Source organism: Schistocerca americana, chromosome 5 (assembly GCF_021461395.2).
Source record: "Schistocerca americana isolate TAMUIC-IGC-003095 chromosome 5, iqSchAmer2.1, whole genome shotgun sequence".
Taxonomy (NCBI): Eukaryota; Metazoa; Arthropoda; class Insecta; order Orthoptera; family Acrididae; genus Schistocerca; species Schistocerca americana.
The window spans coordinates 434742727-434886905 of record NC_060123.1 but is presented as its reverse complement, the minus strand read 5'-3'; the positions used below and the strand labels follow the sequence as shown (position 1 = coordinate 434886905).

General features: G+C 43.9%; 1 protein-coding gene across 1 annotated transcript; it reads right to left on the bottom strand.

Moving 5' to 3' along the window:
- Positions 1–26694: 26694 nt before the first annotated feature.
- LOC124616415 (protein Wnt-2) lies at positions 26695–109554 on the bottom strand. Its single transcript, XM_047144721.1, has 4 exons — positions 109542–109554; positions 101854–102194; positions 36239–36560; positions 26695–27737 (listed from the first exon to the last, which is right to left on the bottom strand). The coding sequence occupies exons 1-4, from the start codon at positions 109552–109554 to the stop codon at positions 27586–27588; spliced, it is 828 nt and encodes a 275-aa protein (XP_047000677.1). The 3' UTR covers positions 26695–27585.
- Between the last annotated feature and the right edge of the window lie 34625 nt (positions 109555–144179).

Here is a 144179-nt window from a genome sequence, read left to right as displayed (position 1 = left end):
AAACTTTAATGGCTGCAAAACAGTTTATTGAGAGAAAAGGCCTGACGATGTAAGTAGGCTGTTTATGTTTTCTCTATGTAAGTAGGCTGTTTATGTTTTCTCTATGTAAGTAGGCTGTTTAGGTTTTTTTATTGGTAACGCCACCTCTGTATGAAAATCACTGGCTGTGCTGTGGGCAGTCTGTGTCTGCTTTGCATTGTTGTAATACTCGCCATTGTAGTGTTAGGCAGCTGGCTGTGAACAGCGCGTAGCGTCGGCAGTTGGAGGTGAGCCGCCAGCAGTGGTGGATGTGGGGAGAGAGATGGCGGAGATTTGTAATTTGTCATGAACTGCTATATTTATATATGATGATATCAAGGTAAATACATTGTTTGTTCTCTATTAATATCTTTCATTTGCTAACTATCCCTATCAGTAGTTAGCGCTTTCCATAGTTTGAATCTTTTATTTAGCTGGCAGTAGTGGCGCTCGCTGTATTGCAGTAGCTTGAGCAGCGAAGATTTTTGTGAGGTGAGTGATTTGTGAAAGGTATAGTTTAATGTTAGTCAGGGCCATTCTTTTGTAGGGATTTTTGAAAGTCAGATTGCGTTGCGCTAAAAATATTGTGTGTCAGTTTAAGTACAGTCGTGCATAATTGTTATAAGGGGACGTTTCACAACAGAAAAGAACGTACCGGTTAGTGCCGGGAAAAAATAAAGTCTGGAAATGTAGAAACAGGTTTCACTCTAATATTATGTCATTAACCAGTGGCGGCTGTAAGTGTACGTTCTGGATGTTCACAAATATTTATATTCAGATAAATCTGAGAGTGCGAAATTAATAGCATTTGCTGTATAACAGCTATTCTTGTTATACAACTTCAGTCACTGTCAGTAATAATAATAATAATAATAATAATAATCGTAATATCCATAACTTGTCTGAAAAAAGGAAGAATTGTTTTTATGGAATTTTGTTGTTTTGCATATAATTAAGCACAGTTTATGGCAAGAAGGAAATAATGTTTAAACTTTCTCTACTCTCCGTTTCGCATTTTTGTGTAACTGGGACTTTTCGTGCTATTTTACTTTTTCGGACAAATGTACAAGATCCCTAACTCACGTATTACTTAGCGAATTAATTTCCGGCTGAAATTCAGGCATCTTACGTTGCACCCACACAACAACTTGAGCTTGCACTTTTTTGTTAAATGTTCGCTTGTGGTCACACTTAATTGATTTCGTCACTTTCTCAGACAACGGATCTTGACTGGGAGGCCGTACTTCCTTTGCGGATAACTTTTACTGGTAATTTTCTTTTCTTGTAGCGCTTAATACAGATTCAACAGAGTTCATGTTGGCATTGCACAGGAAAGCCGATTTCTGTACAGTAAACAACCAACTCCAAACACAAACTGCTGTTTGCGGAAATTCAAGTAGTACTATCTACCAACAAGGTCACTTGATTAAAATACAAATGAGGCGCTGACAGCCACAAGGGCCAAAAGCTCGCCGTCTTCGGCCCCCAAATGGTTCAAATGGCTCTGAGCACTATGGGACTTAACTACTGTGGTCATCAGTCCCCTAGAACTTAGAAATACTTAAACCTAACTAACCTAAGGACATCACACACACCCATGCCCGAGGCAGGATTCGAACCTGCGATCGTAGCAGTCGGGCGGTACCGGACTGCCTTCGGCCCCCCATACAGAATAAAACTGCCTACAGATATTGAAGTATTTTTCAACTACTACTTGGACATTGTCACAATAAATGTAGTAGTTTCATATAATATCTGCTCTTGCTCGATTGAGTTCAGTTCTAAACCATTCTTCGCTCTTTGTAATGCATAGAATTTATTCAAACAAAAAACTTCAAACAAGAGACTGAACTTAAGCGAAAGGTCTGCTCTAAATTTCCAATTACTATTTAAAAACCTGAGTGACGGAGCAACTGTGTGGTAGTTTTGACTTTTGTTTGTTTTCACGAATAAATGATTGCCCTATAATTTTAACGACACGTTTAACTTACTTCTTTGTGCGTGGTGCAACATTTCCAGCAGGCAGTCTTTATCAGTGTGACTTCTCATTTTTCCGAGAGATGATAGCTCGCACGTTTCAATTAGTGGTATGTATCAGCAAAAACTAAACTTGAATTTGATGATCGGCAGCTAAAGTACTTTACTGATGTACCATTAGTCTTCCTTTCGTATTTGCAAACCCGTAGAAGGCACGATCTGGCTTACTAACAAAGAATAAATAGCGTTAGGCAACTGGCGTCAATGCGCGGAGACATCTCAACTGCCGATCGGAGTGGCCGAGCGGTTCTAGGTGCTACACTCTCGACCCTCTACGGTCGCAGGTTCGAAGCCTGCCTCGGGCATGGATGTGTGTGGTGTCCTTAGGTTAGTTAGGTTTAAGGAGTTCTAAGTTCTAGGGGACTGATGACCGCAGAAGTTAAGTCCCATAGTGCTCAGAGCCATTTGAACCATTTTGAACATCTCAACTCGCGCTGTGGCTCGCGTGTGACGTCATAGCACTTGCAGTGGAAGGGGATGCATTCGCAGTGGCGAGCCCTTGTTTCCTTCCACCATGGGTGCAGGGGTGCAACAGACACTTTTTTTCTCCTGTTATTATTAAACTCCCTCGGAAACAAATACAGGTATGTGTTCGATTTGTTTCCTAACCCATGCTCTGACAATACCGAGGGCCGAAAGCGGCTGTAGAATGTGCTGTAATTTATTCGCCTCCAGTCAAGATATTCGCCTCCAGTCAAGAAAACAGTTATTTTTAAAAAAAATATTTGGAGTGTAACATGTTTTTAAAACGGGCTAAAAAGTATAAAATAATTTCTTCCAGCACCTTACAGATTCCTAAACCCACACAAATAGTCCTGAAAATTTGTGCTTGTGAAATTTTTATCCGTATGAAAATACTTGTAGAATTTAAAACGAAAAAAGTGGAGTGCATCCAATAGATAATAGTAATGAGGTGAACTATTGAGGTATCAATGATGTATTTCATGCGTCTCACATTTTTCATTTAAAATTATTAAACTAACGATTAAAAATTCACAAGCACAAATTTTCAGTGCTGTTCGCATGGTGTTAAGAATTTGTATGGACATAGCAGAAATCATTTTGCACTTTTAAGTCTGTTTTAAAACTGCGTCACATTAAAAAGCGTTTATTTTAATAATTATTTTCTGCTTTTTAGTCTTGTGTGTGTTAAATATTTCATTTGATTTCAAACATTTCGATGAGATTACAACAGAAACCTGCGGTACATTTCTGGATTATCTCAGTTTTTCTTTACCTGTGTCAACCAATACATTGTTCCCTCCTACGATTATCTCCCGAAAAGACCTCGAAGGTACAAGCTGAGAGAGAATCGAGCTGACACGTGGACTTCACAAGCAACCGTTCTTACCACGAACCATTCACAAGTAGAACAGGAGAAGTGAGAAATAATAGTGATACACGAAGTACTCTCCACTACGCACAAGACAAGAAAGCGACTTAACATTGCACTGTCATCTAGTTCCCAGGTATTGAAAGTTTCACGTCTCTAGCTTATCGGGAAGTTAGTTTAAACTTAATCACAAATTTTGTACCGGTCAGACAAGAAAGAGTCTTAATGAAAAAAGGGTTAAATAGGCAGTACCGGCAGAGTCACGAACGACACCACCGAGAGGGGTGGCGCAGTGGTTAATACACTGGACTTGCATTCGGAAGGGCGATAGCTCCAACCCGCGTCAGGCCATCCTGATTCAGGTTTCCCGTGATTTCCCTGAATCGCTTCAGGCAAATACAAGGATTGTTCCTTTCATAGGGCGCAGTCGATTTCCTTCCCCATCCTTCCCTCACCCGATGGGACCTATGACCTCGCTGTTTCGTTCCTCCCCCAGATCAACCAACCACTAACCACAGCCTTCAGAATAAACAACAATTAAAATGGTTCCCATAAATAATGAACAGAAATGAAGTCTAAATTCTATAGCGTACGTTTCAATGGTGTAATGTGAAACGAGGGTTTTCTTCTTTATTCGACCACTCCGACGAAGAACACACTAACTACTGTCGATGGCTGAGCCACCACAGAAGTCAGTGAGGAGGGGGGTGGAGTGAAATGCTCCAACGCTGGCCACCTTGAGGCCTTGCACCATGTGTTACAGTGTATGCATGGTCGTCTTCCTTTATTTTTCTTAACTGTGCCATCGGCATAAGAAGTTATTGTAGTCTGAGTTACGTAAATTTTAATACTGGGTGGTTATAATTAAAAGTGCACTTAGTCACGGAGGTGCAGGGTGAGCTGTAATCATAGTATGGCAGCAAAACTTGGTAGGTACGCTACTGCATTAATACAGAACCGATTTACACTGGGAGAAAAATTAGTTCCAATTGTGGCCACCAGGTGAAAATCTGGTGCTGAACACCGTTTGTATGACGGCATGATACCCACGCTATCATCTGACAAGCTATAACGTGAGTGAACAGTACTGATATCGTGAAGAGAAACCGTGCACTTCAGTCGAACTGTTTTATGTGAACGGCAGCAATCACAGTGCTGCATTGAGAGAGTACTGCCTCTGAGAAGAGGCTCGATCTCATTAAATGATTTAAAGAAGATGATAACGAAATTCGAAAACACGGATGAGCTTAGTGTGGCACCTGGAAGATTAAGGCTTCCTATCCGGGTGCAAGTTGTTAAAGAAATGGCTGTTGCTGTAACTGTACATGCAGGAAGTGCTCCAGGAGGTGCTAGTGTTCGTGGTACCCGTACAAGAACCAGACGGTGCAACAACTGAAACCTCGATGATCCGCAGCAACGTTCTGAATTTTCTCTTCTGTTTCTGCCACGGATCGCAGTCGTAACCGGCAATATTCCCTGGAGCGAAAAGGCTCATTTTACATTACAGGGTGCAGTAGAATACACAGAACCATCGAATTTCGGGTATTGTTAAACCGTCATTGAATTCACCGTATATGTCTGTGTGGTGCGGATTCACAAGCATCTTTACTCTCGGCCCGTTTTTCTTTGAAGAGAATACACACAGAGGGCCTGTCAGGTGTACCACGATGTCTGTACGTTATCGAGACTTCCTTATACAGCATGTGATTCCCGCTTTGGAAGAGCGCAACTGTGTGCAAACCAAGATGGGGCAGCACACCCTAGTGAAGGATCTGCTTAATGCAACATTCCACGAGCGTGTTTTCTCCAGAGGTTTTCCAGATGCATGACCTACAAGATCAGCTAATTCGAATCCATCCGATTTTTGGCTCTGGGGATGTCTAAAACAACGCGTTTACCAGGGACACGTTCGGTATCTATCTGAACCGAAGGCCGGTATACAGGAACACGTTGCTCATATTCCACTAAACTGCTGCGAGCAACTGTTGATTACATCGTTTTATGGATGCAGCAACTCGTCGACATCTCCATTGCTCATACTGAATTAATTGCGTAAGAGCCAATTAATAATAAAATCGACATTATGCCTTTCTCACTTGTTTGGCCTTTCCTGCCCACTTCCCATTCCTAATAAATTACATATGGAAACATCTCTATACTTTTTTCCTGAGAGAAATTTGCGCCATTTGACTCTTAATTGTTCATTAATTTTACACAGTCACGATTTCGGCTTATAGTCGTTCTCAAGTGCATTTTGAACTGAAGATTAATAAAGCGTATCTATCATACAGAGCAGGGCATGGAAACATGCAGTTATTGCGTATTTAAAAACATTACTTACGGTGTTTTGTGCACCGGTGTCGTATTACAGGTTACGAGTATACATCGAAGATATATAACATGGCTGCATTGTGCAAAGTGAAGAAACCGTTAACGTACAGTATTGCGTACTTAACAGCTGATGTATCCCTGAGACGTGCATTCGTTACTTCTATTTATTCATTAACTGACGTTAACAAATGTCAAAACAGTGGCATAGATCGTAACAAAGAATCACTGCTTCATCCATATCATCTCTGGATTACGAGAGGTATCACCAAGAAAGGGAAGGTGCATATTTATTTGGCTAAATGCTCAACATGTACTTGTAATAAATATTACATCCTCTTACAGGTACACATCATAATAATCCATACTCAGAGTTTCTAGATAATATTTCAATTATTTCTGATGATTTTAATACCTCCCTTATTTACCTACTGTAAAATTAATGCATTTGTAGTGAATATTGAGAATTTAAAATGTTTATGGAGAAAGTTATGTATGCTTCAGTCATCAAGGCCATATCAGTATTATATTTTTCATAAATGTAATTTTAAATTGGTAAGATATTTTATGAATGTGTATAACCCCTCCTTCCTACGTAATACACTACAGTGTATTGCTTTGTTGCTACATTGGGTTCGCTCTTAAGTTAGTAATATGTACTGTCACATAATGCATGACCTAAAGGACATGTTAATATTCATATTATTTTTTCACTGATTTAGTAATAATAATAATAATAATAATACCCTTCTTATTAACTATTTGTAAAATGATTATATTCATTTTATATGGTCAGACATCTAATATAGCTTACAGAACTACCATGCTCTTCCTATGCAGTCTCCCACCACCACCACTTCACCCCTACGTACATCCCCAAATCTATTCCATGCCTGAGCCACTCCAGACAGTCCTCATTGTAAATATCTGTTGGAAACACAGTCGATTTTAACTGCCCTACGTGATACATTTACCAGTCAGTTGCACACATCAAAACTAACATTGGTAATTACTGCACAAACAGCTCTGTCCATGACTGTGGAACAAGAGCTAGACTTACATTTACCAAGAAAATATAAACATAAAACTTAAAAACAGCATTTTCTACCAAGGAATAAAACCGTACAACAACTGACCAAGAGAGATTAAAGAAATTGCAAAAATACACTTATTTAAAAAGGCAGCTAATTAGTACCTGTTATGCAATACATTTTACACATTGAAGGATTACTTAGATAAAACAGAGTAGGGGTTTAGTAAAAAACGTTATACAAATAAATAAGGATTATAAAACATCCAGCATTACACATTACACCTTCGTACTATGTTTTTTCCTTCTTTTTTCCTTTCCTAGAAAAACATACCCCTAAGCTATGCATAGCACAATACCTCTTCATCTTTCTGAGCTCAACATCTCACTTATTATAGAGGGATGCTGACTAAGTTTTTCAGGGTAGCAAATGGGAAGTTAAGGTACAGAAAATGGCCCAGAGATCACCAGTGTGTGTGTGTGTGTGTGTGTGTGTGTGTGTGTGTGTGTGTGTGTAGTGAGTGAAGTATTGTGAAACAATGTGTGTATAAAACTTCCTGGCAGATTAAAACTGTGTGCCCGACCGAGACTCGAACTCGGGACCTTTGCCTTTCGCGGGCAAGTGCTCTGCCAACTGAGCTACCGAAGCACGACTCACGCCCGGTACTCACAGCTTTACTTCTGCCAGTACCTCGTCTCCTACCTTCCAAACTCTACAGAAGCTCTCCTGCGAAGTTTGGAAGGTAGGAGACGAGGTACTGGCAGAAGTAAAGCTGTGAGTACGGGGCGTGAGTCGTGCTTCGGTAGCTCAGTTGGCAGAGCACTTGCCCGCGAAAGGCAAAAGTCCCGAGTTCGAGTCTCGGTCGGGCACACAGTTTTAATCTGCCAGGAAGTTTCATATCAGCGCACACTCCGCTGCAGAGTGAAAATCTCATTCGGGAATGTGTGTATAGTGTGTGCAGTGACTGATAATGAAATATGAGTGAACAGTGTGGCATTACATTATTTGATAAGTTTTTTGTAAAAAAAAAAAAAAAAAGTATACCAGGAGTTAATCTCATGTGTGTCTCTAGCTAGAAGTCTGTAAATGTATGTGTATACGAATTAGCTTATTTTAAATTGGTATAACCTTGCAAATACTTTGACATGTCCTATATCCTTGTAAAAAGAGATATACGGATGAATAAAGCTATTACTACTACTACTACTACTGTTATTACTATTACTCTCTCTTCTGCTCCCCTCACCACGTCTCTGACACTTTTTCACCTGCCCCTCCTCTTGGCACCAACTTCTCCCTTTCTTTCTCCCCCCACCCAACAGTCATGTTCCATTGTGGGGACTTCCGTATTTTAGAAATGTGTTGATTATCGCTGAGTAGTTGTGGCACAGGATTTTTCATTTTCTGAGTTCTGTTGCAGTCGCACCACTTCATGTGAGTAGTGCAAGTTGTTGCACAGCTTTGGAGTCTTTCATGTGAGTCTCCACAAATCTGTGAACTGCAATAATAAAGTTCCGCAGCTAGGCGTTTGGTATGAGATAAAAAACTTACTGTGCATCTAAAATGATTATGTTTACTCTCTGAGTATGGATTATTATAATGTATATCTGTCAGAGGCTGTTAAGGACTGGTATTACAAGGACATGATAAACATTTAGCTAAATAAGTATATGCTTTCCTTTTCCTGGTAATACCTCTGGTAATCCAAAGACGATGTGGTTCACGCAGTGGTTCCAGTTTGTACGATCTCTGTCACTGTTCTGACATATGTTGATGTGAGCTGACAAATAAAAGTGACGAATGCCCGTTACAGGAATATATCGGCACTTATATAACCTTTACTATGTGGTTAATGTTTTTTTCACTATGCACAATGCCAGTCATATTACATATTTTGATACGTACTCATATTCTGCAATACTAGTGGTATATAAGACCAGAAATATGTTTTTTCGACGATAAGATGTCACAGACGGGTCAGCCATTTTTAAAGTGTATGTAATGTTTTCAAATACGTGATAAACACTTTCTATGCCCTGCTCTGTATGATACGTACGTTTTATTAATTTTCAGTTCAGCATGCAGTTGAGAATGTCTGCAAAGCCGAAATCATGAATGTGTAAAACAAATGAACAGTCCACAGTCAAATGACAGAAATTTCTTTGAAAAAATTCTGTATTATTGTGGTCCCCCACGAAAGAAAGAATGTTTCTATACGTTTTTCTTGCATTCATAGCGACAAATTTGCATCTGGTGGCCAAAACTGGAACTAATTTTTTTCAGCATATATCGGTTCCGCATTAATGCATTAGAATCTGTACCGAGTTTCGCTGGCATACGATAATTACAGCCCACACTGGACGTCTGTGAGTAACTGCACTTTAATTATAACCACCCGGTAATTTTATTCAAACTCGTTCTCTTGTACAGGTATTAGCTTTTGCTCTTTGTATGTTAACGTCAGTGAGAATTGCCCACTGGTAACTATAGGTATTGAGCTGTGCGCGCTGCGGTATATAAGCGCAATTCAGCCTCTTTGCTCGTAGCTAAACGGCGACCTGATTAGCGTCCCATCAAGCGGCTCAAGTGCAGCCTGCTGCGTCGACTTATGCCGCCCCGGATCAGCTCGGTTTCAGTCCTTGGCGACCGACGACATACAAGGGCAGCGTCTGGCCATTATGAGGGACATGGACGCGACAAGCAAATGCAGGAATAGAGTAGCCGAAGGAGAGAGTGTCTGCACTGCCAATCTGTAATTTACATGCTTGAATGTAACGGATGGTGGCCTCGGTATTGAGTCAATGTGCAAGGTGTATGAGAAGCTATTTTGAGTTATCCGATATGCCGTGATGTTCTTATACTGTGTGTTTTATGCTTCAGTTAACGCGAGACTTGCAAAGAAGCCTTTACTGGTACTTATATTCGCGAACTTTTTTTGCTTCGTGCTTATGGCTGTCTATTGCCTTGGTGCTCTCAGGATAGTTCATCAATATTATGAGCTATGCCTGTTCCATCTACTCAGTAAAAAGGCAAGTTCAATTTTTCTAAGTTGCGTGGGTTGGTTGGTTGGTTTGGGGAAGGAGACCAGATAGCATGGTCATCGGTCTCATCGGATTAGGGAAGGATGGGGAAGGAAGTCGGCCGTGCCCTTTCAGAGGAACCATCCCGGCATTGGCCTGGAGTGATTTAGGGAAATCACGGAAAACCTAAATCAGGATGGCCGGACGCGGGATTGAACCGTCGTCCTCCCGAATGCGAGTCCAGTGTCTAACCACTGCGCCACCTCGCTCGGTAGTTGCGTGGGTATTGTGGTTCAAATATTATGTTTATGCAGTTTTATATGAATTTTAAAAAGGCAAGATATGAACATTGGTGTGGGCTTCTGTATGTTTATGTTACAAATAAGGTTGTTTATTGTATTCGAGCCCGACTGGTAATAACTTAGGAGTATTATTTGGGCCGGCTTGGGTATGCAGGACTAAATGTATTACTGTTACATGAATGTGTGGCGTCTGTTCTTTCGGACATGTCAAGGAATCCACGATCCTCAGTGTGGACGCACATTTACGCTCGACCTCCAGCAGAAACATAAAATTGGCGAACATGGAGGACATAGATAGGTGCTGCAGGTAGATGGCGCTAGAGCACAGATCGGCCAGGAGGCGTCCCAAGATGGTCCGCACATTTATGATAAACACTGGGTCCAGGTGGCGCAACAGTTAATGCAGCTGCTTAAAAGCAGGAGCCCCGGGTTCGAGGCCCAGTCCGGCACACATTTTCACTCATTGCTGCTGATTTCGCACAAAGTCCCGACGCAGCTGACATTATTATTTCCTTCCCTTTCGTTTACTGTCTCCCCCCTCTGCCTTCAATTTAAATAATGTGTGTTACTGTTAGTGGAAGCCAGCTGGACGTTGTTGGCCAATGCTTTTAAAATGTTCTTTAACAGTGGCTCTTCGCCTGCAATGAGCTGATAAGTAAATGTTTGAATGTACACTCGTGTTATTGCTATACAACATTTGCTGATGGAAATGTTTTATCTCTGTTTTAGTTAATACTAACGTTGTTAATCTGTAATGAAACAGAACCATGGGAGTGAGGTGAAGCTTTGAGATCCTACTATCTTCAGTTAAACTATTCAAAATGTATTGTTAATTTATTTGCATTTGGTGAATCTGCTATCTTCAGTTTGCTATTCCCAATTAGATGGTTCAGTTTCTAATTCTAATATTGTGCTGTTCATTTTGTTTGCATTTATTGAAATATCTCAGAATTACTAAAGACGTGCTAAAGAAATATACACATATTTATATTTTCAGTACTACTTTTATAAATAAGTTGTTTTTTTATGATCCCAGAGTTACCTTTTTCAACCTGGCACGTTACCATTCCCAGCTCCTTCCCAGCTAAACGTTTCAGTTGTACTAATGAGGAGTTCGTTTTAATTTTTGTTCTCCTGACCTGTAAATTATTATAGTTTAAAGTATCTGAACTGAACTTCATTTTACGTTTATTATATCTGAAGGGTCTGTATTACGGAGAAGTGAGATAAAAAAAGTGATATTGGTTAGTGTGAAATATTTGATCTACCTGAAATCCAAAATTGTTTTTTGTAAAGAATATTTACGTACAAGAGCTATTCGGAAAGTAAGGAACGATAGGTCGCGAAATGGAAACCACAGTGAAAATCAAAACTATTTTATTTATAACGGTTAGCTACACCGTCTAACTACTTCTCTACACAGTCGCCACTCAGACATCTGTCGTAGCGTTGAACCAACTTTTCAATTCCCTCGTTGGAAGACAGCCACCAGTGCTTTTCGACAATTTTCTGCTCTGTACTGCAGCTCGTTGTCTGTGTCAAAATATTGTCTTCATAGCCAGCGGTTCATTTCATCAGAGATGAACCTCAGGAGTAGCCAATCATGGGCTGTATTGTGGGTGATCAAAGACTCCCCATCTAAAACACTGCAGGAGCATCTTCATTGCATGACACTTATGTTATGTGGATTGCATAGCTTCAGGCGAAATCTTTCTCCAGGCCCTCATACTTGGCGGGAGACGCTAATTTCTAGCCATCTTTACGTTCTCACTGTGAGCTCAGAACTGAAAAGAGCGACATGAGGCCAATGACGAGCGTACTAGACACAGTGGCCAACGCATCTGTGCAAACGTTCATCAGATTTTCACTGTATTTTCCATTTCGCGACCAATCGTTCCTTACTTTCCGAATACTTGTATAACTTGTATATTAGGGATAAAAGTGATCAACCGTCAAGTTAGATCATTCTGCTACCCATCCATAGCAATTGCCGACATTTGAGGTGAAGATTTGTCATTCCCTCGTTACGTCTGCATAGCAATGAAAAATACGTGTAGAAAAATGTTGGACCACAGGACCTAACCGAACAACGTTACCGTTATTTACAATTTACATATATGCCGTGACACGGAACGAGTTTTGTAATTACTTGCGTGTTAACACACTATTGAGGTTATTGATCAGACTGTCACTACTACACTGACGAGCCAAAACGTTATGACCACCTACTTTAAAGCGTTCAAAAATGGTTCAAATGGCTCTGAGCACTATGGGACTTAACTTCTGAGGTCATCAGTCCCCTAGAACTTAGAACTACTTAAACCTAACTAACCTAAGGACATCACACACATCCATGCCCGAGGCAGGATTCGAACCTGCGACCGTAGCGGTCGCGTGGTTCCAGACTGTAGCGCCTAGAAGCGCTCGGCCACTCCGGCCGGCCTTAAAAGCGTGTTGGTCCACCTCTGGAACGCAATTAAGCAGTGATTCTGCGAGCCATGGATTCGAAAGTAGTAGATAAGTTTCAAGAGGTTTGTGTCGTAAGATGCCTCCGCACAGGTCACCTACTTCCCGTAATTTACGGGGGATTGATTTGTGGGCGGAGAGCTGGCGCTCGATATTGTCCCAGTTGGGTTTCATCATTTTGTGATAAGCCGAATTTGATGGCCAAGACATCAACGTGAGTTCACTATCATGCTCCTCAAACCATTGCAGCCCGAGTCTGGCCTTGTGAAAGGGACAATTACTCTGGTGAAAGATGACACCGCTGTTACGGAAGACATCAAGCATAAGAGGTTAAAGGTGGTCCATAATAATGTTCACGTAGCTCACAGCTGTCATGGTGCCTTCGATTAGTACCATACGTCCCATGGAAGCCCAGGTGAGTTTCCTCCATAACATAACACTGCTCCCACCGGTCTGCGTCCGTGGCGCGCTGCATTTTTCGACCAGCCGTTCACCTGGTTGACGGCGTGTCTGGACACGACCATCGACCTGATTTAACAATAAACAGGATTCATCCTACCAGGCGACACGATTCCAGTAATCTGAGGCCAATGACTATGACGTCGTGCTCACTGTAATCATAACTGTCCATGTTGTTGGGTCAACATGGGAACACACAGAGGTCCTCTGCTGTGGAGCACCACTGTATGACGAACGGTGTGCTTCAAAACACTTATACCTGCACCAGCACTGTACCCTGTCGTCACATTTGCCACAGATCGCCGCCTGACCTGCTTCAGAGAATGGGCAAGCCTCTGGTCCCTATGTTCTGTGATGTGATATGAACATCCAACTTCTTGTCACCTACTCATGGTTTCAGCATTCTTCAACCACATTTCACAGATGCACACGACAGTAGCACGCGAACAGGCGACCTGCTTCGCCGTTTTCGAGACGCTCGCTCCCAGGCACTGCGCCACAACAATACTGAGCCGTGGTCGGCTCGCGCTAATGCCGTTTTTCCATTTGGGCACTTTGTCACCATCGGGTGGCGTCTTATTCCTCCCTGAGTTACTATCTGAACGAGTTGCTCACTTGCCTCCGTCAGTGGCAGCAGCAGCGTTTATCGATACTAGTACTGCCGTAACTTTGGTGTGGCAGTTATATTTCCGTGTCATGGTGTGTGCAGGCAATTGGTCGGTGGCAGCGGAGCAGCGAAGAAAGTCTCTGCGGCGTGTAATCAGGCCGGGGCCGCTGGCAGCGTGCACGCGCGGTCGGAGTTGTGTGGCACTAGCCGCGAGAACTGCTAAGTTCGTCGCCCACTGCACCTGCATTCTGGAGTTGAGTAATCAGTGAACCTGTCATGAAACCTCAACCGTTGTGACATCTCTTAGTTAATTGCTGGTTGTTGCATCCTGGGGCTCTCCCCGCAAGCAGCAACGTGATGGTCTGTTGGAGTAGGCAATATTTTGCAGCCGTCTCCTTGTATGGTGTTTAACCTTTGAAATGATTATAATTTATTAGTGAAATGCACCAGCGGTATCTTCTGTCTCGTGGCCGCTAGCGTTCCGGTTACCTGGCCTGGTCGTTAACTTAGTTTTGCGGCAGTGTGTTTTCCTCGCCGTGTTGATGCTGTCTGGCACAGCGTATAGTTCGACAGCTTGGTGTCGTTCTCTTTATTTCTTTGGGTGTTTATTGTCTCTTGACTGTCTTTATACGCCAATTAAGACATAATCCTGCTGCAGTCCGCGTCTTCGCTTTTGGTTGTCGTGCTGTTGGTCGGGTGGAAGGGAATTGATTAGGCGGTAGGTTGGTTCGTCAGCCGTCCGTAGGTCGTTCTGCAACCTGGTTGTTTAGTGTTACGCTTGGCTGTCTGTCTCACCTAAACTGTGGTTAGAGTTTCTTCCCCAGGCCGACTCTTGAAACACTTCTGAGCAGCACTCTTTGTTGTTTGTGATAGTCATTTAATTTGGTTGCAGGTAGTGTACCAGGCCTTCAGCCGTGTATTAATATTGTCTGTTTTATGTTCAGTATAAGGCCTTCAGCGGAACTTCATAACAACTTTAAGATTAGGCCCTCACCCGCGTTTGCTTCAGGTTCTGTGGATTTAATATGTAAATCCTTGTCTGTAAGGTTTCTCTTTAATTATCTTGGATTCTTTAAATGGCCTTCAGCCGTATTCTGTAAATGTTTGTCTTAAGGTTGTCTTTAATTATTCTTGAGTAATTTTTGGGCCTTCAGCCGACAAGATACTTCAAGTTTTCTTAAGATGTTTTTCTGTTGTACTGTGTAAAAGCTTATCTTTAAAGCCTCTCTTTTATTCTACATCTACATTTATACTCCGCAAGCCACCCAAAGGTGTGCGGCGGAGGGCATTTTACGTGCCACTGTCATTACCTCCCTTTCCTGTTCCAGTCGCGTATGGTTCGCGGGAAGAACGACTGTCTGAAAGCCTCCGTGCGCGCTCTAATCTCTCTAATTTTACATTCGTGATCTCCTCGGGAGGTGTAAGTAGGGGGAAGCAATATATTCGATACCTCATCCAGAAACGCACCCTCTCGAAACCTGGCGAGCAATCTACACCGCGATGCAGAGCGCCTCTCTTGCAGAGTCTGCCACTTGAGTTTATTAAAGATCTCCGTAACGCTATCACGGTTACCAAATAACCCTGTGACGAAACGCGCCGCTCTTCTTTGGATCTTCTCTATCTCCTCCGTCAAACCGATCTGGTACGGATCCCACACTGATGAGCAATACTCAAGTATCGGTCGAACGAGTGTTTTGTAAGCCACCTCCTTTGTTGATGGACTACATTTTCTAAGCACTCTCCCAATGAATCTCAACCTGGTACCCACCTTACCAACAATTAATTTTATATGATCATTCCACTTCAAATCGTTCCGCACGCATACTCCCAGATATTTTACAGAAGTAACTGCTACCAGTGTTTGTTCCGCTATCATATAATCATACAATAAAGGATCCTTCTTTCTATGTATTCGCAATACATTACATTTGTCTATGTTAAGGGACAGTTGCCACTCCCTGCACCAAGTGCCTATCCGCTGCAGATCTTCCTGCATTTCGCTACAATTTTCTAATGCTGCAACTTCTCTGTATACTACAGCATCATCCGCGAAAAGCCGCATGGAACTTCCGACACTATCTACTAGGTCATTTATATATATTGTGAAAAGCAATGGTCCCATAACACTCCCCTGTGGCACGCCAGAGGTTACTTTAACGTCTGTAGACGTCTCTCCATTGATAACAACATGCTGTGTTCTGTTTGCTAAAAACTCTTCAATCCAGCCACACAGCTGGTCTGATATTCCGTAGGCTCTTACTTTGTTTATCAGGCGACAGTGCGGAACTATATCGAACTCCTTCCGGAAGTCAAGAAAAATAGCATCTACCTGGGAGCCTGTATCTAATATTTTCTGGGTCTCATGAACAAATAAAGCGAGTTAGGTCTCACACGATCGCTGTTTCCGGAATCAATGTTGATTCCTACATAATAGATTCTGGGTTTCTAAAAACGACATGATACTCGAGCAAAAAACATGGTCTAAAATTCTACAACAGATCGACGTCAGAGATATAGGTATATAGTTTTGCGCAACTGCTCGACGACCCTTCTTGAAGACTGGGACTACCTGTGCTCTTTTCCAATCATTTGGAACCTTCCGTTCCTCTAGAGACTTGCGGTACACGGCTGATAGAAGGGGGGCAAGTTCTTTCGCGTACTCTGTGTAGAATCGAATTGGTATCCCGTCAGGTCCAGTGGACTTTCCTCTATTGAGTGATTCCAGTTGCTTTTCTATTCCTTGGACACTTATTTCGATGTCAGCCATTTTTTCGTTTGTGCGAGGATTTAGAGAAGGAATTGCAATGCGGTCTTCCTCTGTGAAACAGCTTTGGAAAAAGGTGTTTATGTAAAGAAAAATGTAAAGAAAAATTTGTTATTGGGCCTTCAGCCGAAGAATTAACTTGAATTTTCCTTAATACGGCCTTTAGCCGGACTTTGTATATGCTTGGCTTCTAAAGAATTTCCTTAGGTGACCCGAAATATTATTTCGGCCTTTAGCCGAGAAGATATTGTAATTTTGCTTAAGTAAGGCCTTCAGCCCTTACTTTAAATCCTGGTGTTTTAAAAGCAATTATTTAAACTTATTCTGGAGATTCTTCCAATCCACATGTGGCATAACAGCAAATGTAACCAAAACAATTATTCTGGAGAAGTTACTTGGGCCCTTAGCCGTGAATTGATCTTTGTTGTTTTAGAGAGAAAACTGTGCATTGGTTCGAGGAATAACTTGTGTAACTAACAGTAATTGACCTTGGCCCCTTTCCATAACCTGATCCGCTCTGTCTTGCGAAACCAGATGTCAAATATAGTTTTTGTCGAAGCCGCTTAAGTCGTCGGATTTCTGCATTTGCGCCACTTATCGTCGCTAGAATTAGTCCTCATTTGTCTCTGCTCTGCTCATATACTTCTCTTTCCACTTCACGTGTCCTCAGCGCCACCAGGTCGCGTACAGCCTGGCGTTGGGCAGTGGTCATACTGTCTTGGCTCTGGCTTGACTCAAACGTTCATAACGGGTGGCAGAGACAAAGAATCCAGTGAAATTTTTTTAAGTGCTTTATCTGAAAACTACCTTGAGCAGTTAAACAGAGAACCGACTCGTGGCGATAACATATTAGACCTTCTGGTGACAAAAAGACCCGAACTATTTGAAACAGTTAACGCAGAACATAAACCGGTTACTGCATCGATGATTTCAGCCGTAAATAGAAATATTAAAAAAGGCAGGAAGATTTTTCTGTTTAGCAAAAGTGACAAAAATCAGATTACAGTGTACCTGACGGCTCAACACAAAAGTTTTGTCTCAAGCACAGATAGTGTTGAGGATCAGTGGATAAAGTTCAAAACCATCGTACAATATGCGTTAGATGACTATGTGCCAAGCACGATCGTAAGAGATGGAAAAGAGCCACCGTGGTACAAGAACCGAGTTAGAAAACTGCTGCGGAAGCAAAGGGAACTTCACAGCAAACATAAACATAGCCAAAGCCTTGCAGACAAACAAAAATTACGCGAAGTGAAATGTAGTGAGAGGAGGGCTATGCGAGAGGCGTTCAATGAATTCGAAAGTAAAGTTCTGCGTACTGACTTGACAGAAAATCCTAAGAAATTTTGGTCTTATGTCAAAGCGGTAGGTGGATCAAAACAAAATGTCCAGACACTCTGTGACCAAAATGGTACTGAAACAGAGGATGACAGACTAAAGGCCGAAATACTAAATGTCTTTTTCCAAAGCTGTTTCCTAGAGTAAGACTGCACTGTAGTTCCTCCTCTAGATTGTCGCACAGATGACAAAATGGTAGATATCGAAATAGACGACAGAGGGATAGAGAAACAATTAAAATCGCTCAAAAGAGGAAAGGCCGCTGGACCTGATGGGATACCAGTTCGATTTTACACAGAGTACGCGAAGGAACTTGCCCCCCTTCTTGCAGCGGTGTACCGTAGGTCTCTAGAAGAGCGTAGCGTTCCAAAGGATTGGAAAAGGGCACAGGTTATCCCCGTTTTCAAGAAGGGACGTCGAACAGATGTGCAGAACTATAGACCGATATCTCTAACGTCGATCAGTTGTAGAATTTTAGAACACGTATTATATTCGAGTATAATGACTTTTCTGGAGACTAGAAATCTACTCTGTAGGAATCAGCATGGGTTTCGAAAAAGACGGTCGTGTGAAACGCAGCTCGCGCTATTCGTCCACGAGACTCAGAGGGCCATAGACACGGGTTCCCAGGTAGATGCCGTGTTTCTTGACTTCCGCAAGGCGTTCTATACAGTTCCCCACAGTCGTTTAATGAACAAAGTAAGAGCATATGAAGTATCAGACCAATTGTGTGATTGAATTGAAGTTTTCTTAGATAACAGAACGCAGCATGTCATTCTCAATGGAGAGAAGTCTTCCGAACTAAGAGTGATTTCAGGTGTGCCGCAGGGGAGTGTCATAGGACCGTTGCTATTCACAATATACATAAATGACCTTGTGGATGACATCGGAAGTTCACTGAGACTTTTTGCAGATGATGCTGTGCTGTATCGAGAGGTTGTAACAATGGTAAATTGTACTGAAATGCAGGAGGATCTGCAGCGAATTGACGCATGGTGCAGGGAATGACAATTGAATCTCAATGTAGACAAGTGTAATGTGCTGCGAATACATAGAAAGATAGATCCCTTATCATTTAGCTACAAAATAGCAGGTCAACAACTGGAAGCAGTTAATTCCATAAATTATCTGGGAGTAGGCATTAGGAGTGATTTAAAATGGAATGATCATATGAAGTTGATCGTCGGTAAAACAGGTGCCAGACTGAGATTCATTGGAAGAATCCTAAGGCAATGCAATCCGAAAACAGAGGAAGTAGGATACAGTACGCTTGTTCGCCCACTGCTTGTATACTGCTCAGCAGTGTGGTATCCGTACCAGATAGGGTTGACAGAAGAGATAGAGAAGATCCAACGGAGAGCAGCGCGCTTCGTTACAGGATCATTTAGTAATCGCGAAAGCGTTACGGAGATGATAGATAAACCCCAGTGGAAGTCTCTGCAGGAGAGACGCTCAGTAGCTCGGTACGGATATTTGTTGGAGTTTCGAGAACATACCTTCACCGAGGAGTCAAGCAGTATATTGCTCCCTCGTACGTATATCTCGCGAAGAGACCATGAGGATAAAATCAGAGAGATTAGAGCCCACACATAAGCATACCGACAATCCTTCATTCCACGAACAATACGAGACTGGAATAGAAGGGAGAACCGATAGAGGTACTCAAGGTACCCTCCGCCACACACCGTCAGGTGGCTTGCGGAGTATGGATGTAGATGTAGATGTAGATGTAAATGTAGATCAGTGTTATGTTACTTCAACAATTTATGCAAGCTGCTGTCCCATTTTACAGGAAGATTTGAATGACATTGCATGTGGACGAATCATTGGCACCATCTTTTGCTATTCAGCACCCCTTTGGGGTTCGACCGCCGTATGCAAGTCTTTTTAGTTGACACCACTTCGGCGACTTGCGTGTCAATGATGATGAAAATGTTGATGAAGGACACACAACACCCAGTCCCCTGCCGGGAATCGAACCCGGGCCCCCTTACGTGGTAGGCAGTAACGCTGCTGCTGCGCTACGGAGGATGACATTGTTTTCCTGGGATGTGAGTGTCGCCCTTAGGAACAAGTAGTCAGAGGTTTTAACGTTCCATCACCGACGACGTCAGTACCGATGGAGAACAGGTTTGAATTAAAAATAACTGGTGAGAAATGGGCCGTGTGGATTCAGAGGCAATTATCCCATTTAAACGATTTAGGTAAACTAGAGGAAGTATAAATACAGGTGGATTCATGCGGATTTGCAACTCGCTCTTCCCGAATAAAAGTTGAGAAAATCACTTTGCCACCTTCATCGGTTTGATCGATACTTCGTTTATCTCGTTCGACGACTGTGCATAAGACTCCAGTCATTACTGGTCTGTCAACGTCACATTGACCACATGTTGCAACCCACTAGTAGGATCATCATTTTGCCTTCGAATCAGCAGTGGACTTGCCCTGACTAGATACCTCTCGGCTACCTCCTGGGTCACACATCTCTCTGAGAGCGTGGAGAGATTTCTCCCTGTGCTCAACGGCCCAAAGACACATTCCCCTCAACAAAAGCATCACAAAAGGAAAATATGATATACTGCACACCATAATTGTATTCAGGAATAAGTGGGAATTATCTCATTAATGAACAACTTGCAGTTTAGCCCAGAGAGCTATTCTGGGCATCTGTTTATCTGAAGTTCCTGTGAGTCATGGTTCAAATGGTTCAAATGGCTCTGAGCACTATGCGACTTAACTTCTGAGGTCATCAGTCGCCTAGAACTTAGAACTAATTAAACCTAACTAACCTAAGGACATCACACACATCCATGCCCGAGGCAGGATTCGAACCTGCGACCGCTGCGGTCACGCGGTTCCAGACTGAAGCGCCTTTAACCGCACGGCCACACCGGCCGGCCTGTGAGTCATGTTACAGGCCTACCAATACTACGGACAGAAATTACAATGTGGCGCCAGTGTTTACGTTTGGGGAGGCATTGTGATAGGAGCCAGCCTGCCACTGCGTGTCCTTCCTAGAAGTACAGAGGTGGCATAAATTTAAGTAGAACAAGCGCTGAAAAACTAGTGCTAAAAGTGTAGCAATGTAGTTCTGTATATTTCATTTGTAGATTTCTAAGCTGTTATTGCATCAGATAGTAGTGACGTAGAATCCGTGTTAGAAAAACTCATAGAAGAATATGATTGGCCCCTGACTAATAACTTATAAGACTGAATATAAAAATAAAACTGGAGATTTAGAGAAAATGAAATATGTAAGGTTTTCAAGCGTCTGGGAATAATGGTTATTAAATATGGTGAAATTAAAGGTGACAGAAATAAGAAAATTGGACGAGAATACGAAGTGAAACTCAGTATTGTGGATTCACGTGTTTACAGTAACGGGGTAGAAGTATGAGACGTAAACAAAAGGTCCAAAGAATAACTTGAACTGTTATCTTTTGGAAGTGAGTTTTGGTGAAGATGTAGTTGTCCCAAGGCCAGAATATGCGAAACTTTCTAGGGTCAGAGAAACAAAGGATATGGAAGGGAAGGTCTTAGATAAAATCGAAATAAATATATAGTGTGACTACAGGCACCCCAAAAGAATTCAATGAAGCAGGAGACGTAAGAGAATGAAAGTGGAGTCCCCAGAAAATAGGAAACATAGGGGACCTCAAGGAAGTTGGAAGAATGATAGTTATTACGTTTTGCCCGATAGAAACGTTCAAAATCACGACTAGATTGATTGATAAATTTGTAGAACTGGAAGCAAGAAACGATGTCAGTAGCTAAAAACTAAATGAAATAAAACAACCAATGTACAATGCTTCTGACTGTCGCAGTCAAAGGATATGGCATACTAGAACGATATCTGAGTCTATTCTGTGATGCATACGTACAAGTGTCGCACGTGATGGATGACAGAACCCGGCTATACAGAGTTGGACAAGGATACGACTGTCTGCAACATGCAGAAGTAAGGAGTTTACAGCGACCACTTCACTCGCCGTATTTGAATCCGATTGAACAAGCATGCGATGTTTCAAGTCGAAGGTCCGGAGAGCCGACACCGCCACCACTCACCATTTCTTACCTCTAGAGGAAGTTTGTTCAGCAATGAGTGGGGCGAGTGCAAGTCATGAAGACAGTCTCAACCACAGTACATGGACTCGCAGTGCTTCCTGTATCGTTTGTACGAGAGACTCAAATCAAATTATCATCATCATCAGCAGCAACAACACAGACATTCAGTATCCACAGCAGCATAAAGGCATCTTTAAACCATTATGTACATTACAGTTTTAAACTATTTGCATTCATTTTACTCCATGTACTACCCCTATACAGAATGGTCAGAAACAGTTTGAAAAGGTTGGTTGGTTGGTTTAAAGGCGGGAGAAGGGACCAAACTACGAGGGCATCGCTCCCTTGTTCCTAATAAAACAATGCCACAAGTGTGAGAATAACACAAAACGGAAAGAAAGGAAAAGCCACAAGAACGAAGGGAAGGCAACGAATATTAAAAGGAACAAAAGAGGACAAGAAAACAACAGAGAGACGCTAGAAACAGAAGAGAGTAAAACATGAAAGCAGATTACAGTGGCTGGCCAACCACGAGAATAAAAAGGGAAAGTCAGCCACTCTGCAGCACATTAAAACCTCCACCCTAAAATCACTAGGGTGGAGGACACAGAAGGACAAAGGATATGCGCTAAAACCTACATAGAAATATAAAACCCACTCTCACGGATAAAACGTAAAACTAAAGCTGCTGTGGAGGCATTGTTGCCCAACACCGATGGTAGGGTGCTGGGAAAGTTAAAAGTCTGCCGCCGATCGGCTAAAAGTGGGCAGTCGAGCAAGAGGTGGACGACTGTCATTTGGGAGCCACAGCGACACTGAGGTGGGGCCTCGCGACGGAGTAGGTAACCATGCGTTAGCCACATATGGCCAATGCGGAGCCGGCAGAGGACAACTGATTCCCTGCGAGAGGCCTGCATGGAAGACTTCAACACATTCATAGTCTCCTTAATGACACGCAGTTTGTTGTGCGTGCTGTTATGCCATTCCGTCTCCCAAAGCCGGAAAATCCTGCGGTTTAAGACAGAACTCAGGTCAGCTTCGGAGATTCTTACCTCCAGAAGCAGTTGCTGCGTCGCCTGTTTGGCCAGCCTGTCGGCAAGTTCGTTGCCGGGGATTCCGACGTGTCCTGGGGTCCACACAAACACCACGGAGCGGCGGGACTGTTCCAGGGCATAGATGGACTGCTGAATGGACGCTACCAGAGGGTGGCGAGGGTAACACTGGTCGATAGCTTGTAGGCTGCTCAATGAGTCAGTACACAGGAGAAATGAGTCGCAGGGCATGAGTGGATGTACTCAAGAGCACGAGATATGGCCGCCAGCTCTGCAGTGAAAACACTGCAGCCAACTGGCAAGGAGTGCTGCTCAATATGACCTCCATGAACATATGTGAAGCCTACGTGACCATCAGCCATTAAGCCGTCTGTGTAAACCATTCCAGAGCCCCGGAACACGTCAAGAATCGAGAGGTGTCTCCAAACGTGTTCTTCGTTTGGTATCCTAAAACCGAACAAAAGACGGTGATATAAAAGTTGAACATGGGACGGTAGTATGGATCGGACTCGAGCCAAAGGCTGAGCGATCTCGTGCGTTATCATCTACACTTTGAGAGCAACTGACACTAATTGGACCTGAGTGGCCACTTCAGTCTGCGCGCGCAACGCCCTGACTGGCTATTTTCAATGCTAAATTACTCTGAAATGCCGCAACGTTTCAAATTTTTTTTCTTAAACATTAATTCTCAGCAGGACCTACCCTCTCTGGAGCACTCTTCCAAACTTTTCACATTGTTTCTGACCCTCCATTTAAATATTATTCTTCCCTTTACTATTGTGTTTTTTCTTTATGTTTAGCAATAAAGATCAATACATTCAAACACAACAACAATATAAATTTTTCAAATATCTGTATGTACCTTTGCTAAAAGAGAGCCTTTTATCGTCTATCGAGACTGAACAATCGAGAGGTAGGGCGGTGACGAGTGAGAGGCGCAATCGTTGACGTGGTTCATGGCTTTGGACTTTTTCGTGTGTGTGAAGACACGGATAAGACATTTAAATCAACGTGGAATGTTACTGCGTAAAGTCAAGCGCCGGAACGCCAGTCGGGAACGATAGAGAAGAGATGGATGTGAGAAAACGTCAGCCAATTGCACGCAAAACCGAATTCTCTCCAGGACGACAATGCTACAACAGCAGCCCCTATGTGAAGAGGACATATGCGCCGCGACCGTCAACGATAGTTACTTCGCCTGTACTGTCTATGTAGCACAGACTTGTGATTGTTTGTACTGAAGAATATTACTTATTTCGTGTGTCCCCCTTTGCTCGCGACACTTCTGTGTAATCGTCAAAGTTAAATATTGTCTCTTTTCTTTTCGTAATAAAACTCATTAATCTGACTTGTTTGATTTGATTGTCTAGCGAACCGAGTACGAAAGATTTCTAGACGCCCCATATTTGACGACAAGGCTGGAGACGTAATATGGCATCTTACCAATATGAGCTGCAAGAAGACAGTGAGCCGACCGTGGTGGCCGAGCGGTTCTAGGTGCTACAGTCTGGAACCGCGCGACCGCTACGGTCGCAGGTTCGAATCCTGCCTCGGGCATGGATGTGTGTGACGTCCTTAGTTTAGTTAAGTTTAGGTAGTTCTAAGTTCTAGGGGACTGATGACCTCAGCAGTTAAGTCCCATAGTGCTCAGAGCCATTTGATCCATTTTTTTAAAAGACGGTGATTAATAACGAGGGAACTGCAACGCGTTTAGCGCTTTTAGTTATGGATTAACTAAGAATGTTTTTGTGTGTGCAGTGGAAGCAAATCGGTGAGTCACTGGTGTAAGAACGGGTGTATACGTTATCAGGTTTGAACTTTTTGAGGAACGTTCTTTGATGTGACTAAGCCTTTTACATTGTCGTATCAATCACTGAACTGAAACTTTCTCGCAGATGCCACGGAATAATATATTATACAAATAAATATACTTCGTAAATACGTCAATGCTGCGTATTTCAAACTGAGTTCACTCTGGAACTAAAATGTCACATCAAGCTCACGACAACAGCTGTGACAGTTCAGCAGTTTTATCATTATCTGCAACAGATATATAACGAATCTGTAAATATTACATTCAAGGTAGAATCGTCAAATATCAGCATCAGGCGTAGTCGTCGTCATACTATCACACTATCTGCCAATCCTGTAACAAGGTGAGGTGCAGTGAAAGCGGAGACTATTGAAACTGTCTGCTAAGTAAGATCAGGCTCTCAACTGTGGAAGTTGTGTATTGTTCTGTCTTTAGAATATAATGTTATTCCAGTTGTAATTTTGTAAATTGTCGATCAACAACTACATTGTCACTGCAACAGTACCATCATATAAATGTAATGTTTGCTCCACATCCTATCCTACAACTTGCCTATTTATTTTCAAAGTCGTAGTCACAAACATGGTCCAATTCATTCAGTACACTGCCCATGTTCCAAAGATTCTGATTTCTCACATAATAAATAAATAGCTTTGTGTAGTGAACAAATCTTCAAACCGTCATTATACGACGTGCTCGCGAACCTATCTTGAATGTGTTTTGGTCTGACTGATGCAGAACCGTAGCCCGCGCTGTATCAGCATTTCACAACTTGTGTACACGTATTTTCGGCTTGTTTGTTTATAACATTACGCGACTTGCATGTGTTGGGCTCAGTACACTAATTCGAGTAAGTGAGTGTATTTTGGGTGCGTGATTATTTGTTATTCAACAATGTTGGCAACTTTGTTACTGTCAGGGAATGATGTTTATTTGATTTTTTTCCCTCCTGGCTCTTGCAAGTTAGTGTAAAGTTGCAGGAAGAATATATGTACAGCATCGTTGCTTTTGAGCTACACAGTTTAACCTCATTCTTTTCGAGTTCGAAACCCACAAGTGATATGACCACCATTAATTAACGCACTTAACTAGATTCAACGTAAAATAACGAAATTAGGTCATCACTTGATTCCATGGTCATTTGTATCACTTATATTTAGTTCGGCTATCACGTTGTGTTATATCCTTCGTGTTTCCAAATATCATCCCAAAATGCTCCATTGTGTTGTGCTATCTGTTTTGGTATTCAACGAAAACTTCCTTGGTGTATTTACTATCCATTCAACTTGCTGCATGTTTCATCCACCTGCATTTCATTTTCAATTCAGACGTAATTACATCGTCCACTTCATATTGTCCCTGATCCATTTGTAAGTTCTTCTGCCTCTCCTAAAAATTCCCAATGTGCATCTGTGTAATTCTCGCTGAATGATGCGAAATTTTTAAATGGTTTCTGCTCTCTACTCAATCAACGTCCTCCTAACTATAAAACCTAGCACTCGCTATAAACACGTTTTTCATCGTTGCAGTTATTTTACCGTCTCCTCAGCAGTCATAAAATATAGGTCTACCTTCGTATCCTACAGCTACAGAATAAACATAGAGGTACTCCCAAACAAGAGTACCGACCGACTGTTTTGAAAGACTACGTTGGCTCCTAGGAACAGCCAGAATGAACCAAAGGCCTCTAAAGCTGAAATAACGCAATGCTGCTTAGGGAGTGTCATTTAGCAGTACCAGAGCAAAGTTGTCTGGCGTACATCTGCATTATTTTTTTGCTGCTAATTACTACTCTATTCCATCCATGCAGCCAGAGCCACGATTCTCCACGGGTTCTTGTCTTCATGTAATGCTTCATGGCACAATTTACAACACACTTAGCAGTGTTCACCAAAATCAGTGGTTTCTGTGTGTGTATTTATATGCTGCCATAATGTAAAATGAGTTGTGAAGAGTTATATGTTCTATTCTAGTAACTAGAATTAAAGGTAAAGGAAAATTAAGGAAAGGACACAGGATGTATGCGGTAAGTGGGAGATAAATAAATTGCAGAGATTTTTCGTATTACACACAGAGGAACATTCATTTTATTTCCACAAGATAGTAGTTGATATGTATGTCAGAGAACATTAATTGTAGTTAAATATTGCAATGTATTAAATCGTTACAGTGCTGACGTCTTGCATATCACTTGGAGTTACGTGTTGTGTACGGGTAACTTCTGTTATGCAGGAATTTGTCACTGTGTATGCATTAAATGTTTTCAACCTCACTAAACTCACAGCTGGAAATGGTTAAATAAGCGTCATGTAGACGAAGTTAATTGCATAGTCGGCTTTGTCACTTCGTTCCACCACAGAGCGTGTCCATACATACACTCATTAAATTATTAAAGTTCTGCGGAATGTATACTGAAGTAATTCAAGTCTTTTTTTTTCGACCTTCGCGATTTGTACAATGCCGATTGCAGAAATAGTTCAGCGGTCAGACTCCAGTTACAACACAAAAGACTCAAGCAGTCCAGTCCTTGCGAAGCAGCCTTGTTTATGTGTGATCCAACAGCACCCACAAAGTTCACTGCAAGAGTGGCACACGCGTAGCTGACGACACAGCTAATCACAGGTGAGAGTTCACGTGAGTATTGATGCTAGCAACTGCTCCACGTGACTTGGCGGCACTAATAGGAAGTACTGAGTTCAGGCCGCGTGTTATAATGCGCTGTTGTGGACGTACGCCGCAGCGAGGACACCTCCAACACCATGGCGTTGGAGAACGTGACGTCAGAGCGCTAACGGAACGTCACACGTGTCTTCAGAAGCACCGACTCGTAAGTGCGCCATTGCGTGTACAGGGGTCAGGAAACACACGTGTCATCCTGTCCCATTAGAACAGGGAGCGACATCGTCAGTCCCACGTGTCACACAGCTCAGGTATCCACGCGGCAACAGGTGCCTATTTGCAAGTGTACTCTTCGGTGCGCTCGCTACACGTGTCGCACGTGACGTGGCAGCACCAGTGAAACTTGCAACGGCACTGCCACGTGCGCGTATACTGGTGCGTGTTGTAGCCGCGACCGCAGCATAGGATGTCACAGCTTCCCGTACCTGTGAACAGAGCAAACATCACTCTCATCATTACACATCGCTTCATTATGTTAAACGCTATAAGGAGTAACAAAATGGCCTTCCTGTCCTTGGCATGATCATTTCATAAATTAAAACAGGTATTTCAAGCAATTATAGAGGTGGCAGGGATAAAATACAGGGATCGCTAAGTTATTTACAACTTTTACAGAAACCAGTTGACCAGTTATAAGATAATGAAATCAATCATAAATAATAGTCACAATTTGAGAAGAAAAGCGATGTCCATACATATAACACCAGAAAGAAAAAATTATCTTTATTGTTATTATTTATTAAAACTATCAGGGGCTCAGAAACGAGTTCAGTACTCATCAACAAAAATTTTTGATCATTTATTTCATAATACAAAAGTCTAAAAGGTAGTAAAGCAAGCCTTAAACATAACATAATATCAATTCTTGTGGAGAATTCCTTGTAATCCATAGATGATCGTTTATTTAAAAAGTGGTAGCCTGAAAAAATGTTATTTTTCTGTCTTGCACGAGTAGAACGAAAAATAATATTAATTAATTTTAAATTTAGGCTAGTGTGCGATTTAGGAACCTGCAAATGGCCATCGTGCATCCGTCCACTGAAATTAATCGTTCATACATTTTTTGTAAACGGAATCGTTCCACAAAATTTTGATAAAAAAATCTTTCAAATGGTATGTGGGACATGTAACTAAGTAACTAATAAAGGGGGTAAAAGGCTGCTAGTAGTTGAGAAACGACTGAGGCAGGATTGCTTCATATCCTCCGAAGCTACTCATTCTGCAAATTGAGCAGGTCATGGAGAAGAAATAAAAAATTTTAGGTTTGCTGATGAAAATGTAATTCTATCAGAGACAGAAAAGCTCTTGAAAGATCAGTTTGACGGTGTATATAGTGTAGCTAATGAGACGAACATCAACGAAAGTTATGGTAATTGAAGGCAGTGAGATAAAATCAGGTGCCGCTGAGGGAATTAAATTAGGAAATTAGGCAGTGAAAGTTGTAGATTAGTTTTTCTATTTGAGCAGCGAAGTGAAGAAGGTAGAAGAATACAATATAGACCAGGAATATCAGGGGAAATATTTCTGCAAAAGAGAAATTTGGTAACATTGTATATATGATGAAATGTTAGGAAATTATTTTCTGCAGGAATTTGTTTGAAGTATAGCCATGTTTGGAAGTGAAATGTGGACGACAAACAGTTCAGACAAAAAGATTGTATGGATAGATCGCATATCTAACGAGGAGGTACTGAAATGAATCAGGCAGCAGAAATTTATGGCACAATATAACTAAAAGAAGGATTCTGTTGATAGAGCACATCGTGAGGGATCAAGGAAGGTAAAACTTGTAGATGAGAACCAAGGCTTTTCCTACAGCAAACAGATTCAAATGGATGTAGGTAACATTATTGACTCAGAAATGCAGAGATTTGCACAGGATGGACTAGGGTGGAGATTTGCATCAAACCACTCTTCAAGACTGAAGAGTGCAACAACAAGTGCCTAGATTGCATACTGTATTTTCTATTTATTTCGTTACTAGCTGTACCCGGCCACGCCCTTTGCCGTGACTCAGTCTGCTTAAATGGAAACGAAAGAAAAGAGGAAGCATACGTTTCTAATATGTATGAGAATTGGATATATGTCCTAATCTCCTCCTCTCTCAGACTATCACCTTCCCCCTTTCTCTGTCCATCTTCTATCCCCCCCCCCCTCTCTCTCTCCAGCTCTTCTTGCCCCCCTGTCTCTGTCCGTCTCATCCTTCCCGTTTTCTACTTCCATTTCCACCCACCCCTCTGTCCATCTCCTCTCCCCCCCCCCCCCCCCACCCTCTTTCTCTGACCCCGAGCCTTGTTTATTGCTATTGCAAATTCACATTCTGTAGCAATATTCCAATCATAGACCAATAAGCTATAAATACGACTTCCTGTTTGCTAACAACGTTTCAATACTAAAAGGTATATAGTCTACAAGATTTTGAACAAACGGTTACATTTTATTTATACAGAAGACTGGTATGTTTGCCAATCTGCCATGAACAGATCCTGTAACTATGACCAAAATTAGTATGAGAATGTGAAGTGTTATATACTTGCTATGACAAAAAATTAAGATAAGAGAGTAATGAAGACTGCCAACTTCTCATGAGTGTGGTGCAGTACCTTGTATTGATTAACTTTATTCTCTAATTGTGATGTACTTTCAATCACTCATCTCTTTGACAGTGTTACTTTATGAACATGCCCATACTGTTGCTATTACTCTCATGCTAAACAATGTCTCAGTGAAAGTGTGCTTATTTTCTTCCATTTAGGTTGCACATTAATTTAAATTTTGCAGCTCTAACTGTGTAGTTATTTAATGCTTTTCGCATTTGCAAGTAAACTGCGTCTGGAAGTCTGATCATTAAGTATGGTTTCCACCCACTACCTTATTTCGCCATAAGCAGAAAATCTCCTTCCTTCCTCTGTGATGTTCAGAAGTTCAAGTCCAGATGATGCCATTGTAGACTTGATCATCAACAGAAACCGTTGATAATAATTCTATACTCTTTTGTTTCTGATAAAAGAAAATTCTATTTTGTGAAGAGATGTAAAACAGTTGATTACATTCTCAGCAGAACTTGACATTATATGCAGCTGATCTGTATTTTGTGTCCATTGTGCGCCACTACTTGTTAAACAATAAATTCATTCTCAGTATCATTCAGTCATTCCTTACAAATGTTTAAGACTTTGAAGTTACTTTGCAACAAACTGTTATCGCAACATGTAGGTATGGGCATACACAGAGAAGTGTTCGATAAGTCGTTGGCTTTGACAAGTGACATAGAGAATATGCGACAAATGGCGTAAAAAATATGGCGAGTACAGTGTGATCTTAGTGGCTTTTTTTCCAAAACTTCCTAAGTTTCAGGTCAGTCTGTTGTCTTCCCGGCGGGGTCAGGGATTTTCACCTGCCTCGAGATGACTGTGTGTTGTTGCGTCGTCTTCATCATCATCATTCATCCCCATTACTGTCGGAGGAAGGCAATGGCAAACCACCTCCACTAGGACCTTGCCTAGTACGGCGGTGCTGGTCTCCCGCATCTTTCCCCTACGCTCTGTCAATGAGTATGGTACTTCATCATCATCATCATCATCATCATCAACAGAAAGATGGCAACAGATTTAGAGTGGCTCTAGAGGGCGTGTTGAGGAACAAATTAGATGAAAATTGATGTGTGGGAACATTAACCAACGACGCTAAGACAGATTGTTCCAATGCTGGATCAGACGGGACATAAAGTGTCAACCACTGGCTGGCTCGCGGACAGGCAGCGGTAGTATGGATACCCACCAAAAGGCCCTAATTACACGCGTTCTGCACATGCGCGAACCATTTGATCAACACTGTCCGAGTGAGTTCGAGCGGCGCATAACTGTCGCGCACATAACGACCCAACAGCCTTACTGCCCCAGCATCAAAGTTGTAGGTGCCACCGTCTGCGGCTAGGCCCCTTTGACAGCAAGTATGAATGTGTACTCTGATGGACTCTGTGTGGAACTTCATGCCATGGGTCTGACAGTATACCGCACGTTACTTGGCGTGGAATGTATCCATGCCTGTTACATCATCACTGTACCTACAAAAACTCATATTTCTTGCGTAATGAGCTCCTATCCATATTTCTTCCTCAAGACACTCTCTATAATACCCCAAGTTTGTCAGTATCCGAAGAAGGTCATTGTTTCACCAAGCTGTGTTTTAAATTACTTTATTCTGTACTGCTGGCTTCGAACACGGCCCATTCTCACTTTCATTTATAGCAACAGGCGTGGATAGATCATCCTCGTCTCACCATAAAATCGCGTGCCAAGCGTATTTGTGCACACTATGGCCGTCAGCGTTCATTATGTTGTAATACATGGGTATAAACCACACTTATACACACTGTTTCGTGGAACTGACCAAATACAGCTGGGTGGAATAATCTCCTTCTTCAGATTTATCGAGACTGTGGTCCCCATCCAGAAGAAAATGACTAGTTTCGTTTTGTTACAACCTGTAGACAACACCGGGCAAGAAAAGTTAAAAACCCGCACATTAAATTTATAATTTGTGAACCAATTTCAGTGTCAGTTGCAGTGAAAGCTGATGGAGGACGTCAACTGCAAACTGGGCTCTAAAGTCTACAAATCATTACACTTTTATAAACCATTATTTATTGTTACAATTAGATTAAATTCGTATGTGTGTGTTACTGCCATTTGAAATTCAAATTTTTTACCTGTCGAATTGTACCCACTGGTCCCATGCTTTGTAATTCAACGTACAGTATTTACAATTTTAAAGTCTCTCCGACATTTTATATTTACATGAACACTAGCGGCACCCCTAAGCTATCACTTCTTGTTTTATAAAGCTTTCATCCGAGTTGGCAGTTGACGCACTGCTTTGTCACAGTTTTTATTGCAACCAACACTGAATCTCTTTCCACAAGTTCTTGGTTTGTTTGTCGCGTTTTTACTTTTATTGACTGATATGTACACGGTGTTCCAAAAGTTAATGCCCTAACTGACAGATGTGATAATGGAGACTGTACTTCGTTAAGCAATCAGATGTCAGAGATGGGTATTGAGTAAGTATGGAGTGTCCTGGAGGTCACTGGCTGCGACTGAAAATAAGCAATATGTTCCAGTCATTTCTTTTTGTGATCAACAAATGTTCAAAATAGGCATCATTAACATAAGTTCAGAGATATATCGTCATAGGAGTACGTCCCATGTTCGAAAATGTGTGGCTGCTGCAAGGATTGTTGTAACTAACTCCTCCTCTGATTCTACAGAGGCAGAAACACTTTGGTTTGCAGTTAGCCCCAGGGAAAGTAGAATGAGCTGAGGGCTCACGATCTTGCAGGCCAATGTAGTCGTAAGTGTCCTCTGCGGTCGATACACCGTTTGTCGAAAGTAAGAAGTACTGCTGCTCGCACTGGTTCTGAAAGTGCGCCGGGGCCCCACCACGTTCGAACCATATCGTCCCTCTGATTCGTGGAGGTTACTTCCTATAATAAAATCAGCAGGTGCTCTTGCAAGAACAATCTGTAAATTGGCAACTTGAGTAATGAGGCAACATATGGTGCCCTAGCAAGTAGTCACCCACAACACTAGACTACGTTTACTGCAAATTGGTTCTGATGACCTCACATAACTGTTTTATAAGGATTTTCGTCCGCCTATAAATGTAAGTTATAACAACTGTAGTAGTCTTCCCAAGAGAACTGAGTAGAAACCAGTCTACAAACACACGCCAAGGCGGATAGTCACCTAATTCTACGTCGGATGAAAAGAATGAAACAGCTGTTCAAACAACACATTCCATACTTAACTATTATGAACAACAAACACAGTGGCAAAAGCTTGTGTAGAGACTCGAACTCGGAACTTTTGTCTTTCGTGGGCAAGTGCTCTACCGCCATTTTTTCCTTTTTTTCCTTGATATCATTTTGTTCGTGATTGTTGTTCTATTTGTTCGGGGAGGACGTCCCATGACACTTATTCACGTTCATCGTCGTTCAATTAACTCAGTTTTTATTATAGAGGGCGGCTAACCCTCTGACCGAACACGCTGAGCTACCGTACCGGCGACTGACTGAGCTACCCAAGCACCGCTCACGATCCGTCCTCACCTCTTTATTTTCACCTGTACCTCATCTCCTACCTTCCAAGCTTCACAGAAGTTGTCCTATGAAACTTGCAGAACGAGCTCTCCTGGAAGAAAGGATACTGCGGAGACGTGGCTTAGTCACAGCCTGTGGGATGAAATTTTCACTCTGCAGCGGAGTGTGCGGTGATTCGAAACTTCGTGGCAGACTGGGTAGCTCAGTCGGTAGACCACTCGCACGCGAAAGGCTATGCCATGTCTCCAAAAATCCTTTCTTCCAGGAGCGCTAGTTCTCCAAGTTCCGCAGGGGAGTTTCTGTGGAGTTTGGAAGGTAGGAGACGAGGTACTGGCAGAATTAAAGCTGTGAGGCTGGGTCGTGAGTCGTGCTTGGGTAGCTCAACCAGCAAAGAACTTGCCCTCGAAAGGCAAAGGTCCTAAATTCGTGTCTCGGTCCGGCACGCGGCTTTGATCTGCCACGAAATTTCAACCCACATGTTGTTTACACACATATATTAAATGGTTCAAATGACTCTGAGCACTATGGGACTTAACATCTGAGGTCATCAGTCCCCTAGAACTTAGAACTACTTAAACCTAACTAACCTAAGGACATCACACACATCCATGCCCGAGGCAGGATTCGAACCTGCGACCGTAGCAGTCGCGCGGTTCCGGACTGCAGCGCCTAGAACCGAGTGGCCACCGCGGTCGGCCACATATATTAGTTTTACTATATATATAGAGACATAACTATATGTCTGAACAATATGTAGGTTGTTTATGAAATTAACTAGCTGGCGGTGTGGACTAAATCACACAACCAGTTTCCCTTGATACAAGATCCTCAGCTTGCAAATGTATCATGGATTTCTGCACCTTCCAAGTCATATCACTCCCTACAAATCGTTGAGTGAAGAGCCCTTCACTCGGCATTTTGCACCTGGCTATCTTCTCCTACATAGTTCCAAGCCTCAAACGCCTATAAAGCTTTCGCCTGACTTTATGTATCCCATAACTAATGTCCCAGAATCTGCTCCAGATCTTGAAATCCCTGCCTGTGGTCGTACATAAATACATACTGGTTTGTCATCTCCAAATACACTACTGGCCATTAAAATTGCTACACCAAGAAGAAATGCAGATGATAAACGGGTATTCATTGAACAAATATATCATACTGGAATTGACATGTGATTACATTATCAAGGAATTTGGGTGCATAGATCCTGAGAAATTTGTACCCAGAACAACCACCTCTGGCCGTAATAACGGCCTCGATACGCCTGGGCATTGAGTCCAACAGAGCTTGGGTGGCGTGTATAGGCGAAGCTGCCCATGCAGCTTCAAAACGATACCACAGTTCACCAATAGTAGAGACTGGCGTATTGTGACGAGCCAGTTGCTCGGCCAACGTTGACCAGACGTTTTCAGTTGGTGAGCGATCTGGAGAATATGCTTGCCAGGGCAGCAGTCGAACATTTTCTCTATCCAGAAAGGCCCGTACAGGCCCTGCAACACGCGGTCGTGCATTATCCTGCTGAAATGTAGAGTTTCGCAAGGATCGAATGAAAGGTAGAGCCACAGGTGGTAACACATCTGAAATGTAACGTCCACTGTTCAAAGTGCCGTCAATGCGAACACGTGGTGACCGAGACGTGAAAGCAATGGCACCCCATACTATGACGTCGGGTGATACGCCAATATAGCGATGACGAATACACACTTCCATTGTGCGTTCACCGCGATGTCGCCAAACACGGATGCGACCATCAAGATGCTGTAAACAGAATCTGGATTCGTCCGAAAAAATAACGTTTTGCCTTCGTGCACCCAGGTTCGTCGTGGAGTACACCATCGCAGGCGCTCCTGTCTGTGATGCAGCGTCAAGGGGAACCGCAGCCATGGTCTCCGAGCTGATAGTCCATGCTGCTGCAAACGTCGAACTGTTGGTGCAGATGGTTGTTGTCTTGCAAACGTCTCCATCTGTTGACTCATAGATCGTGACGTGGCTGCACGATCCGTTACAGCCATGCGGATAAGATGCCTGTCATCTCGATTGCTAGTGATACGAGGCCGTTGGGATCCAGCACAGCTTTCCGTATTACCCTCCTGAACCCACCAATTCTATATTCTGCTAACAGTCACTGGATCTCGACCAACGTGAGCAGCAATGTCGCGATACGATAAACCGCAATCGCGATAGGCTACAACCGGACCTTTATCAAAGTCGGAAACGTGATGGTACGCATTCCTCTTCCTTACATGAGGCATCACAACAACGTTTCACCAGGCAACGCCGGTCAACTGCTGTTTGTGTATGAAAAATCGGTTGGAAACTCGTTGTAGGTGTAGCCACCGGCGCCAACCTTGTGTGAATGCTCTGAAAAGCTAATCATTTGCATATCACAGCATCTTCTTCCTGTCGATTAAATTTCGCGTCTGTAGCACGTCATTTTCGTGGTGTAGCAATTTTAATGGCTAGTAGTGTAGTAGTTGCCACATCCAATGGAAATTTCTAGCTGCCACTACATCCGATACTAGAAAGCGACGTGGCACAATGGAAATACATTAGACTCATATTCAGGAGGACTGCAGTTCAATATCCCATACACCTGCTCAGTGTAGTGAATAGTTACCAAATTAGACGATGTGGCACAGCATCGAGACACACTTCTGTGTGTATTTAATTTCGACTACTGTGTGCAAGCGCCTGAAAGTGAAGCTGTGAAAGGCTTCGAAAGCGACGCAAATACGCAGCTGAACGGAAAATCGGAAAGAAAATAGCCCATGTGCTCAAAAAGAAAATAGAGAGGGTGAGACGATGGCAGATGGGCGTACTGACCCTTGGCGGTGCGGTTGCAGCGCCGCCCGTGCGTGCCGAGCGAGCCCTTGGCGAGGTCGCGCTCGCAGTAGTTGGGCGACTCGTCCAGGTAGACGAGGTCCTGGCGGCGCGGCTCTCGCGGCCGGTGCCCGTGGCCCCTGGCGGAGGCGCGCAGCACCAGGCGGCGGCCCACCAGCGTGACGGGCCGCGCGCGCGCGTACTGCCGCATCAGCGCGTCGCCCACCGCGCGGAACGGCGCCAGCGTCCGCCAGCAGGTCTTCATCGTGCAGCTGCCGGACACGCCGTGGCACTTGCACTCGGTGCGCAGCGTCGCCTTCACCGCCTGCAACACAGTGAAACGGGCCTTGTGTAAAGGGATGCTTCATCGTGCAGCTGCCAGAAATACTGTAGCACCTACACTCGATGTGCAGCGTCGCCTTCACCGCCTGCAACACAGTCAAATGGGGATTGTTTAAAGGGATACTTCATCGTGCAGCTGCCAGAAACACCGTGGCACCTGCACTCGATGCGCAGCATCGCCTTCACCGCCTGCAACTCAGTCAAACGGGGCTTGCTTAAAGGGATGCTTCACCGTGCAGCTGCCAGAAACACCGTAGCACCTGCACTCGATGTGCAGCGACGCCTTCACCGCCTGCAAGACAGTTGAAAGGGGCCTGTTTATAAACATGATTCATCGTGGAACTGCCCACAAACGCTGTGGCACTCTAACACAGCCGGCCGGTGTGGCCGTGCGGTTCTAGGCGCGTCAGTTTGGAACCGCGTGACCGCTACGGTCGCAGGTTCGAATCCTGCCTCGGGCATGGATGTGTGTGATGTCCTTAGGTTAGTTAGGTTTAAGTAGTTCTAAGTTCAAGGGGACTGATGACCTCAGTAGTTAAGTCCCATAGTGCTCAGAGCCATTTGAACCATTTTTGAACTTGAACACACTGTGCAGCGGCGGCGGCGGCACCGCCGCCGTCTGCAATACGGTTAAATATACGTTTATCGGTGCTTCAATGTGCAGCTGCCTAACCCGTCGTGGCACTTCCAGTTGATGTGAAGCGTTGCCTTCACTACAATACAGTCTAATGGATCCTGTTTACAAACACGTGCCATAAGGCTGTGGCCAAAAGGGGGGTCCAGGGGGTCCAGACCCCCACGTAAACAGAAAATGAAACTACACACCACCTAGTTGCTGTGTAGTAAAACTGAAAATATGTTTGTTTTCAGTCATACGGCCAAAAAGGGATATGCACTAACGATAGTCAGTAAGACCAACAATAGAATTGGAAGGAGCATTGGCCGTATTTTGTTTTTTTATTGTCAGCAAAATCGATTTTCGGTCACTTAGTGACCATCCTCAGTGCTCTAATATACAATTAAAATTGGTAGGCACTGGTATCAAGCTATAACCACAAGCTTAGAGCGATCACATAAACTCGCTCTAAGCTTGTGGTTATAGCTTGATACCAGTGCCTACCAATTTTAATTGTATACTACAGCACTGAGGATGGTCACTAAGTGACCGAAAATCGAATTTGTTGACAATAAAACAACAAAATACGGCCAATGCTCATTTTCCTTCCAATTCTATCCACTATTTGGTCGTGGTGCACACAACACGCCATGGAGTTGCCAATCAAGACACACAATAGATTTAAACTATCTGTACATTGGCAGTGCTATCGGCTATCACCTATCCCTGTATTAGACAAGATCAGTTGTTCGTCTTGTTTGAGCTCAGTTGTTCTAATGGCTCTAAGCAATATGGGATTTAACTTCTGAGGTCATCAGTCCCCAAGACTTAGAACTACGTAAACCTAACTAACCTAAGGACATCACACACATCCATTCTCGAGGCAGGATTCGAATCTGCGACCGTAGCAGCCACGTGGTTCCGGACTGAAGCGCCTAGAACCGCTCTACACAGTGGCCAGCTGCTCAATTGTTGTTTTGTTAATCGGTTTAGTTCTTACTTGCAGCTGTGTTACTGTCTATTGTTTTTTTGTGCTATATGGTGTAGTATTACGTTTTTAATAAGAAAAAAGGTGGAAATCGATTTTGTTTCTTCCGCTAGCGTTATGGTAAGTTAAAAATGTGTTCACCCTACTATAATCACCTAATTACGTATCCATAGCAGACTGGAGATGAATTCCGCCTCATGCAACACACCTTTATAGTAAAATTACAAAGGCGTCTTCGATTAAGCGGAATTCCTCTCAAATTTTATAGGCAAGCACGGAATTAAGAAGAACTGCAAATTCACAAGATGATTATATCTATAGCAGTTTAATATTCATTAATTGGAAGCTCATTGTTGTTGCAATATTTCAGTATTTCCCAAGGCAGTGGAGCGATAAATATCATTACAAATTATATTAAATTAAAATCAGTGCATAAAAATACATTTCGATTTGTCTGCGTCGCCAAAAAATCGAGTTGACCAACAAAAATATCGCCCAAACGGCAATGATCGTATTTCTTTAGAAAAAAATTGTTCAGTATTCTGTCAATAGTTGCCCAAATGACAACATATCGACCACCTGGGCGGTATTCAATTATCAAAACCACTTTCGATTCGGAATGTTGAGAAAGAGTTTGTGGACAGCTGAAGTGATACGGGAGGAGAGTACATTCTACAGTTCGTTCGTCCCTAAAAGATTTTTTTGTTGTTCAAATGTGTGTGAAATTTTATGGGACTTAACTGCTAAGGTCATCAGTCGCTAAGCTTACACACTACTAAACCTAAATTGTCCTATGGACAAACACACACACCCATGCCCGAGGGAGGACACGAACCTCCGCCGGGACCAGCCCCAAAGAGATTTTTTTTTTTTTTTTTTTTCAGTGGGCTGATTGAAATCGTCCGAGGCAATTGCGCTCTGTATCCATCCCTCTGAAATTTTTTCACACTTTGAAATACTGTGATAACTGAAGTCTGCAATCCCGTGCACAATTAAATGTTAAAATATGCATGCATTCATGCACTATCGAATGACTAAACACGCACAATTAAAGAAGTATCACACAACGTCAGAATTAAATCTTTTGTTGTGATGCATGTTATTTTATTTTAAAGCAATGTAAAACGGCCAGTTTTTCTTAATTCTCCACCGACTTGGGTCGCTGAGCTAGAAATCCCTCGATTCAGAAGGCGAGGTGGTTTGAATCCATTCACCTGCAAGCGTGAAAATTATTTTATGTCGCATCACATTTTCAATCCAGGCAAATGCCGGGGTTGGTCCCTTCTAGAGGTCACAGCCAATTCCTTCCGAATACCTTTCTTTCCCCGAAAGATTCCAGTTCCTTGAAAGATACAGCCCGTCTGCTTAAATGAAAAGAGCTGCATCGAAGGAGAGCCGAGTATCTCTTAGGAGATTCCCAGAACTAAAAACCATATGATAAATAAATAATAATCTAAATTCTCCTCATTGAGGGTCATGCATTTGTCTGCTGGGACGTTCTTTAATGCAGAAAATGATGTTTCTTACACTGAAAGAAGTGAACATGAATACTTAAGTTAGGAAATTTGGGAGAGTGTAAGGCTGAATAATTCCAGATCCTCTGCATTTTCGCCACCAATAACTTCGGCGCGTCATACAGAATTTCGCTATTCGTCTGCGCCTCACCATCGACAACGATGGCAGGTATATCGAACATGTCATAGCTGAATCCTAATATCTGTAGTGACGTTTACATGCTGTATGAAGTGTGTGCACTGGAGTACGGCGAGTCTGTGGACGACCTCTGTCACGCGATGGTGGAAGGAGAGAACCTGATTCCCAAAGGCTCAGCTCCAGACGACGAAACATTTTTATATGGATGGCGTCGACGAGGACATCTAGCAGCATATTCAAGAGTGGCAACACCAGCCCAGTTAGCAATGACCAGAATCATATTCATCATCTGTGTATGCCATACGTCTACTACTCTGGTTCAGGGGTTTATAATGAGAAAATTCGGTAGGTGTACGCATGAACATTGGAGTCTGTCACGGGCTCATTACTCCGCTGGCAACTAGTCCCTATCTGGCCGACAGTGCCTACAGTGTAAATACGCCATCAGTCCTGCACGTTGTTCCACTTGACACAAATTACCCCTATGACAGATACTGTTCTGTCCTGACACCGCTAATTGTGAAATGTTCGGTTTAGAATTACACTGTTCCCCTAACTGTAATAGACGTGATGTTTCCACAATTTCATCGACAGAATAATAATAATAATAATAATAATAATAATAATAATAAACCCCGTGGAGGCCCGGGAAAAGAATAGGCCTCCGGTGTGTTCTTCCAGTCGTAAAAGGCGACGAAAAGAACAAACCACTAACAGGGCTATCCCCCCTTTTAGTGTGATTAGTTGGTTCAGGACAGAACTAAAGAAGCCTCGGACAAGCGCCGTCATGGTCGGGGACGACGTTTGAACCCTATGCCCGCCCACAATGGTAACGACACTGCTAGCCAACTGGAAAATGATTTAAATCCAAATAGAGGTGTTTTGCAGGATATGCTTCCTGCAACCACCCTAGAAGGAAAACAAAGACAGAGGATGAGATGGTCAGATGAAGTTAATCGACACCTCATGTTCTGTTATTACCAAGCAACAAACCTAGGAACCAACACAACTGGATACAGATCACAAGTATACACACCATTTATTAACAGATACCCAGAATTAAATTTTTTAACAGAACAACGACTAGCTGATCAGATCCGTGTAATAATAAAAAATAACGGGATACCCCAGTCAGAATTAGAAAACATCAAACAACAAGTATAACAAATACTGGAACAAAATAATGTGCAATCAGAAGGAGAAGAAAATACAGTAATGGACTCAAACATCCCAGAGCAAACAAACAAAGAACAACACGCATCAATTAAACAATCAGAGGAAAACGAAATCTTAAGACAGCCACCAGAACAAGCACAAATAGAACTCGAAGTAACACACATGTTAGATATAGAAGAAAAATTTCAGCTGACATATATAAAATACAAAGAGACAAATACAGACATTAGACCATTCTTGCATAGACCGCCAAATAACCCACAAGTCGAAACAACAATAAAAACTATCAACACAACCATACACAACAAAATAAATGAATACAACTATGGAAGAGTTACAACTACTGGTTTATATAGGAGCACTCACTACACTAAATATACACACTAGGCAGAAATCAAAACCAACCAACACGCAGAAGAAACCCACAAAACCAGCATGGCAATAGATAACACACACATTAAAATAGACAATCCACCAAACATAACAGACATGGAACACTTCTGGACCAACATGTGGTCAAACCCGGCACAAATAACAGGCATGCACGGTGGATACAAGCAGAAACAGATACATACAAGATGATACCACAAATGCCTGAAGTGATAATTTTGCAACATGAAGTCACCCAAGCAATTAATTCTACTCACAATTAGAAAGCCCCTGGAAAAGATAAAATAGCAGATTTCTGGCTAAAGAAGTTCACCTCAACACATTCACATCTAACTAAATTATTTAACAGTTACATTGCAGACCCATACACATTCCCTGATACACTTACACATGGAATAACTTATCTGAAACCTAAAGATCAAGCAGACACAGCAAACACAGCTAAATATCGCCCCATAACCTGCCTACCAACAATATACAAAATAGTAACTTCAGTCATTACACAGAAATTAATGGCACATACAACACGGAACAAAATTATAAATGAAGAACAAAAAGGCTGTTGCAAAGGAGCACGAGGATGTAAAGAGCAACTGATAATAGATGCAGAGGTGATATATCAAGCTAAAACCAAACAAAGGTCGCTACACTATGCATACATTGATTACCAAAAAGCTTTTGATAGTGTACCCCACTCATGGTTACTACAAATATTGGAAATATACAAAGTAGATCCTAAATTGATAAAGTTCCTAAACATAGTAATGAAAAATTGGAAAACCACACTTAATATCCAAACAAATTCAAATAATATCACATCACAGCCAATACAGATTAAGCGTGGAATATACCAAGGAGACTCATTAAGTCCTTTCTGGTTCTGCCTTGCTCTGAACCCACTATCCAACATGGTAAATAATACAAATTATGGATACAATATTACTGGAACATACCCACACAAAATCACACATTTGCTATACATGGATGATCTAAAACTACTAGCAGCAACAAATCAACAACTCAACCAATTACTAAAGATAACAGAAGTATTCAGCAATGATATAAATATGGCTTTTGGAACAGACAAATATAAGAAAAATAGCATAGTCAAGGGAAAACACCCTAAACAGGAAGATTACATATTGGATAACCACAGCGACTGCATAGATCCGATGGAAAAAACAGATGCCTATAAATATCTAGGATACAGACAAAAAATAGGAATAGATCATGCAAATATTAAAGAGGAACTAAAAGAAAAATATAGACAAAGACTAACAAAAATACTGAAAACAGAATTGACAGCAAGAAACAAGACAAAAGCTATAAATAGTTATGCTATACCAATATTGACCTACTCATTTGGAGTAGTCAAATGGAGTAACAGAGACCTAGAAGCACTCAACACACTTACACGATCACAATGCCACAAATATAGAATACATCACATACATTCAGCAACTGAAAGATTCACATTAAGCAGAAAGGAAGGAAGAAGGGGATTTATCGACATAAAAAACCTATATTATGGACAGGAAGACAATTTAAGAAAATTCTTTATAGAACGAGTAGAAACTAGCAAAATACACAAAGCAATCACTCATATAAATACATCGGCTATACCACTGCAATGTTATAACCACTTCTACAACCCTTTAGATCACATAACATCAACAGATACGAAGAAAGTAAACTGGAAAAAGAAAACACTACATGGCAAGCACCCGTAACATCCAAAACAGCCACACATCGACCAAGACGCATCCAACACATGGCTAAGAAAAGGCAACATATACAGTGAGACGGAAGGATTCATGATTGCAATACAGGATCAAACAATAAACACCAGATATTACAGCAAGCATATTATTAAAGATCCCAATACCACAACAGATAAATGCAGACTTTGCAAACAACAAATAGAAACAGTAGATCACATCACAAGCGGATGTACAATACTAGCAAATACAGAATACCCCAGAAGACATGACAATGTAGCAAAAATAATACATCAACAGCTTGCCTTACAACATAAACTTATAAAACAACATGTTCCCACATGCAAGTATGCACCACAAAATGTACTGGAGAATGATGAATACAAATTATACTGGAACAGAACGATTATAACAGATAAAACAACACCACATAACAAACCTGACATCATACTCACCAATAAAAAGAAGAAATTAACACAACTAATCGAAATATCCATACCCAATACAACAAATATACAAAAGAAAAAAATTGAAAAATCCATCCAACTGGCTGAGGAAGTCGTGGACACGTGGCATCAGGATAAAGGTGACATTACACCAATTATACTATCAACTACAGGAGTCATACCACACAATATCCACCAGTACATCAACGCAATACAGCTACATCCAAACTTATATATACAACTACAGAAATCCGTAATTATTGATACTTGTTCAATTACCCGAAAGTTCCTAAATGCAATATAACATATACCATACAGTTAAAAGGAAGTCACGCTTGATTAAGGTCCGCGTCACTTCCCATTTTTGACCAGACATAACGTCTGAGAAAAGAAAGAAATAATAGTAATAACAATGCATTGAGATATGTACTACACAGCGTGGGGTTACCACACTCAATGGTGAAAGGCATAAATAGTGGGGCCATAGTGATAACACACACAAATAGTAACCGAGTTTGGACATTATTCGCAAAGCACATTGCTAGTCCTACTGGTAACGTAAGACCCTAAAGAAATATAATGGACCTGAACGACGCAGGTATAATAGTTGGTACTAATCTATGGGACCATGGAGGAGGGTACAAAGAAAAAAGGTTTCGCATCTCGTAAATGTAGTGGTGTGAATTTATTCCATGACTTGGAAAGGGCTTCTTTCAAAGCGGATCAGTCTTACATTTCTACGGTTGTAGTATGTAATTGCAAATGTTTTCTAGAGGACCCGCTGCAATCGCTGTTGACGATTAAGGGGCCAGATACAGTACCACATGGACTACATTTACCAAATAAAAAACATATGCTTTAACCCAGGAGCGATCCATCAACCTCTTGCATGCTAACGTAAATCTCTATCCACTGCACCAGCGGTACAGGACGACTAATGTGTGCTGACAGGGATAGTTACCACACATATGGTTACACTGTTGCCAGATTGCCACTCTTCAACATACTTTTTCTGCCAGATGTACTCGCCGGACGAAATTTTGTAAGAGACATTTCATTACCGTTGGCATGTGAGGAGTCGCGCTGCGAAGCCCGAGTGCGCGAATTTCGCTTCACCCTATATATATACACTCCTGGAAATGGAAAGCTTTTAGACTTACAAAAGACATCTACAACAAAAAATGTCTCTCGAGGTACTCTAAATTGAGACATTACAACACGGTCATAAAACCAGAGTGCCTTTATGGGGCTGAAACGCTAATTTTAAACAGAAAAAAGGACATTCAAGAAATCCAAAAAAGAGAAAGAAAAGTAATCAGAAAAATTCTAGGTCCAAAATATACTGAAGAAGGAACATACAGGCTAAGAGCAAATAGTGAAATTCAACAATACACCAGCATATATTCGGATATGAAAAAACGCAGATTAAAATTTTATGGGCATATTAAAAGAATGGATGCTACCAGACTAACTAAACAAGTAGTGGAATTCTACGAAAATCGAAGTAAAGCTAAATTTGAGACAATAAAATGGATTGCTGCTATAAAAGAGGACATGAAAGAGGCAGATATAAAACAAGATGAAATTCAAGACAGAAAATTATTTAGGCAAAAAATTCATGATTGGGTAGTTGGTCACGCTGAAAAACCAAAGAAAACTGGAACCACATGGTCTGATGAAAGGAAACGAGCTCATTCCGAGAGAATGAAAACAATTTGGGCAGAGAGAAAGTCTAAAAGAAAATAACTGAATGCCCCGTGATTGTACTTCGCGTAGTCCAGTAGGGCCCAAACGTGAATAATAATAATAATAATAATAATAATATATATATATATATATATATGTGTGTGTGTGTGTGTGTGTGTGTGATTCAGCTGCACCTACCGATCGGTATTATGCAACCAGCAACGCCTAAAAATACCACTTGCAAAATTTTCATATATTCGTTCTCATTACAGGCAAACTATAGCTCCTACAGAAAAAACGAAACAAACTTTTTTGTAGAAAATTTAATGTAGTTAAATTCTATACTTGGACGCGTTTCAGCTAGCGGCCGTGGTTTTCGAATTATTCAAGGAAAACGTACAAAAGTGACCTTTAAATGCATTTATATTGAATAACTCGAAAACCACAGCCTCTCAGCGAAAACGTATCCCAGTACGAAGTTAAGCTATATGGAATTTTCGACGAAAAGGTAGCGAGTGAGTGAATATGAAAATACTGTGTGTGATTTTTGAATGTTTTGTGGCTTGCATAAAACACATCGGTAGAGGCAGATGAAGCGCCCTGTGCATATGTACTATGTATTAGTACCACGAAGGAATTATCCAAAGATAAGGCAGAAATCGGTAGATGTGCTGTCCTTGTGCGGAGAAACAAATGGTTACAAATTCAGAAAAATTGAATGGTTTGTTCAATAGAAAGTGCTTTGCAAAGTGAGCAAGTCACTAACTAATTGGTCCACCCCTGGCGCATATGCGAGCAGTTATACGGAGTGTCATTCAGCGACAGAGTTTCTAGATGTCCTCCTGAAGCATACTGTGACAAATTATGTTCAACTGGTGAGTTAGATCGCCAAAATTCTGAGCTGGTTGCAGGTCCCTGCGCCAAACGTTCTCAGTTGGGGAGAGATCTGGCGACTATGCTGCCCAAGGCAGGGTTTGGCAAGCTCGAAGACGAGCAGTGGAAACTCTTGCCGTGTGCGGGCAGGTACTATCTTGCTGAAATGTATGTCCATGACGGGCACCAAAACGGGCGTAGAATATCGTCGACGTACCACTGTCCTTTAGAGCGCATATACTGGGTGTTTTATGAAACTTTGCCACTTCATATATTACCGAAATGAAACAAAATGCTAAAAACGCAATTGCCAGGGAATCACACACTAGGGAGAAATGCACCTCCCCTAAAAGTAAACAGACTTCATTTTCAGCACAAAGTTAAGATTTTTAAACTGTTTTTTTCTACTGAAATGGAAACTGAAGGTACAATTATTGGTGGTAGGTTTGGTTTCACTGTTCTGAAGCTTATACCTTCTGGAATACATAGACTTTAAATAATGGAAACGGCACGACAATTTCTGCCATAAAGCTGTAATGCCGTAAGGCAGGTTGACTGCACTGTGTTGAAGCCTGCTGTAGGCAATCTTTGCGCAGTACGACAGAAACTGTGGCGTCGTTGCCATCCTTTAAAATCTACGTATTTCAGAAGGTAGGAGGTTAAGAAGAGCGATACGAAGTCTGCAGTCACTAGTGGTAGCTCTAGTTTTCATCTGTGGGAGCGCTAACAGACTCCGCCCCTCCAGAGACGAAGCACCGTCCCTGAGCAGGGGTAGCTAGATGGTGGCCAGCGCCCAGCCTGTCGGTGTTAAGTGATAGCGCCTAAGCTGCTCGCAGCACAGCGCGGCCGGTGGGAGTTGGCCGGGCAGCGGGTGGGCGGCGGTGGCGGTGACGCGTGCCGGCCCGCGTGGGCGGCATTGTGCCGCGCGGACGCGGCCCTGTCATCGCCGCCGCTTCACGGCTGTTGGCTTAATCACCTGGCAGCGCAGCCGGGGCCCCGGCGACGCCGGCCAGTTAGGCAGCCCCGCGCGTGGGCGGCTGCCCCCTCCCCAGCCCGCCGCTGCCACACTTGGCGGCGCTCCAGGCCGCTGCGACTGCCGCACTGGCCGCTGTAGCCGCGCCTCCTCTGGCCTGGCGCCACGCGATCTGCCCACACGGCAGCTGCCACGCCGCGCGTTTGCCGCAGCTGATCGTCTAGTAGTGCATTCGCAGTACTTCTACCGAGTTTCCGGACCACAATTTCCGTACCACTGGACCACTTCACAAATCAGCATCTACAAATATACTCCGCAAGCCACTGCAGGAGGTACTCCGAACAAATTGTAACTGCAGCCACTTCTTCCGTCTCGGCTGCTGCACACTCCTGAGCCAGATTTCCAATAATCGCAGGTGCAATGAACTTCCAGTGATCATCTTACAAAGGAACCATAGACAGCCGCGCGGGATTACCCGAGCGGTCACGGGCGCTGTAGTCATGGACTGTGCGGCTGGTCTCGGCGGAGGTTCGAGTCCTCCCTCGGGCATGGGTGTGTGTGTTTGTCCTTAGGATAATTTAGGTTAAGTAGTGTGTAAGCTTAGGGACTGATGACCTTAGCAGTTGAAGTCCCATAAGATTTCACACACATTTGAACATTTTTTTGAACCATAGACTCAACAGATCGCCATTATTTCATCTACATCTACATTTATACTCCGCAAGCCACCCAACGGTGTGTGGCGGAGGGCACTTTACGTGCCACTGTCACTGCCTCCGTTTCTTGTTCCAGTCGCGTATGGTTCGCGGGAAGAACGACTGCCGGAAAGCCTCCGTGCGCGCTCGAAGCTCTCTAATTATACATTCGTGATCTCCTCGGGAGGTGTAAGTAGGGAGAAGGAATATATTCGATACCTCATCCAAAAACGCACCCTCTCGAAACCTGGACAGCAAGCTACACCACGATGCAGAGCGCCTCTTTTGCAGAGTCTGCCACTTGAGTTTGCTAAACATCTCCGTAACGCTATCACGCTTACCAAATAACCCCGTGACGAAACGCGCCGCTCTTCTTTGTATCTTCTCTATCTCCTCTGTCAACCCGACCTGGTACGGATCCCACAATGATGAGCAATACTCAAGTATAGGTCGAACGAGTGTTTTGTAAGCCACCTCCTTTGTTGATGGACTACATTTTCTAAGGACTCTCCCAATGAATCTCACCTGGTACCCGCCTTACCAACAATTAATTTTATATGATCATTCCACTTCAAATCGTTCCGTACGCATACTCCCAGATATTTTACAGAAGTAACTGCTACCAGTGTTTGTTCCACTATCAAACAATCATACAATAAAGGATCCTTCTTTCTATGTATTCGCGATACATTACATTTGTCTGTGTTAAAGATCAGTAGCCACTCCCTGCACCAAGATCCTATCCGCTGCAGATCTTCCTGCATTTCTTTGCAATTTTCTAATGCTGCAACTTCTCTGTATACTACAGCATCATCCGCAAAAAGCCGCATGGAACTTCCGACACTATCTACTAGGTCATTTATATATATTGTGACAAGCAATGGTCCCATAACACTCCCCTGTGGCATGCCAGAGGTTACTTTAACGTCTGTAGACGTCTCTCCATTGATAACAACATGCTGTGTTCTGTTTGCTAAAAACTCTTCAATCCAGCCACACAGCTGGTCTGATATTCCGTAGGCTCTTACTTTGTTTATCAGGCGACAGTGCGGAACTGTATCTAACGCCTTCCGGAAGTCAATGAAAATGGCATCTACATGGGAGCCTGTATCTAATATTTTCTGGGTCTCATGAATAAATAAAGCGAGTTGGGTCTCACACGATCGCTGTTCCCAGAATCCATGTTGATTCCTACAGCGTAGATTCTGGGCTTCCAGAAATGACATGATACGCAAGCAAAAAACATGTTCTAAAATTCTACAACAGTTCGATGTCAGAGATGTAGGCCTATAGTTTTGCGCATCTGCTCGACGACCCTTCTTGAAAACTGGAACTACCTGTGCTCTTTTCCAATCATTTGGAACCCTCCGTTCCTCTAGAGACTTGCGGTACACGGCTGTTTGAAGGGGGGAAAGTTCTTTCACGTACTCTGTGTAGAATCGAATTGGTATCCCGTCAGGTCCAGTTGACTTTCCTCTGTTGAGTGATTTCAGTTGCTTTTCTATTCCTTGGACATTTATTTCGATGTCAGCCATTTTTTCGTTCGTGCGAGGATTTAGAGAAGGAACTGCAGTACGTCCTTCCTCTGTGAAACAGCTTTGGAAAAAGGTGTTTAGTATTTCAGCTTTACGCGTGTCATCCTCTGTTTCAATGCCATCATCATTCCAGAGTGGCTGGATATGCTGTTTCGATCCACTTACTGATTTAACGTAAGACCAGAACTTCCTAGGATTTTCTGTCAAGTCGGTACATAGAATTTCAGGTGGCTGTAGTAAATACTTACAAATAATAGGTGATGCTCTGGTACCATGCTTTTTTCGAGAGTGTTCTATAAATACACGTTGAAAATTTTACTTCCCTACTGAATACTACACACATCAAAAAGAGTTTTGCATCTCCTCGGTTCCGATTATTCCGGAACCTGTTCAGAAAATTGGAATAGAAATCAACATAGACATAAACACATTAAGAAAATTTAAAGAGCCAAAGGCTCTTGTAACGGAGAACTTTAGTTCAAAACTGAACGACAAGGTGGAATACTTCCCATGGAGGTATTTATTAAGGACTCAGATTATTAATCATGGCCAAGGGAATATCACTACCGTCGGAAATGGCACTGCCAAAATATGGAGACAATATTGCATCAACCTTTCTGAGGTCTCACAAGCAATGTCAAGGTGCCAGAACACAATAGACGCTGAACAAGCGATCCTCAGAGATGAAGTGGAATTTATGTTAAAAGCGGCAGAATCAGAGATCAATTAGTGCTGAAGTCCTCAAAAAATCTTGAGTAACGTGGGTGTGGTTATCCTATGTAGGTTGTCAGAAGATCTGAACATCCGGAAATTGGCCAGACCAAATCATTCTCATACCATTGTTCGAGAAAGGTTCTCCACTTGACTGTGCGAACTATCGAAAGGTTCCACCGTGACAGTTCTAGAATCATTCAAAGGGAGTCTACACTCTGTATCGCAGAAGTACCCGGATCACGTTATATTAGTCGGAGGTGACTTCAAACTACCTAGTATAGACTGGGATGTATATGGATTCATTAAAGGTGGTACAGACAAGCCCTCGTGTGAATTACTTTTGAACACATATCAGAAAACTGTCTTGTGCAGCTAAATCGACAGCCAACGCGTAATGGAAATGTTTTAGATCTGGTAGCCACGAACAAACCAGACCTCATCGACGATCTCAGTGTTGAGACAGGGATTAGTGATCATGATGTTGTCATTACGACTATGGTTACGAAAGTTAAAAAGTCGGTCAAGAAGGCTAGGAGAGTATTCTTACTAGAGAGAGCAGATAAGCAGTTGTTAGCATCCCACTTAGTAAATGAATCGACTTCATTTACTTCCGGTACGATGGACGTGGAAGAATTATGGGCAAATTTTAAACACATTGTAAATCACGCATTGGACAAGTATGTGACGAAAAAGTAGGTTACGGGCGGAAAAGACCCACCGTGGTTTAACAGCGCAATTCGGAGATTGCTCAGGAAGCAAAGACAGTTGCACTCGCGGTACAAGAAAGATCGGGAGAATGAGGACAGGCAAAAGTTAGTAGAGAATTGTGCTGCTGTAAAAAAAGCGATCCGCGAAGCATACAACCACTACCACCGTCATACCTTAGCAAAAGATCTTGCTGAAAACCCAAGGAAATTCTGGTCTTATGCAAAATCGGTAAGCGGGGCGAAGGCTTCCATCCAGTCACTCACTGATCGGTCTGGCCTGCAAAACGAAAGCTGAAATTTTAAATTTAGCATTTGAGAAATCTTTCACGCAGGAGGATCGTACAAACTTACCGCCGTTTGAGTCTCGTACAGATTCTCGTATGGTGGACATAGTGATAGACATCCCTGGGGTTGTGAATCAGCTGAATGGGTTGAAAATAAACAAATCGCCAGGTCCTGATGGGACTCCAATTCGGATTTACAGAGAGTACTCTACTGCACTGGCTCCTTACTTAGCTTGCATTTATCGCGAATCTCTTGCCCAACGTAAAGTCCCGAGCGACTGGAGAAAAGCGCAGGTGACGCGTGTGTATAGGAAGGGTAGAAGGACGGATCCTCAAAATTACCGACCAATATCCTTAACATCGGTTTGTTGCAGGATTCTCGAACATATTCTCAGTTCGAATATAATGAATTTCCTTGAGGCAGAGAAGTTGCTTTCCATGCATCAGCACGGCTTTACAAAGCATCGCTCCTGCGAAACGCAACTCGCCCTATTTTCACATGATATCTTGCGAACCATGGATGAAGGGTATCAGAGGGATGCCATATTCCTTGACTTCCGGAAAGCGCTTGACTCGGTGCCCCACTGCAGACTCGTAACTAAGGTATGAGCGTATGGGACTGGTTCCCAAAGATGTGAGTGTCTCGAAGACTTCTTAAGTAATAGAACCCAGTACGTTGTCCTCGATGGTGAGTGTTCATCGGAGGTGAGGGTATCAACAGGAGTGCCCCTGGGAAGTGCGGTAGGTCCGCTGTTGTTTTCTATCTACATAAATGATCTTTTGGATAGGGTGGATAGCAATGTGCGGCTGTTTGCTGAGGATGCTGTAGTGTACGGGAAGGTGTCGTCGTTGAGTAACTGTAGGAGGATACAAGATGACTTGGACAGGATTTGTGATTGGTGTAAATAATGGCAGCCAACTCTAAATATAGATAAATGTAAATTAATGCAGATGAATAGGAAAAAGAATCCCGTAATGTTCGAATACTCCATTAGTAGTGTAACGCTTGACACAGTCACGTCGATTAAATATTTGGGCTAACACTGCAGAGCATGTAATGACAGTTGTGGGGAAGGCGGATAGTCGTCTTCGGTTCATTGGTAGAAGTTTGGGAAGACGTGGTTCATCAGTAAAGGAGACCGCTTATAAGACGCTAATACGACCTATTCTTGAGTACTGCTCGAGCGTTTGGGACGGACCCCTATCAGGTTGGATTGAGGGTAGAAGCAATTCTGAGGAGGGCTGCTAGATTTGTTACTGGTAGGTCTGATCATCACGCGAGTGTTACGGAAATGCTTCAGGAACTCGGGGGGGGGGGGGGGGGGGGGGGGAGAGTCTCCGGAGGAAAGGAGGCGTTCTTTTCGTGAATCGCTATTGAGGAAATTTAGAGAACCAGCTTTTGAAGCTGACTGCAGACTGCAGTACAATTTTATTACCGCCAACTTATATTTCGCGGAAAGACCACGAAGATAAGAGAGATTAGGGCTCGTACAGAGGCATATAGGCAGTCATTTTTCCCTCGTTGTGTTTGGGAGCGGAACAGGGAGAGAAGATGCTAGTTGTGGTACGAGGTACCCTCCGCCACGCACCGTATGGTGGATTGCGGAGTATGTATGTAGATGTAGATGTAGATCTCCGTGCCAGTAAAACCATGTTCACTATTTTGAACGAGAGGCTGAAGAGCTTCTTATTCCCACAAATATCAGATAAAGGAATCCGTGAGTAAATACTAAACATCCAGCGGCTCATAGGGAAAGCAAGGAAATATGATGTCGAGATGTTCATCTGCTTCGTGAACTACAAGAAAGCTTTCGGCATGGTGAAATAGCCAAAGCTATGGACAGTCCTCACCGAGATGGCTACGCCAACACCTCCGGTATAGCTGATCCAGCAACTGTACTTATCGAACACAGCGACAGTAAGAATCACTAACAGCTTCTCAGAGGTATTTTCTACTATATCCCACTTGAGATGAGATTGCATTCTCTCTCCACAATTGTTCGGTGCATACGGTAAGCACATAATTACAAGGTTTCTTGATGCTGGTATGACGGAATTGTTGTATGTGGCACAAAAATTGACAATCTCAGTTATGCAGATGACATTCATATAACAGTAACAGACGAACATTAAATGGTAGAAAGAAGCTGTGAATACTATCTGGAAATCAACAATAGAAAGTGATGACTGTTAGGCGTCCTAATGACAACGGGCCTAACATCGGAGGAATTGCTGGCTGCGAGGTCGTCAGTCGCTTCGATTAGTTAGGCTCTGTTGTCACTGATACTGGATATTGCAAGCCTGAGATCCGTAGGCGCACTTCGATTGCGCGAAATTCTACAGCAAAAGTACTTGCGTCTGAAAGGACACCCCCATCGCTGTCAAAACTAAGCTAACTAACTCTTGAGCTTCCCTATCGTGATCTGTGCAGCGGACGCTTGGATAATGAAGACGGCGGATCGTTGCATGACTGATGCTCTCGAAAATAGGTACTATAGAAGATTACTTCAAATACCATGGACAGGACATCGAACTAACGAGTAGATGCTGAGGCAGCTCGGCATCAGAACAAGACTGCTGACTATTGTCAATCAAAATCAGTTGAAATATTTTGGTCACGTTGCCAGAAGGCCAGGGTCGATGGAAAGAACAGCCACAGAGGAAAAGTTGACAGTCGAAGACCTAGAGGACGCGCACCATTGCGGTGGATAGACCAGATTAAGAGCCTGATAGGAACGAGTTTGCAGCGAGCAATTCATCATACCCGAGATAGAGCTTCGTGAGGACAGGTCATCAATGAACTTACCACAGGATGCCACTTGCATAGGGTGCGACCAAAGAGAGAAGGAGCGTCGGAAATCTGACTAAATATATGCTTCTGAAAGGGGAGAAATATATATATTAACGATGAAAGCTGTGTGGACGAGGAGATCATTAGAGAATAGCACAAGCCTGGACTGTGAAACGATACGTACGGAAATCGACTGAGTACTTACAAAAGAACTATCACGGCATTTGCCTTAATCAATTTAGTAAAGTTAAGGACAACTTTAATGGGGATGGACGGGTGGCAGTTTGAACCGTCTTGCTCCCCGTACGAATCCAGTGCCCTTTCCACTTTCTCTCGGATCTTACTCGTGTCGTAAGGCATATTTTCTCTGGAATCTCGATTGTGCAGCGTGTAGACTGAGCCGCTCATATACATAATGCTCACGAAGTGCATCATGTGACGACAAGCGTCCGTGGAAAAGATCAGTTTGTTTCTCGTTAGAATAGAGACATTTTTAGGCGGAATTAGGTATTCTAAATATAACATCTCTTCGAAAGATTCCCTTTCAAGTTCCTCAATCTCACTTCCCCTTTTCAATAAGCCCTACGCTACCTTTTCTTCTGATAATGCCACTCTATTAATAACGACAACAGAATTCGCTTACAGTTCCCTGAAAAATATTTTCATCAAATGGTTCAAATGGCTCTGAGCACTATGGGACTTAACAGCTGTGATCATCAGTCCCCTAGAACTTAGAACTACTTAAACCTAACTAACCTAAGGACATCACACACATCCATGCCCGAGGCAGGATTCAAACCTGCGACCGTAGCAGTCGCGCGGTTCCGGACTGCGCGCCTAGAACCGCGAGACCACCACGGCCGGCAAATGTTTTCATCATCCAGGGCAATATTGTATTGTAACTAACCGTTTTGGAACACTTCATATGCTAGACACATCACTATTACAGTACGTAGTACGTTGAAAGCTTCTCCCCCCCCCCCCCCCCCCCCCCCCCGCCCTCCACCCATCCCATGGACCATGGACTTATCTTTAGCGATTATTTATACCTAGATTCGAAACCGAACGATGACGATTTCTCAAATATATTTAGTCTTTAATTCAGTTCTGTCCATGCTGATAACGATTTAATTTTTAAAGGTGTTACAGCTTAACGATTTTGAGACGAAACATTTGTGTGTTCTACTGCATTATTTGTTTCGCGGCCCAGCGGCAGAAGCAACGTTGGAAATGAGGCGCCCACGAAATGGTAGCTACCCGTCAACTTCAGCCAATAGGTGGCTTGTCCTGGCTCAGAATGTTCTGTTCGATCTATAGTTGTACCACTGAGCAACCACCAGCTCGCTCTTCACTCAAATCTCAAAGTGTAAGGAGGATGTCTTTACAGGAAGCCAGTCTCTTCATCTGAGGGTGACACTGGCAAGCTACACTCTCAGCTATTTGTTCTATGTATTTCAGTCTCAACATTCCCCTCTATAGTTCCCTCTAGTACTACTGAAGCTATTACCTGACGTTTTCACACATGTAATATCACCCTGACCGTTCTCGTTGCCAACGTTTTCTAACTGTTTTTTTCTTCGCCGATTCAGCGGTGAACCTAGTCATTCCTTAGCTTATCAGGGCACCTAATTTTCAGCAACCTTAGATAGCACCACACTCAAACGCTTCGAGTATCTTCTTTCTATTACCATACAATTCCTTCCTCAGATTAAGGCCGATGTTTGATACTAGCAGATTTTTCGAGGCCAGTAACGCTCCTTTTCCTGTACTAATCAGCTTTTTATATCGTATTTGCTTTGTCCGTCATCTGCCATTTTGCTCCCAAGGTAGCAGAATTCCTTACCTTCACGTAGTTTCGTTGTTAAGTTTTTCACTTATCTCCTTTCTGCTATTTTCATTGCTTTCGTCTTTCTTCAGTGCATTCTCAGTGTATAGCGTGTGCTCATTAAACTGTTGTTTCCATTCAAAACGTCCTGTAATTCTCTTTGCCTTTCACTGAGTACAGAAACGTCATCATCGAATCTTGAAACTTCCTGGCAGATTAAAACTGTGTGCCGGACCGAGACTCGAACTCGGGACCTTTCGCGGGCAAGTGATCTACCATCTGAGCTACCCAAGCACGACTCACGCCCCGTCCTCACAGCTTTACTTCTGCCAGTACCTCGTCTCCGAGTTCGTCCCGAGCTCGAGTCTCGCTCCGGCACACAGTTTTAATCTACCAGGAAGTTTCGTATCAGCGCACACTCCGCTGCAGAGTGAAAATCTCATTCTGGAAACATCCCCCAGGCTGTGTCTCCGCAATATCCTTTCTTTCAGGAGTGCTAGTTCTGCAAGGTTCGCAGGAGAGCTTCTGTAAAGTTTGGAAGGTAGGAGCACTTGCCCGCGAAAGGCAATGGTCCCGAGTTCGAGTCTCGGTCCGGCACACAGTTTTAATCTGCCAGGAAGTTTCATATCAGCGCACACTCCTCTGCAGAGTGAAAATCTCATTCTGGATCAGCGAATCTTATTATCGACTTCCTTTCACAGTGACTTTTAATCCCAATTTCGAGCATTTCTTTTATTTTCTTCAATAATTCCTCGATACACTGGTTAAACAGTAGAGGACAATATATCCCTGCCTTACGCTCACTTTAATCCGAGTATTTCTATCTTCGTCTTCAGTTTCTTCTGGTGCGTATTGAGTACTAACTTACTTTTTTTATAGCGTATACCCATTTTTCTGAGGGATTTAAATATTTTGCAAAAATTTACCTCGTTGAACATTATTTGCGGGAACACAAATCTTATTTGCTTCCAGTATCAAACGTAACATTAGAGTTTCTCTTATGATGCTTTTACCATTCCTGATGCCGAACTTATCGTAATCCACCAGATCCTCAGCTTTACTTTCCACAACATTTTATTTTTGCAGTAAATGAAATACCAGTCTCAATAGATCTTCAAAGCAAAAGTGAGGTTTAGTTATTGTTGCAGTTGAACGGAATGGACAGTGTCTTGAAAGGAGGATATAAGATGAACATCAACAAAAGCAAAATGAGAATAATGGAATGTAGTCGATTTATGCTGAGGGAATTACATTAGGAAATAAGACACTTAAAGTAGTAGATGAGTTTTGCTATTTGGGGAGCAAAATAACTGATGATGTTCGAAGCAGAGGATATAAAAGGTAGACTGGCAATGGCAAGGAAAGCGTTTCTGAAGAAGAGAAATTTGTTAACATCGAGTATAGATTTAAGTGTCAGAAAGTCGTTTCTGAAAGTATTTGTATGGAGTGTAGCCATGTACGGAAGTGAAAATAGTTTGGACAAGAAGGGAATAGAAGCTTTTGAAATGTGGTGCTACAGAAGAATGCTGAAGATTAGGTGGGTAGATCACATAACGTATGAGGAGTTATTGAATAGAATTAGGGAGAAGAGAAATTTGTGGCACAACTTGGCTAGAAGAAGGGATCGGTTGGTAGGACATGTTATGAGGCATCAAGGGATCACCAATTTAGTATTGGAGTGCAGCGTGGAGGGTAAAAATCGTAGAGGGAGACCAAGAGATGAATACACTAAGCAGATTCAGAAAGATGTAGATGGCAGTAGATACTGGGAGATGACGAAGCTTGAACAAAATAGAGTAGCATAGAGAGCTCATCAAACCAGTCTCTGGACTGAAGATCACAACAACAACAACAACAACAACAACACATCACACAACACCACTGCTTGCAGAACTGGTAACTAGTAGAGGCTATCATGAGGAAGTGACAAAAATAAGCTACAGAAAAGAAACTCAGGACATTTTGACTCTGATAACAAAAGATACGAATATTTACATAAGGTTTAATAAGAAATTAATTACATTACGAGAACTGGGTGTAAAATCTAGATCAAAATTTCTAGCGAAAGTGAAACTGCCGCTACCTCGTGTAGAAATACTAACCATGCTCAGAATTAACCTTGAATCGAAAGCAAAGTTGTGGTGAGTTTATTTGTAATACCTCACGATACGTTCCAGCGTCCTGAAGTGTGTAATTATTGCACCTGTTGGCGACTGTCATGGCTTCAGAAAGTGCTCATTGCGCTCCAGGTTGTGCTACGATCCAACGCATGTGCTAATAAGAGAAAATGAATATATGCGATAGGTCCAGTATGTTAATGTTGAAAGCCTGGAAACTAACCGAGTCCTCCTCTACTAGCTTTCCACAGGGTCAGAGATTTGCTACGACATTTCAGTCAGATACAAATATCATTAGTCTTGCAAATGCCGCATCTGCTGCTCATTATGAACAGTGACTTTATCGACCAAAACGTGCGTCAGGTGAATCATGCACTAAAACGCGTAGCGTTGAGTTACGCCTACGTAACAGCTTTTAGAGCCCCTGTAAAACTGAGCGCCAATCAGATAAGCGCTCGCGGCCTTTAATACCTCTGAGGCGAACAGTTCTGATGACTGCACCGAACAAAACACTGCTCTAATGTGCTGCGTGAGACCCAGCATTTATTTATCTATTATTTATTTTTTCAGCTGTGATGTTGGGGTGTCGTCAGTTTGCTGACTGGTTAGATGAGTCTCTTTACGATTTCCTCTTCTACGTACTTCATCCAAAGTTTCGATTATTGGTGGGACATATTCCACTCCTTGTTTCCTGTGTTCCCCTATAGTTTTCTCTCCCCTGCGCAGCTCCCTCTAGTACCAGGGATATTACTATCTGGTGACTAAAGACATGTCCTATCATCCTGCCCCGCAGACGTCATCATTGCACAGAGGCGGACAGACTAGAGCGCCGATTCACTGGTCCACTTCCAACCCCACGAAAAGACCGACCGAATTCGAACTTCCCCGCCGACAGTAGAAACCTCTTCACATGATTTGAACGTGACAAGGAGGTGGTGCTTTGCGTCAGACAACCGACTACATCATGCGTGACTGCAACATCAGAGCGTGCCCAGTACCAAAAACTGATGTTTGTGAACTGAAGGATACTGCAGTTTCCTCCCTGGATGGCTTGGACATTAACATATAAGGATTGTGCTTGGTTCCTGTGTTCCTTAATCGAGTAAACTTTATTAGTATAAATTTATTGTCCTTTTTATTTCTTATTTTACTGTTCATTTTTATGTTGTTTTATTGCTGACTTTAATGTTCATTCAACTGCTCATCTTAATGTACAACTTATTGTTCTTCTTACTGGTTCTTCCCACGACCTGTTTTTACTAACCATTCTACAGTTTACTGCACCACACACTGTGCTGTCCATTTTACTACATACTTCATATCAATTCTATAACTAATATATATAAAACTTAATGTATTTGTTTTCTTAGTTCCTTAGCTGGAGCCGGCCCTGGTGGCCGAGCGGTTCTAGGCGCTACAGTCTGGAACCGCGCGACCGCTACGGTAGCAGGTTCGAATCCTGCCTCGGGCATGGATATGTGTGATGTCCTTAGGTTAGTTAGGTTTAAGTAGTTCTAAGTTCTAGGGGACTGATGACCTCAGAAGTTAAGTCCCATAGTGTTCAGAGCGATTTGAACCTTAGCTGGAGTAAATTAAATGCCCAGTGTACCTCTCATGTATAAGCGTTTGTGTCAAACGCCAAATAAATGAAGTATGGCACATTTCCCGTACCCTGGCTTGGACTGCTCATTCAAGTTATCGTCAAAAAGCGAGGTACTAAAGACTTTAGGACATGGTGTAAAAAAGATCTGAGGATGGTCATTACAGACTGAAACCGGACATCCGGTCAGCCTAAAGAATTCATTTGTGATCAGAGACTGGAATAAAAAAGCATTGTACTAAAGATGAGTGCACACTGGTCGCAAGAGGGAATTGGTCCGACACTATCGCAGCTCAGAGGCCTCTGAAGTGAAGGATCGTCCCATAATGAGGTTGTGCATGTGCGCTGAGTGTGGTCCCCCTGAAACTATCGACTACATATTCTTATGACGCGGCTACCATTAAAGATAAACCCCTATCTCAGCTTGTGACGTATGCATGTACACCTGAACTATTGTTGCTGATGTAGGTCTGGTGTCGATTCTGTTGAAGATAAGCGTGTCACTGTACTGTTTACAGGGCCAGGACCGTCATAACAGAATAAAAGGGAAGTGCGGTTTGGATGGTGCGCGGAGAGAGATACACGGCGCGTCTGCAGAGACTGGAGCCCGCGAACAGGTGGCGAGGTGCCTGGGGCGTTGGGTTCCCAGGCAGCCACCTGCTGCCGTATCTCCGCGGCCATCTCCGCCCGGGGCGCTGCAGGAGCGACGACCTGCCGCCTCCGCAGCTGCTGCTGGAACCGATCCGCAGATACCGGCGCCAATACCCCGCGGCTACACAATGTCGGCAAGCCGACGAGGAAGAACGAGAGCACCCCCTCTCTACACCCAGCTAAGACGGGCGTACTAAAGGTCGTGAGCAACCGTTCGCTGCAACTGCATTTCCAACAAGCTCGTAAAAAAGACTGCATTGGCGTAATTTACAGGTTTTAGACTATGCTGGATGTCGAATGGGGCCGAATCCTTCACGTAATTACCAAGCATAATCGTTTCCACTGACGTCTGTGAAATATTTTGTTTTTTAACAATGCAGGCCGACAGAAATAAAAATTCTGAAGCAGCCACAAGTATCACCTAACTTTCATTTATTGGCACGTTTCATCCGACAGACACTAGCATCTTCATAAATTATGAAGCCAAAGGCCACACGTGAAATATATATGGCAGGTATAACGCTGTACTCATACATAAAATACATTATCACATATATTTATAGTGTGCCCCTTGGCTACTTAATTTCGTAAGGATCTGGCGTCTGTCGGCTGAAACATGCCAATAAAGAAAAGTTACGAGCTACTTGTAGCTGCTTAAAATTTCAATGTCATTATTTATTTACAACTTTCGCCATTTAAAGTAGTACCCATCTTCAGGCAGGAATCTCTTCTTCTTGCTCTTTGACTTTTCTCGCAACATCCTGGTCGTTTCCGCTTTTCTATAGTCTCGATTACACCAAGAAAAACCTGTGAAGCCCTTCGCATTCGTCGCTCTATCAATATACAGGGTGAATATAATTAAAATTAAACTTTCAAAACGCTGTAGAAATAACACCACTGGTCAGAATGACGTAAAAGTGTAACCGAGTATTATCACAGAAGGGGGAAAAAGTCGGCTGGGGTGGCCGAGCGGTTCTAGGCGCAACAGTCTGGAACCGCGCGACCGCTACGGTCGCAGGTTCGAATCCTGCCTCGGGCATGGATGTGTGAGATGTCCTTAGGTTAGTTAGGGTTAAGTAGTTCTAAGTTCTAGGGGAGTGATGACCTCAGAAGTTAAGTCCCATAGTGCTCTGAGCCATTTTGAAGGGGGAAAACGTATGACAGAAGAAAATAAATAGTGTGGAAATTGATCAATAGATGGCGCTGTATGTGCCAGAATACGTAAATGAAAACCCCTGTCATGTGCACGACCCATTGAAGTTGGTGTACACACGCCGGGTACACGGCTTTTCCTCCTTTCGCGTCTGCGAAGTTCGCCATCACTGTCTGAATGCAGGATTGCGCTCTGCTTGTAAAGCTGTATTATAGGAATGATGACTGTGCACACTTCGCTCTGCAGAAGTTCCAGGCACTGTAGGGTTTGAAAAAAGGCGTTGGTCCGATGGCTGCTGTGGGCCTGGAGAAAATGATTCGGAAATTCGAAAAGATGGCTTCTTTTGGTGAGAAACCTGGCAGAGGGAGGAAAGGAATTGATTCGACGTCAGTGGAAGCAGTGGCCAGAGCAATACAGGTTGCTAGAATTATCAGCTGCCATTTCCCTACAGCCAGGCGGTCCCGTTCACCTAATCTTAATCCCTGTGACTTCTGACTGTGGGGCTATCAGAAGGATGTTGTGTTCAATGTTCCGATTGCAAACTTAGCTGCATTGAAGGCACGCATTGCGCATCACATTCTGAACATGTCCCAGAAACACTTCGATCAGTTGTGGAACATGCTGTTTTTAGATTTCAACTTCTTGCAGAAAGCGGAGGACAGCATATTGAAGATATTTGCGTCAGTCACACGCAAATTAATAATACGATTAGATTTTGATTGATCCTTTTTATGCGGTTTTTGGCCTCAGCACAATTGAAAACCAATTTTTCCCATCCGATGTGATGTCACCTCGCCGTGGTGGATGGGCTTACATAACTAACAGTATCACTCCTCAAAAATGGTTCAAATGGCTCTGAGCACTATGGGACTTAACAGCTGTGGTCATCAGTCCCCTAGAACTTAGAACTACTTAAACATAACTAACCTAAGGACTTCACACACATCTATGCCCGAGGCAGGATTTGAACCTGCGACCGTAGCAGTCGCGCGGTTCCGGACTGCGCGCCTAGAACCGCGAGACCACCGCGGCCGGCCAGTATCACTCCTGTACACCCATGCACGCTGAGTAGTGCAGTTGGTTTAACATCAAATGTACACCTTAGGAATTGTTGTTTGATTCATTTGTCATTTGTAGTCGACCACTATATTAACTATGATGCTTAAAGCGCCATCTATTGCTTCATTTTGTAACTGTTTATTTTTCTTCTGCCATACGCTTTCCCCCTTCTCCGATAATATTCCGTTGCTATTTGACGTCATTCTGACCAGTGCTGTTATTTCTACAGCAGTTTTAAAGTTTAACTTTAATTATAATCACCCTGTATAGTGTCCACAACAAAGCTACTTCTCGGGGCCCACATTAACACCTTCTTGGGCTATCTTTCGTTGCTTCTTATTTTATTAGGTTGGTGCATAAGTTCGTAGCGTTTTTGTTTCGAATGTTGGTATTCCGGTTGCTATTGGTTCATTTTTCGATTGTCATTAATTGATTGTAGTTCACTGTTGCTATTTGAGTTTACAAATCATCATTTTATCATTTGAAGACAGCGAGTGGAGATGTGGATGCTGTAAAATGGAGTGTTAAGTGGACATGTCGGAACATTTCCAATACATTCATCTGTTTAAGTTCAACAGAGGAGTGACAGCAGCGGAGACAGCCAGAAGTATTTGCCCCTGTATGGAGATCATTCCTTTAGGCGCAGCACGGCAACAAAATGATTTTCTCGATTTAAGAAAGATCGTTTTATCATTAGCGACTCTCCATGTTCAGCAGTTCTTCAGAGTTTGATGAAAAGCGTTTAAACGCGTTAATCCACAATGATCCACGTTAGTGTATTCGAGAGATAATGTGATGAACTGTGATCATTCCGCCATTGTGCGATATTAGCGTATATTGGTACCTTATGCTCTAAGCGAAAATCACAAAAATCAGCGGGTGGCCTTATGTGCAGCTCTGCTTGCTCGTCAGCCATTGGCTCGTGAACGATTCCTATCCTGTACCGTTACTGGTGATGAGAAATGGCGCCATTATGCTAATATAAGATTGGAAAAAAATGAATGGTTGAGCCCAAACAAACCAGCAACTCCCCATACAGGAATTGCTTTGGGAAGCCACTTCACACCCACCTTATTCACCTGTTCTTGCCCCCTCGAATTTTCACCTTTTCCGCTCTCTATCAAACAAACTTCAAGAAACGTCTTCCGAATGAAAATGCACTCCAAACATGGCTCGACGAGTTTTTCGCCTCAAAACCACGTGATTTCTACAGTCGTGGAATCGAAGAGTTACCCAAGCCTTGGCAGACGATTGTATATAGTAAAGAAGAATATGTTATTGATGGCTACAGTCTCTGTTAGGTGTATGTGCTGTGTTTGTTAAACTTATGGAAAAACGCTACGAACCTAGACTACTGGCCATAAAATTGCTGCACCAAGAAGAAAGGGAGACGATAAACAGGTATTCATTGGACAAATATATCATACTAGAACTGACATGTGATTACATTTTCACGCAATATGGGTGCATTGATCGTGAGAAATCAGTACCCAGAACAACCACCTCTGGCCATAATAACGACCTTGATGAGCCTGGGCATTGAGTCAAACAGAGCTTGGATGGCGTGTACACGTACAGCTAGCTGCCGATGCAGCTTCAACACGGTACCACAGTTCATCAAGAGTAGTGACTGGCGTATTGTGACGAGCCAGTTGCTCGGCCACCATTGACCAGACTTTTCAATTGGTGAGAGATCTAGAGAACTGGAGAATGTGCCGGCCAGGCCAGCAGTCGAACATTTTCTGTATCCAGAAAGGCCCGTACAGGACCTACAACATGCGGTCGTGCATTATCCTGCTGAAATTTAGAGTTTCGCAGTGATCGAATGAAGGGTGCAGCCTCGGGTCGTAAAATATCTGAAATGTAATGTCTACTGTTCAAAGCGCCGTCAATGTGAACAAGAGGTGACCGAGACGTGTAACCAATGTCACCCCATACAATGACGCCGGATGACACGCCAGTATGGCGATGAAGAATACACGCTTCGAATGTGCGTTCATTGCGATGTCGACAAACACGGATGCAACCATCATGATGCTGTAAACATCATACGAAAAAAATGACATTTTGCCATTCGTGCACCCAGGTTCGTCGTTGAGTACACCATCGCAGGCGCTCCTGTCTGTGATGCAGCGTCAAGGGTAACCGCAGCCATTGTCTCCGAGCTGATAGTCCATGCTGCAGCAAACGTCGTCGAATTGTTCGTGCAGATGGTTGTTGTCTTGCAAACGTCCCCATCGACTCAGGGAACGGGACGTGGCTGCACGATAGGTTACAGCCGTGCGGATAAGATGCCTGTCATTTCGACTGCTAGTGATACGAGGCCGTTGGGATCCAGCACGGCGTTCCGTATTACCCTCCTAAACCCACCGATTCCATATTCTGCTAACAGTCATTGGGTCTCGACCAACGCGAGCAGCAATGTCACGATACGATAAACCGCAATCGCGATAGCCTACTATCCGACCTTCATCAAAGTCGGAAACGTGGTGGTACGCATTTCTCCTCCTTACACGAGGCATCACAACAACGTTTCACCAGGCAACGCCGGTCAACTGCTGTTTGTATATGAGAAATCGGTTGGAAACTTCCCTTATGTCAGCACGTTGTAAGTGTCGCCACCGGCGCCAACCTTATGTGAATGCTCTGAAAAGCTAATCATTTGCATATCACAGCATCTTCTTCTTGTCGGTTAAATTTCGGCTCTGTAGCACGTCATCTTCGTGGTGTAGCAATTTTAATGGCCAGTAGTGTATGTACCAACCCAACCATATGCTCAAATCACTGATGACTTAATCTCCAGCGCACTCGTTATGGACTGTGCCACTTCTGCCTTTTTTTCCCCACGAACTGAAATGAAATGATCGTATCGCATTGATGAGATCCCATCTGGGATAGTTCGGCTGCCGAGTTGCAAGTCTGTTCAGCTGACGCCATACTGGGTGACATGCGTGTCGATGATGATGTAGTAATGATGTGGACAACACCTCACCGTGCATGCTGACGACTCATCTAAGGGGGACGGACACTTTTCGCCATATTTTGGACGTTTGGACCGTATGTCCACGGGGGACCTGCAGGCATCGTCTCATAAAATTTAATTACCTGTCGTAATATTGTTCTTTCTTTTGTTCTGGCCACATTTCTGTACCGCAAGTAATTATACTGTCGATAATACTAGGCAATATCCTTGTTTCGGTGCGTTGAGAAATACTGTTATTCGGAATCAGTCCATGTGGGGACTTCGTCGCTCTTTTAGCCATGTCTACTTTCGTCATTGCATAAAACAGAAACTAAAAATTTAAAATTTTGACGTTTTCTAATTTTTCCATCTTTGAAATCTAAATAACTTCCTTTTTAACCGATACAAATGAACTCTGTCTTTTCGAAATTAATTTTGGAACCTCTTCCTGTGCGTTCCTCCTGCATTTATCTGCTGTTTTCGAAAATTATTTGGTCGCCTGCAAAAAGCAGTGAACGCGTTCTGTCTTGTCCAACTAACATACCTATCTTGCAATTTTTTTCTGTCACGCCTCCAACGCTCGGTTTATAAGTATATTAAAAAGTAATAGAGATAAACTGAAATCTTTCCCAAGACCTTTGATAATTTTATAGCTTTCTGTTACAGTGCATCCCAAATCTACATTCGTTTCAGTCTACCTGTACATTCTCAAAACCCTCTCATCCAAATATATAGACAGACATAAATACAGCCACTAGTCTAAATACCAAGTCCAAATAAACAGTGCCTATATTATACATTGCACAAATAACCAGAAAAACCGATAATAAAGTATTTCTCATGTCTGTATGGTTTTTATCCTGTTTTGTGTTCATTTGTGTACTTTATGACTTGGGCACTGCAAATCTGTCAGACCAAATCAGATGGCCTTTAACAGTGTGACCTAGTCCTTTGGTTTACTGGGTATATAACCAGCTTCTACCCCACTGAGCACCTTATATCTGGTCCATAATTATGTAGACCACGGCTGTTTAAACGCCACCAGCTGCCTGTCCTCGCTAGAGCACGTGCGTCCGGTACCTGTCGGTCACACTACATTAATCACATTACCCTATCAATGATTTCAATACAACGGACGGGCTGCCTACTCCATAAAGCCAGCCGACACGACGAGGCTTTCTTGCGTGCTAGTCGAGATCAAGACAGAGGAAACACGCCAAACTCCTGTATAATAAATTCGCCCTTCATGACGGTCAACTCGTGTCGGAAGCTATTCGAGGAAAATTGCAAGATGCTATCGTGTCCTGGAGATGTAGGCAGCGCAGTAGAAAGGTTAATTTTAGCGCCGCCAACTCCAGCAACATCTAGCTGCTCATACCATCGAAGCTACTGACAGCCAAGAATCTAAGCGTCGTGCGTCGTCCTTGAGTGGCTACAAATGCGGTGGCAGCATATTAGAGCTCTTAGGAGAACGTGTTCTCAAAGTCATTCTCAAAGCATAGAACGTGGGCAGTGCTCATACGCACGTTTATAGCACCTGTCACACCAGCGTTGTATAATGCAACGTCGGAAGTCTCGCTAAAAAGTTTCCCGCAAGGCTTCAGACGACTATCTTTCACATCTACGTCTCTGCTCCTCAACCCACCATACGATGTGTGTGACAGAGTAACCCCACTCCCCATCTCCCTCGTTTGTCCTTTTCCTATTACATTCGTGAATGGTACGTGGGAAGAATGGGCGCTGAGAACCTCCCGTCTCAGCAAGAATTACTCTGACTCTACAGTCATAATAATTTCGCGAGGAAGTAGTATGTTTCCAGAATGAGATTTTCACTCTGCAGCGGAGTGTGCGCTGATATGAAACTTCCTGGCAGATTAAAACTGTGTGCCCGACCGAGACTCGAACTCGGGACCTTTGCCTTTCGCGGGCAAGTGCTCTACCAACTGAGCTACCGAAGCACGACTCACGTCCGGTACTCACAGCTTTACTTCTGCCAGTACCTCGTCTCCTACCTTCCAAACTTTACAGAAGCTCTCCTGCGAACATGCAGAACTAGCACTCCTGAAAGAAAGGATATTGCGGAGACATGGCTTAGCCACAGCCTGGGGGATGTTTCCAGAATGAGATTTTCACTCTGCAGCGGAGTGTGCGCTGATATGAAACTTCCTGGCAGATTAAAACTGTGTGCCCGACCGAGACTCGAACTCGGGACCTTTGCCTTTCGCGGGCAAGTGCTCTACCAACTGAGCTACCGAAGCACGACTCACGTCCGGTACTCACAGCTTTACTTCTGCCAGTACCTCGTCTCCTACCTTCCAAACTTTACAGAAGCTCTCCTGCGAACATGCAGAACTAGCACTCCTGAAAGAAAGGATATTGCGGAGACATGGCTTAGCCACAGCCTGGGGGATGTTTCCAGAATGAGATTTTCACTCTGCAGCGGAGTGTGCGCTGATATGAAACTTCCTGGCAGATTAAAACTGTGTGCCCGACCGAGACTCGAACTCGGGATCTTTGCCTTTCGCGGGCAAGTGCTCTACCAACTGAGCTACCGAAGCACGACTCACGTCCGGTACTCACAGCTTTACTTCTGCCAGTACCTCGTCTCCTACCTTCCAAACTTTACAGAAGCTCTCCTGCGAACATGCAGAACTAGCACTCCTGAAAGAAAGGATATTGCGGAGACATGGCTTAGCCACAGCCTGGGGTGTTCAAGTGTTTCAAGTAGTATGTTGCTTTGCTCTTATTTGAACGAGCGCTCTTTGAATTTCAAGGCTAACACTTTCCTTGACAATCAGCGCCTCTGTTGTAGCGTCCGCCTCTACAGAATAGTGCAGTGCGTAAACATTACTTATACTCCGAAAGTATGATAGGGGCTGAAAAGCTTGTGGGACAAAAGTTGCATGGGACAACGGGGGCCATAATATGACGTTGGTTTTTGTTGCTAGGTGGGATCGCTTCAGAGATATGAAGGTCAACTTCGTTCTTTTAAATGGGATTCTGTAGTTTGGTACTTATTTTGTGATAGCGGCTATCGAGATCAATCTATTGATGTGTAACAGTAAGGTTGTTTAAGGTCAACGAAGGTCACAAAGGTGGCATGAACGTCCATTTACAGAAGGTGTTCGAAGTGATGACCATTGGTATCAATGCAGTGCTGCAATCTTCTTATCATGGACTGACTGGTATTCTTTATCACATCAGCACTTATCAAAGCACATGCTCTGACAGTTGTCTCTAGTATCTCTTCAGATGTGGTTGGAACGTATTTATCAACAATGTCTTTTACGAATTCCCACAAGAAAAAATCCAGAGGCGTCAAGTCAGGCGAACGAGCCGGCCACGATACATTTCCTCCGCGTCCAATCCAACGGTTGTCTCTGCAACTCATTTCTAGCCATCAGCGAAAAATGTGCCGGACACCCATTGTGTTGATACCACTTTCTGTTCCTTGTTCCTACAGGTATTTCTACCAATATTGTACGATATACGAGGAAGAATTGTCAGAGCATGTGCTTCGATCATACTTTCGGAGCTATTCTTGGTGGAAATAGTTAGTGACTCACCCTGTATAGCTCACTCTATTTGTAATTCCTCCAAGTACAGTTTGTAAATACATGCAGTGCCTGATGCAGTCATATAAACCTGCCAAAGCTGGCAGATCCAAATTACCTTTTTTGTCACAGTTACAATTTTAAATCAAAATAATTAATTTTACTTTACTGTAGGGGAGACCGTTGCACCTTGCAACACTTTTCAAACTTTCGCCTCTAGCCAGCTCTGTAATAGCAGTTTTAATAAACTGTATTTTCTTACTCCATTGTTAAATTATAGCAGTCACTTTTTGGGTGCAGCGGAGTTTTTCTGAAATTACAAAAAATACTCCAGGAAGGAGGTACACGGCTGGTGTTGTATGTAGTTCAACCATGCCTAGACAGTCAATACCGCTGTTAGATCGCGTCCGCATTGTTATTTCTTGCCAGGAAGAGCTCTCAACAAGGGAAGCGTCCAGGCGTCTCAGAGTGAACCAAAGTGATGTTGTTCGGACACGGAGAAGATACACAGAGACATGAACTGTCGATGACATGCCTTGCTCAGGCCTCCCTAGGGCTAGTACTGCAGTGGATGACCGCAACCTAAGCATTATGGCTCGGAGGAACCTTGACAGCAACGCCACTATGTTGAATAATGTTTTTCATGCAGCCACAGGACGTCGTGTTACGACTGAAACTGTTCGCAATAGGCTCCATAATGCGCAACTTCACTCCCGACGTCCATGGCTAGGTCCATCTGCGCAACAACGACACCATGCAGCACGGTACAGATGGGCCCAACAACATGCCGAATGGACCGCTCAGGATTGGCATCACTTTCTCTTTACCGATCAGTGTCGCATATGCCTTCAACGAGACAATAGTCGAAGACGTGTTTGGATGCAATCCTGTCAGGCTGAACGCCTTAGACACACTGTCCAGCGACTGCAGTAAGGTGTGGAGGTTCCCTGCTGTTTTGGGGTGGCATTATGTGAGGTGGACGTACGCCGCTGGTGGTCATAGAAGGCGCCGTAACGGCTGTACCATACGTGAATGCCATAGTGCAACCATATCGGCAGCATATTCGCGAGGCATTCGTCTTCACAGACGAAAATTCGCGCCCCCATCGTCCACATTTGTGAATGACTTCCTTCAGGATAACGACATCGCTCGACTAGAGTGGCCAGCATGTTCTCCAGACATGAACTCTATCGAACATGCCTGGGGTAGATTGGAAAGGACTGTTTGTGGAAGACTTGACCTACCAACCACTCTGAGGGATCTACGCTGAATCTCCGTTGAGGAGTGGGACAATATGGACAAACAGTGCCTTGATGAACTTGTGGATAGTATGCCACGACGAATAAAGGCATGCATCAATGCAAAAGGACGTGCTACTGGGTATTAGAGGTAACAGTGTGTACAGCAATCCGGACCGCCACCTCTGAAGGTCTTGCTGTATGGTGGTAGAGCATGCAATGTGTGGTTTTCATGAGCAATAAAAAGGGCGGAAATGATGTTTATGTTTATCTCTAAGCCAATTTTCTGTAATGGTTCCGGAGCTCTCGGAACCGGGCAGATGCAAAACTTTTTTTGTTGTGTATATAATGGACAACTAAAAATCTGTAATTATTAATATACTTCGATACGTCTGACAAAACTCTTGCCAAACGTCGATAATCATTGTTAGAGTTAACATTTTTAAACTGCAAGGTTTACAAAATATTATAACACTAAAAAATATGTAGAGACAAACACGCTGAAATCACTATGGCAGCATCCATACAGTGAGGAGATAAAGTGATGGGATAACGATATACACATATGCATATGGTCCATACGGTCGTAGCTTGTGAAGGTACACAATTTGCAAAAAGGCAGTGCATTGGTGAAGCTGTCATTTGTGCTCAGGTGATTGATGTGACAACGTTTCCTCCGCGAGACGGGGATTAACAGACTTTGAACGCGGAACGGTAGTTGGGGCTAAAGCAAGGGGCATTCCATTTCCGAAATCGTCGGGGAATTCAATATTCCGAGATCCACAGTGTCAAGAGCGTGCCGCGAACACCAAATTTGAGGCGTTACATTTCACCACGGAAAACCCCAACGGAGAGCAGCAGTGATCCGTGGAGTTGTCTCAAGCAACACTGCGTGAAATAACTGCAGAAATCAAAGTGGGACTTACGACGAACGTATCAGCTAGGACAGTGCGGCGAAATTTAGCCTTAATGGTCCATGACAGCACACGGCCGACGCGAGTGCCTTTGCTAACGAACAGGACACCGCTCGTAGCGCCTCTCCTGGACTCGTGACCATACCGGTTCAACCCTAGACTATTGGAAAACAGTAGCCTGATCAGATGAGTCCCAATTTCAATTGATAAGAGCTCCTTTTAGAGTTCAAGTGTGGTTGAGAACCCCACGGAGCCATGGACGTAAGTTGTCAACAAGTCACTGTGCAAGATGGTGGTGACTCCACAGTTGTGTGGGATGCGTTTACATGGAATGGATTGGGTTCTCCGGTCCAACTGAACCGCTCATTCACTGGAAATGCTTATGTCTGGCTACCTGGAGACTATTTTAGCCATTCATGTGCTTAATGTTTCCAAACAACGATGAACTTTTATGGATGTGCCATGTCACCGGCCCACAATTGTTCGCGATTGGTTTGAAGAATATTCAAGAAAATTCGGATGAATTATTTGTCCACCCAGGTCGCCGACACGAATCACATCGAACATTTATGGGACATAATGGAGAGGTCAGTTTGTCCACAAAATCCTGCACTGGCAAACACTTTCGCAATTTTGGGCGGATATAGAGGCAGTGTGGCTTATTATTTCTGCAGGGCACTTCAGACGTTTTGTTAAGTCCAGGCCACGTCGAACTGCTGCACTACGCTGGAAACAAGAAGGTCCGGCAGGATAGCCGCGTTGTCTGAGGCGTCTTGTCATGGTTCACGCCACTGCCCCTGTCGGAGGTTTGAGTCCTCCGTCGGGCATGGGTGTGTGTGTGTGTGTGTGTTGCCCTTAGGGTAAGTCAGTTAATTAAATTAAGTAGTGTGTAAGCCTAGGGACCGATGACCTCAGCTGTTCCAAATTTCCCACAGGGTGGTCCATTGATGGCGACTGGGCCAAATATCTCACGAAATAAGCGTCAAACGAAAGAACTACAAAGAAAGAAACTTGTCTAGCTTGAAGGTGGAAAACAGATGGCGCTATGTTTGACCCGCTAGATGGCGCTGCCATAGGACAAACGGATACGAAATGCGTTTTTTAAAATAGGAACCCCCATTTTTTATTACATATTCGTGTAGTTGGTGAAGAAATATGAATGTTTTAGGAAGGACCACTTTTCTCGCTTTGTGATACATCGTGCTGTAATAGTCACAAACATGTGGCTCACAATTTTAGACGAACGGTTGGTAACAGGTAGGTTTTTTAAATTGAAATACAGAACGTAAGTACGTTTGAACATTTAATTTCGGTTGTTCCAATGTGATACATGTACCTTTGTGAACTTATCATTTCTGTGAACGCATGCTGTTACAGCGTGATTACCTGTAAATACCACATTAATGCAATAAATGCTCAAAATGATGTCCGTCAACCTCAATGCATTTGGCAATACGTGTAACGACGTTCCTCTCAACAGTGAGTAGTTCGCCTTCCGTAATGTTCGCACACGCATTGACAATGCGCTGACGCATGTTGTCAGGCGTTGTCGGTGGATAACGATAGCAAATATCCTTCAACTTTCCCCACAGAAATAAATCCGGGGACGTCAGATCCGGTGAACGTGCTTCGACGACCAATCCACCTGTCATGAAACACGCTATTCAATAGCGCTTCAACCGCACGCGATCTATGTGCCGGACATCCATCATGTTGGAAGTACTTCACCATTCTGTCATGCAGTGAAACATCTTGTAGTAAGATAGGTAGAACATTACGTAGCAAATCAGCATACATTGCACCATTTAGATTGCCATCGATAAATTCGGGGCCAATTATCCTTCCTCCCATAATGCCGCACCATACATTAACCTGTCAAGGTCGCTGATATTCCACTTGTAGCAGCCATAGTGGATTTTCCGTTGCCAATATTGCATATAATGCCGGTTTACGTTACCGCTATTGGTGAATGACGCTTCGTCGCTAAATAGAACGCGTGCAAAAAATCTGTCATCGTCCCGTAATTTTCTTGTGCTCAGTGGCAGAACTGTACACGACGTTCAAAGTCGTCGGCGTGCAATTCCTGGTGCATAGAAATATGGTACGGGTGCAATCGATGTTGATGTAGCATTCTCAACACCGACGTTTCCGAGATTCCCGATTCTCGCGCAATTTGTCTGCTACTGATGTGCGGATTAGCCGCGACAGCAGCTAAAACACCTACTTGGGCATCATCATATGTAACAGGTCGTGGTTGACGTTTCACATGTGGCTGAACACTTCCTGTTTCCTTAAATGACGTAACTCTCCGGTGAACGGTCCGGACACTTGGATGATGTCGTCCAGGATACCGAGCAGCATACATAGCACACGCCCGTTGGACATTTTGATCACAATAGCCACACGTCAACACGATATCGACCTTTTCCGCAATCGGTAAACGGTTCATTTTAACACGGGTAATGTATCACGAAGCAAATACCGTCCGCACTGGCGGAATGTTACGTGATACCACGTACTTATACGTTTGTGACTATTTCAACGCCATCTATCACAAAGCGAAAAAAGTGGTCCAACTAAAACATTCATAATTCTTTACGTACTACACGAATATGTAATAAAAATGGGGGTTCCTACTTTTTAAAAAACGCAGTTTATATCCGTTTGACTTATGGCAGCGCCATTTAGCGGGCCAACCATAGCGCATCTCTTTTCCCCCTTCAAGCTAGACGAGTTTCGTTCTTTGTAGTTTTTTCGTTTGATGCTTATTTCGTGAGATATTTGGCCCGGTCACTATTAATGGACCACCCTGTATAGTCCCCACATATAAGTAGGTGCAGCTTCCACACAAGTTCACAAAGGTATAGGGACTTCTTCTTCAGTGTTGTAAATTGGACCAACGTTATTCCTCCAGTGCAAGACGACACATATAAAAGTACCATGTTCCACATATTGAAACTAGCGTGACCATCAAAACGTGTTAAGAAATAGTACTAAATGATTATAATGTTGCAGAAAATCACAATGATGAAGTAGGGGTTAATTGTGGTGTATGACATGATTTTAATTATGTAGAAAATGACGGTCGTGATCAAAAGATGATCAGAAAGAATTTTCATCTATAGCAGAGTGTGCGGGTCGTGAGTCGCGCTTGGGTAATTCAGTCGGCAGAGCCGATAAAGGCAAAAGGTCCCAGGTTCGAGCCACGGCGTGGCACATAGTTTTAATCGATGATAGTGGTTGTGTAGAGAATGATAGTGATGATCACAATCACGTTAACGACGACGACAACAACGCCGATCAGACAATGATGATGACGGTGATTTGGCACTTGACAGGAACTTCCTTGGCACCTGACTGCTACAGCGGTGTAACGAGTCGGGAGGCAGAAGCTTGCTCCACCAGGCGCGCAGACCGCAGTCCAGTGGTTCGCGGCCCACGTGGATATCCCGTGGGGCCGCCCTCGCACGCTCGCGCCATTACGCGTTCGTCACGGCGCCAAAGTAACCAACCTGTTATGTATGAAGTGTGGAAAATTCGTAAAATAGGGCCAGCGCGCTCTCGGCGCGATGTTTATGAATCGCGGGGAAAAAATAATCACGCGAAATGCATTATTCATCTCGGATTCGCTATTGGATCGCTATTAATCAGCCCCCCATTGTCTTCATCCACGTGAGCGTCTATTTAAATTTTAAATTGGCTTATTATACGATTAACTGATACGACGTGTCTAGACATCTTACAAAACTGTGGGAGTAGGCTGTTATGTCACGTCGTAGCCACACGTACTTGAAGGCGTCACCCGTCACCGGAATTCTTCAGACATGTCCCTCAGTGTCCGTCGCATCCTCCTCTCGGATAACGCGTTATAGTCTAAAACCGGTCCACAGTCGGACCGTCCAATTAAGAAACAGTGTGTAGTGCTGCTTGTTCCTTGCTATCAGTGCCTGCAGGGAAAAAACAAAACTTTCGGAAGCTGCACGGGATTGTTCGAAGATGATACTGTCTATATAGTAAAGACTCAACACAAAAAAAGAGTGAAGCGATATGCGGGAACATCTGCATTTGATCAACAGTTTCACTAGAGACGAGCAGTAGATCTATAAACCATTACTGTTCGATTGCACGATTGGTGATTAATCATTGGAATCAGTTACAACTGTTAAACATCTATGAGCATGCTTTTCTGTGACCCCGTTAGGGCTCAGTAAGCAATCCCGCTGATCTCTCGAATCGTGAGCTGAAATTTCTTATAAAAATTTCGGTGTCTGACCTCAAATAGTGAGATCAACGACCGCTGTGCGGTTTTATTATCATTGTAAATAAGACGACATGAGCGCTGTAAATAACATTTCTTAATAATTAGAGAAGTGAACTCTCTCTCGTTCGTTTCGCTTGACACACGAACGTAGGCGCCTCGAAAAGATAAGTACTACCAGAAACACATTCTGATAAATGTCTGCGGACGTCAGGGTAGCCCGCATCTCGTGGTCGTGCGGTAGCGTTCTCGCTTCCCACGCCCGGGTTCCCGGGTTCGATTCCCGGCGGGGTCAGGGATTTTCTCTGCCTCGTGATGGCTGGGTGTTGTGTGATGTCCTTAGGTTAGTTAGGTTTAAGTAGTTCTAAGTTCTAGGGGACTGATGACCATAGATGTTAAGTCCCATAGTGCTCAGAGCCATTTGAACCATTTGAACGTCAGGGTATCAGATGAGCTCATTACGCGCAAGTGCGCAGTCATATATGAAAATCATGCACAGAATAATACAAAGACGGAAAAGGGGAGCTGTTACCATCGATATTCAGCAGGAGGTGAAGGTTATCGCTGAGACAACCGGTTTTCAGCTGTATCGGTGTTTTCAACGCCAGTTTGACCGAACTATTAAGACCGCTCGAAATAACCGTTTTTCCGACATATCCGAATGTCGGTTTTATTCCTATTACATCCCGTAATAAACATAAATATTGAACAAAGATTGGACAATCTTGACTCCCTCAGTTTCGAGACACAGAAAATTAAAAGATTTAATTAAATTGGCAAATGAAAGAAAATTAGTTCGTCAACTGTTCGCTGCTTTTCTCGTAAACACGGACATGGATGATAAGTACCAAAACTCACCAATATTCTCCTACTGATTCTAATTTTTTAAATCTCTACCCAAAAATATGTTGTACTCGGTGTCATACCACTATTTGAAAATTAAGAATAATCAGTGCTAAAGGTTGAAAACTGAGGGTGAAGAAGTTTATTTTTCGTGTTAATTTGTCCGCTTCCAAGGGCTACAAGCAAATCAGCTGCTTTATATTTTTATTGTAAACTCTGAACGACCTGTTATGTTTTAGGTTTTCTCCTTATATCGTGTCACAGGTCAGTTGTGGCTTTTCCTGTTTTTAATCTCTTCATCTACATCTACGTGATTACTCTGCTATTCACAATTAAATGCCTGGCAGAGGGTTCAATGAACCACCTTCAAGCTATCTCTACCGTTCCACTCTCGAACGGCGCGCGGGAAAAACGAGCACTTAAGTTTTTCTGTGCGAGCCCTGATTTTTCTTATTTTATCGTGATTTTTTCTCCCTGTGTAGATGGGTGCCATCAGAATGCTTCCGCAATCGGAGGTGAAAACTGGTGATTGAAATTTCATGAGAAGATCCCGTCGCAACGAAAAACGCCTTTGTTTTAATGACTGCCACATCAATTCACGTTTCATGTCTGTGGCACTATCTCCCCTATTTCGCGTTCGCGATTACACAAAACGAGGCGCCCTTCTTTGAACTTTTTCAATATCATCCGTCAGTCTCACCTGATACGGATCCCACACCACACAGTCGTACTCCAGAACGGGGTGCACAAATGTAGTGTAAGCAGTCTCCTTAGTAGATCTGTTGCACCTTCTAAGTGTTCTGCCAATGAATCGCAGTCTTTGGTTTTGCTCTACCCACAACATTATCTCTCTGATTGTTACAATTTAGGTTATTGTTATTAAAGCAAATGGAGCATTGTACTTCATTGACACCACGCTTCGTTAAATTACTTCTAGAGTAGGGATGGCGCTGTTGTTATGTAGTACAACTCGTATCCGACGACGACAGTGAGAAACTACCATATAAACCAGATGGAGCAAGCCACCTGACGGTGTGTGGCGGGGGGGGGGGGGGGGGTACCTTGCGTACCTCTATCGTTTCTCCCTTCTATTCCAGTCTCGTATTGTTCGTGGAAAGAAAGATTGTCGGTATGCCTCAGTGTAGGCTCTAATCTCTCTGATTATATCCTGATGGTCTCTTCACGTGATAAATGTAGGAGGGAGCAATATACTGCATGACTCCTCGGTGAAGGTATGTTCTCGAAACTTCAACAAAAGCCCGCACCGAGCTACTGAGCTTCTCTCCTGCAGAGTCTTCCACTGGAGCTTATTTATCATCTCCGTAACGCTTTCGCGATTACTAAATGTTCCTGTAACGATACGCGCTGTTATCCGTTGGATCCACCTCTATCTCTTCTATCAACACTATCTGGTACGGATCCCATACCGGTGAGCGGTATTCAAGCAGTGGGCGAATAAGTGTACTGTATCCTACTTCCTTTGTTTTCGGACTGCATTTCCTTACGATTCTTCCAATGAATGTCAGTCTGGCATCTGATTTACTGACGATTAATTTTATATGGTCATTCCATTTTAAATCACTCCTAATGCCTTCTCCCAGATAATTTATGGACTTAACTGCTCTCTGCCGGCCGGAGTGGCCGTGCGGTTCTAGGCACTACAGTGTGGAATCGCGAGACCGCTACGGTCGCAGGTTCAAATCCTGCCTCGGGCATGGATGTGTGTGTTGTCCTTAGGTTAGTTAGGCTTAAGTAGTTCTAAGTTCTAGGGGACTGATGACTTCAGAAGTTAAGTCCCATAGTGCTCTGAGCCATTTGAACCATTTGAACTTAACTGCTTCCAGTTGCTGACCTGCTATATTGTAGCTAAATGATAAAGGGTCTTCCTTTCTATGTATTCGCAGCACATTACACTTGTTAGCATTGAGATTGAATTGCCATTCCCTGCACCATGCGTCAATTCGTTGCAGATCGTCCTGCATATCAGTACAATTTTTCATTGTTACAACCTCTCGATATACTACAGCATCATCCGCAAAAAGCCTCAGTGAACTTCCGATGTTATCCACAAGGTCATTTATATATATTGTGATTAGCAACGGTGCTACGACACTCCCCTGCGGCACACCTGAATTCACTCTTACTTCGGAAGACTTCTCTCCACTGAGAATGACATGCTGCGTTCTGTTATCTAGGAACTCTTCAATCCAATCACACAATTGGTCTGATAGTCCATATGCTCTTACTTTGTTCATTAAACGACTGTGGGGAACTGTATCGAACGCCTTGCGGAAGTCAAGAAACACGGCATCTACCTGGGAACCCGTGTCTATGGCCCTCCGAGTCTCGTGGACGAATAGCGCTAGCTGCGTTTCTCACAATCGTCTTTTTCGAAACCCGTGCTGATTCCTACAGAGTAGATTTCTAGTCTCCAGAAAAGTCATTATACTCGAACATAATACGTGTTCCATAATTCTACAACTGATCAATGTTAGAGATATAAGTCTATAGTTCTGCACATCTGTTCGACGTCGCTTCTAGAAAACGGGGATGACCTGTGCCCTTTTCCAATCCTTTGGAACGCTACGCTCTTCTAGAGACCTACGGTGCACCGCTGCAAGAAGGGGGGCAAGTTCCTTCGCGTACTCTGTGTAAAATCGAACTGGTATCCCATCAAGTCCAGCGGTCTTTCCTCCTTTGACCGATTTTAATTGTTTTTCTATCCTACTATCATCTATTTCGATATCTACCATTTTGTCATCTGTGCGACAATGTAGAGAAGGAACTACAGTGCAGTCTTCCTCTGTGAAACAGCTTTGGAAAAAGGCGTTGTCAGTCTCATTGCTTTTCTGGCACACGGCGTATTACAAAAGTGAGCAAGAGTGTCGTAACTGTATGTGTTAGGCAATGGGTAAACTAACAGGGAGTTGGTGAAATCACAGTAGAAAACAGGGGAAGAATTCGGAGACACGACACTAGCCATCCGCATCACAGCAATGACACACAGCTCACGGACGCTGGAGCTGCAAATTTGGCGAGCACGGAACCGGGCGGTGAACGCAGTCGCAGCAAGTGGAAGACGCTTGCTCATCCGTATGCAGGCACGCCGCGGCTGCTCCTAATTGGCAGACGAGGACGCCGCGATTGATGGGAGGGCGCCAGACAAAGGCCGCGTAAATCTGCCGTCTGCTCTGTCCGCTGGGCGGGACGACACGTGGATCCAGGGGACCTCGTCTGCTCTGCTCTGCTTACCTCCACCTGGACGCACCCACGCACTCTGAGCCACCTGCCGGCTCTCCAGACTATATCGCACAAGGTCGTCTGGAATCGTCAGACTGCGTTGTGCTCTGCTACTCAACGTCAAACTCAAAGGACGACAATCCCACAACGAAATAATTTATAGGAGCACACCGGACAAAAAGTCCTGAGAGGATAATGGATTCTACACTGAAGCACCAAAGAAACTGATATAGGCACGCTTATTCAAAGGAGTTGCGGGCTCCTACGATGAGCACACCAGACAAAAAGTCCTGAGAGGATAATGGATTCTACACTGGAGACTGGTACAGGCATGCTTATTCAAATACTGAGATATGTAAACAGGCAGAATACTGCGCTGCGATCGGCAACGCCAAATCAGACAACAAATGTCTGGCGCAGTTGTTAATCGGCCACTGCTGCTACAATGGCAGACTATCAAGATGTATTTCAGTCTGAACCTGGTGTTGTAGTTGACGCACGAGGGGTGGTACACAGCATCTCCGAGGTAGTGATGAAATGGGGATGTTCCTGCACGACCATTTCACGAGTGTACCGTTAATATCAGGAATCAGGTAAAACATGAAATCTCCGAAATCGCTGCGGCCGGAAAAATATCCTGCAAGAACAGGACCAAAGACGACTGAAGGGAATCGTTGAACGTGACGGAAGTGCAACCCTTCCGCAAATTTCTGCAGATTTCAGTGCTGGGCCATCAACAAGTGTTAGCGTGCGAAACATTCCACGGAACTTCATCGATATGGGCTTTCGAAGCCGAAGGCCCACTCGTGTACCCTTGATGAGTGCACGACACAAAGTCTTACGCCTCGTCTGCGCCCGTCAACACTGACATTGCATTGTTGATGATTGGAAACATGTCGCCTGGCCGGACGAGTCTCGTTTCAAATTGTATCGAGCGGATGGACGGGTATGGAGACAACCTCATGAATCCATGGACCCTGCATGCAAGTTGTCTTTATTATTCCACTATTACGCATTTCGGACATTGTCCTCATCAGATATCCTGGAATACCTGTGGTGTCACCGCCAGATACCACACTTGCTAGGTGGTAGCCTTTAAATCGGCCGCGGTCCGTTAGTATACGTAGGACCCGCGTGTCGCCACTATCAGCGATTGCAGACTGAGCGCCGCCACACGGCAGGTCTAGAGAATCTTCCTAGCACTCGCCCCAGTTGTACAGCCGACTTTGCTAACGATGGTTAACTGCGTACATACTCTCTCATTTGTAGAGACGACAGTTTAGCATAGCCTTCAGCTACGTCATTTGCTACGACCTAGCAAGGCGCCATATTCAGTTACTATAATTACTTCAAGAATGTATCCTGAACAGATAATATTGTGAATCATGTACCGTCAAGAGCGACGTTCATCATTAAGGGATTAATGTTAAGTATCAAACTAATTACGTCCGCTTTCTGAATTCTGACTCCCTGTCATGTTCCAGATCTCACGTCAGTGTAGTTCTTCCCTCCTCACGCCAGCCTGTGTAAGCTAAAACGCGTGCACTTCGGCCTTCACTCGTAACACGGTGTTGGCTCTTCTGCTAACACAAAAATATCATGTTGCACATAGACACAAAAGTTACATGTTGTAGTACTAATGATCATAAGCAGCATAGTTTTAGAAGTTGTGGAGGGAACTTTTGAGATCACAACACGGAGGTAACGACTCATGCTTTTACTTCTCTAGATTTGTGAAGCAGCTGAATCGGTTGAAAATAAATAAATTGCCAGGTCCTGATGGGATTCCAATTCGGTTTTACAGAGAGTACTCTACTGCATTGGCTCCTTACTTAGCTTGCATTTATCGCGAACCTCTTGCCCAACGTAAAGTCCCGAGCGACTGGAAAAAAAGTGCAGGTGACGCCTGTGTATAAGAAGGGTAGAAGGACGGATCCTCAAAATTACAGACCAATATCCTTAACATCGGTTTGTTGCAGTTCGAATATAATGAATTTCCTTGAGACAGAGAAGCTGCTGTCCATGCATCAGCACGGTTTTAGAAAGCATCGCTCCTGCGAAACGCAACTCGCCCTATTTTCACATGATATCTTGCGAACCATGGATGAAAGGTATCAGACGGATGCCATATTCCTTGACTTCCGGAAAGCGTTTGACTCGGTGCCCCACTGCAGACTCCTAACTAAGGTACGAGCGTATGGGATTTGTTCCCAAATACGTGAGTGGCTCGAAGACTTCTTAAGTAATAGAACCCAGTACGTTGTCCTCGATGGCGAGTGTTCATCGGAGGTGAGGGTATCATCTGGAGTGCCCCAGGAAAGTGTGGTAGGTCCGCTGTTGTTTTCTATCTACATAGATGATCTTTTGGATAGGGTGGATAGCAATGTGCGGCTGTTTGCTGATGATGCTGTGGTGTACGGGAAGGTGTCGTCGTTGAGTGACTGTAGGAGGATACAAGATACAGGATTTGTGATTGGTGTAAAGAATGGCAGCTAACTCTAACTATAGATAAATGTAAATTAATGCAGATAAATAAGAAAAAGAATCCTTTAATGTTTGAATACTCCATTAGCAGTGTAGTGCTTGACACAGTCACGTCGATTAAGTATTTGGGCGTAATATTGCAGAACGATATGAAATGGGACAAGCATGTAATGGCAGTTGTGGGGAAGGCGGATAGTTGTCTTCGGTTCATTGGTAGAATTTTGGGAAGATGTGGTTCATCTGTAAAGGAGACCGCTTATAAAACACTAATACGACCTATTCTTGACTACTGCTCGAGCGTTTGGGATCCCTATCAGGTCGGATTGAGGGAGGACATAGAAGCAATTCAGAGGCGGGCTACTGGATTTGTTACTGGTAGGTTTGATCATCACGCGAGTGTTACGGAAATGCTTCAGGAACTCGGTTGGGAGTCTCTGGAGGAAAGGAGGCGTTCTTTTCGTGTATCGCTACTGAGGAAATTTAGAGAACCAGCATTTGAGGCTGACTGCAGTACAATTTTACTGCCGCCAACTTATATTTCGCTGAAAGACCACAAAGATAAGATAAGAGAGATTAGGGCTCGTACAGAGGCATGTAGGCAGTCATTTTTCCCTCGTTCTGTTTGGGAGTGGAACAGGGAGAGAAGATGCTAGTTATGGTACGAGGTACACTCCGCCACGCACCGTATGGTGGATTGCGGAATATGTATGTAGATATAGATGTAGATGTACTTGACGCTACTTTACAGAATGGATGAAATGATCTTGAAATGTCTTTAACTTGGTGCTGTTTACATGACTTTTTTCAGAACAAATACTTTAATTTTTTAATCTAGTTGCAAATTATCTGAAATTGCGTGTGTTCTGTCTGTTAAAGATCGCAAAATGAAATTCCTGTTCTGTGATTTTTTTTCCTTAATTTACGAGGACCAGTCTAGCAGCAACAACTTCATGACCAGTAGGTTTGTACATGTTCTTAAAAGTCAGAAAAATCGTTAAATTTCAGCGTACGTGTCTGCACCCACGTTAAAGACCGCAGGCTCTCTCACTGGTGCACAGGTGGGCGACCGGGCGGCTGCCATAAGAGCGAGCACGAAAGCCCGCACCGGAAGGCTCGCCGTGAGGCCGGTGCAGAGAGATCTGCCGGCCAGATGCGCGCCGTCCGCGCATTCGCGACTGCAGTACATCTCCGTAGGCTTCCACGCCCGCCGCAGACAAGGAATCGGTGGGCCGAACACCTGACTCCGAGAGAGAATGTGCACGGATTTATGTTTCCGCCTGTGCCGCGCATATTTATTACCATTGTGTGCGCTGCAGTGCGGTGTGAACATTAGCACGGCTTCTTTTATCTGCTCGTGTCAACAGACGCCAACGCGGCAGCGGCTGATGAAAATAACGACGCTCACACCTCATCAATAAGGATGACGTCCCTAAATCCGCCGGTGTGTGCCGTAGCATCTGCTGATACACCTGCAGACACCAGTACTTTTTCACTGAACCAACTCTTGGTGTTTCTAACATTCTTATTTTCGCTAATGAAACTTTATCAACACATAACATCCTCCGCACCTACAATCATCTGTGCTTGGAAAATGCTTCTTCAAAACCACCCAGATCATGAAGAAACATCAGTCTCCGCTTGAAATCAATTAGCGACCTGTGGCGCGATTGCCTGAATAGAACCCATTATCTACGAGGGGCATTCAGTGAGCAATGGAACACACTTTTTTTTCTGAATGTATTGTATGTTAACCGGGGACCTAGAAGCGACGGAGAGGCTCCGTCCCCGCCGCAGCCGCAGTGGTCCACAACCCCACGACGACTACCGCAGTCCACTTCACCCCTCTGCCGCCCCACACCAAACCCAGGGTTATTGTGCGGTTCGGCCCCAGGTGGACCACCCAGGGAACGTCTCGCACCAGACGAGTGTAACCCCTATGTTTGCGTGGTAGAATAATGGTGGTGTACGCGAACGTGGAGTGCTTACTTGCGCAGCAATCGCCAACATACTGTAACTGAGGCGGAATAAGGGGAACTAGCCCGCATTTGCCGAGGCAGATGGAAAACCGCCTAAAAACCATCCACAGATTGGCCGGTTCACCGGACCTCGACACAAATCCACCGGGCGGATTCGTGCCGGGGACCAGGCGCTCCTTCCCGCCCGGAAAGCCGTGCGTTAGACCGCACGGCCAACCGGGCAGGCCTTCTGAAAATCGGTTGGTTTTATTCAAGGTTCCAGTACATCATATTACTCCCCAATCTTTTCTCTACAAGTCCCTGTTTTTCAACATAATCTCCGCTCAGTGCGACGGCTTTACCCCACCTTACTGGAGGGACCTGTGTGACTGCATGGTACTTCTCTAATAGTCGATGTCAGAGTCATCCCCTTGCCGCATCAGCCACGTAGTGTTTTCTTGTGGAGTGCGTCCTTCATTAGACCAAACACATGGAAGAATGAAGGTGCAAGAGTTGCGCTGTAGAGTGGATGAGGCAGAACAGTCCAATGAAGTTTCGTAAGTTCCTCGCCCAATGACTCGACGTGCTTTTGTTCACTGGAAGGTCTCCGTAGACATTCTGCAGGCGCTTATCGATATCTGTGATGCTCTGGTTTTCGGTGAACGCACCATCCTTACAGACGCCAAGTTGAAAACTACGTATAGTGCCGCCACCTACCAAGATTTCGTGATACTGTAGGGGCTGAAACGGTAATATTCCAGGATACCCGACAGCAAAGTCCGCGCTTTTGTGACAGTAAGTGGCCGAGAAAGAAATATATTGCATTACTTACTGAACGCCCCTCGGACGATCAGTAGACTTCTCTGGCGTGGCGGTAATAAACAATGAACACAAATCTCCCTTGGTAATCAGTTTACTAGCAAAAACCGTATCAAGATCCCTACACAAGTTCCAGATGATGATGATGATGATGTTTGGTGCATGGGGCGCTCAACTGCGCGGTCATCAGCGCCTGTACAAAATCCCAATTTTTACACAGCCCACGTGCTACACAGTCCAATCTAGCCACTGTCATGAATGATGATGAAATGATGAGGACAACACAAACACCCAGTCCGCTGTGGCCGAGCGATTCTAGGCGCTTCAGTCTGGAACCGCGCGACCACAACGGTCGTAGGTTCGAATCCTGCCTCGAGCATGGATGTGTGTGATGTCCTTAAGTTAGTTAGGTTTAAGTAGTTCTAAGTTCTAGGGGACTGATGACCTCAGAAGCTAGGTCCCATAGTGCTCAGAGCCATTTGAACCATTTTCGACGCAATCCCCGAGTAAACAAAATCCCCTATGCGGCCGGGAATCGAACTCGGGACACGGTTCCATAGATAAGCCTTCACAAACAAATAAAAAGAAGAAGGGAGATTTGAGTTTCTTCCGATCGACAACGCCGTCTCCAGAGACGGAGTGCAAGCTCGGATGGGGAAGGTAATCGGCAGTGCCCTGTTAAATGAACCGTCCTTGCATTTGCCTGGAGCGATTTAGTGAAATCACGGTAAACCTCCATCGGAATAGCCGGACGGGGATATAAAAATTCGCGAATGCGAGTGGAGTGTCCGGACCACTGCGGTACCTCACTCACTCACATACAGACGGGAAAAGGCGACGGACAACGTTAATGAAGTACGGTATGTGTATTAATAACTCTCTCTTCTTCAATTACTTCGATCAATTATGCCTGTATGGCAATGATGCACCATCATATGACACAGCGGTCAAGTGGCACAGTTACTTTCAGTGTCTTCAAAATACAGTGGTGCGCAAAACTTAAAGATGAAAGTAAATTTCGCATGTGTCACTACCGAGAAATTGTCCGACCCTGGTAGCTGAGTGGTCAGTGCGACGGACTGTCATACCTAACGGCCTGGGTTCTATTCCCGGCTGGGTCGGAGATTTTCTCCACTCATGGACGGGGTGTTGTGTTGTCGTTATCATCTTCATTTCATCCCCATCGACACGTAATTCACCGAAGTGGCGTCAACTCGAGAAGACTTGGACCAGGCGAACGGTCTACCCGACATGAGGCCCTAACCACAGGGCATTTATATTTTACGAAGAAAAATATCTCTATGGACCCTGCATAGTTCAGAACAGACCTTACATAGTGTACAGCGCAAAATAACTGGAAGAAACACGCAATTACAAGAGAATAATAAACACTCAAGTCACCGCGATTCATGATGGTTCTCTTGACAGTATAAAAGGCAGAACATGGTTCTTAATAGAGTGTGGGATCACCGCGGACAAGAGTTTAGTCTCTGCAATGTGATCCCATGCTGGACACAAGGTTAGTAATAATTTTATGTGGTAGGGCTTTCCATTTCTCCAGCAGTGCTGTTCACAGTCGCTGAATTGTCGTTGATGCTGCAACATGTCTCCCCAATATACGCCACAGGTGCACGATTGGATCTGAGTTGGGACAACAGGCAGCGCAGTCCATTCGAGTTGGGGGAACGGACAGCCCAGTCCATTCGCTGAATAATCTCTGTTCGATACGGTCGTCCATTGTTATTCACAAACATGAAGTCAGGGGCGACGGACACGGGGAAGGAGTACAGTGTCATAACGAAACTGACGACTGATTGTACCGCGTTCAAAGATTTGGAGGTCAGTACGCCCATGTAACATTATGCCTCCACACAGCATGATACTTGGACCACCGAATCAATCATTTTCGACAATGATGGACATACCCTCATACCGCGATAGTTGCGAACACGTTATGCACACGTTATGAACATTGACGAACATTATCGTTCTGGTGGTCCAGCTGCTACTATGTGGGGAGGTGTAATCTTATATTGTACTGACCTTCAGCCCTTAGAAAACGACACACTTACCAGTAAACGTTATTAGAGCACTGTGGCATGCGTTGGGGAAACGTATTGCAGCTCGTTCACAAGCACCAGCGACCATCCAGCTGTAGCGTCCTACCATAAGAACTTCTTACCACCCTTACGCCCAACAAAGGAGCATGTTGCAGGTCATGCACTGGCGTCCGAGGAGTTCACGCGCCGTATTGAGAACCATGTTCTGCCTCTTGTAATGGTGAGGGGACCATCCCAATCACAGGGACTTGAGTGTAATTATCATCTTGTAATAAAAGTTTGACTTACGTTCGTCGCATTGCGTATTTCTACAGTTACCTTCTGTAGTATACTGTAGCAGCCCTTTGTGTGTATGGTCCGTGTTTCATTAAGCCATGTTACTTACCAGTGACACATAATGCGAAAATTATTTTTGGCCTTGAGTTTAGCACATCAGTGTAGTCTGAAAGCCAACGAAGTGCCAAAAGTTCGCTATGTAAACAATCGGGAATCGCAAAAGAAATGGAGGTCGCGGTGCTCGTAGACCAGTATGTCCTAGTCGTGGCAATAGAGCAAAAAGTGCAAATCAGTTACGGATGTTTTCAACATCTTGCACATTCTCAAAATGAAAAAGATGGCCGTCCGATTAATTCCGCGACTGCTCTCACCAATTCTAAAGGACGCCCAACGGAGACAGCAGCTTTAATGTCGCTACAGTATCAGGCCAGTCCAGATGGATTATTAAGCCATCTAATCACGATGGATGAGTGTCGGGTGTGTCACCAATGGAGCAAAGCGAGTAGTGGAGAGTTTTGGATTCACCACCGCTAAAGAAGGCGGAGACCATCATCGTACAAGTTGATTTGAGGTTTGATTTTGGGAATGCCATGGTGCGGCGTGGAGCTAACAGATTATGCTCGGAAAGAGCAAATCGTCACAGGAGCATATTGCCGGAATCTCGTGACGAAGTTATGAGTTCCTGGCAGATTAAAACTGTGTTCCGGGCTGAGACTCGAACTCAGGACCTTCGCCTTTCGCCGCTAAGTGCTCTACCGACTGAACTACCCAAGCACGACTCGCGACCCGTCCTCTCAGTTTTACTTACGCCAGGACCTAGTCTTGTAACTGGAAAACTTCACAGAAGTTCTCTTACGGAACTTGAGGAGACATGGCTTAGCCACAGCCTGGGGAATGATTCCAAAATGAAATTTTCATTTTGCAGCTTTATCGGGGCTGATAAGAAATTCCCTGGTTGTCGACAGAGTACAAGCCCACGTAAGGCGAAGGTCCTGAGTTCGAGTCTAGGTCCATCACAGAGATTTAATCTGCCAGGAAGTTTCATATTACCACACACTTTGCTGCAGAGTGAGAATTTCATCCTGGAAAGACTCCCATGCTGTGGCTCAACCATGTCTCTGCAATATCGTTTCTTCCAGGAGTGCTACTCTTGTAAGTTTCGCAGCAGAGCTTCTGTGAAGTTTGGAAGGTAGGAGACGAGGTACCGGCGGAAGTAAAGCGGTGAGGACGGATCGTGACTCGTGCTTGGGTAGCTTTGTCGGTAGAATACTAGACCGCTAAACGCCAAGTTTCCGAGTTCGGGTCTCGGTCCTGCACAAAATTTCAATCTGTCAGCAAGTTCCATATGAGCGCACACTCCGCTACAGAGTGAAAATTTCGTTCTGAAAACATCCCACAGGCTGTGGCTAAGCCATGTCTCTACAATATCCTTTCTACCAAGGGTGCTAGTCTTGAACGTTCGGCAGGAGAGCTCCTGTGAAGTTTAGTAGGTAGAGGTGAGATACCAGTGAGAGTAAAGCCGCGAGGCCGGGTGGTGAGTGTATTCGGCTAGCTCAGTCGGTAGAGCACTTGCTCGCGAAAGGCAAAAGTCGCGAGTTCAAGTCTCGGTCTGGCACACAGTTTTAATCTGCCATGATGTTCAATACCACCGCACACTCCGCTACAGACTGAAAATTTCTTTCTGAGGACGAACCGTCGTCCACCTCGGACGCTGAGTGGTCAGCGCGTTGGCTTGGTAAGCGAAGCGACCCGGTCCTCGGTTCCCAGTCGGGTAGCAGATTTTCTCCGCTCGGGGACTGGGTGTTGTGTCTTTCTCACATTCGTGTAGTCATAATTGACATTACGCTGTTGAGATTGCTGAATGGGTACGGCCCAAAAGCCAGTAAATTGGGAAAAAATACACGAAGTGCTGCGGGAAACTTTTTTCTCCACGACAACAGCCCAGCTCATTCTGAACAGAACACTATCACACATGCTGATGATGCTTTGGGCTGTCAAATTTTGCCTTACTCCCCATTTTCTCATGAGATGGCAGCCATTTATTTCATTCACTTTTCTCGAAGTCAGAAGTCTTTACTTCGAAGATCTTTCTGGAGATGATTTTCGAAAGAGAACATTTCCTAGTCAAAATGCAGACAAGCCAAAAGGTTTCGCATTGAATAGCTGAATACGTAAAAAAGGACTAACAGCATCAAGTTTCATAGACGCGGATTGATGGTTCCGAGGTAAAACTGTGTGATTACTCGTATGAAAGATAGTCACCAGTTTAGTTATTCGACGATTCCTCAGCAAGGGTAACTGCTCATGTTAATCGAAACAGAATCGACAGAAATGCTCTGGACCAAAGGGCACCGCTTCCATCGTACTTGCAGGGTTGAACAACAATATTGGAACTGTTGTTAGATTTCAGAGCTGCAAGCTGCAGAATTGGGTTGGAAGAGCAACATACACTGGGTAATAGTTTCTGAACATGGAAAACCTGGCACTAAGTGTCTATACGGGATATTCGGAAATTCCCGTTACAAACCTCTAGGACTTTCAGGTCGGAGTGAGCACACAATATTTTGAATTCGAACCCACGTATGGAAACGTATTGTTTCTGTGCTACAGCCGTTTGAAAGCATATAGGTTTGCAACAGGGAAGTAATGTGGGGTTGGGCAATGTCTTTTGACTTCCATCCTACCTCTCTGACATGGTTCGTGCCTCATGCACAAGTGTGTGAGTTTTAGAGCGACATGGTTGAGTACACATTTGCGGAGTACTTCGACATGATCCTTCTGTGTAGCGGAACTCACGGTAATGGAAGAGCTGCTCGACGCCTTTATCACGAGCGTTATGCAGAACATCCGACTCCATCGCATACGGTTTTGTCCATAATTATGCGACGGCCTCGAGAAAGAGATACCTTCACCGTCAGCAGGCGTGACTGTGGTGCTCCAGGGAGACACTGCACACCGAAACTGTAAGGGGTCTACTGCATTACGTTGAAGAGAACGAGTCATGGTTGCATCAGCAGTTGCGCATGCAATGGGTGTTGCTCCCAGCTCCAACTGGCACGATGTGTTTGACCAACAATTACATCCATACCACCTCTAACACCCCATACCACCTCTAACACTCACAGACAAGTGGATGAGGCTCGAACCAGCTGGGAGAGGTAAGTTAGACTTCAAATGACATCAACCATGACTACCCTTTTGCAAACACACCTAGCAAACATATTTTCAAACGCCTGTAGCACGGAAACGATGCGCTTTCGGACATGCCTTCCTATTCGAAAAAATTACATATTCACTTCCCTCTGCAAGTCTTAGATGTTTGTTATTGGAATTTTCGAACATCCCGTATTCTTATGCATTTTACAAGAACAGTCTGCCGTAGGAAGAAAGCCGGAAACTTCGTTCCTCCATGGGATGATATTCGATAAGGTACCGTCTTTACTTGCTGAGTTAGCTGATGACCTTCAGTATTAATTCATAGGCACAGCACTAGGGAATGGGCGACTTAGATGGCCACTGGAATCCTGTCCGAGTAATGGCGGTTGAGCACAGCATACTTAAACAAATTTGTGAAGTACCTGAGTCCACTATTTCCTTTGAATTCGATAGAAATCAGAGGAATAAGCGCGCCAGGGTTCTCTTATACAAGTAGAGATCACCTGAAAACTGCAGCGTGGGTTATGGCGGTGGGCTGATAACCTCTGAAGTTGATGATCTGCAGCCTGGGAGCGGCGTGGATTTTTACGGACTGACAGCAAGGCATTATGGAAATTTCATCAATCCCTATGGGAAACAGACTGAACCGTGATTACTATAATACTGTAATTCTAGAGGCACAGTACGGACTTAGCTGTCCAAAGATATGCTAGCAAATCTCGTGTGGTTTTGTCTACCGAAACACCCTGCTGTTCATCTTACTTGAATTAGATAAACCAGCAAACATTCCAGAGGTGCCGGGCGTGGAATCGAACACCTCATTGCGTCGCCCCCTTCCCCGGTTACAATCTCCAATGCCTTAAACAACGCAATACCCCGTTCCGAGCCTGTCTCTAAATCTAAAGCTCACGCATGTACTGCACCTTCTTGTGACTTTTACCAACTCTCAAACGTCGTAACACGGAAGTCGTTATTCACCTCCGACTTTTATAACTCGGCTTCCATTCTTCGCGAGGATAAACCTTCGGGAATCCATTTAAGCGACACTCACGGACAAGAAGGCTTAAAATACTGCTGTGATTGTAACCTTCAGAACATTGGGACAGCCTTGTTAATGTCATCTCGGAGCCCTAGTATCATACGACAGACACACAGTAATATACGACACTAGGTCATAGCAACACGGCGCTGTGGCCGCCCGCACCTTGTTTTAAGCACCACGCACGGCAGCCCCATGATTAATGGCTATCCCACTTCAGACACGTAACACGGGCAGCATGAGATCTGTCTCGCGCACGGGCCCCTGATGCTTACACGCGTATGTAACACACCTACCCGCCGTCTGTACAAGCACCGATAATATCGGGCCTTCTCACCTGCTTTTTAGCCCCGCACATCCATATAAACGTGCGCCGCACCGTGACGTCATGTTCAACACCTTTCATAGAGGAACTTTACAGAATGGCCCTCTTCAAGTTTCTCCCCACTTATACAGGATATAAACGGTAACTTCTTACAACTCACATTTAGTCCGAAATGACTTTGTATCATAGGACAGCGATTTAGAGAAATCAAGCGGTAGTGTTACAGTTTATGGAAAGAGCACTGGAAAAATTAAAAATATGATTGGGCAAGGGAAACATGTTATTCGACAGCTTAACCTAACAATTTTGAGTAATAAGGTCAGGAACAAATCGAAAAAGATTATATAAAAACAACAGTAGAAAGAATATAATCAGATATTTTGGAAAAAACAAAAAAAAAAAAAGATCAACTGCTAGCCATGGAGACGAAGTGCTGGAGTTTCAAGGTAAGACCACTTCAGATATGAAGAAAGCAAAAAAGTGGTGGAAGTGGTAGGGAATACAACCGCAGCTGTTAAGAGGAAAAGGTTGTGATTTGGAAATCTACTATGAATGGATGTTAATAGATGGCCAAAGCGGTATGGAGATTCACCCAAGAGGGAAAAAGGATATTAAATCAACCGCTTAGAAGATGGATGACAGATGTAAAGGAGAAGATGGATGACGGATGTAAAGGAAGCTATGGACTCCAGGAATCTCCAAAAGAGGTGCTAGGTGGAGGCTGAGAAGCGAGAATTGCCATTAACTGTAAATGGCCTTTCTATGTATATGTTTGACTGAACTTCATGCAACAGCGTTAATACTCCCTAGGTGGGAAAGTACAGCTGTGATACTATGTGTAGAAAGCTTCTACTTGAAATTCTGCAAAGTCTAGGCAGTACGAGCGCCATTGAGTGTGGGCGTGGACTGTTATGAATCATGACAATCTCGCAAGGGAAAGTCACAAACTTGACCTCATGTATTAAAGAGGAAAATGCACACATACAAGTGATCAGACACAGCAATCTATCCCGCGCGAAAATTTGGATAATAATTCTGTTACGACCTTTTGAAACTACAACTTCTAACTTAAGCGCGCATCAATTGCTCATCACTCGCTCCGCCCTACAGCAGCCGCTCAGTGCCGAGCGTAAAGTACTGTACAGTGGAATGAGTAACAGGTTTGTGAAATATTGTTTTGACGTTGGCAACAAACTTCGTTCATTGTGTCGTAGTGCGCGGTTTCTAACCTGTATTCAGTACCAGAGATTTATTTGCTCGACAATTTTTATGTTGCGATTTACGAACGCAGTGTAAATGAGTGAAACTAATGAGTGTTTCATTAAGGAGGTAGAATAGCGCTAATTAATTATTAACATTAATGTTTTGTGTTATTTCCTGTATCCTTTAAAGCCGACCCTGTTAAAGTACATTGAAGGAGATGCGCTATTCTACAACGTGCTTGGCATGATCAAATTGTATATCGAAATTCATTAACTTCATTTCATAATAATCCTCCAGTTGTTTATTCATTTCTATTTGAGGCATATATAAATATGTGTGTGTGTGTGTGTGTGTGTGTGTGTGTGTGTGTGTGTGTATGGTTGACATTTTTCTGTAAAATAGCCTGTGTTATCGAACAAGATTGCAAAACAAGTAGAGCAGATGTGTCCCCCTTCCACGCCTCCTTCGTAGCCTTCGAAATCCCTCGAATAAGAGAGCCCGGGTTGTCACTCCAGTGTACGGTATTTTGTGCTCGGGCGTTAGACGGCTAAAGTAGGCCGGAGCGAGTGACAAATAAACAGTGCGCATGGAAGTTTTAATGCTGTACTTTCAGGTGTAACTGCGTACCATGAGAATTATGGCCCAAATTTTCGTGCCGGGTCGGTTTCTAGGGCTGATCTCTTGCATGTATTCTTCTTAAAGTATGAGGTCAAGACGGTGTTGTTTCATCGTGAGACTACGAATTCTCAGACCGACGACTCTGAATGGCGCGAAGCAGTTTCAAAGATGGCTGACAGTGCATTGCAGACGTTTCTGATGTTACCAAAACAGTGAAAGCTTCCAACAGCACAGCATTTGGTCTAAAATTAGAATTTATATGCTATTTAGTTAAATTTGAATTTTTGTTGCTTAAGGTTTTGTAATTATGAGTGAGTTCACTGCATAGATTGCTGTTCAGACGTCGTATTGACAAAACATAGCTGTGTTTTATCAAGGGACTCACTATGACTGCCAACAGTGAGAAACAAAATCACAATGGTGTGAAATGGCTCTGAGCACTATGGGACTTAACATCTGTGGTCATCAGTGCCCTAGAACTTAGAACTACCTAAACCTAACTAACCTGAGGACATCACACACATCCATGCCCGAGGCAGGATTCGAACCTGCGAGCGTAGTCACAATGGTGTGATTCAGACACTGTGGTATTATTTATTTTGATAGCTATTTCAACTTTCAACTCACTATTGTAAACGAGAAAGCAACAAACAAGAGTAGATGTGAACAACGTCGAGCAAAGCCTCTAGATTTGAAAGTGGGAGGATAAACCTGGGAAGCAAGGCCAAATAAATCTGTGCAGAATTAGAGTCAGTTTGGACACAAATCAAGAAATTTTTACCAGATTTCCTGCAGAAATGGAGTTAAGAGGTTATGGGGTTCAATAGAGCAAAGAACACAGAAAAATGATACAAAATTATAAAAGACTCTGTAATTCTTGAATTTCAGTAGAGGGATAGTGTCATCCAGTGCTGAACGTGAAAGAAAAAGAAACGTTGCACTGTTTTACTTACAGAAATGGATATGTATAAAATAAAATATTCTATTTCTAGTTTATCATAATCATAATTTTTTGGTTATCATATCCATCATCTGAGCACACTTACTTTGTGTAGACCGCATGATGAGACTATGGTTCAAATGGCTCTGAGCACTATGGGACTTAACAGCAATGGTCATCAGTCCCCTAGAACTTAGAACTACTTAAACCGAACTAACCTAAGGACATAACACAACACCCAGTGAGGAGACTATGTCTGGAGCCATTGCGTAGTACCGAAAGATACCCAGGATCACCAGCTATCATTTGATATTACGCAGTGGCTCCGAGCACTGCCTTCTCATGTTGTCTGGGCAAATTATTTATGGTCAGATGACGGTTATGGTAACTGAAACTGGTCAGCACCAACAGAAATTTTAAAAACGTGATTTAACTTCATGCTATTATTGTTATCTGTCTTAATTTATGTTGTTTTTGTAGTCTTCAGTCCCAGGATTGGTTTCATGCAGCTGTCAACGTTACTCTATCCTGAGCAAGACACTTTATCTCCGAATAACTACTGCAACCCACATCCTTCTGAATCTGGTTACTGTATTCATCTCTTGGGCTCCCTCTACGATTTACACCCCTCCCCCCCCCCCCCCCCAAATACTTCCCTTGAGTACTAAACTGGTGATCCCGTGATGTGTCAGAATGTGTCCTGCTAACCGATCCCTTCTTCTAGTCATATTGCCCCACAAATATGTTTTCTCCCCACCTGTATTCAGTACCTCCGCGTTAGCTACGTGGTCTACTCCTCTAATGTTCAGCATTCTTCTGTTGCACCACATTTCAAAAGTTTCTATTCTCTTCCTGCCTGAACTATTTAGCAGCCATGTTTCACTTGCATAAACGGCTACGCTCCATACAAATACTTTCAGAAAATTCTTCGTGACACTTAAATCTATATTCGATGTTAACAAATTTCTCTTCAGAAATGTTTTTCTAGCCATTTCCAGTGTACGTTTTGTATCCTCTCCACTTCGGCCATCATCGGTTACCTTGCCGCACAAATAACAAAACTCATGCACTAGTTCGAGAGTCTCGTTTCCTAATGTAATTCCGTCAGCATCACCTGATCTAATCCGACACTGCCCGTTCTGTTCAACTGCTCTATCTAGTCCTATGCTGTCTCTGACAGAATTACAATGTCAGTGTCAAACATCTAGGTTTTTATTTCTTTTCCGTGAACTTTAATTCCTACTCGTCATTTTTCTTTGGTTTTCTTTACTCCTTGCTCAATACACGAGTACATCATTGCTCAACGAATTAATATCAATACAGAAACAAAGTAAATGGCATGAAGTTTATGTGAGTGGAAGTTCTAGGAAATTAAACTAATAAAAGGAACTGGAATGAAACAAGCTTATTAAGAAGTGAAAAAGAGGGAGGAAAATTTAAAAAAATAGGGAAGAAAATAATAAATGCAGGGAGCCAAGAGGATAAACATTTGGAAGTAAGTTATTGGAAAATGAAATGGAAAACTTGGACGAGAAAGAAAGTAGAACATATCTCATCTTGGCAAGGAAAGTGACACAAATCAATAAACGGCAATCTTTAGTTTTTGTCACTGTGAAGTCTGTGTTGGATGCATGCCTGAAGGTACAAACATGCTTACGACAATTACAGTGAAACGTCCCCTTAGAAAAATTTATGAATTACTGTGCTGGTAAACCTCTTACATTATTTGCTTTTCAAACAGCTGAGCAAAACTGAACGTACTCAAACATTCACTAAAGTGACACACAATACTTTTAGCGCAACGCAATCTGACTTTCAGTCCATTTCTCTCCCCACATCCACCACTGCTGGCGGCTCACCTCCAACTGCGCAACGCTACGCGCTGTTCACATCCAGCTGCCCAACACTAGAATGGCAGACAACAATGTAAACTAGCCACAGACTGCACACAGCACAGCCAGTGATTTTCATACAGAGCGCTACGTAACGCTGCCAATAAGAAAACATAAACAGCTTACTTACAACAGCTGTTGTAAATGTTACGAAATTTCTTGCGTAGCAATTTACAAAGCAAGAAATGGAAGTTCATATCGAATCCCTTTTCTCGGTGAAAACTATTCCTACATCATATAATACTATTTACTACTCTATGTCTTCGTAAAATGTGTTGCTTAAATTGTACCTATGTTCCTTGATAAACTGTATTGATTTTCATGAATTACAATTTTGCGTTTTGTATTTTTCTAATACAACAATTTCAACATTTTACCAATTTTTATTCTGACTTAAGCACTAATTTTGTCTGATGGAGGTTCGAATTCAGAAAAACAAACAAAACACCTTGAAAGACTAGAGATAGAACATTCATATAAAGAGGACATGCACATTAGTATGATTTGTAAAAATGATTAGCGTCTGAAGCATGTCGGCCCGCGGCGCAACAGCGCCTTCCAAAAAAATGTGTTTGCGGCTTTCGTTGTCGTTATAAACCTAAGGTAATGGATCATTGCGACTTGAGCACACGTTCAGGATGCCCCGCAGACGCATGTGCGAACAGTACAGTGAAATCAGTGAGTTTGAAAGACGGTGCATTATTGGCATGAGAGAATGTGACATATACATCTGGTAAATTGCTGCTCGTGTGGGACGAAGTGTTTCGGCAGTGAAACGGTTGCGTGCCGAATGGTTCACGTAAGGCGTAGAACACGACGAGATGGGTCAGATCGCACTACCCAGAATACTCCCCGAGAAGAAGGACAGCCCTCCTCGGCTCTAGTGGAACAGTGTAACACACCGTACACCATCATGAGTGACAGTCCGTCGCCGTTTATTACGGCATGGGTTATGTGCGGGTCATCCATTTTTCCACTTACCTTTGACGAATGTACCGAGACATGCCAGACGGCAGTGGTGTATGGAACGACATCATTGGGGAGAGGAATGACATCAGATAGTGTTTTCGGGGGAATCCAGGTTCTCTTTGAAATTTTCGCCGCAGACAGGGGGAGCGACATCACAGTGACTGCACTCACACAAGACAAACAGCGCTAACTTAAGGCCTCATGGTGTGGGGCGTTATTGAGTACAACAATAAATCACAGTTAGTGCGTGTCCAGGGTACTGTGACTGGTGTGAGTTACATCCTGCGACCTGTAGCCGTACCCTTTCTGCACAACACCCCAGATGCCATTTTTCAGCAAGACAATGCACAACAACAAGTTACTCCACGAGTACGTCCCTTGTTGGTGTCACAATATATGAGCCTTTTGCGCTGGCCCTCCATATCACCAAACTTGTCGCCAGTCGAAAATGTGTAGGATACGGTGAAACGACGGGTACAGCGCTGTGACCAAATGTCAACCACAAATGAAATTTGGAACTATGCAGCACAAATGGCTATACTACAGGACGCCATTGCCCTTATACACGTCGATGCCATCTGGCATGGAACAAGTTATCAAGGCCTGTGGCGGACCCTTTGCCTACTAGGCAACAGGACACGTAGTCAACTGAGGTGACTGAAATGCTAGTCATTTCTGCAGAAGATACCCACACACATCAAAAAAAGGTTTTGCATCACCCCGGTTCGCAGAACTCCTGAAGACAGACGTTGACTGTGGATATTGTTTCACAGACACAGTCTCTTTGACTGCTACGAGGTGTTACTAAACCCGCCCAAAGATGTAAACAACCATGCACGAGCAGCGCTTATTATACGGAGGGGGCCCGACTTCCGATCAGCTCCACTCATTCCACCAGGAAGGAGGTACACGACTAGTGTTGTCTGTAGTTCAACAATTCCTAGACGGTCAATACCGCGATTCGATCGCGGCCGCACTGTTATTTTCTCCCAGGAAGGGCACTCAAAAAGGGAAGTGTCCAGGCGTCTCGGAATGAACGAAAGCGATGTTGTTCGGACATGGAGGAGATACAGAGAGACATGAACTGTCTCTAACATGCCTCGTTGCGGCCGCCCAAGGGCTACTACTGCAGTGGATGACCGCTACCTACGGTTGGTTGTGGGGGAAGAGACCAAACAGCGAGGTCATCGGTCTCATCGGAGTAGGGCAGGACAGGGAAGGAAGTCGGCCGTGCCCTTTCAGAAGAACCATCCCGGCATTTGCCTGGAGCGATTTAGGGAAATCACGGAAAACCTAAATCAGGATGGCTGGGCGCGGGATTGAACCGTCGTCCTCCCGAATGCGAGTCCAGTGTGCTAACCACTGCGCCACCTCGCTCGGTCCGCTACCTACGGATTGTGGCACGGAGGAACCCATATAGCAACGTCGCTATGTTGAATAATGTTTTTCCTGCAGCCACAGGACGTGTTACGATTTCAAACTCTGCGCAATAGGCTGCTTGATGCGCAACTTCATTCCCGACATCCAAAATCAAATGGTTCAAACGACTCTGAGCACTATGGGACTTAATATCTGAGGTCATCAGTCCCCTAGAACTTAGAACTACTTAAACGTAACTAACCTAAGGGCATCACACACATACATGCCAGAGGCAGGATTCGAACCTCCCACCGTAGCAGTCGCGCGATTCCGGACTGAAGTGCCTAGAACTGCTCGGCCACCGCGGCCAGCGGCGACGTCCAAGGCGAGGTCTATTTTTGCAACCACGACACCATGTAGCGCGGTTCAGGTGGGCCGAACAACATGCCGAATGGACCGCTCAGGATTGGCATCACGTTCTCTTCACCGATCAGTGTCGGATATGCCTTCAACCAGAATATCGTCGGAGGTGTGTTTGGAGGCAACCTTGTCAGGCTGAACGTCTCAGACACACTGTGCAGAGAGTGCAAGTTGGAGGTTCCCTGCTGTTTTGGGGTGGCATTATGTGGGGCCGACGTACGCCACTGGTGGTTATGGAAGGCGCCGTGACGGCTGTACGGTACGTGAATGCCATCCTCCGACCGATAGTGCAACCATATCGGCAGCATATTGGCGAGGCATTCGTCTTCTAGTCGACAATTAGCGCCCCCATTGTGCACATCTTGTGCAGTACTTCCTTCATGATAACATCGCTCGACTAGAGTGGCCAGCATGTTTTCCAGACATGAACCCTATCGAACATGCCTGGGATATATTGAAAAGGGCTGTTTATGGACGACTTGACCCACCAACCACTCTGAGGGATCTACGCCGAATCTCCGTTGAGGAGTGGGACAATCAGGACCAACAGTACCTTGATGAAATTGTCGATGGTATGCCACAACGAATACAGGCTTGCATCAATGCAAGAGGACGTGCTGCTGGTATTAGAGGTACCGATGTGTGTGCAGCAATGTGGACCACCACCTCCGAAGGTCTCGCTGTATGGTAGTACAACATGCAATGTGTGGTTTCCATGAGCAGTAAAAAGGGCGGAAGTGATGTTTATGTTGATCTCTATTCCAATTTTCTGTAATGGTTCCGGAACTCTCGGAACCGAGGTGATGCAAAACTGTTTTTGATGTGTGTAATACACTTGTACTTTGAATATGAACATCCTATCTCTGGTCGTTCAATGTTGTCTGCTTTTCTTAAGCTCGTATTTCATATTTCTAATCCCAACATTCTGGTATTCGGTAATATAATAATTGAGGCCCTGTTAATAATTTCTATGGGTTGCCTAATGTATTTGACGATGTTTACAGTTTGTCTCACACTGATCTGTGAGAGGAGCTTGGCGCTAGGAATTTTCTTTATTTATGGGCGAGGGCAGCAGTCTTGCTAGCAGCCATAATGGCTTCCCATTTCCCATCCTTTTTATAATCGCCAGGATAGCACGTGGTGGCGTTTGAAAGTTCATTAGTGGCCAAAGTTTCTCCTGCTCTCAGTTCCCCAACCTGCCTTACCAACCTTGTAACTGCTATTTCTGCTCGATTTTAACGTCGCGAGGTCGCCTCCCTGTGAGATTCCGGCCCTCTGATTGGCCAGTTCAGGTGCGCGCCCGTTTTTCGCGGGTGGGCGCCAACCACCCTCTGCGGGTGGGTAGTGGACAAAGGGGCAGTAAGTCAGTTCTAGTGTAACCGTGCCTGCGAATGGAGGTGCTGCTTCCAGGAGTGAAGTTTCGGAAAGCGTGAGCGCCGACGTGCACTGTAGCTTCGCGCCCTGCTGCCCAGAAGGAACCTTATAGGTCATTTTACTGATGTGCGTTCCTTAAATTACGGTTTACGCAATTTTTACGGGTTATAAGACTGTAGGTTTTCCTTGTACAGTTGGGCATAATGTGCACGATGTGTTGGTTAGTCACAGTAGCTTGCAGTTCGGCATTAAAGTTTATACTTTCATGCTCACTTTTCCGCATCGTGTGGCAGTAGCTCTTTCAGTTCTCCCGTGCAAAATTTGACTCAGAATTTATGTCTTCCTAGCTTGAAAACTTGTGCCCTTTGTCCTACGCCACGTGGTCAGTGTTGGCGCCCCTGCATGTTCGTTAACGTAGTCTTACCGCGAGCCAAAGTTATTTAGTATCGCCTGTATGAATAGTTTCGCGTCTGGCTCGTTTTATTCATTTGGTACAGGAGGCTACCTAGCGATTCACCCCCAGTAGCATCTTTCTTAGTCTTAGGTTGATTCATGGTGGTGGTCGTTGTATGCCTGCAACTCCGTCCTTTAGTAAATTGAACTCCATTTGATAATTACGGCGATCGTTGCTTGCTTTCCTCCTGATGCCGTGGCTTATTACGAACGTACGTTGGGGGCAGGCTGCTGAACTCAATTCTTTCTTCCTCCACCTCCATCCCTTTCATTACGTGAAGTCACCCTTGTTTGTTACAGTAGAATAATGCAGAACTATAACGGTTGCTATAAGGTAGTGCAGGTCTCGGACCTTTAATGATAGGATAAAGACTCAATATCGCGAGCCTGGCAGGACCATTGCTCGCATGGTACCGATAATAGTAATAATAATTTTCAATTATCCCGCAGTGATAAACTGGGAAGTGTTCACGGCTCAGTGTGAGCACGTGAGTACTAAATCCACTTCATGTGGTGGAAGTAGTGGCCTCTGCTTTACCTTGCCGGCCGGTGTGGCCGTGCGGTTCTAGGCGCTTCAGTCTGGAACCGCGCAACCGCTACGGTCGCAGGTTCGAATCCTGCCTCGGGCACGGATGTGTGTGATGTCCTTAGGTTAGTTAGGTTTAAGTAGTTCTAAGTTCTAGGGGTCTGATGACCACAGATGTTGAATCCCATAGTGCTCAGAGCCATTTCAACCATTCACTTTACCTTGCTGGTTTAGAAAAAATATCAAAACTACAGCGCCTACAGCAAGGAACAGTAACTAGTGCAATAAAGCGAGCCACAGCTTTTGATATATATTATTGGGGCGGAAAAGTGGCAGAAGAATTTGCATGAGGTGTCAAGGGGATATAGGAATAACAAAAAAGTTTTTAGAAAGTCAAGAAAAATGAGACAACTCAAAGAATTATTTAATATTACGTGACAAGAGCTCACATTCGATTAGTTCATTATAATGGACTTTACTGCCAAAATTACTTTTAATGGACTAATTTGTATGTTCAAAATGGTTCAAATGGCTCTTAGCACTATGGGACTTAACAGCTGTGGTCATCAGTCCCCTAGAACTTAGAACTACTTAAACCTAACTAACCTGAGGACATCACACACATCCATGCCCGAGGCAGCATTCGAACCTGCGACCGTAGCAGTCAATTTTTATGTCGATTGAGTTGTGTCAGTGTTGTTGCTGGGGTGCGATGTTAGAAGAGAATAAGGGGTAAGTGTGAGGCTGACCTTGCGACCGGCGCGGTTGTTGTGCAGGTTCATGAGGCTGCGCGCGTCGCCCTCGACCTCTCGCGCGTCCAGGAAGCGTCGCGCGAGGCGCGTGGCGAAGCGCACGTCGGCGCTGCAGCCGCCCCACGACCAGCCGGCGGGCGGCGCGCGCGGCCGCCGGGGGTCGCAGCCGCAGGCGGACACGTTGCCGCGCGCGCACGCCGCCGCCACCGACCACGCGGCGCCCGCGCTCGCCGCCGCGTACGTGTACGCCGCCTCCCGGCTGCCTGCAACCACAACAACAACACCACGCGTAAACAACCACTGCTGCAGTACACACTCACGTAGACAACTGCAGCTCACTGAAAGATGTATTAGTAACCGTGACTCAGTTTCTTTTTAAAAAAATACCCTTATTAGGTCACTTTCTTGTCTCTATACTAGCATGGCATTAGTGCTAAATAAATCAAATATGCAGAAATCATTTTACAATTTTACATTCTTCATTTTTTAAAATACGCGTTGAAAGAACTGCTCCAGACCTGCAAAACAGAAAACCAATAAAGTAATTTCTAGGTTGAAGAAACACAATAGGAAAGACACAGCAAATTATAGAGGAATAAGCCTACTACATGCACGACATAAAATTTATGGGAAAATTCTTAATCCCAATAATCTCAGAACGACTATCAGACTTCAGAAACAGATATATAAAGATGAAAGAACAGATATCATCAGTGACCATGCAGCTATCTTGGAATGAAACGATATTGAAATCAAGACTCTAACCTGTCGACAGGCGTTGATATACATCAACGGGGACAGTTGAAAATGTGTGTCCCGACCGGGACTCGAACCCCGGATCTCCTGCTTACACGTCAGACGCTCTATCCATCCTTTTTTTTATACAAATGAATAAAGGAAAGCCGTTCCTCTTCGGCTACATAAACAGAATGATAGGAAGTCGTCCCGTTACGACATAAGGATGCTCCATACTATAGCCCGCTGCGAATCTTTCGATGACTGTCGTCTCGAGCTGTGTTGTTTTCGTTGTTGTTCAATCTCATAAAAAAAAAGGAAATTGTAAAGGTGTGCTATGGTTGTCTTCTCATGTCATCGATAATCCAGCTGCGTGGCGGATTATGGAATGCGCTCCAAAGAAAATTAGAAAAATATTGCTTGTGTTTAGGGTTCTTGACGATCGCACAATGTCGTTCGTTGAGGTAATACCAAAAATCGGGTACTGCCTCTTCGCCATTACCGAATTGGTAGTGAACAGCAAGGCCGCTAATCCACGTTACTGAGTTCGTTTTTGCTCTTGGGAAATACATCTCATCGGGAAAAAATAGTGATCGGGCAGTTATCCTGTCGGGAGTCGTGCGTGTGAGAAAAGCCAATATCTGGCGCACCAAATACCAAACGTCCTTTGCCGACCCGCATTCCAAACGATGTTCATCCGTGTCAATCACTTGGCATGTGGCACACAAGGGTGAATCGGCGAGGTGGATGTGATGTAGGCGGGACTGGCAGAACTGTTTCCCATTAACAGTTACGTACCATGCAGACTGCACGTCAGTATGAAGGGTGGCAGCATTCACAGCACGCCACTTCGTAGTCGGGTGTTTGCTTTCAATCACATTCGACGTCCTGTTCATTTGCATGGCAGCATATATCACACTCGTCATCATCAAACGGTGGGTAGTAGTGCGGAAGGAAGATTCCATCTGAGCCACCAACGGCACAAAGGATAGTGCGACTGCACGGATTTACCCTTGTACGCTGCCCGTGAGACCCACATTTCCAACTTAATGTCCACACACTACACTCGTAGTGCCCCTGCCCATTACACTCATTACTCGCGGCAGACAATCTTACCGAGTTCCGTAAGAGTTCGGGCAATGCGTGTGCATCTAGCGCAGAAGAAGAAGGTCAATGGCCAGTTAGCCTTAACTATATGAAGATGGTATCTGTTCTTTCGGACATGTGGCTCAGATGGAAAGAGCGTCTGCCACGTAAGCAGCAGATCCTAGGTTCGTGTCCCGGTTGGAGCACACATTTTCAACTGTCCCCGTTGATGTATATCAACGCCTGTCGACAGCTTAGGGTCTATATTTGGTTATCATTGCATTCAGAAAGAGTCATGTAATGATAATATATTTATAATAATGTAAATTTTTGCAAAAGCCGGAAATTTGGCTTAGAAACGCATTTAACATTTATTGTTTTGAGAAAGCGTTTGATAAGTTAAAAAATTCCTTTTGTGGAAAATATTATAAATAAAACGTTTTCCTAAACACCTTATTAATACCATAAAGAGCCTACACGTACTTACAAAAATAGTTGTAAGTTTAGATTCGAAAACGTCAGATGAAATTTTAATAAATCGCGGTGTTCGACAAGAGCCCAATCTATCACGTACTTCGTTTAATTTATATATAGACGACTTGTTTATGTAGATCAAATACAGCCAGGAATTAATACAGGAAATAGTGTGCCATTAAATACTCTCTTATAAGCTGATGAGCAGTAGTTATACAGGAAATAGAAGATAATTTACAAAGAGCAGTATATAGATTGAACCAAAACGCGATATATTACAACTTACCTATGTCTACAATTAAGAAAACGATAATGGCTTACAAAGCGACGAATCCAGCCGGATTGAAAGCAATAATAAACCACAAAATTTTGTAACAGGTGTCTCACTTCAATTATCTTGAATGTCATATTACTTTTAACTATGACAAAGGCATTCAGAAGGAGGTAAACATATATTAATTTCTCTGCAAAGCAATTGGAAAAAGTTTGGGAACTAAAATTGAGAAAGAACACACAAATGAATTAATATAAATTTATGGCTGCACCTATTCTGCCGATGGACATTACTGATCTCGTCGCGTGAAACTTGCCGGGGGAGGTTCTGTGACTTTTTGGGAGTGTTTTTCGCACCATGACTTCGACCCAACCATTCAGGTTACAGTGAACGTGAAACAACACGTTCATTTCAACGTTGTCGATGTCCAAGTGTTGCACTGTCAACTACATCTTCCTGATGAGCTTGCTGCGGACAGTGCCGTCTTCCAAGGGCTGCGAGCGTACGGTCCTGGTTTGACGAAGAATCGGGCACGCTATTGCACCGCGCACTTTTTACAACAGCGGGTGAAAAGTGGCAACACGCCCACAGTTTGTTACCTCTGCGGGATATTATCATCTACAACTGAATGTGGCATATCAGAAGAAACTTCTGGTTTCTCTTCCTCCATGAAGTGAGGCCATTGTTAAGGATAGCGTTGAAATTACACCGTATTAGCTTGACGTCTCCCTGGGTGGGGGGGGGGGCCTCACATTTTTTGTCTAGTGCGCTTAGCAGTATTTGCTCACGTGTGCTATTAATTTCCGTCCACGAGGTTGCCCTGTTATACTCCTTATGTACATAATTTTCATATTTCGTATCAGTTATTGCTCCATGCCGGCAACTGCCTGATCAAAATCTACCTGAAGTGCTTGCGGCTTTCGTGTCAACATGTAAACCAGGAACCAGCCTCGATACGATTGTGGCTATGGCGTCCGTGATCTATACATTGTGCCGAGCGAGTATTCTCAATTTCCGAGTGTCTTGCACAATGCACATGCGCCGAAACAAGGGATAATGGCGGCCTCTGCTAACACCAGAAGTTAACATATTCTGGACGAGCTCACTCTTGTCACACAAAATTGTGCTTTCCTGTCCTCTTAATCTTTACCGTGATGTCTGCTTTGTTTTCGTGACACATTTAAAAGTTACACAAGGTCCTGTTTTTTTTTCTCCTACAACAGAGACGAGATATCTTAACCTAAAAGGTATTTACGCTTTACAGACAAAAAGCCTACACGAAGCAGAAATAAGAGCGTAAATAGATAATCGTGTTTTGACGGAAATTATTTCAACACTGAAGAAGTCAGAATTATTTGTCGAGAAAAATAATTTTCATTGTTATTTGGACCTTAACAAGGAAACAGGACGAAGGATAAAGCAAAGAGGTGCTATTTACCACGCTCTAGATACTGTGTGTTGTGTCTGCAAGTATATATTTTCTCGAGCAAATTAATGTATATGTTCTGAAATGTTTGGATGAAAGTTTCACGTTCTTACAGTCCTCAGAAGTGTAAAGAATCTAACACCGGACCTTTGACAAGATTTTCCACGACCAATCCGGCTTGGCCGAAATACGAGGTGCATTCAAGTTCTAAGGCCTCCGATTTTTTTTCTAATTAACTACTCACCCGAAATCGATGAAACTGGCGTTACTTCTCGACGTAATCGCCCTGCAGACGTACACATTTTTCACAACGATGACACCATGATTCCATAGCAGCGGCGAAGGCTTCTTTAGGAGTCTGTTTTGACCACTGGAAAATCGCTGAGGCAATAGCAGCACGGCTGGTGAATGTGCGGCCACAGAGAGCGTCTTTCATTGTTGGAAAAACCCAAAAGTTTCTAGGAGCCAGGTCAGGTGAATAGGGAGCATGAGGAATCACTTCAAAGTTGTTATCACAAAGAAACTGTTGCGTAACGTTAGCTTGATGTGCGGGTGCGTTGTCTTGGTGAAACTGCACACGCACAGCCCTTCCCGGAAGTTTTTGTTGCAGTGCAGGAAGGAATTTGTTCTTCAAAACATTTTCGTAGGATGCACCCGTTACCGTAGTGCCCTTTGGAACGCAATGGGTAAGGTTTACGCCCTCGCTGTCCCGGAACATGGACACCATCATTTTTTCAGCGCTGGCGGTTACCCGAAATTTTTTTGGTAGCGGTGAATCTGTGTGCTTCCATTGAGCTGACTGGCGCTTTGTTTCTGGATTGAAAAATGGCATCCACGTTTCATCCATTGTCACAACCGACGAAAAGAAAGTCCCATTCATGCTGTCGTTGCGCGTCAACATTGCTTGGCAACATGCCACACGGGCAGCCGTGTGGTCGTCCGTCAGCATTCGTGGCACCCACCTGGATGACACTTTTCGCAATTTCAGGTCGTCATGCAGGATTGTGCGCACAGAACCCACAGAAATGCGAACTCTGGAGGCGATCTGTTCAACAGTCATTCGGCGATCCCCCAAAACAATTCTCTCCACTTTCTCGATCCTGTCGTCAGACCGGCTTGTGCAAGCCCGAGGTTGTTTTGGTTTGTTGTCACACGATGTTCTGCCTTCATTAAACTGTCGCACCCACGAACGCACTTTCGACACATCCATAACTCCATCACCACATGTCTCCTTCAACTGTCGATGAATTTCAATTGGTTTCACACTACGCAAATTCAGAAAACGAATGATTGCACGCTGTTCAAGTAAGGAAAACGTCGCCATTTTAAGTATTTAAAACAGTTCCCATTCTCGCCGCTGGCGGTAAAATTCCATCTGCCGTACGGTGCTGCCATCTCTGGGACGTATTGGCAATGAACGCGGTCTCATTTTAAAACAATGCGCATGTTTCTATCTCTTTCCAGTCCGGAGAAAAAAATCGGAGGCCTTAGAACTTGAATGCACCTCGTAAACTGTTATCAGTGCTTGTTCGCTTTTTTTTCCTAATGAGGATAGTCGCTCATAATCTCACCTTCACGGTTCAGATGCCAAACTGCATAGTAAAACACACAGCTTTACAAGATACGTAATTTTGTCGCTGACGTGTAAACGAAAATGAGCACTCGAAACAGACGAGACTCAGCATAGGAGAAAAAAAAAAAAAACAAAAAAGCAAGGGTTGTAGCGGTAGACCGACTTGCCAGTGAAGGAAAAAAAGCAAGGCGTGTAGCGGTACACCGAATTGCCACACGTTCCTCTTCACAGGACATCTACAACCGTTATTCATCTGCACATTTCGAAAATTATTTATTTCTAAAATGGTAGGCACAGCCCGGTTTGAGGATGCGTGTCCCATTTTCAGGTGCATATTAAAAGTGAATCAATAAAGGATGCATAACTGAGGTTAAAATATACTCATGTTCAGAGAGACACAGAACACCTTGAAGGACTAGAGACAGGACGTTAATATTAACAGGACATGGGCATTAGTATCTTCTGCAGAAATGATTAGCGTTTCAGTTACCTCGGTCCAGCATGTAGCCTCGTAGGCAAACAGTTCGCCTTGGACACTGATTTTGTTCGATGTGTGATGGCATCGACATGTATAAGGCGTGAAGGGCGTCCTGTGGCATAGCCATCCATGCTGCATCCACCTGGTTCCAAAGTTCATCTGTGGTGGTCGGCATTGGGTCACAGCACTGCACCCGTCGTTTCACTTTACCGTATGCACTTTCTATTGGCGACAACTCTGGTGATCTAGCAGGCCAGAGCAAAAGGCTGGCATCTTGTTACACCAAGAAGGCACGTGTTCGAGCTCTGTCTTTGTGAAAAATGGCGTTTGTCGTGTTCTGCAGAATGGGTAGGACTATGGGTCACCCCACACCATAAGGTCTTGCGTCGTATGTCCTTTGCGCATGCAGTCACTGCGATGCCGCTCCCCTTCTCTGCGGTGAACCGAAATGCGGCCATCATTTTCAAACAAAACAGAACCGGGATTCGTCAGAAACAATATCTGATGCCATTTCCGTCCCCAGCGATGTCGTTCCACACACGAGTCCCGCCTAGTATGTTACTGTACTTTCGTCGAAGGTAGGCGGAGAAGTGGACGACGTGCACGTAACCCAAGCCTTAATAAAAGACGATGGACTGTCACCTCTGTTCCATTGTCACCCAGAGCCGAGGTGGATGCATATCTGTCCTGCAATGCCTTTGGATGTGTTGATCTTCTCGGCGGGTGGTCTGGGTGGTGTGACCTGACCCATCTCCTCGTGTTCTACGTCCTTCCGTGAAACATTCTGATCGCAGCCATTGCACTGCCGAAACACTTCGAGCAGCACTTTTCGGGATGGATGTACGCCATTTCCTCTTTTAAATTCACTGATTTGGCGATACAGTTCGCTCATACGTCTGTGACGCATTCTACACGTCCTCTCAAGTCACGCTGATCCATTACCTTCGGTTTATAGGGAGAACGAGTGCCGCAGGCGAATTTTATCGGAAGGCGCTGTTGCCCCGCGATCGAGTTAGTTTTGAACCTGCGGGACGACATGGTTCCAATACTAATCGTTTCTGCATAACATGCATGTTCTGTGAATATGAAAGTGCTATCTCTAGTCGTTAAAGGTGTTCTGTTTTTTCTACACATAATCTGGATTAACAACTGTCAGCCCTAGGATCGTAGAGGATATCCTGTTTCGTGCCATGTGCCAGAGACGCACCATTTTAACATATTGTAACCACAGTTAGGCATCATTTATGGACTGACGTTCTAATGTACATCTGAAGATGGGACTCGTATCCTGAAACCGGTTGCACTTTCCTTTTTAGAAATGAATAATTTTACTGAGGCAACTGGATATTTTTTTTTCTTTCGCCCGTCTCAGTAGCACTGATATTTTTTGCTGGAATAGTAGCCGTATTCGGGCTGTCACGCCCATTCTCAAACCACACACGTTGCTATTAACCGATACTGGTCAAACAATATAGTGCCAAAAGGCACGAATAACTTCATTACAGAAAGCTGAACTGTGGACGGGAAGTACTCTCATTGATATTAGCGTATGTGTGTAGTGTTACACCCTGCGGGCAACAAGTACTCTAATTGATATTAGCTATGAAAAAAACATCTTAAGTTTCCTCGGCACACCTACCATCCAGTGGCATCATTCCTCGAATCACCAAATAATTTTACAACTGTGACTGTAGCGGATTTTATTACTGAAGACTCAGTCTCGAGTACTCAAGTGAGACAAGAGAGTCGATCGTGTACAAGGCGCTGAAGCCATTCACTCATCGCGACTCCAAACCGACTGATTGAAATTAATGTACACACGTTCGCCCAAGTGAAAACACACTGTCACGTCCCGGCACAGCCTCTCTATACCAGAATGAAGTAAGTGCGAACTGTGTAGCGCAATCGAGACGTTAACGACAATGGGTTAGTTATAAATTGCTGTCAACCTTTATATCGGAGATGAGAGGGAGAGAATCTCCTTGGTATGAAGCAAATAAGTTTCCTGAAAACAGGTTACAGAACTGCAATAGGCAGAAAAGATTGGTTAAATGGTTCAGATGGCTCTGAGCACTATGGGACTTAACATCTGAGGTCATCAGTCCCCTAACTAACCTAAGGACAACACACACATCCATGCCCGAGGCAGGATTCGAACCTGCGACTGTAGCGGTCGCGCGGTTCCAGACTGAAAGATTGGTTAGTTTCTATTAATTTTATTCTCACATATACTTATGTGAGGTGTTGGACCATAAACCCCTTAGTAACATTCAGTCTATTTATTCGGACTTGCTACTTATAAGAAACATATAAGAAACAAGTACAAAGCAATCACTTGTTCTTGGTTAGCACTGAAATCTCTCTAAGGAATTGAGACAAAGACTCTGTTCAACACTATTCCAATGAAACTCTAAAAATCCTACTTGACCTGCAGTTCCTGAGTGTCCGCCAGAATCTCACCGTCTCCTCGTAGTTGAAGTCTTTATCAGCTGTATTGGCTGCTATGGGCCTACTCGGCCCCGCCGGCGTCTCGCTGCGGAATCTGTCGGCACTGGCTCTGAATCTGCATCTGAATCTCTGCTTCTAGCTATTCCGCTGCCTGGCCTTTTATTCCGTTTCTCATGTACTAGGGTGCACACGAGTTAATTTGTTTCACACGACCCTTTCATTCCCAAGTGATGGGACTACACAAGAATGTGCCAGCCGTTGTGGCCGAGTGGCTCTAGGCGCTTCAGTCTGGAACCGCGCGGCCGCTACGGTTGCAGGTTCGTATCCTGCGTCGGGCATGGATGTGTGTGATGTCCTTAGGTTAGTTAGGTTTAAGTAGTTCTAAGTTCTAGCGGACTGATGACCTGAGGTGTTAAGTCCCATAGCGCTCAGAGCCATTTGCACAAGAATGGTTCCACATGACACTCGTTTCGAATTCGTCGGCTTGCGCAAGAATGCCTTCAGTTCTACATGACACTTTTGTTTCTAGCTACACACAACTTAATTTGGTTCCACACGAGTCTTTTCCGCACGTGACTGACACTCTCCCTTGCTGTATTATCGCCCTGGTGTTTGCGTCTTCCATTGCGCAAGTTTGATTCATGCTGCTTCCTCTGGCAGGAAGTCAAACACCAAGTTATTTGATCAACAAGCCATACTTGGCAGCCTCGGCCGCTTATCTTGTCCCTACGTCCTTGTGGACTATTTCTTAATGTCGGCTGACTGTTTGCCTATGGAGCCTGGACTCTTATTATGGTCACAAAAGCAAGAATAAAAAATTAAAATTATCTACGGTCACAACAACACTTTGTCAAAACAACAACGACCAACGAACGCACTTCTCGCTGTCAAAGAACTTAGCCCGGTTGACATACGACCGAGGCGCCAACGTTGCAAAATAAGGGGCCCAACTGTTTTCGTGAGTAGTTGCAAGGCGGAAGGAGCTGCAAGTCATGTGGGAGGGCGTATAGGCTGGCCTCTGCCGACAGCTCGCGTGACCCCAGCAGTGAATCGCTGCCCAGTTATCTGACGTGCCGCGGAGAGAGGCAAAGCGGCCGCTAGCTGGGAGCATCCGCCGCCAGGGGCAGAGGAGCAGGCAGGCGGACCGGTGCTTCGTTAAGGGAAACCCACACTGGTGGCGGCGGGGGAGGAGGAGGGGGGAGGCTCGGCCCAGATTTATGCCCCTCGGCCTCCGGAAGGCCACGGAGCCCGCCACCGCCGCCCTCGCGGCTAATAATGGCCTCTTCCGCCCCTGGCAGACGGCTCGCGGAGCTCATCCGTGCTTCCAGCCGGCCTGCCCGCCTCGGATTGGCTAACGAGCCTCCGCACGGAGAGTTACGGCTCTGACGGCGCTCGTAAAGCTCTCCGCTACCTCGCCTTGATCCTACTCTCAACTTCATAACGAGCCCTTACAACTCAGCCACTGCCCCGGGCGCGTACGCCGGCGATACAGCTCGGTACATTCGCACACTCCAAAAGCACTGGCTAATTGCAAAAGATGATAAATTTTTTATCTGTAGCTGTCTTCCAAAATTTAGCTTAATGACGTAATTATTGTAACAGGATACGTTAATGACGACAAACCGTTTAAGTTATGCCTGGGTATCGCTGTATCTGTCATAAACTCCACTCTCTGATTTGCTGAAGAACGGCATAGTCGCTTCAGCTGTAAGCACATTCATGAAGTCAACTTTTGCAGATCAGATTGTACTGTTTCTCCTGGGTGGACTTGGGTTTTAAAAAAAAATGTAAACTAAATATTACGATAGATTTGATAAATAATCGACAAGTACAAAAACGAAGAAGAGATAGAACTACAATGGACATGTTATTCCATGGACTCTTGCGCTTCTATGCATGAGCTATCTTTCCTTTGTCATTCACTTATCTTATTTGCTTGGATTCGGACCTAAGAGGACGTTCTTGTGTAAAGCTCATCTTGCTGTACCAGTTTATAATGTAAGTTGTACTTAAAACCCAAAAAATATAATGGTATTTTGTCAAAAGAATTACTGAATGTGGTCAATTAATTGATCGTCTGATACCTAGACTGTCTTAAGTAGTGTTGTGTACATAGTTCCGCGTAGTCAGCGCGTACACAACTTTCCCACTAGAGCGCGCCCCGCTAAGCACAACAGCGCAGGCGCAGCGCTCGTCCGTCTCCGCTCTACGACATGGCGCTACCATAAAGACGGACCAAATTCTGCTTCCGCTGATCCGCGTATTAATATGTAACGCAGCCAATGAGATTGCTGCTAACGTAGAACCTTTTCTCCTCGCGGATCATACTCGCACAGTGATACCTGAATGCGCGAGGTATTATAACGAGTGTTCAGACCTCCGATTAGTCAGTCTGCATCAGTCTGCATTAGTCTGTAGTCAAGTTTCAGTCTGCGCCTAATGAGATTATCATATTCCTGTACATAGCCATGAAGATAAATGAATAAACACTTTGTCAAGTATCAGAGATATGTGAGAATAAGATTAAAGTACCAAGACCAAAGGAACTTCAGATTGTCAATTGTAAACAGCATCCGGAATCAAGTTACGTAATATCTATGATTTTTATTATTTTAATAAATGTGTGTGAAAATTAATCAAGTTCTGTTTAAAGTTGGTCACCGTCAATCTGCTACTCTAAGCGTGCAAGTGGCATTTCTAACGGCAGAAGATAAACACGCCACGATAAGACCACGAGACATATTGCTGACACTCGCCTACTTCGTTAGAGCGACTAGTCAAATAACCTGATGGTGTGTGTACCGAAGGTCTTGCAGTACGCACACCACAAGTAGATATGGGCCTTAACAAAGAATTTTCATTGTTAGGCGCCATCTTAGAAAATTCTTTAACATTTTTCTTTTAGCGCATCTACGAGACGTGCCATCGGTTAGGACAATTAACTTTATTTCAGATCCCACGAGACCGGAGGCAGCTACTAATAATTTAACAATTTTATTTACAGATTTTCTTTATATAACGAGATAACATGCCAGGCAGAAAAGATCGGGTCACAGGATTCCAGTTCCATTATAGGATTTCATTTGTAGATGCTACTCTTGTTATCTTATATTGGGGAATCGAGACGAAACCACGATTTTGAGTTACGGAATTTATTGTTGTACATCTCTGGTACAATAAGCACACGACTTCTCACGAGCCTAGTGTTGAATAAATAAGAAAAGGACAATTAATTATCAACGTTACGTAACCTACCCTCAGAACTGAGCTAGTTTACTGAGTGCTTATACACGTCGGGCTAAATTAAACAACATATTACACTGTTAATAATATTCCTACATTAGTTATTTCCCTTTTATGCTGAGCCATTGCATTAATGTGTTTCTTTTTTGTACAAGTCACGGCTCATATTTTATTTTATTTCATTACACTAATAGTCACAAAACAAATAAAAAAAATATTTTATTACATTTCAAGATCTTGAGGCCATTTTCAAGTTGAGTGGAGTGAAAATTGTGCTTAAAAACATCCAGGAATCACAGATCTTGTCGTGGGGAACAGCTTTCATTAGGGGCAAAATATTTGGTGACGTTTCCCGGTGACGTTAGGCGTCCTTCAGTATTCTTCAGCCCAGAGACGACAACATTTCATCGAATTACAGGGTCTACTAACCAGATGTGCTGCATACTACGTAGCCCATAAAATTCATAGAATTTCAACAAGAAAACCTTACGAATGAGTGTCTCTAAGGGAGGAAGATATTTTAGAAGTGTATCAGGAGCATTACTTTAGCTGGGGCTATCCCCTTTTATACATACCAGATAACTGGATTATAGCAAACTGGATACCTTCTATTGCCTCTCAGGGGCATAAATAATACAAAAAGACACGTAGCGTTACTGGGAATCACCAGTGAACGTTACGTCTTTGACAAAAGTTGTTCCCAATGACGTGACATATCATCTCTCTACGTTTGATGCAAACACTTTGAAATACCGTGCACTTGTATGTGTCATCATCTGGTCCATATGCTTGGTACTCAACGCTGTTGACATCTTTTACACAAATAGCATCAAACCACTGCAGTTTTTCACTATATACAGGGTGTAACGGGCATAAGGGCATAAGTGCAGATATTTTTATTGGTGGCTGAGGTCGGTGTACTGAACAACATTATATCAATATTTACGTCATTTGCAAACTAATAATTACAAATATTACAAGCCGTATGTTTTTAGGTTGGTTAGTATCTCTAAGTACATGTGGCAAGAGCAAGCCATTACTGCTTATTTATCCTTGGGCAGCAGGTTAAATGTCGATGAGCAGACAAACGGTTCAAATGGCTCTGAGCACTGTGGGACTTAACATCTGAGGTCATCAGTTTCGTAGAACTTAGAACTAGTTAAACCTAACTAACCTAAGAACATCACACCCATCCATGCCCGAGACGGGATTCGAACCTCCGACCGTAGCAGTCGCGCGGTTCCGGACTGAAGCGCCTAGAACCGCTCGGCCACCTAGGCCAGCGATGAGCAGACACATGGATCCAAAATGGTTAGCCTATTATAACAGATGTAGTCCACTTATAGGTGCAGTTACGACCGTGCAAACGACATCGGGTAATAAATTACGCGACCTGTTTGCAGGAAGACTGTTACAGACAGAGGGAAAACAATCAACACCCTGATGTGGTACCAGACATAAAAATACCCTTTACATACTGTATAGCATTTTTTCAAAGTTCCGACATGCATATTTGTCATCATCACGTCCATGTTATGGTTATTCAGCGTTGTCATCTTTTAAATAAATACTGTCGACATGTTTAGTGGTTTTATTGTATTTATGTAAAAGATGACTACGTAACGTTAGATACCTAGTATGTGGACACTATGAAGACATACGCACATAGCAGATACTTTCAGTTTTCCTGTTTGTCGAAGCACAGTTTTCGTAGTACTTTACCTGACAATGCTATACAGCCGAAATCGCAGTAACGGACTTAGTTTTAATTTCAAAGATGACTATGACGTCCATCTAAAAAAATTACATGATCGTGAACCCCAGACGAAAAATGTTAGTCGTCCAACACAAAATATTGTCGTTTGACAAACAGATGGACTTCTCAGCAATACACCAAAGACAGACTGGCCTGCCGGCTTCCGCCGTATTGGCATTTCCACTGTGCAAAGCATCGTACCTCCTAGTTCTCAGGCAGAATACTTTTTCGCGTGCGAAAATTTCTCCCATTTTATGAAGAAAAACTAACACTGATCCCACTAAAGTGATAGATTAGTTAAGGGGAACAGCTTGTATTAGAGAAAAATGCTGGCTGACACTTGTCGGTAAGGCTAGGTATCGTTTAGGACTAGTTATGCTCTTAAAGAGGCAACGGGGTGTTGGCACTGAGCGACGTTCCTATGTAATATCTTTTGCCTATTATCCTGCCATCTGCTCCGCTTGAAAGGCGGCAGACTAAACAAAATTGAAGTTTCTGGTTCGCTTGCAAAATATCTTTTTCCACTTAGAGACTCTCACTCCTACGGTTATCTTGTTGAAAATCGCTACCAGTTTACTAGGATAGCCAGAATACTGCTCACCTGGTTAGTAAGCCATTCTAGTTCGGTGGAATTGCGTCGTCACAGGGCCGGCGAACACTATAGGATTCATAGGGTGCTGAGAAACGTCAGCGAACATTTCGTTTCTAACAAGTTGTTACACATGATGTGATCTGCCATTAGATATTTGTCGCAAATTCCTCGAAACACTTTTTATACAGGAAACACAATGAAACACCCAATTTCGATAAGAGCTATTGCCGACGGAAGTATTTCGATAATAAAGGAAAAAAAGCGGTATTTAATTCAGTAGAATACTTTTCTAAATATGAAGGGAGAATTTCGAAGCTGTCTCTCACAGGAGAAAATTTCACTTGGTTTTAAGGAGCATTGCTCCATTTTTAACTCAAATTAAGAACAGGTATTTGAACTATTTAGAGACAATACACTATTCAAAGTGCCCCTGAATTTAAGAAAAAACACCGATCCTAATATAAATTAAAAACGGGTTTCTGACATGCTGTTCAGGACTTTCCAGCGGACATGGTAGGCAGCACGTGGGCGTCCGGGTGTGGGCTGTGGTTAGGTGGATTAAAGTACGATACACGTGTGTTCAGAGAGAATAACTTGGCTTTATTGCCATAATTATACCGCTAAGGGTAAAGAAGAGTGAATTTACGGCACCTGGAGGCTGCCACCAACAGACAGGCAGAGGGCATGGTGCCCCAAAGAGAAACGGAAAGGCACGGCTAGATCGGATGAGGGCTGGCTGAGAAGAGAGCGTGCAGCCGCAACTACAGCCCACTCGTCAGTCTTCCTTCTGATTGGCTGCCGGCGGTGCTTAGAAGAGCGTACCTGCCTAAGTGACAGTGTCCGATGGCGTTACCCCGTCAGCCTTACCTACTGTGAGAATCTATTCAAGAAACTGAGCATGTACAGGTGGAGATACCCAGTCATATCCGGTGCTAAGCCGGCCCGCATCCAGCCAGAATTCTGCAGAGGAACGTTTCTACGTCAGATAAAGAACAGGAACTGAACAGTTAAAAATTGAAAATTTTAAAGCATGAATAAAATTCATTTTCCACTCTGCATGTCTGTCCACTGTGCACATTGTTTACATACACTATAGAGATGTGTAAGGTATGCAGATTTCAGATTTTTTTACGTGATGTTTGTAGGAGCTATATTCCATCGGCCCAGAGAGCGGGTACTTTTTGTGGCTGCTTGACGACAAAACTTGTTGGGACAAGGTTGCTACCTGCGATCTTCTTTAGTTTTCAGCTGAAATTTCTGCCGTAATATCTTACATCTATTTTAACTTAACCTTTATTAGACATACCCTCTCTTGAATCACATCTTAATCTTTTACTCATGAATCTGATTTCCACCAGTGCCTTGCAACACCCCATTTTAAATGCTTCTAATTCTTTCAATTCGGTTTTACCAATTTTACATCTTACACACCCATACATAGGTGTGTAAAAAAGAAAGCTTATTATAAACCTTTTTCTGCTGTCAGTGCTTGTGGTCTTACAAGTTAGCGGTTTTTATAGAAAACTGAGTGAGTTAATTGCTAATATCCCTATCTTGTAGCATCTTTATCTATTGACAGCAAAATTCATCTACCTCTTCAACACTCTCTTCTAAAAGTGTCTAACCATGTCCACCTGCTACGCACACCACTGGAAAAGCAATAACGAAAGTAAAGGCAGTGACTATCAAGGACAGAGTACGAGTACATTACGATTCCTGGCGAAAGGTAGATCGGATGTCAATTGGAAATACAAGTTACTGCAGCCAGACATGGTGACAAATGTCAGCCTCAAGATACAAGCTAATGTGAGCAAACTTCCGATATACGCCATGTCCCTACGTACCATCCCCCTCTTTCTGATAGTTGTCACCATCCGGCTCAGTTTTAAAGGGTACTTCTTAACTTCTTACCTTGATGTCATCTCGGATCCTGATTGTTTGTCAGCTGAGTTAGCCCACCTCGAAATCACATTTCGTCAGAATGCCTATAATGAAAGATAAGACGTGCGTTGCGCTATCGATCTATCCGTGTACTGTGTCGGTGTTGGTAACATCGAGATGGCACCAAAGTGTATGACCTTTTTCCCTACGCAGGAAGTATTTCCAACAGGACTGGTCGTATTTTGCAGAAGTATGACGCGAAATGTGCTTTCTGACCACAATCTAAGATTAAGATAATTTTCTATAATTTATTTTCAAGTATTCAAGAACTCCAACAACGCTTTGCAATGCTAGCCAGTACAATACACATCTATAAAAATAGGTTCGTCAGATTCTTCACAACACTGAAAACACATTGCAAAAAATCGTTAGTAAAATGTTAGCACTTTCCGCATAACGCGATTTACATTACGGCTCTGTACTGTCTCGTTGCTCACGCGTTCTCAACTCAAGCTGATTGCCTCCTACACGTGCTGGCTCTGGCGACAATGGTTCATCTCAAATTACAAGCGCTAGTGAGCTACTTAAATGTTCAAATATTGTGTTACGTCAGATGACAATAAGCTCATGCCTTATAGAAGATACTCACATGTCTCTGAAGAACGAAATTTTTTCGATGAATTTCGGGTTCAATACGTATGCCTCTTTATTCGTCTCTTTCGTAGGAAACTATGCTTGCTGATAAGATGATGTATCCGAACATCATCCACAGATCTTGCACATGAATACTAACCGGATAAAATACACTGGTGTGAAAAACTTAGGGATGACAATAACTTCATTGTTACAGAGCTCGCTCGATCACACTTGTACCGTATGTGGAAAGGACTGCTACAATGCAGCTTGGAAGGTAATTGACCAAAAAACACGCAATGAGACGAACAGAAATGGCACTTTTGTCGTCTCTCTTGGGGTCTTTGCCCGTGCCACCCACGGTCGGCCGTGTTGCAATTGATTTGGCATGTTAATGTGAAGGGGTGGCCGGATGCCCTTCCTGTCGCCACCCCATGCCCCCTGGGACAGAATCAGTGTACCCCAGCTGTCTGCATCTAATGTAAGCCATGGAATGGTGTGAATGTTTTCAAATGTCTGCGAATCGTGTAACTGAGGAGGAACGTGGGGACCAACCCGGTATTCACCTAGTGGGGTGTGGAAAACCGCCTAAAAACCACGTCCAGGCTGGCTGGCATACTGGCCCTCGTCGTTAATCCGCCGGGCGCATTCGATCCGGACCTGGCGCGCCTACCCGAGTCCAGGAAGCAGCGCATTAGCGCTCTCACAAGGGAACCTCCCCATCGCACCCCCCTCAGATTTAGTTGTAAGTTGGCACAGTGGATACGCCTTGAAAAACTGAACACAGATCAATCGAGAAAACACGAAGAAGTTGTGTGGAACTATGAAAAAAAATAAGCAAAATATACAAACTGAGTAGTCCATGGCAAGATAGTGTAAACTAAGGAGCGCCGTGGTCCCGTGGTTAGCGTGAGCAGCTGCGGAACGAGAGGTCCTTGGTTCAAGTCTTCCCTCGAGTAAAAAGTTTAATTTTTTATTTTCAGACCATTGTTATCTGACAAACTCTTATGTCTTCATCACTTTTTTGGGAGTGATTATCACATCCACAAGAAAACCTAAATCGGGCAAAGTAGAAGAATCTTTTTACCCATTCGCCAAGTGTACAAGTTAGGTGGGTCGACAAAATATTCCTGTCTTGTGACGCACATGTCGTCACCAGTGTCGTATAGAATATATCAGACGTGTTTACCTGTGGAGGAATCGGTTGACCTATGACCTTGCGATCAAATGTTTTCGGTTCCCATTGGAGAGGCACGCCCTTTCGTCTACTAATCGCACGGTTTTGCGGTGCGGTCACAAAACACAGACACTAAACTTATTACAGTGAACAGAGACGTCAATAAACGAACGGGCAGATCATAACTTTGCGAAAATAAAAAAAGTAAAATTTTCAGTCGAGGTAAGACTTGAACCAATGACCTCTCATTCCGCAGGTGCTCACGCTAACCACGGGACCACAGCGCTTCTGAGCTAAAACTGTTCATGATGTTGCTTATCTTGCGTATGGACTACTCAGTTTGTATATTTTGCTTATTTTTTTCTTAGTTCCACACAACTTCTTCCTGTTTTCTCGATTGATCTGTGTACAGTTTTTCAAGGCCTACCCACTGTGCCAACTTATAACTAAATCTGAGGGGGTGCGATGGGGAGGTTCCCTTGTCAGCTACCCTGGCGCGTCAGAATTGAGACTTTTATTCAAAGACAATAATTACACTACAGTTACGGAGATGGCTGATGGTGCTGTGGACATAACAAAATGTAGAAAATGGTTCTTAATGGGGTGTGTAATCACCACGGACGGCAATGCATGCTCTGCAACGAGCTCCCTGCTGGCCACAACATAGCTCAGAAGTTGCTGTAGAGCGTTCTATTCCTCCACCAGCGCGGTTGCCAGCTGCTGGATGGTCACTGGTGCAAGTGGACGTGCAGAAATACTTCTTCCCAATCCATCCCACACATGATCGATGTGTTTTAAGGTGTGGGAACGTGCAGGCCAGTCTATTCACCGAATATTACGTCGTTTCATGAGCTCCTCCAGACGCACTATACCGAGCGGGGTGGCGCAGTGGTTAACAAACTGGACTCGCATTCGGGAGGACGACGGTTCAATCCCGCGTCTCCGTTCAATCCCGCGTCTGGTCATCCTGATTTAGGTTTTCCCTGATTTCCCTAAATCGCTCCAGGCAAATGCCGGGATGGTTCCATTGAAAGGGCACGGCCGACTTCCTTCCCCGTCCTTCCCTAATCCAATGAGACCGATGACCTAGCTGTTTGCTCTCTTTCCCCAAAACAACCTAACCCAGGCGCGCTATTCCATGAGGTCGCACATTCTCATCCACAAAAATAATGTCATGGCCGAGTGCACACCTGAAGAGACGCAGGAGAATCGTACAAACATACCGTCGTTCGACCATCAGGCAGACATAGTACTAGGGCAAGTCAATTATAATCCGCAAAATAATTATAAAATTTTATTGTAATCAAATAGGAAACTTACAAGAACATCATTTTTCGACATAGTCTCCTTGCGTTTCAACGCACTTGGTCCATCGTTGTACAGGCTTCCTGGCGCCCTCATAAAAAAAAGGTTCTCGTTTGAGCTGCGAGCCAGGAATGCACCGCTACTTTCACTGCTTCGTCCGAGGAAAATCGACTGCCACTTAATGCTTGTTTGAGTGGACCAAACAAATGATAGTCAGAAGGGGCAAGATCGGGACTATATGGAGGATGACCCAGTACTTCGAATTTGAGTTTCTGTAGCGTTCGAGCAGTGTGGGCAACAGTATGCGGACGGGCATTGTCGTGCAACAACACAACTCCTTTTGGATGTTTCCATTCCATATTTTGCGGTTTACTCTCCGGTTCGCAATGATGGATCCATGTTTCGTCACCAGTAATGAACCTATCTAAGAAGTTGCCCCTTCCGTACCACAGCGATCCAAATGTTTTTGCAGATGTCCAAGCCCGTTTGTTTACGCAACTGTGTGAGTTGTTTTGGGACCCATCATGCACAAACTTTATGAAACCCAAGTCTGTTGCGGATGATTTCGTAGGCAGAATCGTGACTAACCGGGAATCGAACCCGGGCCCTTAGAATTGACATTCGATCGCGCTGACCACTCAGTTACCGGGTGCGGACACCAGGAGGTTATCTTATCGTCCACCGCAGATGTAACTTTTGGCGCTGAAATAACGTGTTTGTGCCAATCGTATGAGGGATCAATGAAATAAGACAAAATTGCACAAGAAATTATCATGTTTGAACGTGATGATGCATTACCGTGAATGAATTTGCCGGAGTTGTTTGTTTTTGTCAAGCCTGTCTATGTCGTAGTGGACTGACGTTTGACAATGGGACAAGAGGCCAAAATCGATATCTAATGAATACATTTTAATAACAAAGGTATAAAAAGTCCTTTCTAAAATGAACGCTACATGTTTATTTCAACATTATCGGCGGCCAAGCATTTTCCTTTCTGTAATATCTTCATGATTATACTATCTGCATTCACCTCATCCCAGGTGAGAACAGCGGTGTTCACATGGCTACAGACATAACGATGCCTGGTCGAAAGTAGCTGGACGGGCATGTGTAATGCGGAACTGACCGTCGAGCACTGCGGAGGATGGTTGTGCCATATCACGTGGAATGAGTGGTAGTAGTTCAGCTAGACCTATGTACTTAGGCAGTTAAACGTAGTTCATCGGTTTGGTTGGAGGTTTCAGGGACTTCGGCCGTTTACTTACGCAATAAAATGTAACAACTAAATCCGTTATGACGTTATTTATTATATGGTGACGCCACTGGACAGTGGAAGATGAAAACGAGTTGTTCTGGATGTTTCTCCAGTCAGTTGGTAGTTGATGGTTGGAGACACATCATCGTTGTTACAGGTAGTCTACGAAAACCAGTTCATAGATGTTGGCCACTGATGAATATTGTACACGATTGGAGTCAACCCCCTCAGCGTCTGTTAAGGCCTGAGTGCACTAGTGCATCGAACCTGGCAGTCATATAATAAATAACCTCATAAGGATAGCTGTAGGTGTTCCATTTTATTACATAGTGGTATAACTGTACTCATAAGCTACAGATGCCTGTAGTGAATGGCGAGCGACGCTCAAGTTCGAGCAAAGAGCGATGCCTCTGAACAGTGGAAGACTGGAAACGAGTGATTTGAGGTAATCCGATGAAAGAGTTTGGGTTTGGCGAATTCCTGACGCTCGGTACCTGCCATGATGTATACTGTCAAGAGAGAAGTATGGAGAGGTGGCGGTACAGTGAAGGGGCGTTTTTCATGGTTAGATTGTGGTCACCTTACTGTGCCGGCCAGTATGGCCGAGCGGTTCTAGGCGCTACAGTCTGGAACCACGCGACCGCTACGGTCGCAGGTTCGAATCCTGCCTCGGGCATGGATGTTTGTGTTGTTCTTAGGTTAGTTAGGTTTAAGTAGTTCTAAGTTCTAAGGGGCTGATGACCTTAGACGTTAAGTCCCATAGTGCTCAGAGCAATTTTTTTCACCTTACTGTGCTTCAGAAAACGGTAAATGTTGAAGGGTATAAACCAACTTTAAGCATCATATATTGCGTACAGTAGGGGAACTTCGAAAACTGAGTCCAGTGGAACACATCTAGATGAGTTACAGTGTCCGCTTCACACAACAGCGTCCAATATCACTACGTCCTCTGGTTTCGGTTCTAGAGGAATAATGAGCTGTCATTTCTCCATAGACATTCAGACACATCAATGAAAGTGCCCCGGCAGAGTTCCAGCAGTCATAAAGGTGAAGGATGGACATACCCCCATACTAATGTCCAATAACAGGTGTGATATGAAAAATGGAAAAGAAAACTGAGGATGTTAGATGACGGTCAGTTACACTTTAGGGAATGTAAAGGCACAAGAGAGACAGTTCTGACGTTATTTAAAATGGAAGCAAAACTGAAGAAAAATAAAGCCACGTTCGTAGGATCTGTCAACCCGGAAAATGCGTTACACGATGTAAACGGAGCAAGATGTTCGAAATCCTGAGAAAAATAGGCATAAGCTGTATGCGTTAAGTACAAGAACCAAAAGGGACAAAGTCCTCGGATTAAACATGACGTAAAACAGGGACGTATTCTCTCGCCCCTATTGTTCAATCTATAGGCCGAAGAAGCAATTATGGAAATAGAGAAAAGTTTTGAGAGGGCATTATCAATGATAAGATTCGGTGATGACACTGATATTCTTAATGGAAGTTAAGAAGAATTATAGGTTCTGTTGAATGGTGTGAACAATCTAATGACAACGAAATATGGACAGGCAGTAAATCTAAGAAAAAAGAAAGTAATGAGAGGCAGCAGAAGTGTTAACAGCGAGAAACTTAACGTCAGAATTGGAATCACGAAATAGACGATGTTATGCAATTCTGTTACCTAGGCAGCAAAATGATCCATGATTGTCGGAGTAAGAGTGACGTAAACAACAGACTATCTCTGGCAAAAAGGGCGTTCCTCTCCATGAGAAGCACACTAGTTAGGAGCACAGCAGTGTACGTAGTGAAACATGGACTGTGGGAAAATCAGAAGAGAATGATTTCGAAGCATTTGAGATGTGGTCCTACAAAGGAGTATTGAAAATTAGAGGGATGATAAGGTAAGAAGTGAGAAGGTTCTCCGCAAAATCGGCGAGGAACGGAATGTTTGGAAACCTCTGATAACTTCCATGGTACAAGACAGAGCTGTAGAGGGTGAAAACTGTGGAGGAGACAGAGACAGCAGTAATCCAAATAACTGAGGGCGTAGTTTGCAGTTGTCATTATGAGATTAAAACTTGACGCAGGACGGGAATTCGTGGCGGGGTGTTAGAGGGGAAAAGAATTCTGTCTCGACATTTTGATCAGATGGTCTACGTTCCTAGCTGGTTTGACGAACTCTCAGACACCGTACAGCACATCGGCTGGACGTATGAAGCATCTTATTCCATATTTTTAATCATTTGAAAAAAGTGGATGGAACTTAGTAACCAACACCCCCGCAATTTGATAGCGTTCCTAAATCTTATCGTCTTTGAGAGAGACCCGTGGTCTGTGGGGAGAGTCTTGACTAGTAGTTAAAGTTTGAACCTCGATACAGCTTAAACATTATCAGCAGTGGTGGTAGCCGAAGACTTCTGCCACTACAAGTCACTCATTTTTCCAACAGCCTTTTCAAAGAGGGCTAAGGAGTGCATAGAGGTTCAGGGCGCTCTCACCCACCCTTGCGGTGGGGAACTGCCGCTAAAGGTGGAACAATCAATATTAATCATGGTATGAGAATGCAGAAGGCAGTGGAAATCACTGCATTAAAGACACATAATGCTTATCCACAGGACTTGTTGCCAGTGATTGAAAAAGTGTCATGATGATCTCCCCATTGGAAAAGATTTCGGATTAGTCTCCCATTCGGATCTCCGGGAGGGGACTGCCAAGGGGGATGTAAATAACCAACGAAAGGATAACTTTCTACGAGTCAGGGCGTGGAGTGTCAGCAGTCTGAACGTGGTACGGAAGCTAAAAAATCTTAAAAGGGAAATGCTAGGCTCAGTGGTGGTCAGAGAAGTGAAATGGAAAGGGATTATTGGGGATGCAGTAGTAGTATGGTATTCTCCCTTACGGCAGGTCTTGTCATGGGTTAAGCCTCTTCCACTTTTGTCCGTCCATAGCCAGTCTTTTCATTTCTCAATATTTGTCTCCTTTGATATTGTCCAGCATTTGAGATCTTCTTTTTCCTCTTCCCCTTTTTTCCCTCCACTATTCTTTCTATTCCTTCCTTCAATAAACAGTCCCTCCTGAAACAATGTCCAAGCCAGTTCCGTTTTATCTTTCTGATGACTTTCGGCATGTTTCTTTCTCTCCAACTCTTCTTAATACTTTTTCATTACTTACTCGCTCTTCCCATTTCACTTTTTCCATTCTTCTCCATACTGGGGATGAGATAGGGTAATATTAACAACAGCAGAAAATGGTATAACGGGAATAGGATTCGTTACGAATAGAAACGTAGGACAGAATTGAACTACTATGAACAGTTCAGTGATAGAGTTTTTCTGATCAGAATCGACAGCAAACCAACATCGACAACGATATTTCAGGTATACATGCCGACGTCGGAAGCCGAAAATTAAGAGATAGAGAATGTATATGGGGATATTGAACGAATAATGCAATACGTAAAGGGAAACGAAAATCTAATAGTCATGCAGGATTGGAATGCGGTTGTAGGGGAAGTTGTAGAAGAGGAGGTTACGGAATAATATGAGCTTGGGACTAGGAATGAGAGAGGAGAAAGAATGAGTTCTGCAATAAATTTCAGCCAGTAATAGCGGATACTCTATCCAACAATCACAAGAGGAGGAGGTATACTTGGAAAGGCCTGGAGACACATGAAGATTTCAATTAGATTACATCATGTCAGGCAGATATTTCAAAATCAGATCATTGATTGTAAGGCGTATCCAGGAGCAGATATAGACTCACGCTACAATTTAGTAGTGATGAAGAGTAGCAGAGGCTAAAGAGATTAGTCAGGAACAATCAATACGCAAATAAGTGGGGTACGAATGACGCGATGCGCTTGAAGTTCTCTAAGGTTATAGATACAGCTCTGTAGGAAGTACAGTTGAAGAGGAATGGACATCTCTAAAAAGGGCAACTATGGAAGTTGGAAAAGAAAACATGGGTACCAAGAAGGTAGCTGCGAAGAAACCATGAGTAATAGAAGAACTATTCGGGAATACAAAAAATGGTTCAAATGGCTCTGAGCACTATGGAACAAAACAGCTGACGTCATCAGTTCCCTAGAACTTAGAACTACTTAAACTTAACTAACCTAAGGACATCACACACATCCATGCCCGATGCAGGATTCGAACCTGAAACCGTAGCGGTCGCGTGGTTCCAGACTGAAGCGCCTAGAACCGCTCGGCCACTCCGGCCGGATCGGGAATACAGAATTACAAGTCACTGAGGAATGAAATAAATAGAAAGTGCAGGGAAGCTAAGACGAAATGGCTGCATGAAAAATGCGAGGATATCGAAAAAGAGATGATTGACGGAAGGACTGACTCAGCAAGTAGGAAAGTTAAAACTAACTTCGGTGAAATTAAAAGCAAGGGTGGTAACATTAGGAGTGCAAAGGGAATTCCACTGTTAAATGCAGAGGGGAGAGTGGATGGCTGGAAAGAGTAGATTGAAGACCTGTATGCGGGAGAAGATTTGTCTGATGTGATAGAAGAAGAAACAGGAGTCGATTTAGAAGAGATAGGGGATCCAGTATTACAATCAGAATTTAAGAGAGCTTTGGTGGGCTTAAGATCAAATACAGGAGAAGGGGTACCATTCCATCAGAAATTTTAAAATATTTGGGCGAAATGGCAACAAAACGGCCATTCACGTTGGTGTGTAGAATGTACGGGACGGACGACATACCATCTGACTTTCGCAAAAATATCATTCACATAGCTCCGAAAACTGCAAGAGCTGACAGCTGCGAGAATTATAGCACAACCAGCTTAAAAAGCTATGCGTCCAGAATAATATACAGAAAGATCGAAAAGAATATTGAGCATCTGTTAGATGAAGATCAGTTTGGGTAAAGGCACCAGAGGAGTAATTTTGACGTTGCGGTTGATAATGGAAGTAAGACTTAAGAAAAACTGAGACAAATTCATACAAGTTGTCGACAAGCTATAAGGAGAGACGGGTAATATACAATACGTACAAGAGCCAAGAGGGAATAATAAAAGTGGACGACCAAGAACGAAGTGCTCGGACTAAAAAGGGTGTAAGAGAGGGATGGAGTATTTCACCCCTACTGTTCAATCTATACATCGAAGAAGCAATGAGGGAAATAAAGGGAAGGTCCACGAGTGATATTAAAATTCATGGTGAAAGGCTGCCGATGATAAGATTCGCTGATGACATTGCTATCCTCGGGGAAAGAGAAGAAGAATTACTTGATCTGCTGAATGGAAGGAACAGTCTGGTGAGTACAAAACACGTATTGGGAGTATATCGAAGAAAGACGAAAGTAATGAGAAGTAGCAGAAATAAGAACAGAGAAAAACTTAACATCGGGATTGATGGTCATGTAATAAACGAAGTTAAGGAGTACTGCTACCTAGGCAGCTTCCCACACCCGGGTTCCCGGGTTCGATTCCCGGCGGGGTCAGGGATTTTCTCTGCCTCGTGATGACTGGGTGTTGTGTGATGTCCTTAGGTTAGGTAGGTCTATGTAGTTCTAAGTTCTAGGGGACTGATGACCATAGATGTTAAGTCCCATAGTGCTCAGAGCCATTTGAACCATTTACCTAGGCAGCGGAATAACCAATGACGGACGGAGTAAGGAGGACACCAAAAGGTGAGTAGCACTGGACAAGAGAAGTCTATTAGTATCAAATATAACCCACAATTTGAGAAGAAGTTTCCGAGAATGTACGTTTGAAGCTCAGCATTCTGTGGTGTGGAAACATATACTGTGGTAAACCGGAACAGAAGAGAACGGAAGCATTTGAGTCGTTAGGCTACCGGCGAACGTTGAAAATTGAGTGGACTGACAAGGAATGAGCTGCGCAGACTCGGAGAGGAAAGGAATGTATGGAAAACAATGACAAGAAGAAGGAGCAGGATGGTAGGACATCTCTTAAGATAACACGGAGTAACCTCAACGCTACTAGCTGTAGCTGCAGAGGGTAAAAACTGTAGAAGAAGAAGAAGAATAGAATATATCCAGCAAGTAATTGAGGACGTAGATTGCAATCGGTACTCTGCGATGAAGAGATTGGCACAGGAGATGAATACGTGGTGGGTCGCAGCAAACCAGTTAGGGGACTGACGAATCAAAAGAAAGGAAAAAAAAGAAAGAAAGAAAGAAAAATCTTCAGTCGATGCCACGCTTAGATATGGGATATTGTCTCCGATGTGAGAGAAATAGAAAGGCTAGTGGCGGAGTATTAGCGTGATGTCTTCTGAAGGTGACAAATTTTTTGTCGTGTATGTTCAGTTGCGCAGTGCGCCACCCACGCGTGAATCGCGAAATGGGCGGATGCGGAAGCCGGGTATGGTGCTTGCGGAGACCGGGTGCAGTGTGCGCCGCGCCACCGCAATAAATTGTCGCCCCCGTCCGTGAGGCGCGGCTGGCCACGCACTTGCATATTCAGAGGAACGCAACTGCTGGCTGGCTAGGCGGACTGCACGCCCACCGTCGGCCCAGTTCCGCGCCGCGGCGTGGCTCGCCGACACGCCCGCCGGGCTGCCACGCACTGCGGGATGCCGCCCGTCAGGCGCTAGCTGAGTGGGCGGAACATCACTTGTCACACAAATACGCCGGAATAGGTCGGTGGGTCTACGTTGGTGCACGCACTGTGGAAACAATTGCACACTTCGTGGCGGGAGCACTACGTTACAGTATTAGTGACTATGTCCTAACTGAGCACGGTCTTAACGCTGCTTCTACATCTACCGGGTGGCTATAATTAAACTTTCCATATTAAACACGTTATAACACGGGAACTAATTACCGTACGAGTACCAAACTTGGTAGTATTAAATTACAGAGTATTGCTGTTGTGGTCTTCAGTCCTGAGAATGGTTTGATGCAGTTATCCATGCTACTCTATCCTGTGCAAGCTTCTTCATCTCCCAGTACCTACTACAGCCTACATCCTTCTGAATCTGTTTAGTGTATTCATCTCTTGGTCTCCCTCTACGATTTTTACCTTCCACGCTGCCCTCCAATATTAAATTGGTCATACCTTGATGCCTCAGAATATGTCCTACCAACCGATCCCTTCTTCTACTCAAGTTGTGCCACAAAATCCTCTTCTCCCCAATCCTATTCAATACCTCTTCATTAGTTATATGATTTATCCATCTAATCTTCAACATTCTTTTGTAGCACCACATTTCAAAAGCTTCTATTCTCTTCTTGTCCAAACTAATTATCGTCCATGTTTCACTTCCATACATGGCTACACTCCATACAAATACTTTCAGAAACGACTTCCTGACACTTAAATCTATACCCGATGTTAACAAATTTCTCTTCTTCAGAAACGCTTTCCTTCCTATTGCCAGTCTACATTTGATATCCTCTCTACTTCGACCAACATCAGTTATTTTGCTCCCCAAATAGCAAACTCCTTTACTACTTTAAGTGTCTCATTTCCTAATCTAATTCCCTCAGCATCACCCGACTTAATTCGACTACATTCCATTATCCTCGTTTTGCTTTTGTTGATGTTCATCTTATATCCTCCTTTTAACACACTGTCCATTCCGTTCAACTTCTCTTCCAAGTCCTTTGCTGTCTCTGACAGAATTACAATGTCATCGGCGAACCTCATAGCTTTTATTTCTTCTCCATGGATTTTAATACCTACTCCGAATTTTTCTTTTGTTTCCTTTACTGCTTGCTCAATATACAGATTGAACAACATCAGAGAGAGGCTACAGCCCTGTCTCACTCCATTCCCAACAACTGCTTCCCTTTAGTGCCCCTCGACTCTTATAATGCCATCTGGTTTCTTACAAATTGTAAATAGCCTTTCGCTCCCTATATTTTACCCCTGCCATCTTCAGAATTTGAAAGAAAGTATTCCAGTCAACATTGTCAAAAGATTTCTCTAAGTCTACAAATGCTAGAAACGTAGGTTTGCCTTACCTCAATCTAGCTTCTGAGATAAGTCGTAGGGTCAGTATTGCCTCACGTGTTCCATTATTTCTACGGAATCCAAACTGATCTTCCCCGAGGTTGGCTTCTACCAGTTTTTCCATTCGTCTGTAAAGAATTTGCGTTAGTAGAATAGGGTGCATGATTTCCATACGTCACAGCCCCTCCATCCAGTTCCAACTATGTCCATCAGGTGCCGCAACCAGTCATCGTCAGTCAGTCTCACAAACCTGACCAGTCGCTATGCACTTCTTGACCTGTCAACATGACCTTGGACATCAGGAGCAGGTCTTTATTTGTGAAGCTCTGTTATCAAAACAACAGTATTGCTGCAGCTGCACTTCGAGTATATCGCCGCCTGAAAGGATTACGAAAGGGTTCTCTTTCTCCACCTGTTGAGCGGAGCATGATGAAGAAGTTCGAATCAACTGGATAACTGGGCGATTCTCCGGGAAGATGTCGACGACAGGTTGCACCACAGGTGGTTGATGAAATCGCTATTGCTATGGCAGCCAACGCTGCGCACAATTTCCTATCGTCAAGCAGTGCGTGTGCTGTGTAACGATAGTTGAATATCTCGTGGTCCAATGTACGGAAGGTGCTTTGAACCATTCTCAAACGGTGTCCGTACAAGACCCATATCGTACAGCATCTTGCTCCACAGGACGCACAACGACGTGTTGACGTCGCTCTCCACTTTCTCGCAAAGATTGAAGTTGACGAGGACTGGCTCTGGTGCATCCTATGGACAGACGAAGCTCATTTTTCTCTGAAGGGTGAGGTGAACACACAGAACTGCCGAGTGTGGGCATCTTCATCTCCAGTCACTGTGCATAAAGTTCCTCTGTATGGTGAACGCGTCACCGTAAGGTGTGGCTTCAAGCATACGTTCATCATTGGCCCATTATTTTTTGAAGAGGTTGGCATTCAATGACCAAAGACATGCAGTGTGACTGGCCACCGTTATTGCGATATGCTTGCCAGCAAGTCGCATCCGCCCTACAGGGGAGAGACGCATTGAATTCTCATGCAAAGTGGTGCCCCACTGCACATCGCTGGTGAAGTTCATCTGCTTCTCCGAGTCGCATTTGGAAATGGTCGAATTATCAGCCAATCGTTTCCAAATGCTTGGCCGGCACGACCATCTGACCTCAGTCCCTGCGATTTCTGGTTGTGGAGCTACGTGAAGGACAGGGTTTACCAGGGGAACATTCACACATGCGCTGATCTGAAGCGCAGCATTTCAAGAGAGGTAGCCAGCATACCTACGGACATGCTTCTTTCTGCTGTGCAGAATGCAATCCTGTGCTTTCAGACTCTTCTGGACACTGATAGGCGCCATATTGAACCCCTTTTGTAGCAGTAACGGTACGGTTATGTAATGGTACGATGTACAGTAGCAGCAATTTAAAAGTGTTTCAATCGAACTGATTCTGCATTATTTCTCTTCCCCATGTCCTTGATTAATGCTACCAATGCATTATTTCTCCTCCCCATGTCCATGAAATTAATGCTACCAAGTTTGGTCCTCATACGGTAATTAGTTTCCGTGTCATAATGTGTAAAACAGCGAAAAGTTTAATTATAACCACCCGGTACCACTAAATCTATCACTCTCGAACAGCGCTTTGAAAAAACGAACACCTGTATCTTTCAGTGCGAACTTTAATTTCCCTCATTTTATTAAGACAATCGGTTCTCCCTATGTAGGCCGGTGGCAACAAATTATTTTCGCAAATCGGGGAGAAAGTAGGTGCTTGAAAGTTCGTGAGAAGATCCCCCGGCAACTAAAAACGTCTTTTTTTAATGATGCCCTCCTCAAATCCTGTATCATGTCCGTGATACTCTCTCACCTATTTCTCGACTATACGAAACGTGCTGCCGTTCTTTGAATTTACTCGATGTACTGCTTTTATCAAATTTGGTAAGGATCTCGTAGCGCGCACCAGTACTGCAAAAAAAGACGGACAGGCTTAGAGTAGGCAGACCCTTTAGCAGATATGTTGCATCTTCTAAGCGTTCTGCCAATAAAACGGCGTCTTTGATTTGCCTTCCCCACAACATTTTCAGTGTGGTATTTCCAATTTAAGTTGTTCGCAGTTGTAATTTCCAGATATTATCGTGTAACCGAAATTTAATGGATTCCTTTTAGCACTCATGTGGATGACCTCACGCTTTTCACTATTTAGGGTCAGTTGCCAACTCTCGCAGCGTAGAGATACCTCTCCTGAATCGTTTGGCAATTTGTTTTTATCTTATGATGAATTTAATAGGCGGTAAACGACAGCGTCATCTGTAATCAACCAAAGACTGCTGCTCAGATTGCCCCTAAATTGTTTACGTAGATAAGGAACAGCAGGGGGCCTATAACACTACCTTTGGGAACGTCATAAATCACTTCTGTTTTACCCGATGACTTCCATCAATTACTGTGAACTGTGATATTTCTGATAGGAAAACTGAAACGATATTTCTTAAGCACGCAATTTGATTAAAAGTCGCTTGTGATTAACGGTGTGGAAAGCCTTCTGTAAATCTTGAAATACGGAATCAATTTGAGATCCCTTGTCGACAACACTCAACCCTTCGTGTGAGTGAAGAGATAGTTGTGTTTCACAACAACAATGTTTTCTAAATAGACCGTTCTCTTCGAGGCAATTCTCAATATTCGAACACATGTTGGTGTGACCTGTGCTGCTTTTCAGTCTTTGGGTACGGATCTTCCGTCGAGCGTGCGTTAAGTACGAAGCTAGCATCAGCATACTCTGAAAGGAACCTAATTGATATACAGTCTGGACCGGAAGACCTGCTTGTATTGCGTTACTTAAATTTCTTCACTACTCCGATGATATCTACTTGTAAGTCATTCGTGTTCGGAGCTGTTCTTGATTCGAATACTGAAATATTTTCTTCGTCTTCTTTGGTGAACGAATTTCATAAGGCTGTGCTTAGTAAATCTACTTTAGCAGCACTGTCATCGATAGTATTTCCATTGCTGTCACGCATTCAATTGTCTTACCGCTAGCGTACTTTACATACGACCAGGAAGTCTTTGGATTTTCTCTCAGGTTTCGAGACAAAGCTTCGTTGTCGAAACTATTGTAAGCATCTCGCATTGAAGTGTGCGTTAAATCTCAAGCTTCTGTAAAAGATCGGAAATCTTGGGGATTTTGCGTTCCTTTAAAATTTGGTATGCTTTTTGTTTCCGCAATAATGTTCTGATCTGTTTTGTGTATAGTGTGGGATCTACTCCATCGTTTGTTAATTTATTCGGTGTAAAATCTCTCAATTTCTGTCGATACTATTTCTTTGAGTTGAAGCCACTTCTGGTCTACACTTACATAGTTAATTTGGAAGGAGCAGTTGACCGGCGTCGCCTGGTGAAACGTTGTTGTGATGCCTCGTGTAAGGAGAAGAAATGCGTACCATTACGTTTCCGACTTTGATAGAGGTCGGATTGTAGCCTATCGCGATTGCGGTTTATCGTATTGCGACATTGCTGCTCGCGCTGGTCAAGATCCAATGACTATTAGCAGAATATGGAATCGGTGGGTTTAGGAGAGTAATACGGAACGCCGTGCTGGATCCCAATGGCCTCGTATCACTAGCAGTCGAGATGACAGGCATCTTATCCGCATGGCTGTAACGGATCGTGCAGCCACGTCTCCATCCCTGAGTCAACAGATGGGGACGTTTGCAAGACAACAACCATCTGCACCAACAGTTCGACGACGTTTGCAGCAGCATGGACTATCAGCTCGGAGACCATGGCTGCGGTTACCTTTCACGCTGCATCACAGACAGGGGCGCCTCCTATGGTGTACTCAACGACGAACCTGGGTGCACGAATGGCAAAACGTCATTTTTTCGGATGAATCCAGGTTCTGTTTACAGCATCATGATGGTCGCATCCGTGTTTGGCGACATCGCGGTGAACGGACATTGGTAGCGTGTATTCGTTATTGCCGTACTGGCGTATCACCCGGCGTGATGGTATGGGGTGCCACTGGTTACAGGTCTCGGTCACCTCTTGTTCGCATTGACGGCACTTTGAACAGTGGACGTTACATTTCAGATGTGTTACGACCCGTGGCTCTACCCTTCATTCGATCCCTTGCGGAACCCTACATTTCAGCAGGATAATGGACGACCGCATGTTGCTGATCCTGTACGGGCCTTTCTGGATACAGAAAATGTACTACCGCTGCCCTGGCCAGCACATTCTCCAAATCTCTCACCAATTGAAAACGTCTGGTCAATGGTGGCCGGGCAACTGGCTCGTCACAATACGCCAGCCACTACTCTTGATGAACTGTGGTATCGTGCTGAAACTGCATGGGCAGCTGTACCTGTACAAGCCATCCAAGCTCTTTTTGACTCAATGCCTAGGCGTATCAAGGCTGTTATTACGGCCAGAGGTGGTTGTTCTGGGTACTGATTTCTCAGGATCTATGCACCCAAATTGCGTGAAAATGTAATCACATGTCAGTTCTAGTATAACATATTTGTCCAATGAATACCCGTTTATCACCTGCGTTTAGTTCTTGGTGTAGCAATTTTAATGGCCAGTAGTGTAAGTAATTCCTACAATAGCAAACGTTCCGCCGCTCTAGGCGAACAATAATTCTGAAGAATAAGCAGCACAATCAAAGAAATTCTCTCTCCATATAACACATCTCACCCTCTCTCAGATTACCAGCCGTTTCTTCCTGAAACTAATATTTTATTAATTTTTTGAAAGTATCAGACTTTAGCATGAAGCCACTAACGCTATTGCAATACAGAGACACTGAGGTACTTCTAAGGATGTAATGCATTTCCACAGTTTAAAGCAACATTCGGCGCGGTGACTTTGCTATGTGATTGAACTGGATAGTGAGGTTTTTTTAACGGTTATATTGAGGAGATCATTGACAGTGAAAATGAGTACACCTAAAGTTATTGAAACATAAGTCTGAGTTTGTACTACCGCTTTTATGAGAGGTCTCGAAATGAAACTGCTGGGGCACTAAGTAGTTTTGCTACAAAATTTATTAAATTTTTGACCCATTTTCGGCTGTTATTTAAGATTATGGTTTGTTTTAGGCATAATGGGTTCATGGGAGCTTCCAGATGACGGAATATGTCTGGGAAAAATGCAAATTTCCTTTCATATATATGACTTGAAATGATGGGTGGTTGAAAAAAAAAAAATGGTCTTGGTCGTTCGAAAGTGAAACCAACTCCTTAAAGCAACTCCCTGTTTACTTTTCGTTTCTTCTTGCGTTCGTTGCTTGCTATGATAATAAAGGTTATTTTTATGAAAAATTTTTGAATTGCTGTTTTTTGTGTTGTTGGGACTCGAAGGGTTATATGAAGGGAAACTGATTTGTAAATGTAATAAATTTAAATTAATTCATCATACATTCGCTCACTCCTCTTAATTTTTAAAAGAAGAGGTAGAGTCCTGATCAGTAAACTTTCCAGTATATTCTGAAACCAGAAACTACAATCTGCGCCTCGTATTATCAACCTGTCCTTTGTCTGAATGAGAAGACACAATAAAAACTGAAAACCAGGAACAGCTCGATAAGAAAAATGGCTAGACCAAGCTGGGGAGAAGACTAGGCACAGCGGCACAAACTCTGGCCTATTCTGTTGCTGATTATTGCTTTCCTGTATGGAATAGAAGCTGGCATGTTAAAATGATAGACGTAAACCTTAACAGTACGATGAGGATAATATCTGGAACACTCAGATCGACGCCTCTTCCATTGCTACCAGTTCTCTCGAATACGGCCCCTCCTCAACTCAGACGAGAACTACAAATGACACAAGACTGGAACAAATAAGACATATCTCGGTTTCTAAACACCTGCCAATAAATAATCCACAGAGCTCCTTACGTCATAACAGGCTTAAGACTGTGAAACCTATCTGGAATTACATTCCACCCACCTATGATTTGGAAGAACAATGGAGACCATAACAGGCATCCTTTCGAAATCACAACTACAGGACTTACGCATATCCAACCAAACCGTGTCTAGGAATGCATCTGCCTTGGAAATCTTAGAGCTGCCTGAACATAAATAGAACAAGGCATGCCAGAAGGAAAGCTATGCTCTTTACGTGGAAAATGGCTGAAAATCGTCAGTGCGACTGTGGCCTTCCAGAACAAACAGTACAACACATGGTAATGCAGTGTCCACTCAGGAAATTCCATGTGGCGTGGGACCGTCTGCTAGCAGCAACATTTGTAGCGACTAAAATGCTGAATTCACCGGGCATCGGACTGTAGCAGACACGGACTGAGAAACGAAGTGTTCTGAAAAGTTTATTTTTTCTTTTTTATGCATCCCGCCACGAATTCCTCTCTTGTGCCAGCCATTTCATCTCAAAGTAACACTTGCAATTTACGTCATGAATTATAAGCTCTAGGTTTCAATTAATCAAAATGAACAGTCACTATCGCGTTATTTATTTTGTCGCCAGCAGGTTTCAACCCGCGATGGGGCCATCTTCAGGGCATTTTACACCATTTGCTCGCTCGGTGACGACTCCAACGAGCGAGCAAATGGTGTAAAATGCCCTGAAGATGACCCCATCGCGGGTTGAAACCTGCTGGCGACAAAATAAATAACGCGATAGTGAGTGTTCATTTTGATTAATTGATTATAAATAAACCAATCGCTGCTATCTCCATGCAACTATGTTGTCTAAAAATTTAGCTCTAGGTTTTCCAATCTCTGTCTTCCCTACTGTTTTTACTCTCTACAGCTCCCTATAGTACCAAGGAAGACATTCCCTGAGTTATTAACAGACATGTTATCATCCTGTCCTGTCTTCTTGTCAGTGTTTTCCATATATCCCTTTCCTCGCCGATCCAGTGGAGAACCTCCTCATTCATCCATCACCTTATCAGTCCACCTAATTTTCAGTATTCATCTGTAGCACCACATCTCAAATGCTTTGAGTCTCTTCTGCTCTGTTTTTCCCATAGTATCACGTTTCAGTACCAAAAGTACATTTTCAGAGATTTCTTCCTCAAATTAACCTTGTGGTGCATGAATCTCACTGCAGTGGACAACTTTTAATGGTCAGTTCTCTGGCGTTTTCAATCAGTCATGAGGCTACAAATGCATGCAGGACACAACACCAACAGGGAGTGCCCACTGCAGTGAACTGTGTGCATTTGCAGCCTCAGGCCTGATTGAAAATGCCAAAGAAGCGACCTTTAATAGCTGTCCACTGTAGTGGACGCTATGCGCCACAGGGTTAAGTCCTATGTAGGATACTAGTAGGCTTCTCATTGCCAGAAATGTCCTTTTTACCATACGATAGGTAAATGTCGGGTCTGGCTCTATTAAAATCATTATGCGTCTGACATGGGTACAATTCAACTCGTTGGCAGCTTCTGCATGTATCTTAGTGGCCGAGCTATTATTGTACTATCACCGCTCATCCCTTTTCCATCCACATAATCCATCCCCTCACAGGTTTAAATACTGCGTGGCAGTTTGTTACCCAACATTAAACATATTCATATTTTAATCATGTTCGATTCCATGGGAATGATAGTTACCTACTACTGTGATATAATACAGGACAGAAAGAATGTCAGCATTCGGCGTAATATGATCTGCCTTTTTTTTATTGCTAGTTGAAATCTTGATCTGCAATAAAAGGATGATATTGCGACCGAGGCTGACATTCTTTCTGTCTTGGATATATTTTTAAAATAATTAATAAAACGATTTTCTTCTACTTCCAATCCTAATTCCATCACTTAGCAGATATCTTTACAACATAATCTAGCGTTGCTCCTTTAAGGGGGCAATAAAGAAAGTGAATGTGCGGCCTGTGTAGCAAAACCATTATGTGACCTATGCTGTAAGATAACGAAATGGCAACAGTTTTCAAGAAAACTGTAATCTCGGGTTGTTCGAACGGTCAAGGCTGATCGAGGCGCCTGGGCCATGACGCAGGGAGGTGTTTATCCGGCTAGAGAAAGCTGGGCAGTGGTGATCATTCCCTCAAAGGAGCCGTTACAGCACAGGCGCCATGCGTTAAGAGGGAATTTTGAATGAGCTGTGAGAAGAGTTTATGATGCGAAACAATAAATCCTAATTTACAGGTTAGTGGAACAGTGGGCCACCGGAAGTAATAAGTAGTTTAAAAAATAAAAAACTCCTATTAAAATAAAAAAATTATAAATATTACATAATAAGTCAGTATTTGGACGCGGGGAGGTGGCGTGACTTGTGATATGGCATCTGGCGAACACCGAGTGACTCGGTTCATAATCGTGCAGTTGAATGCGAACCAAACACCAGCACGCTGTACAGCCACTGCTTTCTTGAATGAGATCTGACATGGTAAGGACGCCCCTTAGGTAGCACACATGGATCACACTCTAGAATTAGCTGTGTAGACAGTTTGCTTCTATTACCTGTTCTATAGTATTGTTTATGATACAAGTAGCGGTCAAAAATTTTCCGTTTGAGGGCGTTGCTGTAGCGACTCTGATGCTGGATATAAGCAATGGATTTCCCCATTTTCAGCCCATATCTTCACTAGTGTGATCCCACCTCCGTGTCCGCTCCGCTTACATAATTTTTCTATCGCGTCACGTGACCACAACGCCACCAGGTGGCATCCAACGTCGCGGTTGGCAGTGGGCATAACTGGATTTAAAAAATGCCAAATTTGTAGACGTTACGGAATCCGAACTTAGAAAATGGTTTGGGCTTGCTATCATCATGGGAACTGTGAAAAAAGCAAGGATCTATGATTAATGTTCAACGAATCCGTTGATAGACACACCGATATTTCGAAAACGATGTCCCGCAACCGATTCAGACAAATATTATCATTTTTACATTTTTCCGACGGCAACAATAAACCAGATAATGCCGACCGGCTTGTCAAAGTGCAATTCGTAACTAATTATTTTTCCAAAAAGTTTAAAGAAACGTTTAATCTAAGTCAAAACATCTCATTTGATGAAGGAATGATACCGTGGAGTGGACCATTAAATTTTAAAGTTTACAATCCGTCGAAAATTATGAAATGTTGCATACTCATTAGGATGCTGTGTGATTCGATTACGGGATACTTTTTCTCATTCAAGATATAGTCCGGCGCTGGACAGCATTTAGCAAAAACAGTGATAGAACTATTGACACCTTTTCATGGAAAGTGGCATCACCATTGCATGGATAATTATTATAACAGTGTAGAACTTGCAGAGAATTTAATTGAAAAGAAAATTCGAGTTTGTGGAACGATACGGCAAAATAGAGGATTTCCGGAAAATTAAAACGCGCAAAAGTCAATTTGTTTGAAGCTTGTCATCAAGAGAAAGGTGACCAGCGGCTGGCGCCAAGCCAAGTAATCCGAATTAGCGCTGTCGGCGCAAAGTGAATAAATTTGTATGAGACGTGCGGACGGCAAAGTGTTAAGAAGAAGTAAGTATGCATGCAGTGAATTTAAGTGTATACTATACCGCATACGGGGAGAGGAGATTCCTGACCAGCTTGCAACGCTACTGCCAGCATGTAACTGCGAAGTGCAAAATCATGCCATCAGTAGTGAATGAAAACCACAGTGGCCAAGAACGGAGACACATTCAGCCATTACGAGAGCTACGTAAACAAAACTGAGTTCTTTGATTGTTGGTAGTAGACGTGCGATGAACGGCTCAAAGTCCACTTTATGACGAACTTTCTTTGGGCTATAGAGCTCTAAAAATTTTACGTTAAACGAAGCGACGCTTTATTTGAACATACATGAATAAAAGTCCTGTTTGCGAGTTGACGGTCTGATACATTGTTTTAACACTAAATATGGCTGGTGTGGCGTGAGAAGTGTGGCTTGCATTAGCACTTAGGCCGTGGGGTTTGTCGTAATTCACTCGCCGTATGTCCTCGGTGCGACAACGAAGCAGACACAATGGACGATTGCGGACGCGAGCAATTTTTGCACGTCTCATAAAGTCGAGCGCAGCACATAAACAGTCACGCCCGCCACGAGTGCGTATGCGTGAATACTAAACGCAGACCGTACCTGTGCCTCTGCGACGCTCATATGCGTTGCCAACGGCAGTTTCCAGACCGCCTAAATGTACAGAATACGAGGAAAATAAGTGAAACTTTGTTGTACAGCAAAACTTTTAAGATAGAATTACTAGGAAATAGTATACTGCAACTGTCTCTCGCTCTCAACGTGACAACCTCTGTTACATTCTGTGCAGTATATTACGACGTTTTGTGTGCAAAAAGTGCCCACTCCCCTAGAAGAAGGAAGGAAGGAAGGAAGGAAGGAAGAAAGAAAGATCACACAAATGACGCGTCGACGACGACATAGAGCGGCAACGCGGGTTGTTGAAGAACGAAGAACAAAACGGGCCCTCTTCTATTCAAAATAAGAATTACCACATTTGTCTTAAGAGATCTGGGAAACACTTTTGTACATGGCTGTCTCTCGGCAACCGTATGTAAGTTTCAACGGAAAAATGATACAGCCAGCCAGTTGCAAATAATTTTTAATACACCAGCCTAGATTTCTACACCTCTAACGATGTCATCTTCAGAATGAAATTTTGACAACCTTAAAGTTATATTGCGAGAAGCCGATAGTCAGAGTTTCGAGAAGACACGCTCAAGTCAAAAATTAAAAATGTTCCAGCCCTTGGTACGTATACCTTGCAATGAACAACATTAGAAAGCCACAGAAAACATTGGACGGAGATTTGAACTACGATCGATCACAATGCGAGCCAAATGCCATGTACCACTGTGCCATCATATTAGGTGTATCATATGGGAAAATAACACGATGCAGTAACGATCCTACATGAATGACCTGTTTTCCACAAGCAGGGTCACTCAGATTTCACAGCGCGATTCTTCGCATCCTAGCTACAAAAATACGAGTGTCACTTCAAAAGAAATGCACACTATTTTTGTAAAAATACAGTTTTCATTCTGCATGTGTGAAAGTTTTACAGCGTGTAGATACATCCTCCCCGCTTGTTTTCAAACTTAGTTCAACCTGTTCCCGCGAGTGGCGCCGTCAGAGCATGTCTTCAAGATGGGTGCTACACTTGACGTTTGTCAGAAGCAACGTGCTGTCATAGAATTCCTGTGCTGTGAAAAGGAGACTTGGGAAACATCCACAAGAGGTTGAAAAAGGTGTATGGAGATGCTGCTGTCGGTCGCAGTACAGTTAGTCGGTGGGCAAGCAGGTTACGTGAAGAAAGCGGGCACGGCAATATTGAGGATTGTCCTCGCAGCGGCAGTCCTCGTACTTCACACACTCTAGACAATGTGCAGAGTGTTAACGAATTGGTGACTGCTGACAGATGCATCACAGTGAACGAATTGTCACGCTACGTTGGGACAGGGAAAGGAAGTGTTTGCAGAATACTGAAAGTGTTGGCGTTAAAAAAGGTTTGTGCCAGGTGGGTTCCCAGGATGTTTTCAGTGGCCCACAAAGAAACAAGAAAAACGCTATGCAGCGAACTTTTGCAACCGTACGAGAATGGTGAAGATGAATCTCTTTGGGAAACTGAAAGACTCTCTTCGTGGAACAAGGTTTGAAGATGATGCCTCCCTTGTGCACGCTGCCAAACAGTGGCTCCAACAGGTTGGTCCAGAATTTTACCGTGCGGCTATACAGGCGCTGGTTCCAAGATGGCGTAAGGCAGTTGAGAGTGATGAAAATTATGTGGAGAAATGAAAATATTGTTCCTAAAGGATTTATCTACACACTGTAAAACTTTCAAACATGTAGAATAAAATATGGATTTAAAAAGAAATTGTTTGCATTTCTTTTGGAGTAACCCTTTCTTTTGTTAGATGCTTATTTTCGGTATATAACTGACATCGGAGAGGGGTAATTTCAAGAAACTGTAATCAAGCTTTCTCATTCAATGCGGTACAGCAGCACTGGACAACTGGCACGGTGGATAATGTGTTGGCTAGGAATACTCAAGGAGAAGGGTCAAGTACTGATGGCTGGCTCTGAGCACTATGGGACTTAACTTCTGAGGTCATCAGTCCCCTAGAACTTAGAACTACTTAAACCTAACTAACCTAAGGACATCCCACACATCCATGCCCGAGGCAGGATTCGAACCTGCGACCGTAGCGGTCGCGCGGTTCCAGACTGTACCGCCTTTAACCGCTTGGCCACCACGGCCGGCGGTCAACTACTGAAATAAAGCGAATATATTACTGTGAGTTGGGAGACTTCCCCGGCGATAGAACTTGTGATTCCTTGGGTTTGTTGCTAAAGAGTCAAGTTACAACACACTGAAGCGCTAAACAAGCTGTATAGACATGCGTATTCAAATGCAAAGATGTGTAAACAGGCAGAATTCGGCGCTGCGGTCAGCAACGCCCTTATTAACAAGTGTCTGGCGCAGTTGTTATATCGGTTACTGCTACTACAGTGGCAGGTTATCAATATTTAAGTGAGTTTGAACGTGGTGTTATAGTCGGCGCACGAGCCATGGGACACAGCATCTTCGAGGTAACGATGAAGTGGGGATTTTCCCGTACGACCTTTCCAAGAGTGTACCGTTAATATCATGAACCCGGTAAAACATCAAAACTCCGACGTCGCTGAGGCTGGAAAAAGATCCTGCAAGAACGGGACCAACAACGACTGAAGAGCACAGTTCAACGTGACAGGAGTGCAACTCTTCCGAAAATTGCCGCAGATTTCAATATTGGACCATTAACAATTGTCAGCGTGGGAACCGTTCAATGAAACATCATCAATATGGGCTTTCGGTGCCGAAGGCCCACTCGGGTGCCCTTGATGACTGCACGACACAAAGCTTTATCCCTCGCCTGGGCCAGTCAACACTGACGTTGGACTGTTGATGACTGGAAACATGTTTCCTGGTCGGACGAGTCTCGTTTCAAATTATACTGAGCGGGTGGACGTATACGGGTATGGAGACAATCTCATGAATCCATGGACTCTGCATGTCAGCAGGGGACTGTTAAAGCTTGTGGAGGTTCTGTAATGTTGACACGCACGTAAGCATCCTGTGTGATCACCTGCTTCTATTGATGTCCACAGTGCATTCCGACGGGCTTGGACATTTCCAGCAGAACAATGTGACACCCCACACGTCCAGGTTTGCTACAGAGTGGTTTCAGGAAAACTCTTCTCAGTTTAAAAAACGTCCACTGGCCACTAAACTCCCCAGAGATGAACGTTATTGAGCAAATTTTGGATGCCTTGCAATGCGCTGTTCAGAAGAAATCTTCACCTCCTCTTACTCTTACGGATTTATGGGCAGCCCTGCAGGATTCATGGTGTCAGTTCCCTCCAGCACTACTTCAGTCGAGTCCATACCATATCGTGTAGGGCACTTCACTGTGCTCGCGGTGGCCCTCCGCGATATTAAATGGTTCAAATGGCTCTGAGCACTATGGGACTTAACATCTGAGGTCATCAGTCCCCTAGAACTTAGAACTACTTAAACCTAACTAACCTAAGGACAACACACACATCCATGCCCGTGGCAGGATTCGAACCTGCGACCGTAGCGGTCGCGTGGTTCCAGACTGAAGCGCCTAGAGTCGCTCGGCCACAGTGGCCGGCCCGCGATATTAGGCAGGTGTACCAGCTTCTTTGGCTCTTCAGTGTATTTCTGCAGTTGATCTGGCCGTCATCTTGAGGCGCTTTCCTGACTCTCGTCGGGCTGATAGTAAGTTGGAGCCGGCGCCCCTTTATGGGTCATCAAAGAGAACGCGATGAATTTCTTATTATTGTTTCTTAATTCTCAGTCATACTTGGCAGTTGCACAAAGTCTAGTTCATAATAAACACTAACACAGAAATGAATGGACAGTCGTTTTCTATTATTCTAATCTTGAAGAAATATTTTGCATCTGCGCGTTTACTCTTTTCTCTTACAACGCACCACATGCTCCACAATCACTTGGCAGCAGTGCTACCTCTTGGACTTTGTTCCAGCGAAATTCTGTTGCGGAAATTTAGACAACCAATATTCCAGGAGGACTGCATGAGAAC

Coding starts and splice junctions, on each gene's coding strand:
- LOC124616415 (XM_047144721.1), bottom strand. Junction 36,561..101,853: donor ACAACCGCGCCGGTCGCAAG/GTCAGCCTCACA, acceptor ACTGTGTTGCAG/GCGGTGAAGGCGACGCTGCG. Junction 27,738..36,238: donor CTGCAACCGCACCGCCAAGG/GTCAGTACGCCC, acceptor CTCTGTTCACAG/GTACGGGAAGCTGTGACATC.